Below are 106,195 nucleotides of genomic sequence, written 5' to 3'. Positions count from 1 at the left end.
GGCTCACAACGACAGCCAGCGTGGTCTGTTGCATATACAAATATATACAAAATGTGATAGGATTTATGCAGATTCCACAAATGTAATTAATTAGCGGTGACTTGTCAGTATCGGTTTGCTGTGTTTCTGAAGCTCTACTATATACATGCGGAGACAAAAGTAAGTATATAAATATTTCTTCCATTTACATCCCAGTAAATACGTATGGGGGAAATAACCATCCCCATTTTAACATATATCACAATCACAGGTTACTATAAACTAGGGATAGTCGGTGGGGAGAACATACGACACACATGCAGTGTGTCAATCGATACCGTCACACTCAACCATAATGCTGCACTGGGTACTATTTGTTTCAATGTGACATGTTTCATCTTGTTATGATCATGCAACTGCAGATGTTTAATCCAGCACATCAGTCCTTGAATTTAAAGTGTGAAATCGAAGAAATGATTTAAGATTTTAATAGGAAAGTTTGATTTTGGTGCGGCCATCCAATTCAATGCGACTATGTTATGATGAACTCTAACTGATTGTTTGTGTGTAGTTAATCTTTCGTCTCAACCATTTGACCTGCTTAAGGACGGTAAATAGCCAAACCAGTAAATAATTGAGGCTAGTTCAGACAGGTGATGATACCATGAACATCGATCCTCAAATTCAGGAAATAATGTCATGCAGTGACCCGAGTCATCGAGCCGACCGATCCTCTTAGTTGGTCTCACATAGAAACACAACGAGGCACACTGAAGTATATTGAAAACTAACTGTCGCCTTACTCAAAAACAGTCCAGACGTCAACGAAAATGTTGGAAGTTAATTATGATTGTCCAACATGGCAACACATTTCCTCTATGGCAGTTGGTGGTCCAGAAACAATGTATGTGAATGGAGACGACAAGACCTGTATTGTTTCAAGGTGGTTAACATTGGAGAAAGACAGTGCAGAAATGAGACAGGCACAAAAATACTGTAGTTTCTTCAAGCTGATGACTCGGTACAGACACTGAAAATGACAATACTCACTGAATTGGCAGGTAGCTTGAGAAGGGAGCTAACACGGCTTTAAACCACTGGCGAAAGTTATGTCCATTGTTCTTCGAAGTGTTTTATTAGCATAACTAAACAACTGCCCTTGGGCAATTATTTCTATTTAACAACAATATAATTGTACTCATTTTGATAATCTTCGTCGTGCTTAATACATTATACGCGTATTAAATAAGTATGCCCTCGTGGTGTAAGCCGTTTAATCACCCCCAATACTATAGTTATTTAACTCGACCTTGTAAGGGTGATTAACCTATACTTGCCTCAAGGAAAGCTTGTTGGAGAGTTGAGATGACCTCTCCGTGATCAAGCGGATAGAGCGTCTGCCAAAAGAGCTGAAGGATTCCCGGCCGCGTCATGCAAAAAACAACAATTCCCTGCCGCGTCATGCCAAAAACCCAATGCCTTTATACCTGGAAATACAGCAGTGAAACAAGGATTGGCCAATTCGGACAATTTTCCGAGTGGGGGTATCAGTGTCTGAGGGTTGTAGCACTTAGTCTATTAGACATCGTCATCAATCGGACAAGTACAAGCAATAGAGACAGGCACAGACAAGTGCACGCACGTCGCTAATCACCATAAAGTCTGCGAAAAATGGCGGTTTCAGTGTGACACGACTTGCCTCATTTGAAGGTGGTTCGAGAAGACAGGTAATAATAATGTTATGTTGCCAGAGAAATATAAACGGACACTTCACCCACTTATTCCATTATCATTAGATCGTGACAGATAAAATATTGGATATTAGTTATGAAATTGCAAGATGGAATATAATTCTTCTTTGTAAGTCAGAAGAATGAATAATCATTTATTAAGTGAGTAAGACGCGTATATGGTGAAAAATATTAAAATGTCTCTCTGAATCTAATATGGTAAATCAGCTGATGTTCATGTTGGCTGACATCACTCATATTAAACTTCGTGTAAGAGAAAGTTACGTTGGAAGAACTGACACTTGTTTTGTTTTCATCTAAGATTACGTTTCTAATGTTCTAACATACGCCTGCTTCATTTCTTGATGTTATCTGGCAAATCCAAATCATGGAAGCATGCGATAGTAGGAACCACCGAACGATCCGAATATAACTGGCATCTATCCTTTCTAACAAAAGGAAAAACTCATCACCATAACTTATATCATCATCTTCAACGATATATTATTGGATTCAAGGATCTTCGGCGTGACGAGCGAACGCTTTACCCACGAGGCTACCCCACCGCCCCACACCTCCTAGTAGAATGTCAGTGGCTTGACCTACTTACTTTCTTGTAAGTGAGTGAGTGAGTTTAGTTTTACGTTGCTTTAAGCAATATTCCAACAATATCACGGCGAGGGACACCAGAAAATGGGCTTCACACACCATTGCACGCATGTAGGGAATTAAACCCGGGTCTTCGGCGTGACGAGCGAACGTTTTAAACACTAGGCTACCCCACCGTCCCACACATACAAAGTGGATGCTATGTGATGAAAATGATCTCACAGCGGTAGCCATCGCAGCCGGAAAAGGATTGATTTCTGAAAGAATTGTTTTGAAACATCGGAAAAAATGTTTGACGCCAGGTTGACACAAAGCAAACAGTTAAGTGGGCGTGCTAGGTTGTGTAAGTAATAGTTATTGCCATAGTTTCCGAGTTGTTGTATCGGCAGATATCAGGACAGTTTAGTCCGTGGGGCCCTCCAGTTTTTGTCAATGAAATCTGTAGTACTATGAACGTTTTCTCAAGTGATTTGATTGGCTCATCCAAAATGCACGAGCATCGCGCTCCTGCACGTGCAATATTCAGGTATAAACGCAGAACGTATACCGAGTTCGATAAGGCTAGAGACGAGTTGTTGTCTCAAATTGACTTTGAGGACCGAGAAGACTTTGAACTTACATCTAGTCAAGAGCCACGGCGCTTTAGTGAACCTGTGACTGGTGAATTTATCGAAGCTTTGCATCAAAATCGGATTACTCAAAATACACAACGGAATACTAAATGGTGCGTAATTTGTAAACATCTACGACTCGTGGGCGAAAAACAGAAACACACGAATACCTCAACAAGATACAGCTGCAAGTGAGCAGTATGTATTTGTACCTCCTCTCTTTGCTGAAGTTCCCTCAGACGCCCTCGACTACTTCTGGATGTGTGGCTGTATTTGTGAATTTAAACGACAAGATGGAACCGTGTATCCCGCACTGTCGGTCAAAAATATTTGTATCGGTATATGGCGCTACTTGCGTAACGTTTGTAAGAGACCAGATCTAAACTTCATGGATGTGCATAACCACGAATTCACTAACTTTCGTGCCACCCTTGATGGTGTGATGAAACAAATCAACCAAAAGGGTATTGGACTCTCTTCATGCAAAGCACAGCCTGTCACGCCTTTAGAAGAAGTTTCTGAGACTTATTGTGGTGTGTTACATGCAGTTTACTTCTACAACTGCAAAGTTTTTGAATAAGGGCAGTCGATGAACACGCCAATCTGGAAGTCAGTCAATTTGAGTTTGGCCGATATTCTGTTGGAGAATACGTGCGATTCATTGGACGTGTCACGAAAAATCAGGGCGGGCTGAAGCTGTGTGGACAGATTTAGTTCAAGTAAGTATTTTCCATACAAATATACTGAGATAGAAAGGAACGCAAATTCAGTCGTAAATATAACTACAACTTAAAATAAAATCATCTCTTCCTATGTTCATAATCAATTTTAGCCGGCGAAAGGTAGTTTGCGTGAAAAACTCATTGGTAAATCTATAATTAGCAAAATAAGTATTTTCGTTTCGACAGTGAAAAAATAGATCACTGCCAAAGCATCAATTGAAGTATATTTATACGATTTTAGTCGCGAGGAGTGAATATTAAGTGTTTGTTCGTTTCAGGGATATCAAGCAATACGCCCAACCTGACAACCAACGATGTTTTGTGGGACTTCTTAAGACCTACTTGGCAGCAATACCGGCCGAGGGTCCTTTCTACAGACGACCTCTTGTAGCCAAGGACGGAAAGCTGCGATACTCACAACAGAAAGTTGGGGTACACATATTGCTGAAAATGTTCAAGACAATGTGCAACGAGGCAGGTCAATATGGAAGATTTACCGACCATTCAGGAAAGGTACAATTAATTCGATTTCATGACTTTTTAGTACATGAAACGCTAAGTAGTGAAATATACTGAACAAAACCAATTAAGGACCATCCCAAAATCCAATACTTAAGTGTTATGTAGATAATAATATGAACTTTTAAATACATTGATATTGAAAATTGGAATGGTCATTAACCTGTTTTTCGCTTAGTATACAAACAATGCCTGTTTAAAAAACGTTTTGCTACTTTAACTCCGAAAACTGATTAACCAGTAAAAGTGTTCTCGTAAATTGTAACATTGGTGTGCCAATAAAACATTTGTATTTTCTCTTAAAGCAAAATATTAATTTCTTTTTTCAGGTCACTTTAGCGACAACCCTTTTCAACGCCAAGGTTAACGAGGAGCTCATCACGGCGAGAACAGGCCACAGAAGCAATGCTGTGAGGGTTTACAAGCGCGCCCCTGAGGAAATCAACAAGGAAATATCAGACAAACTCCACCCACCTCCACCTGTCAGAACGAAAACAAGCTGATGTCAGAATCTACGATGTCGATGACGGCGACGGTGGCGACGACGGCAACCAGAAGTCACATTCCAAAAATGTTGTTATTCAAATATTAAAAACCAGATGGAACATCCTTGGAAATCTTATTCTAAGTAGCGTTGAATAACTGATAAATCGTCTTGACTTTTCTGTTCGTTAGAAAGTTATGGTCGTTGACTGAGTCAAGATGTTTTCAATTCAGTTTGAACTGATATCTTTGGCAATGTGAAAATAAAACTCATTTTCAGTTTCCACATCTTGATGACGTCACGATATAGCTTAATGAAGATTTTCAAAAGTGTCCTTGTATCTGATATCAGGACACTTTCCGACAAAGAGTCCTGATATCGATAATTAACAGGACACTTTTATGAATGGGTGTCCCTGGCAACGAGGTGTTAGTGGGATGTAATGCTGACTTACACATACCCACACTAGAATTCTCTTTCAGCGTGCGATCGATCAATTCTGTCTCCTCTCTGAAACTGCGATCAAGGCGTTAAAGCATGTCCATAGATATCCACATAGGGTGACTTGTTCCTTGGGGTAATATTTCCCGAAAGGGAAGTTCATTTAAACTTTTCACATTAAAGCCAGACGTATAGACCTTGTATTCAGTACCCTCTTATGATCAAAGTGTTAACACAAAACAACAGGTATGCTCAAGAGACGTTCGAGTCTAAATTATGAAGCTGCATGATGTAATGCAGTTGGTTGGAAACATGGGACTGTTACTGAATTGTCAGACTGTCTGAATGATGATGGTGTCTGTGTCGGTTGTGAACGCTGTTCAAGCAATTTGGTTGCTGCAAAGTATTTCATTGTTAGCCGGTGCTCAGAATCTCGCAGGTAAGGTTAAGATATATTCACTTTGTCACATTTTAATGTTGATTAAAAACGTCATGACTGATTTTTCAGAGGATGAGAAAATATGACATCACGAGGCATGGACTTAACTGTGTAAAACTATAGATACAAGTGATGACCACACAAATGAAGTGAAGTGGATCGTCAATCATATCCAGGATGAGAGTAAAGTCGTGCAAATAACCTGAAATACTTTATTAAATCCATATCAAAATCCCATTATTGATAAAATCATCCCCCGAGAGCTCCTCGACCATCGCCTAGCATTAGTGAGCCGTCCGTACGCCTTTACCCAGTGTTTGGCTGTTTACATCCAGTGGAATCTAAACTAGTGCTAGAAAATAAAGTACATGTATACAGTGTGTTTGACCAAATTTGAAAAGAAACGAAAAGCATACATGCATGAAAATCTGTTTAATTTCAGTAGGGTATTCAATTCTGCAGCAAATGTACATAATTTCATTTCACACAAAGTCGAAAGTACCTTTGGAATGACACTGAAAGACTTACACTTAGCCAAATCAACAATCAACAAGCCGGTTTTTTTCTGTAAAATGTCATCAAATGTGAATAGTGAGTGCGTCACTATTGGCTTCAATACACACCACAACACGTCGACGCGTTGATGACGTAAGACGACGAATGGCGTTAGCGGTGATCCGTTGTCATTCCTGTAGGAGACATTGTTCCAGTTGTTTAGCGGTGACAGGTGGTAGTCTTCTGATTTGTTGATCCGGGTAGTCCCATAAGTTTCCTATAGGAATCATGACAGGAGAACATGCTGGCCACGGCAAAACAACGATGTTAGCGTTATGCAGAAAGTCGTGTGTCAGTCTTGCTGTATGAGGTCTTGCGTTATCGTATTGGTAGACAATGCCACGTGGTTGTTGCTGGCTAAATGGCAACACATGTGATCGCAAAACTTCATCCCTGTATCTTCGAGCATACAGGTTGCCATGAATAATCACACGTCTCGTTTTGAGATCGCCGCACAACGCTCCCCATACCATCAAGCCACCGGCTCCAAACGGTCGGACTTGCTGAACGCAATTCGGCGCTAAACGTTCATCTTCTCGTCTGTAAATACGTGCCCGGACGTCATTACTGTACAGGCAAAACCTGCTCTCGTCGGTTAACATCACACGTCGCCAGTCACGCATCTGCAAACGTCAAACTCACCTGATAGACCCATGTCAATTGACGACGTCGGTTTTGAAGAGTCAGATGCACTCCGCGGTAGGGTCGACGCGCTCGAATACCATGTTCTCTTCGTCGCCGGTACACTTTTATCTGTGTCGACTGATACGGTGTCCTAGTGCCGTCGCTGCCGTTGACGTCGCCGTTACAAAACGATTTCTCGGATGAATTGTCCGGATGTGACGATCATCACCGGTCGACCACTCCTAGGTCTGTCTGATGTATTGCCTGTTTGTCTTAGTCGTTGCATCAGTCTGATGACAGCTGCTCGGGTGCAGCGGAAGGGTCTGGCAATCACGGTGTGGTTAGCTCCTTGTTGGGCCATTCTGACAGCTCTCTCTCTCTTTCGAACTGCCTTTGACGTGGCACATGTTTGTGTTCTTATTACTACTGTGTTGCTCACGTGTTGCGTAGGCTGTTTTATACCGTCAGTATGCTCGCGCATTTCGTGTTACATCAGAAAAAGTCGTTTTGGATTTTTGTCGACGTATAGGAGATTCGTTAACTTGTTTCGCCGTTTGCTCCCCTGTATGGTTTTATCAGTTCAATCATATTGTTATGAATTTTTATGTAATTTTTTTGCGGTGAATAGTTTCTTTTGAGCACTAGTTTATTTCGACAGACACTCAAAACTGAATAATTTCTGGTGTTGGCGATTACACTCTTTGGCAAATTCTAAATAAACTGTGACCCGGGAAAATCCGGGTTAGAATTGATCTTCAGTAACCCATGCTTGTCGTAAGAGGCGACTAACGGGATCGGATGGTCAGGCTCACTGACTTGGTTGACACATGTCATCGCTCCCCAGTTGCATAGATTAGATCGATGCGCATCATGTTGATCACAGGGTTGTCTGGTCCAGACTCGATTATTTACAGGACGCCGCCATATAGCTGGAATATTGCTGAGTGCGGCGTAAAACTAAACTCACTCACTCTAAATAAAGCGTACAAGAACACTGTGAATATACCACAGGTACACGAACATCCTTCTATAAGTCTGATTGTGTGAAAAAGACGTCGTCTAAATAAAGCGTACAGCTGAGTTCGCTAACAAAAGAAAAGGAAACAATTAATGTCGGGAACAGCAACGTGTATTTGGTTATCTTATTTATTGCATTGTCGTTGGGAATATTTCCTCCGTTGTGTTATAGAGGTTAGTCTGTCTCACAGTCCCTGATCCACGTTATTTTCCATACTGACTAACCCTCCCAGCAACGATAAAGCCATAAATGAAGCATAAATGAATCTCCCATTTCCCCTGGGCTCCTTTTCCTCTAGGGTTTATTTGGTACCGTCACCATTATAATATATTCAGAGACTAAGCGTTAGTCGATATAGAGGTGTGTTTAGATGCTATACCATATGCTGTACTCTCCGGGGGAGAAAGGTTATAGGGTATGGATTAGATGCACCCAATACTTGTCGCTAGAGGCGATGGATCGCATTTAGAGTGAGTGAGTGAGTTTAGTTTTACACCGCTTTTTAGAAATGTTCCAGCAATATCACGGCTGGGACACCAGAAATGAGCTTCACACATTGTACCCATGTGGGGAATAGAACCCGGGCCTTCGGCGTGACGAGAAAACACTTGAACCACTGGGCTACCCCACCATCCCTCCCACTTAGAACAGGTCTTCAGCAACCAATGGTTCTTGTTGCGAGAGGCGACTAATGGGATCGGGTAGTCAGGCTTGCTTTATTTAATGATGAATGTCATTGTATCCCAATTGGGCAGATCGATGTTCATGTTGTCAGTCACTGGATTGTCTAGCCCAGTCTCGAGTATTTGCTCACCTCCGTGATATAGCTGAAATCTATCAAAGGAATGTCTAGTTGAGATTGTTCAGACAGAGTGATATGGCTTAAATATTGCGGCATTAAACAACCCAAATTCCAACACGCATTTGGCCGAATCCTGTTAGCCGTTTGTGCCATGAAATTCCAATTTTGTCTAAGCCTAAACATTCCAGGAGTTTGAACAAAACAGTAATGGGATTATGTAGATAATTCTCATGTCTTTATGGTCAGTTTTACCACCTTACGAGTTGTACACATCTAATTGCAAATGTTTTATTAGTCGCACTGGTAGCTTATGCGCATCCCTCTGTCCTGGTAACTATATCACTCCCATTGGTTTAGTATTTAGTCTGCTTCTGGTGTTATTTCACAAAACATGATTCTGGTTATTACCAGAGGTATTTACACGATTTGTTCGCCTGAAGGTACTATAGACAGATTTAAGGGGTAATTCCACCGTGGTCATTCCTCTCTAACTTACCGAGCCGTGGGTACTCGCTCTTTAGCGCTACCTTGCATCTTGTCGACTGTTTCCCCAGACACTGGCTTTTAAAAAAACCCTGTATTTTGATAATAGCAATTACACCTTTGCCAACCCAATCAGGTTGTATATTTTCTCATGTTATGTAAGTCAGTGATTCTTTGTCTGAGCATCCTTTGTCTGGTATATCAATCAGTGATTGTTTGTCTGAGCATCGTTTGTCTGGTATATCAATCAGTGATGCTTTGTCTGAGCATCCTTTGTCTGGTATATCAATCAGTGATTCTTTGTTTGAGCATGCTTTGTCTGGTATATCAATCAGTGATTCTTCGTTTGAGCATCCTTTGTCTGGTATATCAATCAGTGATTCTTCGTCTAAGCATCCTTTGTCTGGTATATCAATCAGTGACTCTTTGTCTGAGCATCCTTTGTCTGGTATATCAATCAGTGATTCTTTGTCTGTGGATACTCTGTCTGATATACCAAACAGTGATTCTTTGTCTGAGCATCCTTTGTCTGGTATATCAATCAGTGATTCTTTGTCTAAGCATCCTTTGTCTGGTATATCAATCAGTGATTCTTTGTCTGAGCATCCTTTGTCTGGTATATCAATCAGTGATTCTTTGTCTGTGGATACTCTGTCTGATATACCAAACAGTGGTCCCTTGTCTGAGCATCCTTTGTCTGGTATATCAGTCAGTGATTCTTGTCTGTGGATACTCTGTCTGATATATCAATCAGTGATTCTTTGTCTGAGCATCCTTTGTCTGGTATATCAATCAGTGATTCTTTGTCTGTGGATACTCTGTCTGATATACCAAACAGTGGTCCCTTGTCTGAGCATCCTTTGTCTGGTATATCAGTCAGTGATTCTTGTCTGTGCATCCTTTTGTCTGGTGTATAAATCAGTGGTTCTTGTCTGTGGATCCTTTTGTCTGGTATATCAATCAGTGATTCTTGTCTGTGCATCCTTTGTCTGGTATATAAATCAGTGATTCTTGTCTGTGGATCCTTTGTCTGGTATATAAATTAGTGATTCTTGTCTGTGCATCCTTCGTCTGGTATATAAATTAGTGATTCTTGTCTGTGGATCCTTTGTCTGGTATATAAATCAGTGATTCTTGTGGTTTAAACATATTTATTTCATGAAAAAGCAAAGACAGAATTTTCATGAACTGGATTGGTCAACAAGCTCGAAAGAACTTATATGAAGACCGCTCCAATATACATAGATATATGAAACAGTATCATAACAAGAAAAGATGATATCTAAAATGAAAGTAGATGGTATGACATGTAGTCAGAAACTTAAAATCATGATGGTTGTATACATTCATGGCATCTGCAGTCGGGATCCATAGTAGTATAGCTTTGAGAATTATAGGTTTTAGTGTATGGCTTGCTCAGTTAAAGCGCCTAGTTTCAATTGTAAATAGATGGACTGATTTTAAGATATGTGATTGAATTTGCTGGTCCATGGAAGACGTTCCGTATAAGATTGTTTCTAATGAAAAGCCATTGGTATAATAAAATTTATTTATTCTTACAGCATCAAATCTGGGACATACAAAGAAATAATGACGTGCATCTTCATTAGGGTGGCCACACAAACAATCTGCTCTCTCTGATATATGTCTGTAGCGTTTGTCAGCGTTGAGATCGCTACATCCTAACCTTAAGCGACAGTGGAGGATTTGACAAACTCTTGATCCTATATTTGGATTGAAATGAATGTCTTTAGCTCTATGACTTAAAGCAGATTTAAAATCATTGATGTCTGTAAGAGATTTAATATTTTGCGGTAAAGCATTCCATAAACTTACAGAGTCCGGTAGAAATGAATTGTCATATAGAGCAGTACGGCAGGCAATAGTTTGCAAATGCGATGCGTTACGTAAGGGATAGTTACTGACTTGAGAGACGAAGGGAGGGACGAGTTCGTTTAGATAGTGGGGTAATCTGTTATGATACATTTTGAAAAATGTGATTAGTTTAGCTATTCTTCTTCTTTCGCGAAGAAGTGATTCTTGTCTGTGGATCCTTTGTCTGGTATATAAATCAGTGATTCTTTTCTGTGCATCCTTCGTCTGGTATATAAATTAGTGATTCTTGTCTGTGGAACCTTTGTCTGGTATATAAATCAGTGATTCTTTGTCTGTGGATCCTTTGTCTGGTATATCAAACAGTGATTCCTTTCTGTGGATCCTCTGTCTGGTATATCAAACAGTGATTCCTTTCTGTGGATCCTCTGTCTGGTATATCAAACAGTGATTCCTTTCTGTGGATCCTCTGTATTGTATATGAAACAGTGGTCCTTTGTTTGTGGATACTTTGTCTGGTATATCAGTAAGTTGTCCTTTGCCTGTGGATCCTCTGTCTGGTATATCAATCAGCGATCCTTTGTCTGTGGATCCTTTGTCTGGTATATCAAACAGTGATTCCTTTCTGTGGATCCTCTGTATCGTATATCAAACAGTGGTCCTTTGTTTGTGGATACTCTGTCTGGTATATCAAGCAGTTGTCCCTTGCCTGTGGATCCTCTGTCTGGTATTTCAATCACTGATCCTTTGTCTGTAGATCCTCCGTCTGATATATCAATCAGCGATTCTTTGTCTGTGGATCCTCTGTCTGGTATATAAAACAGTGATTCTTTTCTGTGGATCCTCTGTCCGGTATATCAAACAGTGATCCTTTGTCTGTCCACATGAGATCCTTTGTCTGCCATATCAAACGGTGATCCTTTGTCTGTGGATCTGGTATATCAATCAATGATCCTTTGTCTGTGGATCCTCTGTCTGGTATATCAATCAGTGATTCTTTGTCTGTGCATCCTTTGTCTGGTATATCAATCAGTGATTCTTTGTCTGTTGATCCTTTGTCTGGTATATCAATCAGTGATTCTTTGTCTGTTGATCCTTTGTTTGTTATATCAAACAGTGATCCTATGTCTGTGGATCTGGTATATCAATCAATGATCTTTTGTGTGTGGATCCTCTGTCTGGTATATCAGTCAATGATCGTTTGTCTCTGGATCCTCTGTCTGGTATACCAAACAGGGGTCCTTTGTCTGTGGATCCTTTCTCTGGTATATAAATCAGTGATATTTTGTCTGTGTATCCTTTGTCTCGTATATCAGTCTATGATCCTTTGTCTCGTATATCAGTCTATGATCCTTTGTCTTGGGCCTTGATCTTGGGCCATGCAGTTTTATAAGTGTAGCCGATTACGAATCTGTGAAGATCATCTTTAATTTAAGAGGCACTTTCACCATGGTCGTTCTCATGAAATCCTTAAAAATGAAATTATATTGATTTTGTTCATTGTTTCAGAGATGGTCTGTCCAGTGGATGTACCAGATGGGTACTCTGTAGTCGGGAGGACAACGTACCCACACTGGGTTTACTTCACCTGCCAAGGATGCAATGGCCAAGAAACCTGGGGGAGTTCTCAATGTAAACATGATGGCACACGGGACGAATTAATATTACCTAATTGTACAGGTAGGTATGTTTGTTTGTTTGTTGTTTAACGCCACAATCATCAATAATTCAGTTATATAACGTCGGTCTGTAAATTATCGAGTCTGGATCAGCCTTTCCAGTGACCTACAGCATGCGCATCGATCTAATCAATTGGGATACGATGACATGTGTCAACTAAGTCCAAGTCGCCATTTGGGATGCTGATGACCAATTGTATGGGATCGTAACGGGTCAGATGACGTCAACCGTGGGATTACTAATGGCGCTACTGGGCGGTGGGTTAGCCTAGTGGTTAATGCGTTCGTTCGTCACGCCGAAGACCCGGGTTCGATTCCCCACATGGGTGTAATGTGTGAAACCCATTTCTGGTGTCCCCTGCCGTGGTATTGCTGGAATATTGCTCAAACTAAACTCACTCACTCATGGCGCTACCGCTACACAGTTTCTTCCAATCAGTGTGCACTCACATTTCACACTGAAATCTATGAGTTATAAAGCTTCGCAGCGGAGACAATTAGTGCAAGATAGATTAGCCATATAGGTGTTTCCTGGTTTACATTGGTTCTCAGTTGTATGTACATTTGGAATCTTTTTCTCTTTTCCAGTTTCGTGTCATAATAGTGAGATGCCCTATAGATGTAAGCCTTGGGTTCTACAAGATTGTGAGTTCAGACCCGATATTTATTGGGAGAAATGTGGGCGGTCATGTGATACCCCGGCACTCTGTCACGGTAAGTGTCACAGTATTTACTCTCTGTCAAGACGGTAGGCATTTTCTTCGAAGGTGTCGCGATTTGTAGTTCGAACCCCTGTTTCTAGGTTTGTCAGTACCTAACCCGTGCTGGTGAGTTTCACCAAAGTGGTAAAAGTCTAAGACCAGGGCCCCGTTTCACAAAGCTATCGTAGAGCTAAGATGAACGTAACTCCCATACTTTAGCATAGACGTACAAAGGTACGATCGCTTTGAGGAGGAGGACCCTGCTTCACATAGGGCTGTCCTCCCAGATTAAAGCTGAGAAGGCGTGATGTAAATGGAAAACCAGTGTTAAACCCATATCACTGACTCATTAGAACCATAAATACTGAAAGACGTTTCAAGGAGAAAAAAGGTCAGGGGATGTTAACCTGGGTTTATTCTGAACGATTGTCTACGGGATGTCATAAACGGTCCTCTGTTGACCCGTGAAGGATTGATCTTCAGTAACCCATGCTTGTCGTAAGAGGCGACTAACGGGATCGGGTGGTCAGGCTCGCTGACCTGGTTGACACATGTCATCGGTTACCAACTACGTTGATCGATGCTCATACTGTTGATCACAGGGTTGTCTGGTCCATACTCGATTATTTACAGACCGCCGCCATATAATTGGAATATTGCTGAGTGCGGCGTAAAAATAAATTCACTCACTCACTCACTCACTCATTACAATTATGTTGAAGGGGGGTCAGGCGAGTCAGACTGTCAGTGCGGCCAGTATGCCCAGAATGGACGATGTGAAACCGACGCTAACATCCGGGACACTGTTTGCCCTTACACCTGCTCCCGTAGAGCTCGTAAGTATAGCTTTATGCCCTTATGCTAATACAACCATAAAATGAAAGACAACACTGTATAGGATCCACAACTCAATATTCTGGAGGTGTCTCGGGTTTGTATGGGCCCCGTAAGACTCGCTAGGCGCTACTTCCGGTAACAGATTTCGGGTGACATGCATATATTCAAGGACCAGTTCCGGTTCCAAATTGCGCGACCGCAAAATATGACTTCACTAGATTGGACCAAGTGTACTACCACGCTCGGCTGCACAGCTGTTGACAGGTATACACGTGCTATTCATGCAACATAGTCCGCCAGTTTTTGAAGCCTGTTGCATGTCACACTTTCCTGAATCAGACAGCGTGTGTCGGGTATGACTAGCCAGGACATGTCCCTTGTAACATTCCTATCGTCATTGCCGTAAAATGTTGTTTTTCACCGGAAGTATATATATATAGTCTTTATTCATGTGAATGTAGGCCATCGGCCCATGGTACAACGTTATACATTAACAGCCTTCAAGCTGTAGCGACGACGATTGTTAGCATAGAAGATAAACAAGGCAAGACTTCTTAAAACCAGAGGAGTAGCATTACTCATCAGTCGATTAAGTTTACACAAGGTTGGATGGGTGAAAACATCGACAGGGATAAAACGTTTACGTAGATCATCATAGGCAGTACAAATCAGTAAGAAGTGGTACTCATTTTCTACATAGTTACAGGAACACATTTTACACAATCTTGACTTTTTTGGTTTCTTTATATATCTACCAGTTTCCATATTCAGTTGGTCTGAACTACACCTGAACCTCGCTAAGGCAATACGAAATTTCTTGATAGTTATGCAATGGAGATATGGCTCAACACCAAAAATTAATTTAAATTGAGAATATAGGTAAGTTTTTGAGCCATTAGACAACGAGGAATGCCATTCCTGTAAATATGTGCTTTGGGCTCTAGATATGAATTCAGAAATAAAAAAGGTTTATATTAGGAATAAATTGATTTTCAAAACCAAAACCAAAACCCATTGTATACAATAGGTTTTTTTAATTTTGATGTCAAGTTAATTTTACCATTTGAAGCATCTAATAGTAATAAATTGTAACATTTCTTAGGGAAACGTATAGAAGGCATATTTAACAGTTTGTACCAATTCATTATACAGCGTTTGTACGCAAAATATACAGTGAATTACAGTGACAGTCTAGACCCAATACTTCGGCACCATAAAGCAACATAGGCATTACTTTAGTGTCAAAAATTCTGAAGAAGACATCACATTTCATGTGCTCGAATTTTGATAAACTTTTCAAAATACCGAACAAAGCCTTTTTTGGATTGTAAAATAGAGCTCTCAAAATGTTTATGCCATGACAATGTTTGTGAAAATACTATTCCCAAATATCTAAATGAAGAAACGCACTCAATTAATGTACCTCCAAGATACCATAATTCGTGCTTAGTAAGGATACTACCATTTCTAAACACAACAATTTTAGATTTATCTAAGTTGACATATAGCTTATATTCCTTGCAATGCTGTTCAAGGACAATCATACGTTTTTGTAGCCCGTAGATGGTGTCAGAGAATAGAATTACATCATCAGCAAATAGAAGGAGAAACAACTGAGTTAATTCTGGGTGTAACTGAATGCCCGGATAACACAACGATTCAATACTATCAGCTACATCGTTTATAAAAATGGAGAACAAGAAGGGACTCAAGATACATCCTTGACGAACTCCAATATTACAGTCGAACAACTGTGAAAAAGAATTATAGACTCTTACGCAAGATTTAACACAACTATAGATGGATTTGATGCAACCTAACATCTTGGGTGTTAATCCTTTCTGTTGCAAAACTAACCATAATTTCGATCTATTTACCAAATCAAATGCTTTCGAAAAGTCGATGAAGAGAGCATACAACTTACCCTTTTTCGATAGAATTCACCGGTAGTAATAAAGTCTCGCAAAGTACCGCGACCTACTTATGGGCCCTATTGGGATATTGTGAGTTTTACAGTTTACTTTTGATTCAAAGGCACAATGTCACATATTTTCGACAATATTTTGGCCTATATTATATATATTGGGGCATATGCACTCACTTTAGCTTCCTATTTATGCAATAAAAGACTTATCCATTGCGACTTGACTGAAATCGATACTTGTAACTTCGAGGCGAACACATTCAATTTTTTCAATTTAATATTGTAATTTAATATTTTTGGAATAAATTATTGGTAGCTTCCCTGAGAAATGGTATTTAGTATTATTGAGAGACATGCATTATTTATTTTTAGAGAAGTGTGCCTTTAAAGTTTGAGGACATATTATTGCTACGCTTCTGTAAATCACCCAGCAACAATACATCCACCTTCCAGACTGTCAAATGCTTAGCTCCCTAATTATGGCTATAACAAGTAGACTCACAACGGAAAGAAACTCTGCAGATATGACCAAAAGAAACTGTTACTGGCTCGTTCTCTTCTCAGAAAATGGACCTCAGATCAAGTCTTACCATAACCTTGAAGACAAACACAAGATAATATAGCTCCCTGTTTGAATGGGCTGTTTAGTCTGTGTCAATTTTTAGGGTGACTTGCGATAACTAAAATAAAAAATCAGACATTGTACTTTATTTCAAATTACAATCTGCACATGGTATTGACTCCAGTCTCCCATAATTTGACCCCAAGTTCAAGGTCGCTTTCGACTCGAAACTTCCGGTAGCTATTGTTTACAGCGGATACTCCAAACCTGAGATCCAGCCCGGTATTCAAGTGACAGATTGGTAAGCATGCAACAGGAGAACAACATCCGACTGAAATAAGTTATGGTGACATGTCGCTGTATATAGCAAAGAAGCTCTCACAAACTTGGACTTTTCACTGGATTATTGTACAATTTGATTCTACAAAGTTGATCATATTGTACATGATTATTTCCTTCACATATTGGTGCAATTTTTGAGACTTTGGGGACTGAAATGTGGATTTTGTGCATAATGTTCTCAGTCATAAAGGTTGATTCTGTTGTCAACTTGAGTTCACTACCAATCAAGGGTAAAGGCCTTCAAAACCCAAGCTGACTCGGCCATTGTAACAATGACCAATCAGTCAACAATAGCCTACACCAGGGAGACTCTGCTTGCCATTGGTTAAAAGTGTTCAAGTGCACATCTTGGAACAACTGCCAAGGGACCTAGCTCTGAACTACTTCACCATCTGAATAATCTAGACAGGCTCTCGAATGGCTTAGACAGATTTAGTTCTGTGGTTTTAAATCATTTTAACACTCTGTCATCTGAACCTACTGCTTTTTTATTGAATGAGTATTTCATGTTTCAGAAATGAAAGTGATTACTTAAGGTTTTTAATCCGTAACACGAAGCAGAGGTTATTCCATATATGTATACATCTATCCAAATTAATAGTGTTGTCGTTTCTTTTATCTTAGCTAAACGATTCCTTTTGGCGATGAAATTACATATGATTGTTTATTAAATCAAGTCAATGTGTTGGGCGCAAATAGGCCTCTTATTGGCCCACGTCGCCCTAAAACTATAAAACCAACCAACCAACCATCTGAATAATCTTAGAATTTCATTAAGAAAGCGAACCAGAAGAGGATGTAGAGCTGGAAGAAAAGATACCAAAACGGTTTAAAGTGATTCAAAGAGTATTTGAGAGTGAGGATGGAACAAGGAGGTCAGGTGTTAACTTTAACAACTTGGTTCAAGTTTATCCTAGAAGATTTCCAAATACACTCAATGTCTCCTTGATAAACGTTCAATCATGCAAAAACAAGACTTTTGAACTTTCTGATTTGATTCAGGAAAATGCTATTGACATTCTTTTACTCACTGAGACATGGTGACGACAAAAGGGGCATGAGGTGAAACTCGCTGAGCTGACATCCCCTGGATACAGCTGTATACATGCTCCCAGATCCCAGCACGCCGGTGGGGGTGTAGCAGTGATACATAGGTCTAACATTCAGATAGAATGTTTAGACTATTTGGAAGAATTCAAAAGCTTTGAGTCAATCAACACTAAACTTAGTTCTGGAAATACTTGTGCTCATGTCGTGTGTTTGTATTGTCCACCGTCGTCAAAGAAAAAACCAAATTTCAACCTCTGTATTCCATGATGAGTTGTCTGGACTGGTTGATAGGTATAATCAGTTGAACACTATTTTGCTAGGTGATTTTAATATTCACTACGATAATAGTCAGTGCTCAGATACAAAGAAGATGAAAAATCTTCTCAAACTACATAGTTTGTGTCAGTATGTTGATGCTCCAACACATAAAAGAGGCCATATCCTTGACTGGGTAATATCCTCTGAAAGCAGTTCCTCGGTGTCTTCAGTCAATGTGCAGGATATACAACTGTCCGATCACTTTCTGGTTTCTATGACCTGGAGTATGGACTGACCTCAGCGTCAGACTATCAAACGATCCTGTCGTAATCTCAAGTCTATTGAAATGACGAGTTTCGAAGAGATCTTGTGAATTCTGACTTACTCCAAGATCCCCCGGATGATGTAAACCATCTCTCTTAGATAAACATGCCCCATCAGCTCCGAAGGAGATCATTGTCAGATCAGGGACTCCTTGGTACAATGAGCAGGTTCTCTTAGCCAAGCGGAAATGCAGAGCTGCAGAGAGTATTGGCGGAAGAGTCGCCTTGAATTTCACCGTCAGTTGTATAAGTCTGAGCGGAACTTTTGTGCTAGGGCTCTTAGAGGAGCCAAATCTAGTTACTGTACTAAGAAACTCTCTGACAATGGGAAGAATCCTTCCTTCTATCACAAATTTATGGGATATCTACTTGGCATGAAAAACGATTCCCCATTACCATCGCCTACTAGTGACAAGGATCTTGCAGACAATTTTTCAGCCTACTCCTCAAGTAAAATTGAAAATATCAGGAAATGCTTTGACCAAACATTTCCTGACACACAGGATCATCAAACATGCCCACCCGATGATAGGATCTGCCTGGACAGCTTGGATTCTTTCACTGAGGGTGAGATAGCTGCACTCATCAAACGGTTAAAAACCCATTGTGTCTTCTTGATCCAATGCCAACTCATCTCCTTGATGACTATTTGGAGACTCTTTTGCCAGTTATCACGAAACTGATCAACTTGAGCTTAGTTAATGGTGTCTTTCCAGAGGTGTTCAAGCAAGCTGTGGTAAAGCCATTACTTAAGAAAGACAATTTGGATATCAATACTCTCAAGAATTATGGACCTGTCTCCAAGCTTTCCTTCCTCTCCAAGATCCTTGAACGTGCAGTTGATGTCAGACTCAGATCCTACCTCTCTTCAAATGATTTTCTTAATAGATTCCAATCAGCCTATCGTCCTAGGCACAGTACTGAGACCGCCTTACTTCAAATTCTGAATGACCTGAGATGCCATGCGGACTTGGGTAATGTGTCACTTCTCCTCTTGCTTGATCTCTCAGCAGCGTTCGACACGGTCAACCATCAGAAGCTCCTCAGCAGTCTTCAGGACGATTATAACATACAAGGGGATGCATTGGCCTGGTTCCATTCCGATCTGAGCACGAGAAGTCAGTCATTCTTGTCTCTGAAAGCATGTCTGAGTCAACGATCCTAGAGTGTGGTGTACCCCAGGGCTCAGTCCTTGGGCCACTTCTCTTTGTGTTATACACAAACCACTTGGAGAAGGTCATTGATAACTTTGATGTGAATCACCACGCATTTGCAGACGACCTCCAATTGATGGATTCCTTCAAACCAGAGGATGTACAAATAGCCTGATCAAGAGTGAGTCAGTGCACGAGGGCAATTAGTTCATGGATGGTGACAAATGAGCTGAAGCTCAATGATGACAAGATTGAGGCTATGTTGATAGGCACATCGCAACGTCTGAAAAGGATAAACTCTACGGACATCACAGTAGCCAACTCAGATATCTCACTTTCATCCAGTGTAAAGAACCTAGGTGTTTATCTTGATCCTTGTCTCACCATGGAGCAACATGTGAACCATCTCTGTAGAGTAGGCTACTTCCATCTCCACTCTATTGGTACCATCCGCCATCTTGTAACCACAGATGCTGCTAAAGTTCTCACTCAGTCACTTGTTCTCTCCAGGATTGACTATTGCAATAGCCTACTGTTTGGAATCTCTAATGATCTTCTCTTCAGACTTCAAAAACTTCAAAATGCCGCCGCCAGAGTTGTAACTAAAACATCCAAATGGTCTCTCATAACCCCAATCCTCCAGAGTCTGCATTGGCTGCCGGTTGAAGCCAGAATTCAGTTCATGATCCTTACCCTTGTTTCCCGCTGCAGACACGGCCTAGCTCCTCCATACCTCTCTGAAATGTTGTCAACATATATGTCTGCCCGTTCTCTCTGCTCCCAGAATCAAGATCTTCTCTCAGTTCCCCAAGTTCATCTCAAACACTTTGGCCATAGTTCATTCAAATTTGCAGCACCAACCCTGTGGAACAGTCTTCCTACTCCCATAAAAAATGCTTCATCCTTAGAAGCATTCAAATCGGGACTCAAAACCTTCCTGTTCAACAAATTCTACAACCTATAACTGCGAAATATTGTCATGTTTATTTTGACGAATTGTCATATCTTCTTCATCAACTCTAGTGACTCTTTTTGTATGTAGCGCTTTGAGCATGCTCTGGATGGACTATGACGCACAAGAAATAGCCATTTATTATTATTATTAAGAAGGAAAATATTATGGGAGTGAGGCCAGTTGAAGGGTCCCATCTGAGCCTTCTGCCGGCCATGAAGATGAAACGAGGACGGATAATGAGTTGAGTTCTGTTTTCAGAAATAACCTGCAGTGACCCGAATCTTCTTTTCCCTCACGCGTTGGCCTCACTTCAGACAAAACGCCTCACTGGTTGGACGTGATGACCTTCACATGTGAGCCAGGCTACATCAACATGGGCGACGTTTCTTGGGTGGCTTGCAGCAGGAATGGGACTTTTCTGTTGCATAATAATGTACAAACACCGCACTGTGTTCGTAAGTATTTTGGAACCGTAAAACTGTAAATTAATGGGTGGCATGGACTGACTTGCCCTCAATATAACGATGGTACACGCCCTCACTGACATATCGACTGAGATATCGGTATACTCCCTTACTCCCTTACTCACGCCCTCACTGACACAGCGGTACACTCCATCACTGACACAGCGGTACACACCCTCACTGACACAGCGGTATACTCCCTTACTGACACAGTGGTACATGCCCTCACTGACACAGCGGTACACGCCCTCACTGACACAGTGGTACACGCCCTCACTGACACAGCGGTATACTCCCTCACTGACACAGTGGTACACTCCCTCACTGACACAGTGGTACACGCCCTCACTGACACAGTGGTACATGCCCTCACTGACACAGCTGCACATGCCCTCACTGATACAGCAGTACACGCCCTCACTGACACAGCAGTACCCGCCCTCACTGACACAGTGGTACATGCCCTCACTGACACAGCTGCACATGCCCTCACTGATACAGCAGTACACGCCCTCACTGACACAGCAGTACACGCCCTCACTGATACAGCAGTACACGCCCTCACTGACACAGCAGTACACGCCCTCACTGACACAGTGGTACACGCCCTCACTGACACAGCTGCACATGCCCTCACTGATACAGCAGTACACGCCCTCACTGACACAGTGGTACACGCCCTCACTGATACAGCAGTACACGCCCTCACTGACACAGCAGTACACGCCCTCACTGACACAGTGGTACACGCCCTCACTGACACAGTGGTACACTCCCTCACTGACACAGCGGTACACGCCCTCACTGACACAGCTGCACATGCCCTCACTGACACAGTGGTACATGCCCTCACTGACACAGCTTCACATGCCCTCACTGACACAGCGGTACACGCCCTCACTGACACAGCAGTACACTCCCTCACTGACACAGTGGTACACGCCCTCACTGACACAGTGGTACACTCCCTCACTGACACAGTGGTACATGCCCTCACTGACACAGCTGCACATGCCCTCACTGATACAGCAGTACACGCCCTCACTGACACAGCAGTACACGCCCTCACTGACACAGCAGTACACGCCCTCACTGACACAGCGGTACACGCCCTCACTGATACAACAGTCAGCCCTCACAGACACAGCGGTACACGCCCTCACTGACACAATGGTATACTCCCTCACTGACACAATGGTATACTCCCTCACTGACACAGCGGTACACGCCCTCACTGACACAGCGGTATACTCCCTTACTGACACAGTGGTATACTCCCTCACTGACACAGCGGTACACGCCCTCACTGACACAGCGGTACACGCCCTCACTGACACAGTGGCATACTCCTTCACTGACACAGCGGTACACGCCCTCACTGACACAGCAGTACACGCCCTCACTGACACAGCGGTACACGCCCTCACTGACACAGTGGTATACTCCCTCACTGACACAGCGGTACACGCCCTCACTGACACAGCGGTATACTCCCTTACTGACACAGCGGTACACGACCTCACTGACACAGTGGTACATGCCCTCACTGACACAGTTGTACATGCCCTCACTGATACAGCAGTACACGCCCTAACTGACACAGCAGTACACGCCCTCACTGACGCAGCAGTACACGCCCTCACTGACACAGCGGTACACGCCCTCACTGACACAGCTGCACATGCCCTCACTGACACAGCTTCACACGCCCTCACTGACACAGTGGTACACTCCCTCACTGACACAGCGGTACACGCCCTCACTGACGCAGCGGTACACGCCCTCACTGACGCAGCGGTACACGCCCTCACTGACACAGCGGTACACGCCCTCACTGACGCAGCGGTACACGCCCTCACTGACACAGCGGTACACGCCCTCACTGACACAGCTGCACATGCCCTCACTGACACAGCGGTACACGCCCTCACTGACGCAGCAGTACACGCCCTCACTGACGCAGCGGTACACGCCCTCACTGACACAGCGGTACACGCCCTCACTGACACAGTGGTACACGCCCTCACTGACACAGCGGTACACGCCCTCACTGACACAGTGGTACACGCCCTCACTGACGCAGCGGTACACGCCCTCACTGACACAGTGGTACACTCCCTCACTGACACAGTGGTACACGCCCTCACTGACACAGCTGCACATGCCCTCACTGACGCAGTGGTACACGCCCTCACTGATACAGCGGTACACGCCCTAACTGACGCAGCGGTACATGCCCTCACTGACACAGCTGCACATGACCTCACTGACACAGCTGCACATGACCTCACTGACACAGCTGCACATGACCTCACTGACACAGCGGAACACACCCTCACTGACACAGTCGAACATGTCCTGACTGAAACATCATGGATGCAGTCAGAGACCTCGAATTACCACAACTCTTTTGTCATAACCGTTGGTTTCATTTGACGACTGAAGGGTGCTTATTTGGTTTCATGCTTTCGTTGAAGGATGCTTACATTTCAGTTTGCCATTCACTGTATCCACGGTCCTGTCATCTAAACATCCTTCTTCTGCGACGCTGTAGGACGTGTGGAGGATTCCGTGTAAGAAAACAGGTCCCTTAGCAAAGTATTCATGTCATTCATGGGAAGCGGTGGGGAGGACAATCCAAATCCCAACCATTTGCTGGAAACGTTTATACGTGCGAAAATACACACAGTGATGCTAATGATTCTCATCTTTTACCGTTAACGGAGCGGTTGGGTAGACTCGTGGTTAATGCGTTCGCTCGTAACGTCGAAGACTCGGGCCCGTTTCCTCAGTCATCATCTTTAATCACTTAATCCAGAATCAACCAAACCTGATTTTGTTTTCTTAATTACATATTACGCCGCATAGTATATGGTAACTTTACTTCTGCAAGAGGCAGTAACTTGTGGCTCATAAAAATGTCGTGTCCAAACACCATTGTAATACTCCCGAAGCAGCTCGTAAGGTAGAGTGACCTCCCTTTGCTGTTTACAGTCGGAATTCCACCACAGTGCTCCCTTTAAGCAGGGATACTCTACAACAGGGATAGGTCACTCGCTTGCTTTCTTTACCATTTGTACTAATTAACGTGTGCCTCGTCATGCTCCAACGCACACAGTGATTTATTTGGTTCGGTCCCAGCGCAACTTCGGCTGCGTTTAACAGTACTTCAGCCAGTGTATTGTATAGGTCGGAATTTTACAATGAATGAATGAATGAATTAAGAGCAAGAATTTTATGTGAATGAATGAAAGAAATTAAGAAAAAGAACAAAAGAAAAAGAACATATGTGAATGAATGAAAGAATAAATGATACACCACGGCCATCCCTCCCCAAACATGTTAAAGAACGCAAAACTATCGGTAGAACATGTTAACATCAGCTGTCCTTTTTATAAAAAATCTACTTTGAGACATTTTTTTACATTAGTAACTAATTCAGATATCTTATTGCATGTGTGGAATGACATGGGCATTGACAGAATGTTAACTGACACTGTCACAGACCCCTCAAGAACAGAAAGTTAAGAACTATCACAAAGCCTTGCAAACACCTTTCCAGTTTTGTCAAATACTAAGATCAACAAGAAAGAAAGAAGTTTTAGAACTATAACACTCAAGCATCACAAGCACCAATGGCGTATCAGAACAGATCGGCGATATGTCATATTTTTCACACACCTCAAATACACACTAACAAAAATAAAATAAAACTATCACTATTACTTGCAAAACACTTTCACCTGATGGTATATTCCCCTCATAAAAATTGAAGGTGTATGTGAAAGATGTTTTTGAACACTAACTAGAAACACTCAAACAACGCCCTGTAGTATTTCAATGGCAGATCGGCGATATGTCATATTTTTTACACACCTCAAATACACACTAACAATTTTTTTTAAATTATAAAACTATCACTATTACTTGCAAACACCATTCACCTGATGGTATATTCCCCTCATAAAAATTGAAGGTGTATGTGAAAGATGTTTTTGAACACTAACTAGAAACACTCAAACAACGCACTGTAGTATTTCAATGGCAAATCGGCGATATGTCATATTTTTCACACACCTCAAATACACCCTAACAAATTTTTTTTAGTTATAAAAATATCACTATTACTTGCAAACACCTTTTAACAAAAGGAATATTTCCCTTCTAAAAATTAAACGAATATGTGAAAGAAGTTTTTAGCGATATAAGTTAGTCTTTCTTCGCTGTGTACTGAGAATTGAAGCCAGTGAGCTACAACATGCCCACTTGAAACTTTACTACAAAGCTACTGTACTTATACTGACACTAATAACAAGTATTTGACTTAAAATGAAGTGACAGAATAGGTAACTTATCTTCTACATGTAGGTTTTCAGTTGTCACAACACTCAGCGTATGTAATCAGCTGTTGAAAATAAACCGGGCTCAATCTTAAAAACTACGCTGTCGCCATATTGGCTGCACTGGTCACGTGACGAGCCGAGGCATAGCTTAGGAGCTTTCCGAGGAGTGACCACTCCCCCTTATAGAGTCTCCCTGCTTTAAGGGGCTGCTTTACTACAGGAGTCGTTCATTCCGAACAAACCTTATGTAGAGGGTAATGTCCGAGTAACTCTCCATTCCTTAAAAATAATGGAGCCGAGGCCCCGGAGGGGCCGAGGCACATTATTTTTAAGGAATGGAGAGTTACGAGGATATTACCCTACTTAAATTACATTCGAAGTATTGGGAATATTTCTGTTATCAAAATTATATGTCAAAATGACAAAATGAAGGTGTTATTTTGAAACCGGTACACATCGCTCCATTCCTGAAACGTAATGGAGCGAACAGACAATCGAATGACGTCACAAATGTAATTTAATGTTGAAGATACAGGGGCGGATCCAGAGTGGTGGTGGGTCTGTTGGGGGTGAGGGGGTCCTGAAGGTTCCTGAAGGCTATGTCTGTATGAGAGCGAAAACGAGAGTGTCAGGGGGCTTACTAATACTGTCTGTCTTGGATCATTCAACTTGCCTTAATGTTTTATCTTATGTTCAAACTGAGCTAAAGATTTGATGTCTGCTATACAATCTCTCATATGAACAAATGGTGCGTTTCAGCCAAGAAGAAGTATGGAACTTTCATATTCTCCCCCAAGCCGATCCGACTGATGATCCTCCATTCACTTCCGGCTGAATCCGACATGAGGTGTGCTGCTGCATGCCGGGAAAAAACGTCATGTTCCTACTTCTTCTTTGAGAACAATAGCTGCAGCATGTGCAAGTACTATAAGTGGAGATCAGGAGGATTAAACATGGCAGGAAGGCCACTCTGGCAGAAAGTGTTTCCTACAGAGTATTCACTTGACTTTGTAACACCCTAAGGTATATGTTGACTGGGTACCTGTCTATCTAAACGAGTAGGCAGGGTGACCGATATCTCGTAGGCTGAAATTTGATTACAAAAAGCATAACATTCATTGCTCCTCCGTATCGAATGACAAAATCTGCTTATTTGGTGTTAGGTCGTAAAACGATAGCAGGGACAGACTGTTATACTATTTATCGCCCAGAATAAACACAAACCCTTCGCAGATTATACCTCATCCGGCATTCCTGAAACAGGGACAATTACAATTTGAACTTAAAGTTTAACAATCTGCTTTATTACCTACAAGTAACATGGTTGTGTTTTACTCATGTCAGTGGTAAGGGGTAACAAAATAGTTTCACACATACGCTGAGAATCAAACCATCAGTGAGACGTCCGCGATACAGCTGGAATATTGCTGAGTGCGGCGTAAAACTAACCTCACCCACTCAGTGAGACGTGGGAATATGGGGCTACTGACCTACAAGAAGCCATTTGAAACCGTCCACAGCATAAGGCAAGGTAATACATGCAATACTTCCTGGTTTTATAAACACCATGCGCTGCAAAGATGTAGTTACATCCTAAACGGTAACACCATTCTTGTCCCATAAGGTTGACATGTTTATGCCCCAAACATGTTTAGGACGTGTTTATTTGTGGGAAAGCCCAATATACTACCCTCCGTGAAATTCACTCTCAAGTCTAAAGGATCTCTTGTAGTCTTTTAGTATGGGTGAGGGTGACTACAACGTGTACAGCGTTGTCAGCTTATTATTATAGGATATTTATACTCATGCCAATAATGGTTGTCACCCCCTCCCACACCCCACCCCACACACCCTCTCCAATAAAACCAATTTGAAGGGGTGACAACCATTATTGGCATGAGTATATATAGCGCACATATCCAAGCAACTAGTGCATGCTCAAGGAGCTGGTATTTTTTCCTCGATCATTGGATGTCAATTTCAACGGCACATCCTATTTTTTTTTTATCAATCTCAACTCCCTGGGGAGTATACAACTCTTGCAGCCACTAGGTGCACCGAGTTATTGTGGCTTTCTCATCCTAACGAGGTAGGATGTATGAAAGACTGTATGAAAGAAATACTCTTAGCAACAACACATGTATTAATTAATTTTTAAACCTTGGTATGAGCCGGACCTGCAATTACTTGGTTACCTACCTGTAGCCCCTTATTGCCAAGTTATTGGCGTGTTGTACATTTTATGTCAATATTGTATCAGTTCGTTCCACGTGGGTATAATCCCGTTATATAGCGTGTTAACTGATAGTTTATATACTCGGCGTCATTAATGAAGCGTCAAAGCTATTGGTAACACTATTTCTTAAAGGTTGTAAAAGCTTTGTTTTTGTTTGAAATATATACAACTGAATGTTTTACAAACTTTCTTAACAGTATGGAAAAACACATCAGGCCGTTGAAATGTCATTATTACGTTCTTTAACGTCAATTACATTCTGTTACAAATTACACATTTTAATTCAAATTGTCAATATGGAAATCCACCTGATGTGCACGTGCAAGTCGCTCTATCCATGGAAAGTGGAGGACAATACACATACATTGATGGTTTTTCACGGTGGGTCACTGTTCAGTTACCTGTTTGAAATTGCAGCTTAAAATGAGACGTATTTTGACACTTGCTGAAAGGGGTCAGGCTATGGGCCTTTTGGAATCTGGTCAAACTCAACGACAGGCTGCTGTCCGCTTTAACCTTTCTTTACATGTGCGGGGCGGTGGAGTAGTCTAGTGGTTAAAGCGTTGGCTCGTCACGCCGAAGACCCGGGTTCGAATCCCCACATGGGTACAATGAGTGAAGCCCATTTCTGGTGTCCCCCGCCGTGATATTGCTGGAATATTGCTAAAAGCGGCGTAAAACCAAACTCAGTCAGTCTTTACATGTGCTTTATATCCTTTAACCCTTTATTAATGTCGCCTGGTATACTTTGCTATGTTTTTACAAAATATATGAAAACCTAGTTGTTATACTGTCCCTCGATGAAGGGATGTTAAACTGTTTAAATATATTTGTTGTCAATGTATATATTTTTCTCTCACCACGATATGGCTGAAATATTTGAAATCTTACCAATGTGACGTTAGATTTTAACTCACTTGTCGTACATGTGATATGACAAAGCCTGTTAACCCGTGAAGGTCCGGGTTAGAATAAACCTTCAGTAACAGTCATAAGAGGCGACTAACGGGATCGGGTGGTCAGGCTCGCTGGCTTGGTTGACACATGAGTGCTCCCAATTGCCAGATCGATGCTCATGATGTTCATCACATGGTCACTCACTCACAGACCCGCCAAGGCTGCTGCGTTACTAACTTTAATATATATTATACATCCTATCTATATGTCACTTAACGCACCACGAGATGTACATTATGTAAAATGTTTTATCCTGACCAAGTTTAAACGTGTATAAAAATATTTAAACTTATTTGATTTGTAAACGTGTTTAGGTAATGAATATGTTGTATTTCGGTGGTGTTTGGTCTGTGATAGCACATTTTATGCTTTTAGACCCTAAACACATTCTTAAACATTTTATATTTTAACATGTCTTGTATTTGTGTAACATACGAAACACATTTTACAGTGTTTTACTGTCTATTTCGCACCGTCCATATTCGAACGCAGGCCAGCGAAATCTCTTACCTCTAGGCTATCCCTGGGCCCCATATTTAATCCAACGAAATAGATTAATTAAAGGTCACATGCAACGCAAAACACAACGTTGCAGTTTCTAATACCTTTCGGTATGGACTTACAGTAGCAAATTGTAAAAAATGCAAATTCAACTTATAAAGTTGAAAATAACGCGATGAAAAAAACCCCGCGAAATCGGAGTTCAAACGATTTACTAATGTCACCCCAGCGCTTGGGTGAAAAGTGGTTTGAACCGGGAAGGCGACTCGTAAAAACACAGGAAGTGATGCGTGCAAGGATTATCGCTGTGGTCGAAGTTGGAGAACAAAATATGTTTCTTGTGATTACAAGCATCTTTGGTCTGCAGTAATAAAAATACACTGGTCCCGTACTTTTTCTTATATGTTTTCACATCTTATTTATGGGGGGTTGGCAGAATTGCAAACCAAGTTTTTCAAGAAAGTGTAGTATTAGAAATACTAATTTCTTTGTTAAAAATTGCTCAGCTTGAAAACTGAAATGTTTTAATACATGTCTATGGGAAAAAAATATATTGATTGTGATCAGCGGTCTCTGTCACAAACAAAACTCAATGTCTGTTTTATTGACACCTATGTGTCTGCCTGCCTGTCTGCTAATGACAATATGCAATACACAACTTCAATCATTGACCACATGCAATTTGAACTTGAAACGTATCAGGCTATGCACCATAAACAAAATACATTGATTTATGGCTCGTGCACCTGAGTTCTGTCTCTGTCACATTATGTAATTACACAGACAGGCAGGTGTGATACTTGTACATATGACATGTTATTATGTCTGTGGGTTGCAAACAAACTGCATCCATTTTTCTCGGATGACTGGATCGGACGGAAACCGGTGCAAACTCAGATTGTCAGTTTCAAGTCCTTCTTTGTACTTGAACGAACGACAGTTTCCAGCCACGCAGTAGTTCACCATCTCAGTATTTGTTGATTGGATCGAACACAAATGCAGACAAAATGAGCAAGTATTTACAAACACAACATCTCAATATACACACACACATAATGAGCCCTCAGTGAATCGGCAAATGAACCAGCCAATGAAAGACTTCGCTACACTTGAGTGCACACCCACCCGCTCTGACTGGGTTCGGTCTCCCGGGTGCTTCGTTTCGAGGGAAGTAAACCCAAGTACCAAATATTGCACTTTTGATTTGCAATTGTACGCTTATAATTTTGTTTATTTGTTTTTTCATAATCAGCAATGTATATTATGTGTCATGAATAATTGTGTTTTAATTATGCTTGTTTTTTGGTTGCATGTGACCTTTAATGTTGGTGTCGTTATAATCGACTTGGCGCTTTATCCGAATCCGCTGTAACCAGGGTCGCCTGCAGTGCAGTGTGCTGTGGCAATGACGTTTATTTTTCTTTGGATCTTTGCCAGAGTCAAACTATCATTTCGGTCACAGCTTCAAAAGACACAGTTGGAAACCAAACATATTTTCCATAACACCTTGTTTCAATAAATCAGTTGATATACACATGTAGTTGGTAAACACCGTCCTTAGCAATATTCCAGCTGTCTGTAAATGATTAAAGCTGGACCAGACAATCAAGTGAGTGACATAATTGCGATCGATTGCGATACAATGACATTGATCAGTCAGTCGCCTCTTTCGACAAGCATTGGTTGCTGAAGACTAATTCTAAAAGGTTGTTTGGGTTTTTTGTTTAACGCCGCACCCAGCAATATTACAGCTACATGTAAATAATCGAGTCTGGACCAGACAATCCAGTGATCAACAACATGAACATCGATCAACGCAACTGGGATACGATGACATGTGTCCCGTTAGTCGTCTCTTACGACAAGCATGGGTTACTGAAGATCAATTCTGTTCCGGATCTTACTAAAAAGGATGTTCATGGTTTATGTCATGCTCAAGGGAAACTATTCGCAGTAATATCGCCAATTTGAGTTATATAAAAACATTTTATTGTCGATCATACGACGCTATGTAAGAACGTTGTATATAAACATGAATTCCAAACAAAACAAACAAACACTAACATATCACATCCGATGTTGATAAAATATACTGGAAGCCGCGGAGCCGAGATATTGGAGCCACGATTGGGTTAACAATGGAGCAAACGGCGGCTTGGGATCGGTTTTGGATCCTGGAGCCGTGGAATGTTGATTGACGCCTGTCATGATGTCAATTCTGGATATCATGGTTGTGAATTTCATCTTGGTGTAGCTGAACCGGCTGTCCCTCATACGCCCCTCCAACAACCCAAGGTGGATCAGATCAAGACTCCCGTCACCATCCACGTCAGTAACAGCATCTGCAGCGGAGGAAGTGGTGTCACGCATGTTATCGTGTCAATAACTGTTTATAAGTTGTATCAATAACTACTTAATAGTTGTATCGAAAACAATCTCAAGGCTGCATCAATATTTATTCTAACTGTTGTATCAATAACGACTTAGCTGCTGTATCAATACTGTTTTTATTGGTGTATCAATACCTACTTCATAGTTGTATCAATAACTACTTCATAGTTGTATCAGTAACTACTTCATAGTTGTATCATATCCTACCCTCGAAGTTGTATCAATAACTCCTTCAAAGTTTTATCAATAACTACTTTATAGTTGTATCAATAACTACTTCAAAGTTGTATCAATAACTACTTCATAGTTGTATCAATAACTACTTCATAGTTGTATCAATAACTACTTTATAGTTGTATCAATAACTACTTCATAGTTGTATCAATACCTACTTCATAGTTGTATCAATACCTACTTCATAGTTGTATCAAAACCTACTTCAAAGTTGTATGAATAATTACTTCATAGTTGTATCAATAACTACTTTATAGTTGTATCAATAAGTACTTCATAGTTGTATCAATACCTACTTCATAGTTGTATCCATACCTACTTCATAGTTGTATCAAAACCTACTTCAAAGTTGTATCAACAACTACTTCATATTTGTATCAATAACTATTTCATAGTTGTATCAAAACCTACTTCAAAGTTGTATCAATAACTACTTCAAAGTTGTATCAATAACTACTTCATTCTTGTGTCAATAACTACTTCAAAGTTGCATCAATAACTACTTCATAGTTGTATCAATACCTATTTCATAGTTGTATCAAAACCTACTTCAAAGTTGTATCAATAGCTACTTCAAAGTTGTATCAATACCTACTTCAAAGTTGTATCAATAACTACTTCATAGTTGTATCAATACATACTTCATAGTTGTATCAATACCTACTTCAAAGTTGTATCAATAACTACTTCATAGTTGTATCAATACCTACTTCATAGTTGTATCAATAACTACTTCATAGTTGTATCAATAACTACTTCATAGTTGTATCAATACCTACTTCATAGTTGTATCAATAACTACTTCATAGTTGTATCAATACCTACTTCATAGTTGTATCAATACCTACTTCAAAGTTGTATCAATACCTACTTCATAGTTGTATCAATACCTACTTCAAAGTTGTATCAATACCTACTCAAAGTTGTATCAATACCTACTTCATAGTTGTATCAATACATACTCAAAGTTGTATCAATACCTACTATCAATAGTTGTATCAATACCTACTTCAAAGTTGCATTACCTACTTCATAGTTGCATCAATACTACTTCATAGTTGTATCAATACCTACTTCATAGTTGTATCAATACCTACTCATAGTTGTATGAATAACTACTTCATAGTTGTATCAATACCTACTTCATAGTTGTATCAATACCTACTTCATAGTTGTATCAATAACTACTTCATAGTTGTATCAATACCTACTTCATAGTTGTATCAATACCTACTTCATAGTTGTATCAATACCTACTTCATAGTTGTATCAATAACCTACTCATAGTTGTATCAATAGTCATAGTTGTATCAATAACTACTTCATAGTTGTATCAATACCTACTTCATAGTTGTATCAATAACTACTTCATAGTTGTATCATCATAACCTACTTCATAGTTGTATCAATACCTACTTCATAGTTGTATCAATAACTACTTCATAGTTGTATCAATACCTACTTCATAGTTGTATCAATAACTACTTCATAGTTGTATCATACTTCAAAGTTGCATCAATAACTACTTCATAGTTGTATCAATACCTACTTCAAAGTTGTATCAATAACTACTTCAAAGTTGTATCAATAACTACTTCATAGTTGTATCAATACCTACTTCATAGTTGTATCAATAACTGCTTCAAGTTGTATCAATACCTACTTCATAGTTGTATCAATAACTACTTCATAGTTGTATCAATAACTTCTTCATAGTTGTATCAATACCTACTTCATAGTTGTATCAATACCTACTTCATAGTTGTATCAATAACTACTTCATAGTTGTATCAATACCTACTTCATAGTTGTATCAATACCTACTTCATAGTTGTATCAATACCTACTTCATAGTTGTATCAATACCTACTTCATAGTTGTATCAATACCTACTTCATAGTTGTATCAATAACCTACTTCAAAGTTGTATCAATAACTACTTCAAAGTTGTATCAATACCTACTTCATAGTTGTATCAATACCTACTTCATAGTTGTATCAATACCTACTTCATAGTTGTATCAATACCTACTTCATAGTTGTATCAATACCTACTTCATAGTTGTATCAATAACTACTTCATAGTTGTATCAATAACTACTTCATAGTTGTATCAATAACTACTTCATAGTTGTATCAATAACTACTTCATAGTTGTATCAATAACTACTTCATAGTTGTATCAATAACTACTTCATAGTTGTATCAATAACTACTTCAAAGTTGTATCAATAACTACTTCAAAGTTGTATCAATAACTACTTCAAAGTTGTACCAATAACTACTAAATAGTTGTGTCGATAACTACTTAAGCTGTATCAATAGTTATTTTAAATGTTTTATCAATAAATACTGAAATGATGTATACATAACTACATAACTGTCGTATCAAGAGTTACTGAACCGTTGTATTAGAAGTATTAAAGGAGGGTAAAAAGGGTTGAATCGTGTCAAACGTTACCTGTAGACCTTGAGTCGGGAAGCATAACAATACACATAGGAATTTTCCCAGTCGACTTGTCGGCAGGCATACACCCCTCCTCATCGGGTCTGGGTTTGTAGTCTGGAATAATAATAGTGATGATAATAATGCTGACGATAATATCGACAGAGATTTGTTTCCAGCAAATTTCTTCCTGTGACATTTCAATCTTTTGCTTTTACTCGTTGATTTGGTGTATATAAAACGTCCACATGTTAGTGAGTGAGTGAGTTTAGTTTTACGCCGCTTTTAGCAATATTCCAGCAATATCACGGCGGGGGACACCAGAAATGGGCTTCACACATTGTACCCTTGTGGGAAATCGAACCAGAATCTTTAGCGTGACGAGCAAACGTTTCAGTGGCGGTGGGGTAGCATAGTGGTTAGAGCTTTCGCTCGTTCGGGTTCGATTCCCCACATGAGTACAGTGAGAAGTCCATTTCTGGTGAGGTGAGGTGAAATTGGGTTTTACGTCGTACTTGAGAATATTTCGCTCATATGACGACGTGCATGCGTGTGTATGTGCGGCTGCGTGTACTAGTCCAGACTTAAGCTGGTTTTATAGTACTAGCTCTCTGAGATACCATGCCGCAGTGAAGCATGAATACCCACCTCAGACACATTATACTGACTCGAGCCGACCAGTCCTTGTTGTACCCATTAACTTACTGACTCTAGCTTGCAGTGTGCTCTAGGGAAGCAGACCCGTGAAGATTAGAATTGGTCTTCAGCAACCCATGTTTAGATTCGACTAACGGGATCGGCTGGTCAGGCTCGCTGACTTGTGTGACTCATGACATCGTATCCCCTTGGCGGAAATCGATACTGTTGATCACTGGATTGTCTGGTCCAGACTGATTATTTACAGACCATCACCATCGACGAGTGCGTCGTTAAACAAGAATCAAACAAAGCAACAATTGTGGCACCTTTGACCACTGCCGTGCCCCAGTGTTAGTGTCAGAATGAATAATATATCAGTCTCACCGTAGTAGTATTTTTCCCCTTGTGTTAGATGTAGAGGGAGTGTTTTCTCCGCGTGGTTCCGGTCAACGAGGAAGACGAGCTCGCTGAAGTGCGTGAGGTCATTATCACAGGTCACGTGCTTGTCCTTAAATTCTTGGATGAGGTCTTCACCTGTGAACGTGAAATTTACATTTTGCTCGTTCAGTCATTAGGTCAGTTGCATGGGCCGTGGTCTATTACTTACACAGTCTCTTACAGATAGAGTGACTGAGTATAGTTTTACGCCACACTCAGCAATATTCCAGCTATATGGCGGCGGTCTGTAAATAATCCAGTCTGGACCAGACAATCCAGTGATCAACAACATGAGCATCGATCTACGCAATTGGGAACTGATGACATGTGTCAACCAAGTCAGCGAGCCTGAAAACCCGATCCCGTTAGTCGCCTCTTACGACAAGCATTGGTTACTGAAGATCAGTTCCGGATCTTGACGGGTCTCTTACAATTAGATCTGACGCCGAAACTATGCCTGTCTGAACGAATAACAGATGAACTTCGACCGACCAATCTAAATGAAGATTATTTGGGTTGTCAACCAATCAGATGTCAGCCTTCTTTATCAAATCAGCTTGGTTTCCTGAGCACCTCCATTGGGAAATTTCCGTTTTAACAAGAATAAAAAAAAATAATTCAAAACAAATTCACTGAACACAAATATTCCTTCCCTGCAACGCTCGTAGATGTAAATTTAGATGCCAGGGCACTAAAAGGTTTAGGTGAGAAAGCTCATCTTATATTACAAATACTCATTTGGATATACATACATACAATATTTATATAAAATTATATGTACGTACATTCGTCACTCCCGTCGCTGTCTCTTTTGGTTATCTGAAATGCATTCGATAGTACGTTATGATATCTATTAATGTCAGATACAATTCTATAAAAGCAGTGCAAAGATAAATATCTTATATTAAATCTCATTATTTATCACACCAATTCATATTATGTCACTTTTTTCGGTAGATTGGCAAATGTAATAGATTGGTGAGTAAGTGATGCTATTTCTCAAAAGAATCCCTCCGAGAATGGTAAGCTTGTAAAATTGTATTCCATTCTGTCCACTCACAACTCGCTGTGCCCCAACGCCATGGGCTTGCCCCCTCGTTCCGTTCCCCAGGGTCGCGTTCTTGCCCATCATCTTGACCATGAAGTAGTCCAGGTGCTTTGTCCTTGACCGGAGGACCAGATCCGAGGACATTTGATACATGCTGGAGTGGTCCTTCCACAGTGTCTTGCCGTTTATACCGTTCAGTATCAGTGTCTGGAAATGGAAAGAACGTAAAATAATGAACGTTCCAGGCTATATTACGCGGTGTGAGAGACCGACAAGGGTGTGGGTGCCTCGGATATATGTAGGTAACATCTTACATCGTTTAAAAACTTATAACACTTTTCAAAATGAGAACGACAGTGATAGCAATATTCTAGCAATATCATGGCTCGGGGCACCAGAAATGGGCTTCACCCATTGTACCCTTTTTGGGAATCGAACCCGGGTCTAGCCGCCTCCAAAAGCTAAAGCTTTAACCACTTGATTACCCAAGCGCCCCTTATTCCGAGACAGTTGGTTTGTGAATCATGAATGAACTGGACAATAAACAACGATCTATAAGTCTTATGGCAGCGTTTACAATTCCCGCCTGCCCGACCGTCCGGAACTGTCTATTTTCATCTCGGACTGTCAAATTTCAAAAGTACCCCTAGGAGTAAATATTTCATAATATCAGACAGGTTCTCTTGTCGTCAGTTTGAGGTGTTTAAGTAATTATGATAATTATGTTAAACTACTTACGATTGGACTGTTCAAGTTACGATAACCAATCACAATCATGCATTTCAGTTTACCTAAACTCGGTGCATTGCCTGTTAGTGCTATGTAATTCATTGCGATGCCTACAAACAGTGAATTGAGCTTGCGCGAGTTGGAAATGGCAGTCACAGTTTTTAATTATTGAAAACCGGACAGGCAAGTTTGTATTCAGACAGGTAATTTTTTAAAAGCTGTCTGGATTGGAATTTTGGGAGTTTTAAACACTGCTTATGGACCATATTTCCTGCCTGAACGAATGGTACAAATCGTAAGCCTTTGGTTATTCTGTCTCACAGTCCGTGAACCACATTATTTTTCCTCATGCCTAGCCCTTACTGCAATGATAAAGCCCTAAATGAAGCAAGTTTAGATTTCCCCAGGTTCAATCTCCCAACTCACTGGGGCTCCTTTTCAATTTAAATGGGTTTATTTGTTACCATTATATATATTCAGGGACTAAGCGTTAGTCTAGCCTTTGGCGAGTGGCTTGCAACTTTTATTCACTCTGGGCAAAAAATCGGTTTCAAGTATCTTATTTATCTGACAATTAAGAGGAAAGAAATAATTACCCTACAGTGAAACTCCAATGAAGGCAGCCTCTTATTCAGAGGAAGTTTTGTAATCTATTTGTGAACAATTGATGACGTCACATCATATGACCTTCTCAAACTTCATGTTGTTTCAACTCATCGATCAGAAATGAGAATTAGGCAAATGCACGTGCAAATTTAGGTAATTTATTTCACAAGATTATTCAACCTTTAAGGGTAATATTTTCGTTAATATCAATTTTATATCATGACGCACGTGGTTGGGACCACACAAACCGATGACTGAAAACCTGAACACCTACCCACGTCATTGAAAGCGAACCACTTTAATGAAAATCTTAATAAAGTAGAAGTTTTATTAGTTTTTTAGCTTGGGTCCCATCCAGGAGTCGAACCTCAGAGTGAGGCACCAAATCACCAGAGCACAAAGTCAGTGATCTATCGCACATGGCCACTGAGACTTAATATCATTCCATGAATCAACACCATAAAAACAGAAAAATACGAAGCACTATTTGGAAACTTTCTCATATTAACATTTCACTTTCAACTTTTCACTGCGCTGCAAGTCAAAACATTGATTACACAACAGTCTCGTTTCCTGCTGACTGGGTTCCGTCCTATTGCGCAACTTAGTACAATAACCAGTCCATAATTTGAGACCAATTCATTCAACTGGATACATAAATATTAATCAGTATTATTTGATACATCTAAGCACTTGATACACTACGCTCCTTCTAATCCGTGCTAGCACGTCGTGCAGTGTGCTCTGTTGTACAGCGTGCTCTGACGTACAGCGTGCTCTGACAAACTGAAATCTGGAAATCGTGGAAATCTCAAAACGAGGCTCGGCCGCTAGAAACGTTTGGCGGTCTGGTACGGACTTGATATTATGTCAATGCACATTGTGCATTAAAACACTACACTGAATAAGCGCAAAGAACACATATCAGGTGTAACCAGTGAGCCAGATGACTTGTGAATCATTTTACGACCTCATCAAACAGGGGCAGTCTGTGACGTCTTAGTTAAGGTCATGCTGCCTACACCTCGCCATAAAATATAGAAATACGATATTATTAAAGTTTAAAATTAAATTAACTTTAAAATACCATGTTTCGTATGAAACAAGGAATTGAAATTCAGTGTAACCATAGTTGTTTGTGGTGTCTCTTTTCACTTTCGCACGAGAAAATGCGGATCGGCTGAAAAGTAGGTCATTGTCTGAATAGGTTAATGAGACTCATGTTTCGGTTTGAGGGGGGGTGGGCAGGGTAAGTGTATATGAACAAATAACCCACACGAGGGTATATTGGTGTTTGGACATGCGTTCAAATATGATTCCATTTGACCTGAGTCAAATCTTGTCTTTGAAAAAGATGAAACAGTTGAAAGAAACATTTATGTATTTGAAAAACACATGCATGTTGGCATTGTTGCAGGTTAATGGTAAACAGGTTTGCTCGTCACACAAAAGTCCTTGGTTCGATTCCTTCACTATTTGAAACCAATATATGGTGACTCAAAGCCGCCATATGACAAGAATATTGTAAAAAGAACTCTCGGAAATACAACTAGTCTTCCTCTGAACTGGATCATTCATGGAACTGGGTCATAGTTCTTACATCTGAGCCAGAGTATTTCGGCCACGCTCCACTGCTCCAGTGAACCATAAAGTCTAAGATGTTGTCGTCGTTGAAGTAGCCAGGTGCTGGTGTGCTGTAAAAGTTTTAGAAAAGGTTTTAAAAGTTTCATCATATCTCATAATAACCAATGAATTGAGAAGCGAGGATCGCGTATCTCGATTTGTCCATAGAATTATTTAGAAATTGGTGAAATTGCATGAGGGGTGATCTTTCGGATGATGTAATGTGTTCAATTAGTTACTACTTTTGAGTGAAGGCGAACGCCCCCTTCAGCGTATCATCCAATCAGATAGGGCGCATGGAGCTCACCTGTACGATTCCATATTTGGAAAACGTCTCCGCCATTTTGCAGTCAATGTTTTGCCGTCGAGCATCACCATCTCCCCATCAAACGCCGACACCAGGATGTCCTTTTCTCCATCGTTGTCGACATCAACGATGACGGGTGGGACCATGACGCCTTTAAACTTTCCCCTGAACCAAAATACAGAAATACCAGCCAACTGTTTACAGAATGACGGTTCCTGCTTTAATGATCACAAAACAAGGTCCTGAGAACGAAATCCTTGTCAACAAGTGTGAATCAATATCAGTATCGAGGTCGCTGAATTCTGGGAAACGAACCCAAACCCTCGGCGTGCGGAGCTAATATTTACCGAGCTGAGCTATTCACCAACCAAGTAGTTATTATTGGACAGCTGCAGATATTATTTTGACAGAGCGTGACTTAAATCGCATGTATCCTCTATTTCGGCAAAATATTTGGGAACATGCCAGTTACATACTAGTTTATGACTTAAGTATGTAGCTCATGACTAAAGTGTTAAGTACGGTGGGAGTAAACCGATTATCTAGCGCACGCTGATCAGTTGACTGTACCGTTTTCTCGAAAACACCTGGCTTACCTGTGTAAGTACACGACGACGGGTACTATCATCGCCTAGTTTACCTGCGTAAGTACATGACGACGGGTACTGTCATCACCTAGCTTACCTGCGTAAGTACATGACGACGGGTACTGTCATCACCTAGTTTACCTGCGTAAATACATGACGACGGGTACCTGTCTTGACGACGGGTAACCATCAGCTTACCCGTAAATACATGACGCGTAGGTACATGACGACGGGTACTGTCATCACCTAGCTTACCTGTGTAGGTACATGACGACGGGTACTATCATCACCTAGTTTACCTGCGTAAATACATGACGACGGGTACTGTCATCACCTAGCTTACCTGTGTAGGTATATGACGACGGGTACTGTCATCACCTAGTTTACCTGCGTAAGTACATGACGACGGGTACTGTCATCACCTAGCTTACATGACGACGGGTACCGGTACATGACGACGGGTACCTGTCATATCATCGCCTATCCTTTACATGACGACGGGTACTGTCATCACCTAGCTTACCTGTGTAGGTACATGACGACGGGTACTGTCATCACCTAGCTTACCTGTGTAGGTTCATGACGACGGGTCATCACTGTCATCGTAAATACATGACGACGAATTTACTGTCATCACCTAGCTTACCTGCGTAGGTACACGACGACGGGTACTGTCATCACCCTAGCTTACCTGTGTAGGTACATGACGACGGGTACTGTCATCACCCAGCTTACCCTGACGACGGGCGTCAAGCTTACCTGTGTAAGGTACATGACGACGGGTACTGTCATCACCTAGCTTACCTGTGTAGGTACATGACGACGACCTGCGGAAATTACATACTGTCATCACCTAAGCTTACCTGCGTAGGTACACGACGACGGGTACTGTCATCACCTAGCTTACCTGTGTAGGTACATGACGACGGGTAGTGTCATCACCTAGCTTACCTGCGTAAGTACATGACGACGGGTACTGTCATCACCTAGCTTACCTGTGTAGGTACATGACGACGGGTACTGTCATCACCTAGCTTACCTGAGTAAATACATGGTGACGTCATCCGGATGTTTATGCAGAATCTTCTTCCATCCAAACTCCCCCTTAGATTGTGGCAGGACCTTTTGATCAGTCAGAGTGTAAAGGTCAGGCAATGCGATGGCCAAGAGGTCACCTGAAATATATGTCATATATGTCATGAATCAGGAAGCCCTACTTAATAAGTTGCTATGGACACTGTTATGGAATAATGTCAGGGAATAATGAATTATCCATATATATCAAATAAAATCGAAACAGATCTCATTTATGATATTACTACATTTATAATCAACTCAAATACAACGATAACATTCTTTATCTGACTTCTTGTTAATTCGACATATCTACACGAGTCAAATGAGTTAGCTTACTGTAAAAGCCCAGCTTCCACTCTTGCCCAATTAAGGCTGGAATCATGGAGTTATATCTTTTCGTTGGACTGGATGCAAAGCCCAAATCGTGCAACGAAATCGACAAAGTGTAGCCTAGTTCGGCATGGTGAATACTGGATTTGTAGAGTAAATCATTTTGACACGGGTAAGTAATGTCTAGGCTCCAATTTCAGATAAACAAATGATTGTCCTGTCAAATTTGAGCAGCTGAGCTGGATATCGGCGCTACACAAATGTTAGCATAATAATAATAGTAATAATAAACGGGATCTAACTTCGTACAATGCAACATGAACGTGAAGGTCCGGATTAGAATTGATCTTCAGTAACCCATACTTGTCGTAAGAGGCGACTAACGGGATCGGGTGGTCAGGCTCGCTGACTTGGTTGACACATGTCATCGGTTCCGAATTGCATAGATCGATGCTCATGCTGTTGATCCCTGGATGATCACTGGATTGTCTGGTCCAGACTGGGTTATTTACAAACCGCCGACATATACCTGGAATAGTGCTGAGTGCGGCGTAAAACTTAAGTTACTCACTCACAATGCAACCTCTGTAATATGGACTGTAAATCTTCCGGATTTAACGACTCATTGTTACGAGCAGAGTCAGTGTGTTTGATTGTTTGTTTATTGGGGTACGATGACTTGTGTCAACCGAGACAACGAGCCTGACCACCCGATCCCTTTAGTCACCCATTACGACAAGCATGGTTTGATGAAGATAGGTTCTAGCATGGATCTTCACGGGTTGTTTACACCTTATCAACAACTCGTCTCAGATTCCTAACGTTCTTTCTTAGCTTGTGAATGCATCCTTTAAAATGGAGTCGCTATTTTTAACCAACTAAACAAAACATAACCTGGATATCGGGAGAAGGAAAGCAGTGAACTGTAGCCAATGAGCGCTTAATTACTTGAGACCCTGTAGTTAAAACCATGGTTCTGATTGGTTCAATATCACAAACTTCAAATAAGAAGATGGGGTTATTTGGCTTGGGTTAATAACACATATGCCTGAGAACGTTACACAGTATATGGCTGCATGCAATCACCGGTGCAGAGAGAAACGTATGTTATTCAAGTCCGCGAAGTACTGACCATGGATATGGCTTCATAAATGTTAAAAGCGATATAAGCCTTATTTCGCTTTATATATACTTTTAAATATTTTTTCTTTGTCATATAAATGTTGATATTGTTAACATATGTTTTGAAAAACCCCAAAGTCATCAGCTTTTTGTTTGAGTTTCAACTAACCTGGCACAGTTTCACCACCGCTTCCAAACAGCAGGTACTGGGATCCGTCTCTAGCGGTATATTTGACTGGTGTCATGTACGTTTCCTTACTGTCAGGCAGTTCGAAGTAATTACCAAGGGGAATTCCGGTCGCCCCTGACAAAATAATCAGGCGCCCAGCGGTGCGGTTGTGTACCTGCACATAGTTCATAATAAAGTCAAACAATAAAAAAATACACGGAATATATTCCCAGAATACGTTAGGGTCCTGACACATATGAGAAATGTGTTTACATAAAGACACCCGATACGTTTCCACCATTTCCTAATATTTTCCACAAGACTTCTGTATCAGTACCGGGGGCGGTGGGCTAGCCTAGTGGTTCACTCGTCACGCCGAAGACCCGGGTTTGATTCCCCACATGGGTACAATATGTGAACCCATTTCTGGTGTCCTCCGCCGTGATATTGCTGGAATTGCTAAAAGCGGCGTAAAACCAAACTCACTTACTCACTGTATGAGTGTATCAGTACCGAAACATTGAACATAAGAAATGATGAGGGTAGCTCAGTGGCACAGATATTTTTTCTGAGTTATGTCCCTTTTCTGTGTTATGATCCGATTCCTATGGATTCGAATCTACGATTGGCTCTTTAATGATCCTTTGTTTGTCAGAATTAAGCCCATGTTCGTGGGTTTACACAAACCTAGCAAACGTCTACAATACATTAGGCCCTTTATTGCACGCTTAACAGTCACGTCTCAGGTAAATTGCCATTACATACATTGTACTGCGTCAAGGCAGTGGTGTAGAACAGTGGGTGAAGTGTTCTATCGTAAACCAGAACGCCCATGTTAGGTTCCCCACACATGTATGAAGCCCATGTGTTGTGTCACCAGCAGTATATTGCTGTGGTGCAGTGGTGTAGAACAGTGGGTGAAGTGTCCTATCGTAAACCAGAACGCCCATGTTAGGTTCCCCACACATGTATGAAGCCCATGTGTTGTGTCACCAGCAGTATATTGCTGTGGTGCAGTGGTGTAGAACAGTGGGTGAAGTGTTCTATCGTAAACCAGAACGCCCATGTTAGATCCCCACACATGTATGAAGCCCATGTGTTGTGTCACCAGCAGTATATTGCTGTGGTGCAGTGGTGTAGAACAGTGGGTGAAGTGTTCTATCGTAAACCAGAACGCCCATGTTAGATCCCCACACATGTATGAAGCCCATGTGTTGTGTCACCAGCAGTATATTGCTGTGGTGCAGTGGTGTAGAACAGTGGGTGAAGTGTTCTATCGTAAACCAGAACGCCCATGTTAGATCCCCACACATGTATGAAGCCCATGTGTTGTGTCACCAGCAGTATATTGCTGGTGTGTTGCTAAAACCGGCGGAAAACACATTGTTTACTCACTCCCTCATTTGAAACACAGCTTCACCAATATTTCTAAAAGCGTTCGTAAAATACCTTTAAATAGTCTGATATATATTAATTTTATTAGCCCAAATATACATAACGTACTTGTAACTGTCACTATTTCAACTACTGTATATTCATCCAAAATACTCTGTATGTTTTATAGGGTGTGTTTTTCGAAAATGGCTTCTTTGAGTGAGCTAAGATATAATGCATCTGTTAACTGTTAAGTTGCTCATTTTGGAGGCGAGTCCCGACTGACTGGAAACAGTCATATATTTGTTTTACCAGTATGGTGAAACGATGACTAATCAAAAGTTTAAACTGAGGCAAACCCGAAATTCGGAACCAGGCTGTGAGGATAGTGGCTTCAAAGAAACGCAACTCTGTGCAGCGACACAAACCTACACAGCAATGCAATTACTGGAGAACACAGGGAAGAAACCCCGACTCTGCTGAATATGCATGAGTGGTATAGTCCCATGATATTACAGGGGTGAAAGGTATGGTGATTTTACAACTGTATAAAAAGGACTGAGCCGGTGGTGATTCTGGTGTCTGAGTGACTATCACGAAGTCACGGGCGCGTATAGAGGGTGTCACGTGATCTTATGTCGTGATTTGTTTTGTATATTTCTACTAACCCCACAATTCTCTGTGGACTCAATTAATGCGTGAGTGAGTTGGGTTTTACGCCACTTTTAGCAAATATTCCAGCAATATCATGGCGGGGACACCAGAAATGGGCTTCACACAATGTACCCATGTGGGGAATCGCACCCGGGTCTTCGGCGTGACGAGCGAACGCTTTAACCACTGGGCTACCCCACCGCCCCGGATTCAGTGAGAGCATGTCTGCATTTACAGCGGTTAAATGATACAGTGAATTCCACCCACCCTGTATTCTTGACAGATTCGAAAAGAAACCAGGAATAAACCTCTTTCCACTCACTCACCTCGGGTTCAATGTTGGGATCTCCGCCATGGCTAACAACAATGTCCTCCACTCCATCTGCGTCGACATCCGGTAACAGTACAGGCTGGTAGACGTTCCACGTCTGTGTGAAATAGGCGGGGTGGTCAGCGCCGTCCGAGAACCACAGCGTCTTGCCTAGAACGTTGCAGAGGGAGAGAGCCAGTTTAGTGACACACAATACCAATACCGGTTCGGGGCGGTGGGTTAGCCTAGTGGTCAAAGCGTTAGCTCGTCACCCAAAGACCCGGGTTCTATTCCCCACATGGGTACATTGTGTGAAGCCCATTTCTGGTGTCCCCCTTGGGGACTATGTGTGAAGCCCATTCCTGGTGTCCACCGCCGCGATATTGCTGGAATATTGCTAAAAGCATGTGTTAGCATGTGTTAATATGTGTATTTTGTGTGACCATACCACATGGCAGTGACAGCTGCTCATTCTGTCAGCCACTGGTTTCTTACTGTCTGGATCGGTCCAGCTTGTCTTCAGTGTAAAAGTATGGTACTAAGGGAAACGTAAAAATATGCGAATAAAATGACGAGGGATGGACTGTGAATCTTGACCATTTGAATATTCATTCAGGGCTCGGGTCAGTGAGCAGGTCACCTCAAGGTCGTAAAGTCATAGTTCAAAATGGTAACCATGATCAAATTAAATATATGAATATATGTGTGCATTATATAAGTTTACATAGGAAGAAAAGACACATATTATTCTTGAATTACTTTTGTATAAAATATGAATGAGTTTAGTTTTACGCCACACTCAGCAATATTCCATCTTATGGCAGCGGTTTGTAAATAATCGAGTCTGGAACAGACGATCCAGAGATCAACAGCATGAGCATCGATCTACGCACATGACACGATGACACGTGTCAACCAAGTCAGCGAGCCTGACCACCTGGTCCTGTTAGTCGCCTCTAGCATCAGGCATGGCTTACTGAAGATCAATTCTAACCCAGATCTTCAGGGGTTCATATAAAGATATGATATGCATTTGCTCTATTTAAATAAGTTTCATCCGTGATGAGTTGGGGTTACCACAGGCCCCAAACAACCTATGCCAGTCGACAGGGTGGATCGGGTGGCCAGGATCGGTGTCATGGTTGGAACCTATTGAAAAGCAAAGACTCGTTTGTGGAGCATGTTGTTTACAGGGGTGGTGGGTTAGCCTAGTGGTGAAAGCGTTCGCTCGTCACGCCGAAGACCCGGGTTCGTTTTCCCACATAGGTACAATGTGTAAAGCCCATTTCTGGTGTCCCCCGTCGTGATATTTCTGGAATATTGCAAAAAGCCGCGTAAAACTAAAGTAACTCACTGGTTGTTTGCAGATCGCAGTCTTATAGCTGGAATGATGGGGAGAATGGCGTCAGACAAAACATCTTAAAACTAGTTTCGAAGTCGCTATGTGGCTGTGTACAAGCACCTACCCTTTCTGAGATCCACTGCCTGCACCGTCGACTGTCGGCCGGTAACGATGCAGTCTTTAGCTCCATCAAGGTTGACGTCGATGTCACACATCATAAGCATGACCTCTGACCTGGTAGGGATGCGCCAGAGCTCCTTACCGTCGGTACCTCTCAGGGCAAGAAGAAACCCCACACAAGGGTAGCTTAAGCCTACAAAACAACAGTACAAACTTAGGACTTCACTAGACTTGTACAAGACTCTAAGGTAATAATTAATAGTTTAAATGAAAAATTCAAAAGAAATATGTACATAAGCATGACATATTTTGTTAGTATATTTCAATTTCCAAACAGGTCACCCATACAACCTTGCTGTTCACAGTATTTCTTGAGACTGTTGTTCTCAGTGAGAGAGTTGACCTTCGACAAGTCTGCGCCATGAGCTAGCCCGACCAACACGTCCGGTAGACCGTCACCATCGATGTCCGGGGTTCGAATACACGACTCTGCACCTTGAAAAAGTGAAATTAAAAGTGAAAGTATGACATACATTTCCAGAGCTCCAGATAAGCTATAATACTATAAAATAACATAGCTATATCCAACAGGCTAAATTCAACAGTAAAACAACACCCTGCCCAATACAACGCATGAAAAAGCTTAAGGCTCTCCTTCTCCGTCATTGTTCTTTGGATATGCATCTTGCTATTGGGAGTTGATGTGACCTCTTATACACAGTAAGTTCACCCGTGAAGATCTGGTATAGAAGTGGTCTACTGCAACTCATGCTTTTCTTAAGAGACTAACTAGATTTGGTGATCAGGCTTATAGCCGATGGATGAGAACGAACGGGATTCGGGATTCGAATGCCGAATCTCACTATTTTGTTCGCATTCGGGATTCGAATCCCCAATCTGAAGTTTCTGTTTAGAAACGGATTCGGATTGGGCATTGGGGATTCGAAACCCGAATCTGATTTTTTTTTCATATTTGGGATTCGAATCACGAATCTGAATATTTTCCATATTCGGTATTTTTGCAGATTCGGCATTCGACACTCGGCATTTGGTATTTGAACCCTTATATTTCATCCCCCTTCTGAAGTACTAGGTGCTCGTTGTATACCTGGGTAACTTAAAAACATAAACAACCAAACTACAGTTTTCGACAATTGAACCTCAAGTCTGAGTTTTTTTCTTATACACAGTAAGTTCACCCGTGAAGATCTGGTATAGAGGTGGTCTACTGCAACTCATGCTTTTCTTAAGAGACTAACTAGATTTGGTGATCAGGCTTATAGCCGATGGATGAGAACGTACATTTCTGGAAACATCCCTCAAATACATGCTAGCATTCCCATACCAATAACTTGCCATACTTGACAGTGACTCAGCTGAGGAGGCCCCATAATTATGTGCTTATCAACAACAAAATCTATCGATTTTCCAAGCTATTGAGCAGTAAGAATTTCATATTTGCACACGTATTGCACGTGATGCTCGACTTTGATCGAAGTATGTGCTTGTGCAGTGCGCCCAAAGGGCTTGGATAACCGTACAAACAAACATAGTTGTGACTTGAGTGAGTGAGTATGGTTATACGCCGTTTTTAGCAATATTCCAACAATAACACGTCGGCGGACACCAGAAATTGGTTTCAATCGAACCCAGATCATCAGCGTGACGAGCGGACGCTTTAACCATTAGGCTACCCCACCGCCCCCTAATTGTGACATGAATATGAATGGCTACGAGGGGGTTAAAAACCATAGGCCTTACGTTACGTAACGATGTGCCGAGTTATGTCCTCTTGGCGCGCCTGAAGCCTGTGATCGTGGGTTCGAATCCTGATTAGACCTGATCGTTTCTAGTTTGTCCGTTCTTGTGGCTTTTACGACACCTGTCGGATTTTTATGGCCAAGACACGCATCACTTGCGCTGACGGTTCAATGTGACGGTTCAATGTGACTTAAACCAAACTTACTACATCACTATAGAATGTAGCGGTGGGGTAGCGTAGTGGTTAAAGCGTTTGATCGTGCCTTCGAAGCCCCGGGTTCGTTTCTCGACATGGACACAATGTGTGATGCCAATTCTGGTGTTACTCTCTGCGGTACTGCTGGAATATTGCTAAAACAGCATAATACAAAACCAAATTAATCACTAAATCTTATAATACGCTTAACCTACCTGTACCGTTTAACACAACACGCCATCCCGGTGTTGATTTCCCTGTCGGAAAACCTTTGAATATTTGTTTGGTGTGACCTTTACCGTGAAATAAGGTCAAGGCCACAAACGTCACCATGACAATGGCTCCAATGCTGACGATGACGAGTGCCACCACGCCATACCGGTTGACGCGTCGGCGCTTTACCGGGTTGGAGAGAAACGGGTCCAGTAATAAGGGGCCTTTCGCTTCAGCATCTAGACTGGGGCCCCGGGCGTGAATCCCATCCCCTTCCTCATCACTCGTATCCTGCTGCTGGAGGGGGAAATACTCGACGTCCTTCTTGGCCATTGTGAGCTCTACGGATCACTGAAAATAATTAAACCTGTGTGAATTGAATGGACAGTTGTATCACTGTATTTACTGCTCTTGCAATGCCTTACATAAAGACTCTGGGTTATTGGATCCGAGTTTGATTCCCAGCACATTTCCAGTGTCTCTCGCAATGATATTGCAGCCATTCCTGCAACATGAAGTTAGAAACGGATCCGGGAATCTGAATAATTTTTTCACATTTGGGATTCGAATCCCCAATCTGAATTTTCTGTTTAGGAACGGATGCGGAATTGGCATTGGGGATTCGAAACCCGAATCTGATTTTGTTTGTTCACATTTGGCATTCAAATACCGAATCTGAAAATTTTTCATATTTGGGATTCGGATCACGAATCTGAATATTTTCCATATTCGGTATTTTTGCAGATTCGGCATTCGACACTCGGCATTTGGTATTTGAACCCTTATATTTCATCCCCTTCTGATGTACTAGGTGCTCGTTGTATACCTGGGTAACTTAAAAACATAAACAACCAAACTACAGTTTTCGATAAGTGAACCTCCAGGTTTTTTTTAAAAAATTCGGGTTTGGGATTTGAATCCCGAATGTGAACAAAAAGTTCAATTTGGGATTCGAATCTGAACAAAAAGTTCAGATTCAGGATTCGAATCCACAATCCACAATCCGTTTCTAACTTCATGTTGCAGGAGTAGTATTAAATGCATACACCTTTCAATAGGATATGAGTGCGTTTTGTTTCACGCCATAGTCGGCAGTATGACGACTCATGTAGATCCCAACTACAAATAATCCTTGCCTAGGCTCGGCAAATAACAGAGTTCTCACATGTCTTAAATGAATTCAATGCTTTTGTCTCCGCCATATTTTGTTGAGCAAAGCACGTGAACGCTTGAAAACAAATTAAAAGTACATCAACAATGGACATGTAGAGTTATATAAATTTAATGGAACTTATTTTAAATGTTTAGCGAACATACAAGAATTCCAATTAGTTGTTGGTAATGGAATTTTGAATTTACTTACAGCTTGAATTCGTGGAAGCTGCTTTTGGGTACAACTTGGACTTACTCCCCTCTAACTGCCCCTCCTTTCCCCATTGGTTATGATATCAGTCACTGCACTATCTAGCCCAGGAACGCATTTTCATTCTTGGTATGAAACGGCACACTTACCGAGAAGAGTCGACAGTAACTAAGAAGTTTTTGGTCGCTCCAGGAACATAAACATATCTCTCAATCAGAACACCATTATTGTGAAGAATCATGTACATAATTGACACAGACATTGTTTGATTCTGTTGGGTCATGGGCCATGATAAACATCTTTCGTTTCCTGTATCCCCTGGTGGCAAATTCCAAAATATCAGACATGCTTGCTTGTGACAAACTCATACAGTACATTTGCATGTTTGAATTTGACACCCTCAAGTAGTACATATAAAATATAAAATCGTGGATGACGGTGACCTATGATCTGATTTTCGTGTCCTCGAAACATATTTCTATTCACCAATGTAAAATATGAGGCATGCAGTAAGTGTGTGTGTGTGTGTGTGTGTGTGCGTGCGTGCGTGCGTGCGTGCGTGCGTGCGTGCGTGCGCTACATATTCTTGTGTTTCGTGCATTGTCAAATATTTTGTCCCGGTTTACATAGACATTTGCTCCCGATAATCGTTTGGACCTTTCTAACCACTGAAAAAGGCGCTTTGTCATTTTGCCGACAGATAATCTTGAAGTGGCGTCATAGCTGGGTTGCTATGCCCTGTAACACACGCTCATGTTACCGTATGTTCCTCGTTCAGGTAACTATACTACATACCCCTAGCGAATGTTACGGGGCGACCTTGGAAAGTGAATAGATTCTATGCCGCTTTTAACAATGTTGAGCAATACCACGGGGAATGCTAGACCACAAGTTGTACCAATGCATGTAAGGAATCGAAAACGGCTACCGGCGCGACAGGCGACAGCTGTAACCAGTGTGCTACCTAACCAACCTTCGTTTATTTCCAGTTTATACGTCGTGTAGGTCTTAATGCCTTTCTGAATGTCCACAATCATTGGTTCTACAACTATAATCATACCAAAGGATGCTAAATGATGGCACTTGTAGTTACCTTGCTTTGCGCTCTGACGTAATGGGATCGGTCAGCGCGAAATCTAACTGGGGTATCAGGGGTTGTAATTTGACCAAATATTAATTTCACTTGACCAGTTAACAATTTGGTAGCATATGCATTTTTATTTCAGCATCAAAATACATATATCAAAACATGTCAGTAATTTGGGACTACTTACCACGGTAAATTTTATTGTGGATATTTACTTGACAGACCGGAGAATTCCACTCGACCCGGGCATCGGGCAATGGTATTTTTCAACCCCTGGTACCGTATCCATGGTAACTGCGGCATGATATCTCAATGGACTACGACTACAGAACCGACATTAGTACGGAAACCTACGAGCAAGAACACGCACGCACGCATGAATGTGCATGTACGTCGGTATATGTCACCTATAGGCAGGTGAGTTTGTTCAAAATTTACTCTGTTCACCCAGCAGAAAATGAGTACCCGGTGGGATAAGTCATTTGACTATTACCTTCTAGCGCCTCACGGGCAGCTTGGGTTATCCGGGGTAATAATGAACTGTCTGCGCGGTTATATCCCAAAACTTCCACATCCCAAAACTTCCACATCCCAATACTACCACATATTGTTAAAACAACAAATCTTGGACACTATAGGACACAAGTTCTATATAAATGTTCTACATAGACTGTTATGTAACTAGAAAAGATATGTAGTTTTGTTAATAGCCCTGCCTTAATAAAATATATAATTTATTACTAAGTGATTGTTTGTATTCATTACTGATTTATCGGTTAAACCATTACAGACTGAGCTAATCAGTATGCTAAAGTGTGTGCAGTCAACCAGAAATGTTGTTGTTATAAGCTGTAGAAGTTTTGGGGTGTGGAAGTTTTGGGAGGATACCGTCTGCGCAATGAGCCTGCTGTCGGTGTGGATTTAGCGCAATGTACATGGACTAAGTATTATTGTATAAGTAACATAATACTAAACACGACGTTTAGTCCAAGTAACCCTCTCCTCTAAACGTTGACGCCAAAATGCTTAATCACTCAACACTAAATACACTGACGTACACTCCGAGCTTTTGGGGTTATTAAAAAATCAAAACAAAAAACAATACCCCAAACCAGGAGTGTACTTTCTTTTGTACATCAGTTTAGTTTTTAGCATCTAAAGCCTGAGTCACACCAAGGTAGTTCTTAGTACGTCCTGTCCCGTCCAAACAATAATTCGAACGGGATAGAACGTGTAACTTTTGTAAACATTACGATGCTAGTTCGATCATAAACAGTTCTCAGTAGGTCCATCTCGTCTTTACCCCGTCCCCAGACAATTGGTGTTACGTTTAGACTGGGTACAATTGCCAGCTCACCCCGTGTGGACAACCTTTTCAAGCAGTTCAATCCCGTCCTTAGTCAGTTTATATCCGTTCTGAATAAGACCTATCTAACTGGCACTACCCGCATTCTAGCTCGTTCTTAACTAGACCAACTCGTTTTCAGGCAGTTCTTCCCGTTCGCACTCCGTCCCCAGTGCGTGCAGTCGTCCGATTTCTATAAGTACCCAGCACACTTTTGTCCGTTCTCATTCCCGTTCTCAGTTTCAAGATGGAAACATCGACAGCATCAAGCGTTCAAGAAGTTCACCAAACTTGGGTGAGGTGATTCTCAAGAAATTTTAGATCAACAAGGCGGAGCTCCCACCGCTATTCGACTCTCAGGTTGAAGCCGGTTACTCACCCAACAAATCAAATTCTTGTTCTTTTCCTCCTCTCTTGCTATATTAACACATTGGACTCTTGCTCTGCTTCCAATAAAAATTACAGGCATTCTACATGTTGACAGCCGCAAACCTGTTCATGTTTCACAGGTAGAAATATCTACCCCAAATGGCGAACGTGTTAAAAACGCATGTATTTATACCCTACCTCGTCATATCGTACTGTGCACGGTGTTCTCGCAGTGAGAACTGCATGAGAACTACATAAACGTACTTATACTTAATAGAACGTAATGAGAACCCATTGTGAACTTTTAGGACCTTGTAGAGACGTACAAAGAACTTCTTCAGAACATTTCAGACAGACAGACAGACAGACAGACAGACAGACAGACAGAGTTTATTTCCAGTAAAAGGCCGTAGGCCCAAAATACATTCAAAAGGAAATTCCAGTGTAGTCAGGGGCACAATGCTCATTCAAGTGTGTTTATAATAATCCTTTTAACATAAAATAGATACAAGGCAACAGATTTTACAGTGTCTACATTAGTATTCTTGAAAAGATTTGCTAAAGAATATACGGTATAAGGCTTTTTAACACATTTTGTAATAAACCTCTCTCTTAGTTGTGAATAGGATTCACAAATGAACAGTACATGAAATTCATCTTCAATATAGGTAAGACGTTTAGATTTACATGATGTACAAAATCTTTGATTATAATCAGTGTTGTTATAACGCCCAGTTTCTTCAGCTATTTTAAAATTACTACACCTAAATTGTGCTAAAACATTTCATTTCGTTATGAACATATTTGCACGGAATAACAAACAACTAAAGACGTAATGCGAACGGTATGGACGTGATGGAAACTGTACAAACGTATTGCAACTGATGCCCGACTGCACTACCTCCGAACACGTCCCCAGTATGATTGAAGTACGGCTATTCCGTTCGTTCTACGTCAATCTCGTCTTAAGTACGTTGTCACTCCGTCCCATTTTAGAACGGGTAGAAGGTTGGACATGTTCAACGTTCAGGAGCACCCGTCCGTCCCTAGTCCGACCGAGCCCGTCCATAACGTTCTTAAACAGACCTTAAACAGGTGCTACTACTTCCAGTCCGTTCGCACACAGTTCGAGCCCGATCCGAACATTTTTTGAAGAACGTACTGAGAACGAGTTTGGTGTGATGGGGTATACGATGAAATCTGGAATGATACCCGGAAGGACCATAGCAGTCTCCAGGTGAACGCCTTTTCTATTATGAACGACCGGAAAATGAGAGTTTACGGTAACTAGATCCACCTCGAACGTATTCTATACCTTATCAATGACAAATCCAGGCCTAGGTCAGGTTATGTAAACACGAAATGTCGATAGCAAAACTAAACTTTGGATTCCCAAAACATATTCTTCTAAACCAATATTTTCTTCTTACCAACAATCTCAAATCGAAGTGATCCATTTTCCCAACCTGTTCATATTAACATATGTTCTGTTTAATCGTTAAATTGATAAAATTACAAGGAATGACAAATTATTAGACAGAATTATGTCAATACGATTATACCTAATTTAAAGTTTAAACAAAATACTTACAGTTTTATACAGTGAAACTTGAAAGCCAATTTTCTCCAAATGAACGATATATCTCAACGAGAAGACTCAGTACAACAAACAGACGTCTTCACGTTGTATTGCAGTGGGGTGGGTCGGAAAGCCGTTATAACCAACACAATTTTGCACTTACATGACAAGCTCCGGGTATATAATCTTAACATCAAACACAACGGGTACTGACAGAAGGATATTTGATCATGCGTGAGCCTTTACGTAAATATATGCATGCGAGGGTAGCACTGGGAGTAAATTACTGAAATTTAAGTCTATTATCTAATCAGTGTGTTCAACGGGATTATTTGCAGTTAAAATTAAAAAAACCCACTTCGGTTGATATTGATGACACTAATTAGATTGTGATGGTTGTAACCACTGGGATACAGTTTATTTTGCGAGATAATGGTTGAACAAGTCAATAAAAGCAGCTGTCTCTGCGTATAGGCACATATCTTCAAATCCCTATCTCTTGAAAGGACAGCGGCTGCAAAACTAATCCCTTCTCCTGACTCTTTAAGGTCAAAATAATCTCTTGTCATTTTTCCAAGTGATATTACTGATGATGATGTTGTTATCATCATCATCATCATCATCATCATCATCATCGCTGCCCATGTTGTAGTCAGTCCAAATGGGGAAGAATAAGTTTGTGATCAATATAATCTGTTGTCACGTTTCTAATTGATCATAATGATGGTGATGTGGGTATCATCATCATCACCAACATCATCATCATCAACAACATCAGCATCATCATCATCATCATCATTGCTGCCCGTGTTGTAGTCAATCGAAATGGGGACAAATAGGTCTGTGATCAGTCCTAGTAACTTGACTGTGTAACTTGCGTGTCACGGTGACCCGCTGGCATAGACATGTGCTCATGCTTTCATCCACTTGTTTGCCTAGCTCAGGCTCAATAATGTAAGGCTAAATTGATACATATGATGCATTCCCGTTTGGTGTCAAACAAATGTTCAGGTCGAATGATTGCCACTCAGCATACTTGACATCAATTAATATTTGCAGTATTATGTGTGACTTAAATATAACGACCGATGTTTAAGCCACATAGTGACCTCGCCCTTACAAACATTTTAGTTGTTTCTTTTTTTACATTCCATGCTATCTCTCCTGGCATTTGTATATAAGCAGCGGGAGTTTGGGTTATATATATTTCTGTAAATAGTCATAGTACTATCTCCCGAAACACATTCGTATAGTGCTATTGTAAGTACTAATCGTTTAAACTCGACCACGAGTGCTACTGCAATGGAGATAACTAAACCCACAGCTACTGACGATAGCGACAACAACCACTACCCCTTCTACTACTGCTACATATGACTGCGTTTAAGGTGTACTGGACAGAGTGTCTGCTATGACAGCGGAAGGTTGGGGGTTCGATTCCTGGCCGCACCACACCAAAACTCATTGAAAGGTCATACATGTTATAACCCTGCCTGACGTTCGAAATTAAAAGGAAACCAAATTCCAACTTTGAAAGCGTCGACATATTGGTTGTTTCTTTCCGGCCTGACTGACTGAGTTTGGTTTTACGCCGCTTTTAGCAATATTCCAGCAACATCACGGCGGGGGACACCAGAAATGGGCTTCACACATTGTGCCCATGTGGGGATTCGAAACATGAAAACGACCCGGGTCTTCGGCGTGACGAGCCAACGCTTTAACCATTAGGCTACCCCACCGCCCGTTTCTTTGCGGAATACAAATTTGCCTTGGTATTTGCTAACTGGGCGAAGCGACACCTATCGGGGGATCCAAGAATGACAAGTTGACAATCATTACAAAGAATATGCAATAAAGAGGTACAGCCAAACTGACGTGTAAAGAGTGAAACTATCGCTGAACATTACTATTGTGCACAGTACAAATGTTCACATTATGAGACTTGGACAACAAAATGTGAAACCTGAGAAACATTATCACCAGATATGATGATTTACTTTTTAATTGTATTTTCTATTCTGCTAGGTACGTATAGTAGGTTATGTACGCAGATGTAAAAATTACTGTGTGTATGTTCAGGAAACAAGCAATCAGCTGAATGCACATATTTCACAAATCCACTTGCGATTCGGTTAAAATATACCCAGTAATAAAACTTTAAAGCCAGTGTTCAACACAACAAGCGGTGATGCAAATTCAGCTTACCCAGGTGTGGACTCAAATACATTACCTATTCCCAACCAGGGCCGCGCTGCTCCATACAGACGCCCCTACCAAGCAGTTCAGACTCATAGATCAGGATGAAGTTGAGTGTTTTTCAAGTGTCACGTGTTGTCAAGATAAACAATTCTAGTCATTTCGCGGGATATGTACAACTCCAGGTGACCGTGACCCACAAGACACTAAAAAAGCTTTTAGAGCATAAAACCTGTATATATAATAAATAAAACACCTAAGTATCGTCATTGACACAAACCCAAATCCGCATTCGTATCAGCACACATGCATTCCCATAAACACCAGACTCGATTTATATACAGGCTGAAGCTGTGAAATTGCTGAGGGCGACGTTATGCAATAAAAAAAGAGAGAGAGAGAGAGAGAGAGAGAGAGAGAGAGAGAGAGAGAGAGAGAGAGAAGAGAGAGAGAGAGAGAGAGAGAGAGAGAGAGAGAGAGAGAGAGAGAGAGAGAGAGAGAGAGAGAGAGAGAGAGAGAGAGAGAGAGAGAGTGAGACTAGACTCTCGTACAGATATTTGTGATACATTTCAACACACACATTTTAAGTCCTTTGACCTAAATAAAGCTGGTAAACAACTGGCCCCATTACCCGTGAAGTCAGCGGTGACAAAACGAAGATCGACTGTATTTACAATGAAAATACCTGACAAAAGTCGTACTAGATGTGTGACGAAACAGATATTACCTGAATGTGTGCTTCATAACGCTAGTTGCAGTTGGCAGCCCACCGCCATTCCCCGTTATAACACTGAAGTTGCGATGATTCCCTCTACCCGTTACTTCCGGGTTGGGAGAGTCAACAGCCAGTCAAGTGCATCGTTCTGCACTATTTGTTTGCTTTGACTGGACGTGTTTGTCAACTTGACATCCGGGTGACTATATTTAGAATGTGTCTTTACGCGTTTGTATAAGGTGTGTAAATCATTGTCACGTGACAACTGTTTGATGCACTGTACTGTACGGGAAACGACAATATCCTGGTTAGAATTACTCCTCGGCGACCCATGCTTTTCTTAGGCGCTGACTAATGGGATCGGCTCCATGAATTTGTGACGCGTGTCATCATAACCCAGATCGGTACTCACTGGATTGTCTGACCCAGACACGAATGTTTATGAGACCACCTCCATTGAGTACGGCGTTATATACTCTAAAAAATAGTAGTGGAACTCCATTTTTAATTCACGATTGAAAAAAATTGGGAGATATATCGGAGTCAACCAATGTTGATATGGTTCAGTAATCGCTCTTGAGAGATGATGATTGGTGTATGTCGTGAAATTTTTATGTGTACGATTTTTATTTTGAAAAACCCGGCTAGAAACAATAACAAATGTGTGATGCGAGAAGATTGTCAAAATTAATTGCCTACAGTGATTTAACGACTTTCTTCAAAACCGTTAAAATCATGAATGACACCCATGCACGTGTATGGGGCTACTGCGTTGTGCACGTGCATCCCATGCGTTGTGTTTAGGGGTGGTGATAAAGAGAAATGGTGGTGCGTTCATAAGATGTCTGTCTTTGAAAAGTTTGTTAACGCTTATGCTTCCTATCCAAATTGAAAGATCAGGTTCCCCTACTTTTTTGGAAGAGTATGCAATAAACACATATTCACAAGATTATGAGGATATACTCCACTACTTCTGCATGTGTCCTAAATATAATAACATTTGATACGATTCATATTTCTATGTGAAAGGTTTCTCCCTGCGGGATGTGCTAAATGGTAATAACTCAGTATCTCATCAGATGAATATGGATATTCTACAATCAGTCCATCAAGTCATTATTACATCAAAACGATTTGATTTATAAACATTTTATGGTTTCTGTTATTTTCCTGTTTGTATCACCTGGCCAAGAAACAAAACAAAACTAAATAGTTGATATCCAAGATTGTTATTATTCAGAGATAACTTGTTATAACTATTATAAAAACGCACAACATTACGCATGAATGTGAACTTTCACATGTATTATGGAGCGGCATTAATATAAGACATTTAGGGTGTTTGCCAATCATTTTCTTTCCTATTGAATGGAATAAAATATGTCTAAACCATTAAACTACGAGTCGGGGAAACTCTCTCGTCCGGCTACCAATGTGCACTACCAACCCACACAATAACAGGTTATTAGACGGCCACAGAGTGATTTGTGAATGTATTTTCAACCTATTCTTGCTAATACAAATAATTGCATTTATTCAAAACTAACGATACAAGTTGTTACTGTGAACTTTGATATCTCTGCGGAATTATACAATTTAGTTTCACCGAAGCACTGATGATCAGTTGGAAGTAGAAGTATGAGTGACGTTCAGTAAGAATACTAGCTGACCAGTTGCTCCTAGTTATTTTTGTAATAACCATCATATTGATAAATTTATTTCCTTATGAAATCTTATGGTACTATCATGGGCTATTAAACTTTGGTACAGTAAAACTGTCAAGTTTAATGGAAATTGTATTATATACTCATGCCAATAATGGTTGTCACCCCTCACCCACCCCTTAAACAATAAAGGTATTAACTTATAGTCTGTTTCGGAAAAAGGCTGACAAAGTACAACTTTATAACTTTATCCCTATTTTTTTTATTTCAGCAATCCGACATGTTTTGTATATTATGTCTCCAATAAAACAAATTGACGGGTCGTGACAACCATTATGGGCATGAGTATATCTCGTTTAGTTATACACTTTTGTATTATATTCATATATGTCTTTAACTGCAGTTACCTATTTTGTATTGTAGTCTCCCGGAACTCTTTGTATTTATCAATATATATATATATATTGAAAGAGTCTCCGTTACAGTATATAAAGTAGTAGTATCTCTATATCACTGTTGTATGATCTCCGTTATGAGAATACAAATAAGCGTCTCCGTTAAGTGTAAGGAGAGTAGTATCTCCGTTACTGTGTTATCTCCGTTACTGTGTAAGTAGTAAGCGTCTCCGTTACTGTGAGGAGGAGTATCTCCGATATTGGGTGGGAGAGGGTATCTCCTGTACTGTGTGGAGAGTAGTATCTCCGTTATTGTGTAAGGAGAGAGTAGTATCTCCGTTACTGTTTAAGGAGAGTAGTATCTCCGTTAGTGTAGGAGGAGGGTAAGCTCCTGTACTGTGTAAGTAGACAAAGCGTCTCCGTTACTGTGTAAGGAGATGGGTATCTCCGTTACTGTGTAAGGAGAGTAGTATCTCCGTTACTGTGTAAGGAGACAAGGGTCTCCGTTACTGTGTAAGGAGAGGAGTATCTCCGTTACTGTGTAAGGAGACAAGGGTCTCCGTTACTGTGTAAGGAGAGTAGTATCTCCGTTACTGTGTAAGGAGCATATCGCCGTTATTGTGTAATAATGAGACAAAGGGTCTCCGTTACTGTGTAAGGAGAGTAGTATCTCCCTTACTGTGTAAGGAGACAAGGGTCTCCGTTACTGTGTAAGGAGAGTAGTATCTCCGTTACTGTGTAAGGAGAGGAGTATCTCCGTTACTGTGTAAGGAGACAAGGGTCTCCGTTACTGTGTAAGGAGAGGAGTATCTCCCTTACTGTGTAAGGAGAGGAGTATCTCCGTTACTGCGTAATGAGACAAAGAGCCTCCGTTACTGTGTAAGGAGAGGGTATCTCCGTTATTGTGTGTAAGACAAGGGCCTCCGTTACTGTGTAAGGAGAGGAGTATCTCCGTTACTGTGTAAGGAGAGGAGTATCTCCGTTACTGTGTAAGGAGACAAGGGTCTCCGTTACTGTGTAAGGAGAGGAGTATCTCCGTTACTGTGTAAGGAGACAAGGGTCTCCGTTACTGTGCAAGGAGAGGAGTATCTCCGTTACTGTGTAAGGAGAGTAGTATCTCCGTTACTGTGTAAGGAGAGGAGTATCTCCGTTACTGTGTAAGGAGACAAGGGTGACCGTTACCGTGTAAGGAGAGGACTATGTACGAGACAACGTGAGATGTAGTATTGAAACGCGAGTGTTGGGGAATCAGCTCGCTTGGCAAGAAGTTGACAATACCACCCCACACACAACACAACACCTGAGTAAATAAAGTTAACGAAGAGTTTATGACACAGCCACTGAATCATATTTTACATACTCAGTGAATAATAGAATGGATTATAATTAATTATTACAACATGTTCACAATGCAGTTAGCTTCCAAAGTACATAAACATCACATGTAGATTCGTTACACATTGATCACAACGTCAGGGTCATTGACACACTCTACTAGACACATCACCACAGTCGGCGATCATACATTCTGTAATAGTCACAAAACAGCATAGTGTCAATCAAGTATTAAAATAAACAATCCGTAACACTAATACGGAATATATGAGAAATATATTAGAGGATGCCACGTTCAACATCAACCTGAGTGAGTGAATATGGTTTTACGGCGCTTTTAGCAATATTCCAGCAACATCACGACGGGGACACCAGAAATGGACTTCACACATTACAGCTAAAAGCGAAATTGGAAGATATTCATTAAAAGTAAACATTTATGTAAAGATAATTAGATATTGGTCTAGATTACTAAATCAGCATCATAATTCAATACTTAAGCATTTATACAGCTATCAATTTAAATTAGCAGAAAAGGGTATAGAATGCTGGGCTCTTAAGGTAAAACATGTGTTATATCAATTGGGAGATAAACGTACTGTGTTTGGAAATTAGATGAATGACGTTTATCTCCATTCTACCATAACCGATTTAACATCGAACTTCCTCGTCCGCGGAAGACACTACGTAATCCGGCATGGAACGAGAGGTGATTTAAACTCGTCTGTGAAGGGAGTGGTAGGTTCCGTTCGTATTTTTTAACATTGCAACATAAAAATATTCTGACCAAAGAAAACAAACTACTGTTTATTCAATGCAACAATGTAAGACCTAAAGCTTGGTTTTATAATCATAACTCCACACGACCTAAACCAGCCTATTGTTTTGTGTGCCGTGTTACTGTACCCCTAGCCACACTATAACGGAATCGTCTGACCTACTTATTTTCTTGGAAGTAGACAGTTACGCAACAGTTTGAAATGGCGGACGAGCCAGTGTTTACATTTTGCGAAAGGTTGAAATTCGAAGCGATAGTGGAAAATACTTGACTGACTGTCGAACCTGAACCCTGCAGAATCGAAGAATAGATCCTTTTTCTGATCGACCTATGACCTGTAACTCATCAAAGACTGTTGACTTTTATGGCCGGCGTTTGTCGATCATGATTTCACGTACGATGCCTCTACCCCAGCATGCGACGAAAGAGTGACAGTGCTTCTTTGTGTACACGAGACATGTGGATTCCTTGGGACATTGTTCTCATTTGGGACTGGATTGTGGCCAAGATTTCAAAGTGTACGAAGGTGGCAGAGAGCGGAATTCTCATGGTTCAATTTTTGACATTTTGAACGATGCAACGGGACATGATGGAGTATGAGTGGCAAAGTTTGTGTTTCGCCTGATAGTCTAGAAGCGACACACCCAAAATGATGAAAATGTGGTGCAGTTCTGGCGACCAAAACGGGATGTGATTTTCACTACCGTGCGTGATTACCGTGCAGGGGGCCCTTTTAAGGTGCAACATGTCATGTCAGTTATGGCAATATTTTAACCGACAACTGGATGGTTTAATTTAATAATTCTGGTTTGGATTGACCGATTTTCATCAAAATAGTAGTTTTGGAATGCTCAGATGATGATTTAAAACTGTGGACATTCATATTACATATATGCTCATCCCAAAACATTTTTGTAAGGTCAAAGGTCAATATTAATAGTAAGGGCATTTGATGAGAACATATGAGTTGAACTTTACAAATTAAAGGTAATTGTTTCCAAAATTATGTTCAGCTGTATCATTTGAAGATCATATATACCTTTTGTTGGCACTGTATGAATGGAAAAAAAACATTATAAGGAAACAAAAGTTGGTCCTTTGTATCTAGATCAGCAAAATGTTTTATAATGTCTGTTCAACAGTAACAGCTCCATGCTTTACATAGTCAACGATACCAAATATGTCGAAGATACTGTTGGACTGTCATTAAAATCACACAACATAACAGAAAGCATTCTCTTCCCACAGAGGTTACTCCTGTCATATCTTCGTACGTAACCTCTGTTCTAATACGGCCCTTTCATGGTGTGAGCGTTCAAGACTCGTGATTGGAGGCAATCAGATTTAGCAGTGCAATCAGCAACGTTGTTTCAAAGTGATCATTCGCAAGGCCTCGGTAATTTCCGTATACTTCGAGAAAACTAAACCTCTTCCCCTGCGCGATGCACAAACGTTTCTTCTAGACAGAACTCAGTCATGTTATGGCGGATCAGTGGCGTCTCCATCGCCCTCGTTGACAACGGACAAGCTAGCCATTAAACGTCTTGTGTGTAACATCAACACAAGTCCCCGGCAGATGGGGGATATTTGTGGCCTCACATTTGCTTGTGTTAGTCAAGTTGAATCTAAGTCGATGTAACACGTGTTCTGATTGGATAGAAAGAAGGGAGATAATTCGTGTTGCGATCTTTTGCCGCTAGGGGATTTTACGAGAACCGGGAAATATGGCCGTATTAGAACAGAGGTTCGTAGGATGATATGACAAGTAACCTCTGTGGAAGAGAATGAACAGAAAGCTCTTAAATGTATGATTCTATACTAGGCACATAAAGAAACTGCATACAAAAATTTAAAATCTAAATTTATCAAACCTGTGTAGACACATAAGGATTTAAAGTCAGAGATTAGTGACATGTAACCAACATGCATGCACGTGCCACGTTCCGTGACGTCAGTGGGTTCGTCCTTGAGACGTGCAATACGTTGTTGCACGTTCATTCCGGGAAAGAGAAACAGAGCAAATGAATGCCACACAATACTGTCACTTTGGAAAGCTCACCCCTGCCCTTGCGATCGTTCAAAAAATTAAACGGCTATTGAAACGCATAGCATGCCAAGGCTCACGTCTGCACAACGTCATGAGGCCATTGGGATGGTCCGTGGGGGAATGTCTCAACGACAAGTGGCTGCACATTTCCACTGCCACCGGAACACCATTTCTGCACTGGTGAGACGCTACCAGAATACAAATGACGTCATCGATCGGCCACGTTCTGGACGTCCACGTGTAACAACGCCAAGACAGGACATATGGATAAGGGTGACCCATCTTCGCCACAGGTTTCAGACTGCAGTGATGACTGCCCGAACCATCCCAGGACTTCGCCGTATCCACCCCAACACAATTCGACAACGTTTACGTCATCACGGATCAGACCACGACGTCCCGCCATACGGCCTATCCTGACACAACGTCATCGACAAGCTCGCCGAATGTGGTGCCGAAATCATGTCCGCAGACCCTTGATTTGGTGGAGAAATGTTGTTTTCAACAGATGAGTCCAGGTTTAACATTTCCCATAGTGATGGGCGTCAACGTGCCTATAGACGCGTGGGAGAACGTTATGCACAGGCCTGTGTCTTGAGAGGAATCGCTTTGGTGGTGGTTCCGTGATGATTTGGGGTGGAATAACAGCACGCCAAAGAACTCCTTTGGTGATTGTTCAGGGTAACTTAACTGGTGTGGGCTACAGGGATCAGATTCTTCGACCTGTGGCAATTCCTTTCTGCAACGTTGGCCCTGGGTTAACATTCCAACATGACAATGCCCGCCCTCATACGGCAAGGGTTGCTATGGATTTCTTGCAACACCACAACGTTGACTTACTGCCTTGGCCTGCAAATTCACCGGATCTCTCCCCGATAGAGCATGTTTTGGACGAGATGGATCGACGTCTACGCCGTCTTCCTCATCCGCCAGATAACGTCCTTGACCTTGCAACAGAACTTGAGAGAATCTGGCGTGACATCCCACAAGCCTTCCTTGCACGTTTGATAGGCTCTATGCGTCGTCGATGCACTGCTGTTCTCAATGCCGATGGTGGACATACCCGTTATTGAGCTTGTGACATGGTCGTTTGACCCCTGTCCCGCTTGTGGACTCGTGACGTCATTGTGATTGACTTTTCAATTGAAATTCTCCCGACTTGTTATGGTCTCATGATCCCTCCATTACAGTTTATATGTACCTTTGACATTGTTATCGTACTTATCAACTGGGATAATATTTTGACAATGCACAGTTTCTTTATGTGGCTAGTGTATTATTCCAGATGTCTTTCTTTGATCATGAAAGAATGATGAGTCAGTCATGTCATCATAACGCAAGCAACATTTCCTTCATATCAATTCGTGTCTATTGTTCTTAATAGTCATAGTGTATTCCTAGTTGACATGTTAGTCAATGTCCACAATGTCAAGATCACGGGAACATGTTTCAAGTCCACATCCACATGCTGAAGTACACAACAGGTTCAACCTCAGTGACACCTTCCTGTACATTGACTTTTACATGTACAGTTATGAAGTTGAAGAAGGTCTACGGAAACGATTTAGTCTTTGCATATTTATCAACTTTATCAATTTTACAAATTTAAGGTAATTTTACCAAAATTATGTTTTAATAATTCAGCTATATCATTTGAAGATCATACATACCTTTGGTTGCCACTGCATGCATGAAAAACAATTCAGCTGATGTCAGAAGAGATATGTTTTGATAAGTGTCAATATTGTCTATATTTGTGTCACTTCACGCTCTAACTGCACTGACATGCCGTGAAACCCTTAAAGCTGATGGATAATCATATGACATCCTAATGGAAGGTTTACAAGTGACATTATGGTGTGCCATTTCTGCTGTTCAGTGAAATATTGCGACTTTGGTTTTCTTGATTTATTTTACACCGGCAATCATTAATGCATTGTTAAAGTTATGACACACTGATCAGAAAGGGGTTATGGTATCTTACCACCAAACATACACACACCCCATATACCTCTGAAATCCACAGTATTTCCAATACATTCATTTTGATTGTAATAGGTGATGTAATTTCCGACTCTTTTCTAAGTTTACTTGGGTTCGAAATATGAATATTTCCTTAGGTGGGGAAACATTTGTAAATTTGTACATTTTCAAATGTTTTCATGACTTAAAACCTTGTGCATCAAGGGTATGTGTTTGAACACTTTTTATATGCTCATGTTACCAGTATTAAAACAAAATGGTCACAGAAAAACTGGGTTCACATTGTATTATTCACATATGCTGAAGCCTTTGAAATCAAGGCCATACCGAGGGCCTGGCTAAGCAAAACATTGTTATGCAAGCAGACAGGTTTCCATTGATTCTGCCGGACTGATCCATTATAAGAAATAGATATCAGCTTGAGGATTAGTTGTGCACTGAACCAGAAATGTTGTTGTTTCAAACTGTCTAAGATATGGCTGTCTACGTTTTGGGAGGTTACCGTTTCCATAAGGTCACCATCTTAAACACTTCATTTCAACCCATTGTCAGTTCTTTAGACAAATGTGAGTGGGAGAAAAGGGCTATAGATGTTACAGACTTAAATGCTGTCATTCACATTGAGGTTTGATAGTTGTTTAAGCTATGCAATATGTTATTACTCTCTCCTTGTTTATTGGGTTAACTGACAACAACATTACAGTTTGCAACATGTTTCGAATCCATGCATTATACAGAGCAGTTCTTGGTTCATGATTAATGCATTCAGGAACATGCTTAAAGCTGCATTACTAACAGGTACTTTCACACAGTGTTGCTTTACTTTTCAAAGTTATTTTAGGTAAGCTTGTTTTCAAATGTATTGATTTAGTATTTGAAGCATTGCTGCAGGTTATCTGGAGGTCTGGACGTATCAACACATTAACGCCTTGAACAGATGCCTCCCATCTTTCTTCTATTTCCACTACTCCATGGATAATTGGAGAAAATAATCAAGTTAATTAAAAGATCGCACAAGCAATCGTACATACAATGTACTATGATTAACCTTTCCATATTCCATAAAATCAAGCAGATATTCAATATCATAAATACACCACGTCTCTGGGCTACTAAGAAGCAGCCCAGAAACGTCGTGTTGTAAATAATAAAGAAGTTGTAAATACATAAAATACGTTATGTTACCTTCCAACTTTTAAATGCCCATCAAGCATCTACATGTTGATCAGTTACAGTGCAAACATTATGAAAATGTACCCATGATTAAATATAGTGATTAGGATGTAGTTGTGTCCCATTTCACCAATACGGAGATACACACGCGCGCACGCACGCACGCACACACACACAAACACAAAACCATGTCACCAGGAAAAACAAGGAGGTTATGGTACCAACAAAACGTAGGTCACTTAATTTGCTACTCACTGTGTTAGCGAGAAAATAATCAATTAATCCTGCTGAGGTATATTTCATCTTGAACAGACCCAGCCCATACAAATGCAACAAAAATTACAAATAAACAAACACACGCACAAAACCCAATGCCATAAATAGGTTACACGGCGTGCAAGTTTCATATTGGATCTAACAACAGCTGTTTAGTGTGGGAGAAATTCAGAAATATAGATATGGTCTTGAAAAACCAATAAGCATATCCGGAGCATGTTTGGATCCATAATTACAGGATCCTGGCACGTTATACAAAGTGTAAGCCTCTGAAAATAGGAAATTTTGATAGCAATATATAACTCCGTATATACTGCATTAGCCCCAGTGAGCTCGGAGATTCAGAACCAGTGGGGATCTAGATTGGCTTCACTTTGGACTATTGCATTACAGGAGGGGTTGAGCCGAAAGTTTGGAGCATTTTTAAAAAAACTTATCTCCTAGTAATATTAGCATTCGTATTTTGGAAAATAAAAATATAGATCTTGGCAAGCAGAAGCTGTCCTTCATTTGAAACACGCTCTGCTGATCACAGCTGGTGGCTTCATAATATCTGTTGGAACAATGCAGTTGACTACAGCTGACTAGGTGATGTTCATCTAGGTGAGGTCTGTCAATATGTTAGAGCTGACGTTGTACTGTCGACGTTCATCGGCTGATGAAGATAATGATTCACGTGAGCCAATTCCATGATGCGATAACTATTGTCAATTCATTCACTCTCTGCTTGAATGACAACGTAGTCATGCGACATACTGAAATCGGGAAAGGAACGACAGTTGGTCTTTTAGTATTCATCTAGACGAAGTGACTCACTACTGTCAATATGTATGGACGATTCAAGGTCCGCGTAAAATGTAATTCTAAAGCGTCTGTCAACGTATATACCGACTTCTGTGCGTGTGTGGAATAGCTGGTAGTAATTAGATGCAACTTGACAATTGGCTCCCTGAGGTACGACTTACGCAGAGACCAGAAAATATATTGGCGACATACATTCTGTTGTCAATAATAGCATTTGGAATGATCTACGATAGATATCATGAGACTGAGTATGCATTTAATCATTAACCATTCTCACAGGTTCACATATATGTTGGGTCAAAATTGATCTTCAGCAACCCATGTTGTGAGAGCGAACTAATGTGATCAGGTGGTCGTTCTCACTTACTTGTTTGATGCATGCCATCGTATCCCACTTGTGAAGATCGATGCTCATAGTGTCATGATCATGCTATATGTAACTCTTTGTATATATTATTACATATTACTTAAACCGAGGTATGCATATTTTTATGAACGTTACAGTAGAAGCAAGATGTTTAAATGAATATTGTCTAGGAACTTCTTTGAGTTGTCCATTAAAGTAGGCACTTAATGTTTTGTATTTAAAGCAGTACGTTTCAGTCGCAATAGATCTTCATCAAATATTCCTCTGTTCCTCCGTGATAAAGTTGCAAACAAGTTAAGACTAAATCGTTTCCGTGGACCTTCTTCAACATATCTGTGCATGTAAACGTTAATGTCCAGGAAGGTGTAGCTGCAAGATGTTGAACCTGTTGTGTACTTCAGCATGTGGATGTGGACTTGAAACATGTTCCCGTGATCTTGACATTGTGGACATTGACTAACATGTCAACTGGGAATACACTATGACTATTAAGGACAATAAATACGAATTGATATGAAGGCAATGTTGCTTGCGTTATGATGACATGACTGTGTGTACATTTGATGGTAACATACCATAACGCCTTTCTGATCAGTGTGTCATATTTTTTACAACGTATTAATGATTGCTAGTGTAAAATAAATCAAGAAAAGCAAAGTTGTAATATTTCACATTGTAAACAGAAAATATGATACACCATAATGTCACTTGTAAACCTTCCATTAGGATGTCGTATTTTTATCCATCAGCTTTAAGGGTTTCACGGCATGTCAGTGCAATACTGACACTTATCAAAACATATATCTCCTTCTGACATCAGCTGAATTGTTGTTTCTGACAGAATGTCAATAAACGCAAATTTGTATGATAGTTCAACAGTATCTTCGACATAGTTAGTATTGTTGATACTTTGTAAAGCATGGAGCTGAAATTATCTTATATTTTGCTGATCTAAATTCAAAGTACCAACCTTTGTTTCCTGTAATGGTTTTTCATGAATACAATGCCAACCAACGGTATATATGATCTTCAAATGATATAGCTGAATCAGAAAAAACATAATTTTGGAAACAATTACCCTTAATTTGTAAAGTTCAACTCATATTTTCCCATCAAATGCCCTTTCTATTAAACTTGACCTTTGACCTTACCAAAATATTTTTGCAATGAGCATATATGTAATGTTTTTGACCACAATTTTAAATCATGGTCTGAGCATTCCCAAACTATTTTCTTTAATGAAAATTCGGCCAAACCAAACCAGAGTTATTAAATTAAACCATCCAGTTATCGGTTAAAATATTGCCATAACTGACATGACATGTTACACCTTAAAAGGGCCTCTGCACGGTAATCACGCACGGCAGTTGAAGCTAAATCATTCCTGATTGTGAAAAATCACATCCCGTTTGGTCGCCAGAACTGCACCACATTTTCATCATTTTGGGGGTCTGGCTTCTAGACCATGATCGTTATCTTGCGAATTTCCCATTCTAAACGGAAACAATACCATTTACCAGGTAGGTACATTTTTACGAGCGTGTTGCCGCACAAATAGGGATAGATAGGGATGTATTTTTTTATATTGTTTGTTTATGTTTGGGGCTGTGTATTGTAATTGAGTTTGAATATTTTTATAATAGAAGGTAATAATTATGATAGTGAGGTTCCCTAATAATTGTGGAGGAGAAATCGTATAATTGTATTTTTCGAGTTTTAATAAATGTTTCATCAGCATTTCCATCACGTCTGTTGTGTTTATATTAGTCATGTTGGTCGCCAAGCTGAAGTAGTGCGGCAGTGTTGTATACGTGCGCAGTCAAGCGCCGTGAAATCAGACGCATTTTCAATCCAAATTGATACCGTCTGATTTTATGGATTGACCAATCAAATTTGAGCATTTCACGTAGCCATGGTAGAATGTGGCTTTGGATATGTCTGGTTAGCACAAAGTGTTGAGTCATGTCCCAACTTTATTAATAATTTTAAACAGATATGTATTGACTGACAGTCAAACATGGATAGAGAATTTACAAAAATATTCACAAATATATATAAAAGTTAAACTTTTATCGGAATCTCAAATTATCTATGTCATCCGAGCTGTATTTTTCACTTATAAAGGTAAAAGTGTATAGAATTGCATTTTGTCGGTTTCGATGAAGCAATCATGGAGTAATGATTGAAGAAGGAAGAAAACATAATATTTCAGCATTAGAAAGGTGGTTTCCTGTATGTATTATACCAAGACAGGAACACGAGTATCACTTTATGTTTGAATGTTCTTTTTATGATAGTTTCAGATCTGAAATATTACCTAAATATATTTGTGAAAATCACTCACCACAGAAAATGCCTTTTCCGTTTAAATATAATAATTCATTTAGGAGATAAACCTACTGTGTGGGAAAATCAGAGGTATATAACGAAATTATAATAGCTCTAAATTGTTCATTTAAAACCTCACGCTACGCGTTCGGTTTTAAATGAATTTTCCCACACAGTGGGTTTATCTCCATTCTACCATGGCAAGGGGTGGTGGGGTAGCCTAATGGTTAAAGCGTTGGCTCGTCACGCCGAAGACCCGGGTTCGAATCCCCACTTGGGCACAATGTGTGAAGCCCATTTCTGGTGTCCCCCGCCGTGATGTTGCTGGAATATTGCTAAAAAAGCGGCGTAAAGCCAAACTCAGTCAGTCAGTCTACCATGGCAATTTTATGAACAATTCCAGGTCGAGCTCTTTCTTTGGTTACGAGTCAATGTGTGAAGCGGCCTCACATTCCAATCTCAAGTGGCATCGCCCGAAACGGGGTGATTGGCGGCAAACCGTCAATGACTAACAAACTCCAGATTCAGTAATAACAAATCACGTTTTGTTTTTTCAATGCATCAATCACCAATCATTAACTGATAAGTTGGAAAACATTTATCAAATAAGTTTAAAAAAGCTTGGTTCACATTTGAAAATTCCACCGTAGACCCTTTCCCCACCAGAATAATGGCAGCAACCTCATGGCCTTGACCTTTTCTCGGAAGTCATTGTTTACATTTACGGGCAAATTTGGAAAGTTGCTACAGGAGAGCCTCTGACAGTTTGCGCAAGGTTAACCTGATTGTATGACTGAGATAGTCTTTGATATCTAATTACTGGTACTGGTACAAAATTTAAGAGTAGAGGCGCTTTTGCTGTGTTGTACCGAATTTAGATACTGTTGAATTTTGCGCCCAGTCAACTTCACGATTTCACGCACCTCTACGTCTGCGTGCGACAGCTGTGGTGACTCTTACACTCATGTGTGTACTCAAATTCGATTCTACGGATATTATTTTCTACATTTTGGAAAGTGTTTTGTGACCTAGTGGTTTCAAAGTGTAGTGAATTCAAATTGAATCGGATTCGCTGGCATGTTCGCGAGTCTGTTGACAAAGAGCCAGATTTGTGGTGATATTTCCGAAAGGATTGATCAGGACATGAGGGTGTACCTCTGGCAAACACACGGTAAGGTAATTAATTATACTTTAATAGACTACTTTAGATCAAGCAGTGTAATGGATAAGAGGGATCATGACTAAGCTAAATAACTTTTTCAACGATATTATACTTTCAGAAAAAAAATATGTTGGGCTAAACAGAACGGTTTGCAGATTCTGTAATTGTGTTTTACTACCGCTAAATTTGAAACAGTACAAATTTCAAAATATCATTTTGTTTGAATTGATAACCCAACTGTTTATTTATGTGGACGGAAAGCATTAAAATTTCTTCGGCGTTCGATGTTAATGCATCCTCCGGTACCGGATCAAGATCAGTGGCGATATCGTTGACGAAAGCTGATAATTAATTTAACACGGAAATTGTGTAGCAGTCTATTGCTGGATCTATTCTGACATAACATAGAATCAACGTAAACATATTTGTTTTTTGCTGAATTTTTATTCGGAAAGCAGACGATGTTTTGATCTTGTTCGACTGAATATTTGTTTCCATGCTTTCGAAGTACTTTTGTATGTATAAACAACTATTGCTGTGATTTACGCAAGTAGTGAGTCGAGCCCGTCATCGCTAAATCCATCTTTAAAGACATGTGTAATTTCCGACAGCAAAATCGCCGTAATTTATCGATGCATCGGAAGGTTGTTTGGTGTCCGCCATGTTGGTGGGCAGACAAAAATAGTGCATTACCGTAAACCATGTATGATTGCGCAAGGGAAACAGAGACCTGTATAACGTGATTATATACCTCTGAATGACTTTAATTAACCAATCACAATCCAGTGTTTACTGAAGTCATGGTAGAATCATTATTAACAACCTTGCCAAATGCATATTTCTTGGTTTGAAGAAACGTGATAACTTTTAAGATATTTAATATCAAGATATTACAATAGATGCAACATATGTTACATTTGGGATTACACTTTGTTAGTAAAGTACAAATTCTAAAGTACTGTCGGAAATAAAAAAACAACTGTTTTTTCGTATTTATATCTACAGTTTATGTAGTTAATATATGAAAGTGTGAAATATCTGTTAAACTAAGTTCGGTAAATAAAATAATCCTTTACGTGAATTAAACTGGGGAAGAAAATAGCATTTCATAACAATGTACAAATACATGTAATATCCAATCCTGTCGGTTCATTTCCATTATGACTACTCCCAGTTTGACTACCCGTCCAATACACAACCTGTTCCAGTCGAGCGGTATTTAATTACTAGCTCTCTCCTCCCCTCCATCGGGTAGACTGTTCAACCAACACTTATAAACAATTATAGCTGTACCAGATTCATACAATATTTATTCAGCTAATTACATAATTCATTGTTGTGGAAGAGTTCAAGTATACACATACCGAGTTACACGATATATCATATACACTACGTTGTAAGTGAATTAAGAAGTTATTGTGCTGTATAATATTTTATTTCGTTACACAGTTGTTCTTAAATTTTGATAGTTCCGTAAAAAGGTAGTGAATGACGTCTTCATTATAATGACCACATGAACACTTAGATGTTTCCGATATATGTCGATTATATCTGTCTGCGTTTAGCTCACTACAGCCGAGCTTGAGGCGACAATGGATGGTTTGACAAAATCTAGTCCCAAAATTTAAATCAAAGTAATTGCGAGTTTCTGTTTGGTTTATCATGGTTTTAAATTGATTCAGGGAAATAGAGTTAACAGCTCCATCGGGCAATAAATTCCACAACATAATTGCGCTCGGTAAAAATGATTGAGAATATCTTTGTATTCTACAGTTGATAGTTTGAATGGAAGTTGGAGGGATTATGTCCTCCAATTTTCAAAACAAACAACCTGTACTGTAAGTTTACAAAGTTTTATTCTCCAAATATCAAAACAAACAATGAATGATCACAAGATACCCGATTCACTTGGCTTCTAATCATTATAGATAGGCTCTGGGAGTCACACTTATAGGTTTATTTCAAAGAGGTTTATTTACCGGGAGTTGTCATACCGGGAGTAGTCATACTGGGAGTAGTCATACTGGGAGTAGTCAAACTGGGAGTAGTCATACTAGGAGTAGTCAAACTGGGAGTAGTCATACTTGGAGTAGTCATACTGGGAGTAGTCAAACTGGGAGTAGTCATACTGGGAGTAGTCATACTGGGAGTAGTCATACTTGGAGTAGTCATACCGGGAGTAGTCATACCGGGAGTAGTCATACCGGGAGTAGTCATACTGGGAGTAGTCAAACTGGGAGTAGTCATACCGGGAGTAGTCATACTGGGAGTAGTCATACTGGGAGTAGTCATATTTGGAGTAATCATACTGGGAGTAGTTAAACTGGGAGTAGTCATACCGGGAGAAGTCATACTGGGAGTAGTCATACTGGGAGTAGTCATACTGGGAGAAGTCATACTGGGAGTAATCATACTGGGAGTAGTTAAACTGGGAGAAGTCATACTGGGAGTAGTCATACTGGGAGTAGTCATACTGGGAGTAATCATACTTGGAGTTATCATACTGGGAGTAGTTAAACTGGGAGTAGTCATACTGGGAGTAGTCATACTGGAAGTAGTCATACTGGGAGTAGTCATACTTGGAGTAGTCATACTGGGAGTAATCATACTGGGAGTAGTTAAACTGGGAGTAGTCATACCGGGAGTAGTCATACTGGGAGTAGTCATACTGGGAGTAGTCATACTGGGAGTAATCATACTGGGAGTAGTTAAACTGGGAGTAGTCATACTGGGAGTAGTCATACTGGGAGTAGTCATACTGGGAGTAGTCATACTGGAAGAAGTCATACTCGAAGTAGTCATACTTGGAGTAATCATACTGGGAGTAGTTAAACTGGGAGTAGTCATACTGGGAGTAGTCATACCGGGAGTAGTCATACCGGGAGTAGTCATACCGGGAGTAGTCATACTGGGAGTAGTCATACTGGGAGTAGTCTAACTGGGAGTAGTCATACTGGGAGTAGTCAAACTGGGAGTAGTCATACCGGGAGTAGTCATACTGGGAGTAGTCATACTGGGAGTAGTCAAACTGGGAGTAGTCATACCGGGAGTAATCATACTGGGAGTAGTCATACTGGGAGTAGTCATACTGGGAGTTATCATACTGGGAGTAGTCATACTGGGAGTAGTCATACCGGGAGTAATCATACTGGGTGTAGTCATACTGGGAGTAGTCATAATGGGAGAAGTTATACTGGGAGTAGTCATACCGGGGGTAGTCATACTGGGAGTAGTCAAACCGGGAGTAGTCATACTGGGAGTAGTCAAACTGGGAGTAGTCATACTGGGAGTAGTCATACCGGGGGTAGTCATACTGGGAGTAGTCAAACCGGGAGTAGTCATACTGGGAGTAGTCAAACTGGGAGTAGTCATACTGGGAGTAGTCAAACTGGGAGTAGTCATACTGGGAGTAGACATACTGGGAAATACCATCCTGTCGATCTTCTGGTTGTCATGCCACCTATATATTTTGAGACATTTCATACGATGGCTGATATAAGCTTTTCTATGGGTATCATACTCTTTTACACATCACAACATAACCTTTATGAAAGAAAGACACGTAAGATGTTAATCAATAGATGAAACATATTGAACACACATAAAAAAGCATAAAATATCTTTGAGATGACCCCTTGTGCCTGTAGGCAGCACATGCATTTCATGCCAGGTGACTCGACGATCCGTCGTCATACCTGGCTGAGCGACCTAATTGCCATCTATAGTCTGATCTATTGTTTTCAGCAGCCATTCGTATTTTTTCTAAGTTTTGCCCGATTTTACGAGTAAACATGCTTTTCTGGATATCCTATTACGCATCCCACTGAACGCGCAGTTAGGCCGATGTGGGTTATTTCGACATATGCTATTTGCAATTGTGTAAATTTTAGTGATACAGAGTAACAGCCTAAAAACAGTTTTTTTCTATTTCCGACAGTACTTTAGTTACTGTATTTTTTGGGTTGAGTCCCATCCGGGATTCGAACCCATACCCATTACAATTGATGTATGATTCCCCACACCGTACTGGTGCTCAATATGTCTCATGCTGTGTTTGTATTATGGGCCGGTGGCCTAATTACTGAAATAACTGAACTGAACTCACGTTGGGAATCGAACCCGGGTCTTCGGCGTGACGAGCGAACGCTTTACCCCTAGGCTACCCCACCGCCCCCACAATAACCTGAAGGTAGTGCCAAAGAGATGTCCTATAATATTATATTTAACGTAGAATAGCAATGGTTAATGTTTATCGAGCTAGAAGAAAGTAAAGTTACATACCTGAGTGAATTTACTCGACAGCCACCCAATGATTTGTGACTGTAATCCATATTACATAAATTCTAGCTATCGCAGGTAATCGCGTTTACAGATAAAACTTACGATAACGTTGTTATTGTGAACGTGAGATTATGTCATTTAGTTTGACCGAGGCATCAATGGCCAGTCGCGAGTATGCCACAAAGGTATATGTGGCACGCGCGTGATTTGACCATGTGATATTAACATACAATACAGATAAACGTACTGCACCTTGGTTCTACACCACTCCCGGATTATGTCCGATGCTCGTTAACAGTGTGACCCTTGGCAGTTTTAAGAGAGTGGTGAGTTTGAAATATTTCTAGTTTTCAATACCACATCATGTGATAAAATATTGATAAGACTTTGTCCAGTTTTAGTATCCAATTTTGTATTTAGTCGTTGTTTATATCAGTGTGGGTATTAGGATAGTAGTAGTGTTGACAGGGTAATTTTAGCAATATTAGATATAGGCCAGAAAAATGTATATTCAAGTTGTATGTGTGTGTGTGTGTGTGTGTGTGTGTGTGTGTGTGTGTGTGTGTGTGTGTGTGTGCGTGCGTGCGTGCGTACGAATGAATAATTACTCACATTATACAAGCGGTCCATCTGTGCAGAATAGATCAAATTTCAGAAATACAGACCTTGTTTACTACATCCTAAAGTTATAGACCGCGTCCGTGGTGTAGTGGTTAGAGCGTCCGCCCGGAGAGCGGAAGGTTGCGGGTTCGATCCCCGACCGCGTCATACCAAAAGACGTTAAAATATGGTACTTGTTGGTCCCTGCCTCGGCATTAATGGGTACAGCAAGGACTGGTCGACTCGGAGTCAGTATAATGTGTCTGAGTGGGGTATTCATGCTTCACTGTGGCATGGTATCTCAGTGGGCTAGCACTATAAAACCAGCTTAAGTCTTGGCTACTACAAGCAGCCGCACATACACATACACACGCATGCACGTCGTCATATGAGCGAAATATTCTCAAGCACGACGTAAAACCCAATTTCACCTCACCTCCTAAAGTTATAGGAATGGTAATATACATGGCGAGTGTTTTAATTACCTTTTCATATATGAAGGCAGCATGCGAATTACCTTTAAGCAACGTTGTGTTTTGTGGCTAATGTAACATTACAAATAACTTACAAGATGGCAATAATGGTAATTTCCTGCAAATGGTTCTAATGGCGAAGAAGTAGTACATGTAGTTTCAGAATGACCACGTGCGTACTATTTCACATTCGCTTCATTCAATAGCTAACGCCCTTGTCCGTTGGGCATGGTCTAGAGCAAGTAACTCAGCTGTATGTCGTCACCACTCGTCCCTTTCCGCAACCTCCAAAAAGGCTTGTCCCGGAATAACACGAGTGGGTCACGAATGTATGTTTGTGTTTCGTTTGTTGGTTGTTTAACGCCGCACTCAGCAATATTACCGCTATATGACGGCGGCTTTTAAGTAATCGGATCTGGACCAGACGATCGAGTGATTGATATTATGAGCCAAGCCAGCGAGCCTAACCAACCGATCCTGCAGGGGTTGCAGCTAGCCAGGATCTTCACGGCTAATGTGTTTGTGCCTCGGTGGAGTCAAGGCAAATATCTGAGGATGTCTAAAAGTTCCGTAATTCATTAATTTAACGTCGATTACTTCCATACATGTTAGATGATAAAATTTATTTCAATTAATATAGGCAAATGTTACAGTAACTTTGCTCGTTATATTATATTTTTCACCCACCGTGTTTTCGACTCCAGGTGATTGTTACTTTTGTAATATCGTTTGCTTTCATTTTCAGTCGCATTTCGCAACATGGTGTATGGAACGAAAGAATAACATTATGAAGACGTTTTGTGGTTTATGACATGCATTCCAAAAGGCAAAGCGCATTCTCAATAACATTCCTCTAATGCTGTGGTTCTAAACAAAATATTACTAAACTTACCACATATCCACATCTAACTGTCGGCATGTTCCCATTTTGCCTACATTCCATTTTGCCTACACTCTTATCAAAGCACATTTACACTCCAGTGGCTATACTTCATGCAATGTTAAACATGGGACAACCTACTACGAGGGTCGATCAAAAAATACGTACCCTAACTATATTCTCGATGTCCAATGTTTGAAAAGCTTCCATTTTACTTTGACGGAATCGTTAGCAAAGCCATATCCAAAATTTCACATGTGTGGGTAATGTGGTTAACCAGATATTTGTCATCACAACACATTGGGGTGTAATATTTCTAACAAAATTGCAGAAAATGAAAACGATTTGTCTTTTGGACTCCTCTTGGATAATGGTATGCCCTCAGATAATGTCATACAAAATATGTTCAGTATAGCATTGGATGACTTCCCGTCATGATCAACAGTCAAAGATTTGGATTGCCTGATATATATTTAGTCGGGGGTTATTTTTTAAGGACACATCCATTTTAATCTTTCAAAACCATTGTGTCCAGATATTCAAGCTGGCACTGTTTACAATATATTGTTAGCTGACACTTGTGTGACCATTCAGTATTTAGTTTGAACCTTTGGCATCATGTATGCATAGCGAAAACATTAGAATAAACTATGCCCTTATATCATCTAAAGGGGTAGTGTCCCCAAAACAAGTTCTTTCAGTCAACATGAAGGAGATGGGGGGATCACTTTAACGATCGATTGTAATTTCAAATTGCTTTTTTTATGAACTTTAATATCTAAGTGTGATTCTAGCGGACTTCTATATATCTCAAACACACAAAATATTTCTTGCATATTTTGTTTCCAGAAGTTTTGGATGCATTTATTGTAGACTATGCGTTTTTTTGAGGGTACCAAGACAAAAGGTCAAACAAAATGGCGATCATGAGACTGGAACATATCAAAACCAAATTGCTTGAGCTTGACAGATAATATGTAGAAAAATAAAACATAAAAATGACTGCATTTATATCGTTTTCTTGGTGATTCTACATACTTTTTTATCTCCCCTCGTATATACAATGGACTAATCCAAGTCAGTTCTAATGTCTGTATTTATTAGTATTTATTACTAATTATCATATTATGATAATGCTGTCTCAAGTAATTGGATTCAGAAAACTTAATGAAGCTTAATCAAGTGTCCTGTTGTGTCTGAACTGAATGGCTGTCCTTCTCCCGGTCACAAACTGCTGCTTCAGATGCTGTAGACGCTGGTAAACATCCACGGGTTGTTGCAGCAAGGCATACCTCGCTAACAGCACTGATTACTGCAGCCTGAAAGTCAGTTTGGATAGTGTTTGGAGAGAGATCAATGTCAATTTTTGTCTTCACAACACCTTCCATCAGATTGAATAGTCGTACCAATGTCTGTTTTGTTTTGTTACATCTTGCCATCTACTATGCAGTGAATAGCGTAGACTTACAGCCACAAGCTGGGGCACACATAAAATGTACCATCCATATACAATGTTTCAGATTCACCCGGGATATCAAGCATCTCAGTGCTCGGAAACACAAGCAGTTTGTCATCATCACCATCATCCACACAGAGAAAGTCTCTTCCATCTTGTGTGTCATAGGCGGATCCAGAGAGGGTCCATGATTCCTGCTGAAAGGTCTACAGCTGAACGGCTATGTATCCGGTATATGGTAGAGGAGGAAGGGACTTGATGCGGTGTCGGTAGAGGGCTGATTTTACACTCGGATTTGATGTCATGGTAGCAGCAGCATTGTCATCTAGATGCCCGAGCTCTTCATTGTATACCTGCTGAACTGGGGTGATGTCTTGTTGAACACGTTGGCAGAGACGACTAAGGAGACGACCATGCTCTGTGTTTTCAACAGGGGGATGAGTGTGATCACTGGTGGAAGTGACATGATCGCCTACGGCACTACAGCGGCCCTTACATCCTTGAACAACACATTTCTAATGTGTGGTAACATGTCGTCTAACGTTGAGTCGGTATCTGCAACCTGCGTGAATGACCTGTTGTCCGCCATGCTGAGAAATAAGGAACTCTGATCTCTGTAGAAATGCCATTTGCAATGGAGTGAGTGAGTGAGTTTAGTTTAACGCCGCACTCAGCAATATCCCAGCTATATGGCGGTGGTCTGTAAATAATCGAGTCTGGACCAGACAATCCAGTGATCAACAGCATGAGCATCGATCTGCGCAATTGGGAACCGATGACATGTGTCAACCAAGTCAGCGAAACTGACCACCCGATCCCGTTAGTCGCCTCTTACGACAAGCATAGTTGCCTTTTATGGCAAGCACATGGGTTGCTGAAGACCTATTCTACCCCGGATCTTCACGGGTCCATTTGCAATGGAATGAAGACCTGGTATTTTATTTGTACAAATGTTGGAACAACATACCTTGAGCAACATCTACTCATTAAACCTTGGACAAGCCTGTTCTCTCATGATCAAAGTTTGATTATAACACCAGTGTATGGGAGATAATCTCACAGCTAATTAGACTTGGGACATATTCATGCAAAAGGGGTGTTCTACATCCCTTGACTTTCACTGTAAGCAAATTGGGATGTAGGTCAAAATGGGACCAAACCGTCACTCATATGATACTTATTTAATTATCCACAGCTGTACTAATACTATCGATTTACACCCTGACCACTTGGTACATATAGTTTCAGGTTCTTTACTTACTAATTGTTTGATTGGCATTCTTGAAGTTGGTGAGCCAAAAATAAAGCATACTACTTTATGGATAACAACTTAGTAATAAACAAGAAGTTGTTATCCATAAAGTCGTATGCTTTATTGTCTTTAATACCTGCCTTTAGAACTGACGACACTAAATTCTGTCAGTGAAACAAGAAGGAAAAGGTTAACTCCAAAACGAAATAATAACAGTAATATAAGTGTTGCAAACCAACACTCCTTTCAAACTTAAAGCATCTTCAATAAGTCACTACTTCACTGTTTAGTAACAATATATGCAATATAGTATATGCATTCCCTACATAGAAACATACCGTCACTACTTGTACATAGGGTTTTCGCCTTCTCATTTAGGAAGTTAGGCTTTCGGGCTTTGTCACTGTGCGTAATATAGTTAAGTCAGGGCAAGACATTTCTTCCGTTAAACGACAAATCTGCTGTCGCAGATACATCACTGACCCAACAGAAACTTGAACATAACTGCAGTATGTGTTCATGTCTGATCCTTGCACAACAAAGGAGCGCTTGGGCTTCTGGAGTCCCTCCAGGTACTATTGTCAAGCTAAGGTTGAGCAAGGTCGTGATTCTGAATAACTTCTGTATCAATACTTAAACGTTCAAGAGAACTGTCGAAGACGGCAGCAAAAGTACGGTCGTTCATCTCGGTGGAAGTGAGGCGGCCATCTTTGTTGATGTCGAGAGCTTGAGGTCATCCAGAACTTGACGCGTGTCAACATCAGTCATGAACTCGTTGGTGGGTCTGAGTGAATACAGAGTCACAGAGTCAGACTTATCATATTATAATATTTATTAAATAATTTGTTTATAAGTACAATTTTAAAATGACAAAACTGCAACACATATGAGGAAAAACCTAATGAAACCAGGTATTGAGGCCCACAAAAACATTGCTTGTTGTCTCAACGTTGCTGGATATCGCCACTCTGCGACTTACTGATTATAATCAACTCTGCCTTTTCTACATTGGACCCGTGGACTGTGTTGACGTACACCAAATGCTTTGACCACTGCTCATATTATCATCTACTGGCTCATATACTCGTTATTCTTTATTCTCGAGGATTCACGTATTCTCGAGATTCGCGACCCTTGAAGATCCGGGTCAGAATTGATCTTCAGTAACCTATGCTTGTCGTAAGAGGCGACTAACGGGATCGGGTGGTCATCGGTTCCCAGTTGCGTAGATCGATGCTCATGCTGTTGATCACTGGATTGTCTGGTCCAGACACGATTATTTACAGACCACCGCCATATAGCTGGAATATTGCTAAGTTCGGCGTAAAAGTAAACTCACTCACTCAGTCCATATCAGACACTTAGTCCATATCAACTACTTCAAGGCCGATTGAGATTGCAAGACTGAAATACTATTTTTTAGTTCCCACCGGCCCGATTGTTGAATTTGGAAGGAACCGCATTCTGTATTCTTGTTGTTGCTGAACCTGATTCCCGAGGCTGATGTAGAGACAACGAATAGGGCCAGACACAACAACGTTCTGAACATCATCCGTGGGTAGATAGGTGTGAGTAGATTTACACGAACTTAGTTATTTAACGGAAGGATTTTTATTTAGGAGCGCCAAAAAAAACAAAAACAGTGCAGAATACACAAACCAGTATATTTATGTGAATTTCACAATCCAAAACAAACGAAAATATGTTTTACCAAGTTTGGGCATATTAATTTTCTCAAGCACATTTCAATTTTCTCAAGTACAATTTTCCCGAAAATGCACAAAAAGAGATCTTCAAGCATACAATATATAAATCGCATATTCTAAATGTACCATGTAAAAAACCGACCAGGTCAAAACAATCATTACAAGACATTCTTTGTAACTCACATTGATTAGTATCTGTATGTTTACATGATACAGCTTTAATTATTCGGTATACCATACCACATTTCGACTGTCGCCAAAGAAACAGCTCACCTTTATTCTGAACTCTTCCCCCGAGCAACTTTAAAGCTATTCCGGGTGGGTTTGTCTCTTGGAAGTGAGGTGAGGTGAAATTGGGTATTTACGTCGTGCTTGAGAATATTACGCTCATATGACGACGTGCATGCGTGTGTATGTGTATGTGCGGCTGCTTGTACTAGCCCAGACAGAAGCTGGTTTTATAGTGCTAGCCGAATGAGATACCATGCCACAGTGAAGTATGACAGACACATTATACTGACTCCGAGCCGACCAGTCCTTGTTGTACCCATTAATGCCGAGCGCCAGGCAGGGACCAACAAGTACCATATTTTAACGTCTTTTGGTATGCCGCGATCGGGTTGTCTCTTGGACAAACCACTGCGTTGCATGTTGACCCGTTAGTCAGCAAACTCAACACGTCAATCAAATAGGAGATCCTGACAGGTCGCGCATCCGTACGTCATTACAAAATGTTATTGCAATTCAAGATCCTTATTGTATTGCACGTATTATAACTTCATGTTTTCAATACCACTGGTATACTGCAACGGAACCTGTTATGACAACAAATTATGTTGATTTGAGGAAACGCTATAGTGATTTTAAAGGCAGGAGTGCATCTTCTTCTCACAAATTAGGTAAACACGACCCACTATTAACCTGCATAGTTGGTTCGCTGTCAGCATTTTCCCCGTCCTAGGTACTTTCTCAAACTGCAAGTCATTTAGGGCACCAGAACACTGGACCTTTCTTTCTATCAACCTAAATATTTATGTACTAACGTACTGTCAGTAAAAACGGGTTGGCATGTTTTTTTCCCAATAGGAGCATGCATGTATGTCGTGATGCGCAGTGACGGTATACACTAGTATAGTTTGTGATCTCGATAGACGCATATTGGCATATTGCATAATGCACAACCAGTGCGCTAGTGTACAAGAGATCTCAAGAATCACCACGTGTGGCAAACGTCACTAAACGCTGTTCGACCAGTTAGGGGCTGTCATGCTAGTCACTACATCAAATATGAAACATTAATTCAGAATAACACGTGTGCATTCCACACTTTGCAACCACTCACTGTTGTCATTCTTAAGAAGCATATATTTATTGGATAACTACAATGCAATACGCAATGTAGTTCTAAGACAGTATGGCATATGTCTCATTTCAATCACATTAAATGAACAACACTGCTTTTAAACAAAATCCTTGACTCTGTAAATCGATATATGTAGCTGACATGATGTTTGCTTATGAGAATTCATACAATAGTAACTAAAACTATCATAGTAACTTTAGTAATTAAAGTTCAGCGAATAGTGAGGGTGGCAACATTATATGTCCTACAAATGAAAATCCAAATAGTTATTCATCAATGCTACTGAAGCAAAGGACGGTGGGGTAGCTTAGTGGGTAAAGCGTTCGCTAGTCACGCCGAAGACCCGGGTTCGATTCCCCACATGGATAAAATGTGTGAAGCCCATTTCTGGTGTCCCCCGCCGTGATATTGCTGGAATATTGCTAAAAGCGGCGTAAAACTAAACTCACTCACTCACTTTAAGACACACTTTACAGGGCAACCACATAGTCACTGAAACTATACGACCACAAACACTTGCACACTTATTCACTATCTCGAAGATAAACAGACTGATACACTCATACAAATACCTATGCATCCACACAGACAAGAATGTATTTAAAATCGGATGACTGTGCAATAGAGACAACCTTGAGCTTATGCAGGCACATTGAGGTCACACAGAAGAACCATGCAGTTATACAGATAGCTGTATGATCGACCACAGTTCAAGTATCCAGGAATCCATGAAGTCATGCAATACAATATGCAGTCATACCTTCAACCATGCGGTCATATAGACAACCATTCGGTCATACCAACATGCGGTCATATAGACAACCATTCGGTCATACCGACATGCGGTCATATAGACAACCATTCGGTCATACCAACATGCGGTCAAACAGACAACCATTCGGTCATACTAACATGCGGTCATATAGACAACCATTTGGTCATACTAACATGCGGTCATATAGACAACCATTCGGTCATACCAACATGAGGTCATATAGACAACCATTCGGTCATATAGACAACCATTCTGTCATACTAACATGCGGTCATACTAACATGAGGTCATATAGGCAAACATTCGGTCATACCAACATGCGGTCATATAGACAACCATTTGGTCATACCAACATGCGGTCATACAGGCGTGATATCGCTAACAATGCAGTAATTTAAATATTCACTCTCTCATTCAGGTTGTAGATTTTTAATGACTTCGATGGTTTGTTGGGGGAGCGGGAGGACTATGTTCATGATAGCAGTCTCTCCGGGGTTATGAAGCCCATCACCGACGTTATGAATATGCAACCAAGTACAAAACGCACAGTGTTTGGAGTGAGTGAGTTTGGTTTTACGCCACTTTTAGCAATATTCCAGCAATATCACGGCGGGGGACACCAGAAATGGGCTTCACACATTGTACCCATGTCTGGAATCGAACCCGGGTCTTCGGCGTGATGACGAGCGAACGCTTTAACCACTAGACCACCCCACCGCCCCCTCAGTGTTTGTAAGGAACAGAAAGGTACCCATGACAAGAACACGTCTGTCCAGCTGTACAAAAGCTACAGCCACAGTGTAATCATCCGAGATCTCTTTAGCCAACCTTTCTTTGGCTTTTGTACATATGTTCACCCGTGAAGGTCCGGGTTAAAATTTTGATCTTCAGTAACCCATGCTTGTCGTAAGAGGCGACCAACGGGATCGGGTGGTCAGGCTCGCTGGCTTGGTTGACACATGTCATCGGTTCCCAATTGCGCAGATCGATGCTAATGATGTTCATCACTGGATTGTCTGGTCCAGACTCGATTATTAACAGACCGCCGCCATATAGCTGGAATATTGCTGAGTGCGGCGTAAAACTAAACTCACTGTACATGTGTTCCTTCTGAGTTTGGGGAGTAACAGTTTCAGGTATATAGTTGTCAACTTTATTTTGTAGAACGCAACCAGTATATACTTACACATTCATCAGTTATATGAATGCTTGGATGCACACAAAAATAAGCCACCTGGATCAATCAATTGGTAAGATCACTCACTCACACACGCAGGCATGTAAACACACACAGTGACATTATTTTGTCTGGTATCTTGAGTATTGTGTGTATTTGTACACCTAGTATATAATAGTGACAAATATAATTCCCATAAAAGTAATCATAGCAAGGCAACATCACTTCTGTCCACCAACGCGCGCTATTGTAAACATCAGTTTTCAAAATATGGATACCCCTCGTCGGTACCCTCACCTGCCAAAGCTCCTTGCGTCTTTGTCCAACTGGGGCGGAGCTATCACACAGACTGAACAGTCGGAAACGAATCTGGCCACATCTCGAGTCGTTATCCAAAGCATTCACACAGGTTCGTACTTTTTCGCATTGTACTGAAGTATGTTACTTAATATTGCTTCAGTGAGTGAGTGAGTTTAGTTTTACGCCGCTTTTACCAATATTCCAGCAATATCACGGCGGGGAACACCAGAAATGGGCTTCACACATTGTGCCCATGTGGAGAATCGAACCCGGGTCTTCTGCGTGACGAGCGAACGCTTTCACCACTAGGCTAACCAACCGTTCTTTGCTTCAGTAGTATTGATGAATAACTATTTGGATTTTCATTTGTAGGACATATAATGTTGCCACCCTCACTATTCGCTGAACATTAAAGTTACTATGATAGTTTTAGTTACTGTTGTATGAATTCTCATAAGCAAACATCATGTCAGCTACATAAATCGATTTACAGAGTGTAAGATTTTGTTTAAAAGCAGTGTTGTTCATTTTTTTGTGATTGAAATGAGACATTTTTCATACTATTGATACATTTGTTTTCTACTATTTATACCGTGAGTTTACACTGTAACTATATTACTCTAGTATAGACAGTATTGAAGCCCATTCCTGTTGTCCCCAACTGGAAAATTGCTGGAATATTGCTACAAGCGCCATAAAACTAAACTCACTTACTCACCTAGACAGTAACTTTTAATACAATTACAATTTGGACAGTTAGTTTATACTTTAAAAATAATCCCGTTTCTTTCCTCTCAAGTTTTTTTTAACTTTTTACATTCTCCTCTGTAGTGTGTCAATATCAATAATGATGTGATAAGTTTGACTAATGAGATTTCACTCGAACACACCGTGGCTAGTTTCCTAGAAATTTGTTCTGGCAACTGCGAAATTATACAGGATGATTATGTGTGTACCTTTTTTGACTGATGTTTCTGATATCGACCTCTTCTTTGCTGCACGCAAAAAACGCAGTAACATGCCCAGGTCGGTACTTTAAAGACTATTGACAGCATATCGTTTATATGTACTGAGTCGGGTTTGGTTTGCAGAATGCTTGCCCACAGACTTGCCGTCTTCGCCATCCTCTTCTGTGGGACCTGTGGTTTCTCCAGGTATATCAAGACATTCACCAGGGCCGTAAAATTGTAAAGTATTCTTGAAAAACACTTATCTAAAATCTATTCGGGAAAAGCGACTTAGGTCACCGTCTGGTTTGGAATGTTAGCATAGTGCTTTGACTGCAGACCAATAAACTCCCACGGGTTGGATCAATGCCCATCATATCAGTCACGGGATTTTCTGGTCAAGGCTGGAATACTGCAACGTCAACAAGAAACAAAACAAACTATACCAACTTACTATGAAATCAAATGCCATATGTTGTCTACACTGGTGACCCGTGAAGGTCCGGGTTAGAATATTGATCTTCAGTAACCCATGCTTTCGTAAGAGGCGACTAACGGGATCGGGTGGTAAGGCTCGCTGACTTGGTTGACACATGTCATCGGTTCTCAATTGCGTAGATCGATGGTCATGCTGTTGATCACTGGATTGTCTGGTCCAGACTGGATTATTTACAGACCACCGCCATATAGGTGGAATATTGCTGAGTGCGGCGTAAAACTAAACTCACTCACTCACTCACTCACTCTACACTGGTATTCCTTCTTTCACTCATTCACTCTCTCCTGTTTCTTGAAGTTACTGGTTTAACCTGATGTACAACTGCAACCCTCCTGACAAGTTAGTGGGGAAGTTCTGTGCTGCTGTGGTGGACAACGACTACGACGAAGACGGCAGAGTTGACTTCAGAGACGTCCACAAACAAATCTTAGATTTCAGCTACGACGGTAAGTTCTGTTTAGCGACGCAATCATTTGATAATCGGGTAGAGGGACAGAGATTTCATAAAAAAAAACCATTTTTGGAATCACAGAAAGAACAGCCAATTGTAAGGGTACCTCAAATCCCTCTGGGAAAAGAGAAGTGGAGTTATGGATAACGTTTACACGCGTTCTTTGTAGTCCTGTTTATATATGACGTGATCAAGTACCAAGGATTCATGTGCAAAACACATATTATGTATATAGTCATAATACTGTCACAATTCAAATATGTTTTTTTTCAAGGTATAAAAAAAGTTGTACAATTATAATAGGTAATGAAGATACGACACTTGTGTCTTTGAAAAGAGTATACATTTTAAATGTTCCAGTTTTCTAAACATGAAAATCTTTAAAACACACTAACGATTATGATGATTAACCAACAGATGACCTTTGCACCTTGAAAGAATGGGAAGTCATGATCAGGTGGGTGTGTCGTTATGGCTACTCGGAGCAGTATGGCCGATTCATGTACAGTCTCTACGACGGCGACAAAAACGGCGTTGTGAATGCGGACGACTTTAATGGATTCAGTAAGATACATTTGTCTTATATGTGACTATCCACTGGGTATTTTACCTCTCTCTCTCTCTCTCTCTCTCTCTCTCTCTCTCTCTCTCTCTCTCTCTCTCTCTCTCTCTCTCTCTCTCTCTCTCTCTCTCTCTCTCTCTCTCTCTCTCTCTGTAGAGGGGAGGGCTATTTGGTGTTCAGTATAACTATCACGTTGACATCTTTATCCACAATAATTTTAGTTGATCGCACTGTTCAGTCTTACAGCGTCGGAATACTGATCTGAACTGACAGGTGTCATATTCAAAACGTCATATTGGTGTGCTAGTGAAACTCATGGCGGAAATGACTAGTGGAAAAAAATAATTTGATTTGATTCAAGGTGCAAAACCTGAAACAATACATATAAATACATGGATCTGAAGGCCTACAAAAACACTCCGTGTGTTACAGCCATCGTTTGTAGCACGAGTCGAGTTACCCGTTCTTATCAGTTCCGTTTCCGCCTTAAACAGCATGTATGCACCGTTTAATGAGGATCGCATGAAAGGAATTATTTGGGAGTTGCCTGATCATGTGCTATCGTTAAGCCACTGCTCATGGTATCAATCTCGTGTTTATCGGAAATTCTTATTGACATCTATTATCATTTTCTTATTGAAAGTGACATAAATCATCCATTATTTTGCTGGAATAAAAACGAAAACAAATTCACTTATTTTCTAACAATCTTTTTTTCAGATTTTAGCACTATAGACTTCCTATCGATTCAGTACATTGTAAGTAAATTAGAAAATACACAGTTAATTCCGGATCTAACAAAGTTTGACAATACGAATAGATTTCAAACGGAAAATGTTATTATTTTATGAAGCGGTTACCAGTGTTATTGTTCATATACAAATTAAGTTATGGTTATATCAAACTCATAGTGGGAGTCATGTGTACGTTTAAGCCGGGGTGACACACATTTTAATGACTCACACACATTTTCTAGTTACACACTGATTAAAGGCCTATAGCCTGTGTTGATGTCGGATCTAATCACACATTGAGCACCGACACCATATACTACTTAAGTACATTGGATATTCATTTCACTCACTCACTCACTATTCTTCTCTTTACAGCGTTTCAAGGACATGTACTGTGGCAACCCGAAAAACAGGGTGAGCCCCCTTGACAAAATCCATTGTGCCGAGGTGGACGAACTGAAGCCAGACGATATCAGGTGTACATAAGGATGACCCTTATTCATCCGTAAGGGGCCGATCTAAAACTGATAAATTGTTGAAGGATACGCAGAAAAAATACTTAATATGCTTTAGACGGTTCAAAAAAGACACTGTCTGCCACCGTAAATGCATTTTACCACATGCAACTTTTTACGTTTAAATCTCTGATTAATAACATACCTGGTTTTGCAGATGTAGCTGAAAACATGATCTTGTCTCCGAACTTAATCCCAGCAGAATGATAGCTGGTCGGTAGCTGATGTAGAAACGTAAATAAAGCATTTGGTAATAGCATGTGTTTTGAGCTCACTGGGGATATTGTCAGCGAACACTGCAGTCGAGGGATACATGTTTCTATTTAGAGTGTAGTGATTAAAGTTTGTTCTGTTTTTGTTTAACGCCATCTTTCAACTGGCATACGATGACATGTGTCAGCCATGTTAGCCTGACCACCCGATCCTGTTAGTCGCCTCGTACGACAAGCATGGACTAGTGAAGACCAGTTCTAACCCGGATCTTCATGGGTGTGTAGTGATAAAGGGGCAGTGGGTGGGTTGGCTTTGGGTTGTGCAGATTGTTCGTCACACGAAGGACTGGGTTTGAGTTTCCCTCTTGAGGACATTTGTGTAAGGGTCAATTCCGGTGACCTCCAGTAGCTCACCCAACTCAAAACAAGAAAAAGCACGGCAAACACCACGCTGTGTTGATTTACAATCATCCAGTTTGGTATATTTATGTGCAGTTACACTAACAAGCTTACATTTTTACATACTTCAAACCCATATAAATACAACATCATAATATATGAATGACCAGATAGCCTTAATATTCACAATACATGTATTACAATGGCAACTATACTGCAAAATAGTTGTTCCTGGAGCCATTATAATTTTCCGGACATATATAAGACGAAAGAGATTGTCCATCTCTGAGAAGACATTCAGCAATAATGTTCCCCCTTATTTAAAATTCAATTCAATTCAATTACACAAATTTTGGAAGTCCACGTATTTATCAACAACCATCATTAGAGACGCAGTTATTTCTCCTTATAACACTCTTAGAATACAGCGGTGACCTAAGTAATATATACCGTAACTTATTCAAGTTATACAAATATTACTTCAGTCATTAGGGACAATAATTCCACAGACAATGATGAACGCTTCACCCATATGTTAAGAATGCCAGTCTAAGAAATTATGAAATTATGACAATCATGCCAATATGACAGACATTTGACATGGCTATAGGAATAGTAGCCAACATTCGAGTTAAAAAACAGTGTGCAGTGACGGAGAAATACATTTTGTACACCCAGTCTAGTCCAAGTTTAAGTGGATGTGGGCCTTTTCAAATACTCTACTCGGTTACTAAGAACCCAACCCTTTTATAAATCTTCTCACGTGAAAATAACCATGTGATATGTCCCTTTCCTTTACCTCGGCAAGATGGTGGACAACTCAACCAATCAACCAATCAGCCATTTTCAGCCACGAGACGGCGACAAGAGTAGTCTCCCTTACACCTTGTGACAAGAGCCTACCCGTTTGGCAATAGTGCACCTCGCACATCTATGCTCTGCGAATGTTCGTTGCGCCAGTCTGACGGCACAAAAGAAAACTACAGTTCTGCGCGTGTTAGTTTTCTGCACACCCCACACGTAAGTGAATAAATTGGGTTTATTCGATAAAATGGTGCAACTCGTGCTTTTCTTCTAAGTTATTATCACCTGGTTAATATATGTGTTGCATTCGAGATATGTGTTCCTTGAATGAATGAATGAATGATGAATGAATGAATGAATGCACATACACATTTTGTGGCGTTTCTTTTCAGCCTCCGTTTATCTATAATTGTGCATACCTCACTGATAGGTTCAACTTTGCAGACTTGGGGGGATTGGAAAGTTATTGCAAAAACATCATAAACTGATGTGCAAAAGAAAGTACACAGGTTGTGTTTCTTCCAATAAGATAAAAATAACAAAACCTTTTGATGAAATGGAAAATGTATGTTGAAGCAAACTGCAATACACGTGTCTTATCAGCAAAATGACATTGTAACAAGAAACAGCGATGAGGTGATGACCACTGCAGACGGTTCCTACGATGCTGGAAGGTCAAGGCCATTCCACGCAGCGGTCGGTAGGCCCATACATGCCAGCAGGACGAAGTCGTCTTGTCACTGTGAATCGGCTTACGCGATGACCCAATGATGTGGCTGCTGATGACGTCACCGTCAACATCCAGTTGCGTAGGTGAATAACCCGCAGATAGCGATCTTCTTGGGGTGTTGTGACTCTGGAACGTCCACTTCTGGGTCGATCACATGTCTGGCCTGTCGTACTGAAACGGTTAAACAGCTGAATTATGGTTTGTCTTGTGCAACCCAATGTCCTTGCAAAATCGCTGTTGAAAGCACCCATTTGTGTCATTCCCTTGGCCCGTTCTCGTTGCGCCGACGTCAATCTTGGCATTTCCTCGTGAGATTTCTGTCAAGTGATTGTTCAGTCATCACGACAAACAGGTTTTATAATCTCTGTCAGAAAAGTGCTGGTGCATGGGACAATAATCACAATTTTGCACAAAATTGGTGCAAAACACGTACAAATGTTTTTAGTTGCATTTTGGCAAATGAAACATGATGGTTGCGTTCTATACAATCAATGTTTTTCAATAACTTTATTAGTTAGAACGCATATTTGGGATTGGTTTGGAACTTCCTTCTTCAGGGCTTAAGGCTTGAATGGATTCTTCTGGCAGGGGTGTTGTTTGAGGGGCACAGTGTCACCATCATTTTCATCATAACACATTTAAATCTGTGCAGCGTACACATCTGGAAACAAGTGTGTACAATAACTCAGACATCTGAAACTTTTGAAATAAGATGTGAGTTATATATATCTTATGGCGTGTGGCTAGCAAGATAACCGCATTCTAACAGTACCCAACATGCACAGAAAAAGGCCAATTGATCAATAGCACATTCTACTTGTACCACATGAAAACAAATACCAATAGCAAACCCTTAGACATGATATACAGATGATGTTCTTCAGTAGTTTCCGCCATATAGCTGGAATATTGCTGAGTGCGGCGTAAAACTAAACTCACCCACTAAATCTTCAGTAGTTTTATTACATTATACTAAATAAGGTTTGAATTGGAGCTATATTGATTGTCGAATAAAATACTTACCTTCATTAAGAAACCGTCTCTCTTCACAGCAAGCTGGTGCGGATTTGTCCCTTGGAGCACACCATTGCTTTTGCTTGTTAATCCATGAGTCACCAAAGATCCTGTCAATCAAAGTGGGGTCTAGTCAGGACGCACATTTCTACCTACATCACATATTTAATCCTGGGACTATTTGCGTGTGAGTCAGACAGTATCTTGTTCGGCTTGATTGTGATGTCATGCAAGCAAAGAGGACGGGTTGAATACAAGCCCCACATGTTGCACGATGCAATGATAATGAGATGTATATGATAAATAAATGTTTCCTCAAGGGACAAAATCTCAAACTATCTCTGGTCACAGCGCAGTGTATGAATGCAATGTTTATACATAGTGAGAAGTCTGTATATGATATAGGCAATGATGCACAGGTGATTTGTATACATGTAAATAAAGGACAAAGTGTGAAATTACCCATATACTAGATTCACTATTAGATTCCCTCCTAATGATTCGTGATGTATATACTGACAGGCATTTAATGCATGCACAGGAACAGCGCAAGATTGTATATATGATAATAAGGCAGAGAGACTATGTAATGGTCATTTTGGCTGACTGATGTGCACTTTCAGAAGTCCAGGAGGAACCATGGTTGTTGACTACACCATTGTTTTGGTAGGGTTGTTTACATTGTTCTGACTGAAATATCCAATGTAGGTTAGAATCGGATCACCTGCCGTTTACATGACCTTTGATCTCAGGTGTACACTGGAGGGAGGCTAAAAAAGTGAAAACACCAGTTGTACATAAAACACGTACTAGTTTGTCTGGATACCAGAACACAAAGAGCTAACCTCTTGTCTTTATAGCTGTTTCAAACTTCAGAGTAGCCCTGGCTCGTTTTGGACGTAGTTCACAATAATTAAAATAGAAACATAAAGATACATTTGGCAAACCAAAGAAAACTGCAAGTGTGTGAATTATGTAATTGTAACAGTTTAACGTTGATTTGTAATTCTTATGATGTACAATGTATTTGTCAAAGATTTTATGCTTCCTCATCTCGTTATAGATTTAATGCAAATGTCCTCCTCTGACACGTGTACAATTAGACATTCCGCTGTGTATTATAGATAACATGCGATGGTCTCCAGACTGAATTAACATAGAATGCATTACCCTCTCTCTCTTCCTTGAATAAATAAACTACAAATTGTTCAAATTGCAAGTCACGCTGGACGTGTCTTCCTGTCATCGTGAATATGTTTTTGCACATGAGCAAATGTACTGTGAGTAAATACTGTAAGTAAACATGGAACGTGAGGGCTTGGCTGTGGTTTTATCGTGATGCACAGTCACGGTTTACACTGGTGCAGTTCATTCAGGTAACAATGCAGACATACAGCCAGCCATACGTTCATTCAGGTAACAGTGCATACATACAGCCAGCCATACGTTCATTCAGGTAACAGTACATACATTCAGCCAGCCATACGTTCATTCAGGTAACAATGCAGACATACAGCCAGCCATGCGTTCATTCAGGTAACAGTACAGACATACAGCCAGCCATACGTTCATTCAGGTAACAATGCAGACATACAGCCAGCCATACGTTCATTCAGGTAACAATGCAGTCATACAGCCAGCCGTGCGTTCATTCAGGTAACAGTGCAGACATACAGCCAGCCATACGTTCATTACGGTAACAGTACAGACATACAGCCAGCCATACGTTCATTCAGGTAACAGTGCAGACATACAGCCAGCCATACGTTCATTACGGTAACAGTACAGACATACAGCCAGCCATACGTTCATTCAGGTAACAGTACAGACATACAGCCAGCCATACGTTCATTCAGGTAACAATGCAGACATACAGCCAGCCATGCGTTCATTCAGGTAACAGTACAGACATACAGCCAGCCATACGTTCATTCAGGTAACAATGCAGACATACAGCCAGCCATGCGTTCATTCAGGTAACAGTACAGACATACAGCCAGCCATACGTTCATTACGGTAACAGTACAGACATACAGCCAGCCATACGTTCATTCAGGTAACAGTACAGACATACAGCCAGCCATACGTTCATTACGGTAACAGTACAGACATACAGCCAGCCATACGTTCATTCAGGTAACAGTACAGACATACAGCCAGCCATACGTTCATTCAGGTAACAATGGAGACATCCAGCCAACCACACGTTCATTCAGGTAACAATGCAGACATACAGCCAGCCATACGTTCATTCAGGTAACAATGCAGACATCCAGCCAGCCACACGTTCATTCAGGTAACAATGCAGACATACAGCCAGCCATACGTTCATTCAGGTAACAATGCAGACATACACACAGACATACGTTCATTCAGGTAACAATGAAGACATATAGCCAGCCATACGTTCATTCAGGAAGCAATGCAGACATACAGCAAGCCACGCGTTCATTCAGGTAACAATGCGGACATACACACAGCCATACGTTCTTTCAGGTAACAGTGCAGACATATAGCCAGCCATACGTTCATTACGGTAACAATGCAGACATCCAGCCAGCCACACGTTCATTCTGGTAACAATGCGGACATACAGCCAGCCATACGTTCATTCAGGTAACAGTACAGACATACAGCCAGCCATACGTTCATTCAGGTAACAATGCAGACATACAGCCAGCCATGCGTTCATTCAGGTAACAGTACAGACATACAGCCAGCCATACGTTCATTACGGTAACAGTACAGACATACAGCCAGCCAAACGTTCATTCAGGTAACAGTACAGACATACAGCCAGCCATGCGTTCATTCAGGTAACAGTACAGACATACAGCCAGCCATACGTTCATTCAGGTAACAATGCAGACATACAGCCAGCCATACGTTCATTCAGGTAACAATGCAGTCATACAGCCAGCCGTGCTTTCATTCAGGTAACAGTGCAGACATACAGCCAGCCATACGTTCATTACAGGATAACAGTACAGACATACAGCCAGCCATACGTTCATTCAGGTAACAGTGCAGACATACAGCCAGCCATACGTTCATTACGGTAACAGTACAGACATACAGCCAGCCATACGTTCATTCAGGTAACAGTACAGACATACAGCCAGCCATACGTTCATTCAGGTAACAATGCAGACATACAGCCAGCCATGCGTTCATTCAGGTAACAGTACAGACATACAGCCAGCCATACGTTCATTCAGGTAACAATGCAGACATACAGCCAGCCATGCGTTCATTCAGGTAACAGTACAGACATACAGCCAGCCATACGTTCATTACGGTAACAGTACAGACATACAGCCAGCCAAACGTTCATTCAGGTAACAGTACAGACATACAGCCAGCCATACGTTCATTACGGTAACAGTACAGACATACAGCCAGCCATACGTTCATTCAGGTAACAGTACAGACATACAGCCAGCCATACGTTCATTCAGGTAACAATGGAGACATCCAGCCAACCACACGTTCATTCAGGTAACAATGCAGACATACAGCCAGCCATACGTTCATTCAGGTAACAATGCAGACATCCAGCCAGCCACACGTTCATTCAGGTAACAATGCAGACATACAGCCAGCCATACGTTCATTCAGGTAACAATGCAGACATACACACAGACATACGTTCATTCAGGTAACAATGAAGACATATAGCCAGCCATACGTTCATTCAGGAAGCAATGCAGACATACAGCAAGCCACGCGTTCATTCAGGTAACAATGCGGACATACACACAGCCATACGTTCTTTCAGGTAACAGTGCAGACATATAGCCAGCCATACGTTCATTCAGGTAACAATGCAGACATCCAGCCAGCCACACGTTCATTCTGGTAACAATGCGGACATACAGCCAGCCATACGTTCATTCAGGTAACAATGCAGACATACAGCCAGCCATGCGTTCATTCAGGTAACAGTACAGACATACAGCCAGCCATACGTTCATTACGGTAACAGTACAGACATACAGCCAGCCAAACGTTCATTCAGGTAACAGTACAGACATACAGCCAGCCATACGTTCATTACGGTAACAGTACAGACATACAGCCAGCCATACGTTCATTCAGGTAACAGTACAGACATACAGCCAGCCATACGTTCATTCAGGTAACAATGCAGACATACAGCCAGCCATGCGTTCATTCAGGTAACAGTACAGACATACAGCCAGCCATACGTTCATTCAGGTAACAATGCAGACATACAGCCAGCCATGCGTTCATTCAGGTAACAATACAGACATACAGCCAGCCATACGTTCATTCAGGTAACAATGCAGACATACAGCCAGCCATATGTCCATTCAGGTAACAATGCAGACATACAGCCAGCCATACGTTCATTCAGGTAACAATGCAGACATACAGCCAGCCATACGTTCATTCAGGTAACAATGCAGACATACACACAGACATACGTTCATTCAGGTAACAATGAAGACATATAGCCAGCCATACGTTCATTCAGGAAGCAATGCAGACATACAGCAAGCCACGCGTTCATTCAGGTAGCAGTGCAGACATACAGCCAGCCATACGTTCATTACGGTAACAGTACAGACATACAGCCAGCCATACGTTCATTCAGGTAACAATGCAGACATACAGCCAGCCATGCGTTCATTCAGGTAACAGTACAGACATACAGCCAGCCATACGTTCATTACGGTAACAGTACAGACATACAGCCAGCCATACGTCCATTCAGGTAACAGTACAGACATACAGCCAGCCATACGTTCATTCAGGTAACAATGCAGACATACAGCCAGCCATGCGTTCATTCAGGTAACAGTACAGACATACAGCCAGCCATACGTTCATTCAGGTAACAATGCAGACATACAGCCAGCCATGCGTTCATTCAGGTAACAATACAGACATACAGCCAGCCATACGTTCATTCAGGTAACAATGCAGACATACAGCCAGCCATATGTCCATTCAGGTAACAATGCAGACATACAGCCAGCCATACGTTCATTCAGGTAACAATGCAGACATACAGCCAGCCATACGTTCATTCAGGTAACAATGCAGACATACACACAGACATACGTTCATTCAGGTAACAATGAAGACATATAGCCAGCCATACGTTCATTCAGGAAGCAATGCAGACATACAGCAAGCCACGCGTTCATTCAGGTAACAATGCGGACATACACACAGCCATACGTCCTTTCAGGTAACAGTGCAGACATACAGCCAGCCATACGTTCATTCTGGTAACAATGCAGACATCCAGCCAGCCACACGTTCATTCAGGTAACAATGCGGACATACACACAGCCATACGTTCATTCAGGTAACAATGCAGACATATAGCCAGCCATACGTTCATTCAGGTAACAATGCAGACATACAGCCAGCCATACGTTCATTCAGGTAACAATGCAGACATCCAGCCAGCCACACGTTAATTCAGGTAACAATGCGGACATACACACAGCCATACGTTCATTCAGGTAACAATGCGGACATACAGCCAGCCATACCTCCATTCTGGTAACAATGCAGACATACAGACGTTAATTCAGTTGACCACGCGGGCATACAGCTAGTCAGAAGTTCATTCAGGTAACAATGCAGACATACAGCCAGCCATACGTTCATTCAGGTAACAATGCAGACATACAGCCAGCCATACGTTCATTCAGGTAACAATGCAGACATACACACAGACATACGTTCATTCAGGTAACAATGAAGACATATAGCCAGCCATACGTTCATTCAGGAAGCAATGCAGACATACAGCAAGCCACGCGTTCATTCAGGTAACAATGCGGACATACACACAGCCATACGTCCTTTCAGGTAACAGTGCAGACATACAGCCAGCCATACGTTCATTCTGGTAACAATGCAGACATCCAGACAGCCACACGTTCATTCTGGTAACAATGCGGACATATAGCCAGCCATACGTTCATTCAGGTAACAATGCGGACATACACAGCCATACGTTCATTCAGGTAACAATGCAGACATACAGCCAGCCATACGTTCATTCAGGTAACAATGCGGACATACACACAGCCATACGTTCACTCAGGTAACAATGCGGACATACAGCCAGCCATACCTCCATTCTGGTAACAATGCAGACATACAGACGTTAATTCAGTTGACCACGCGGGCATACAGCTAGTCAGAAGTTCATTCAGGTAACAATGCAGACATACAGCCAGCCATACGTTCATTCAGGTAACAATGCAGACATACAGCCAGCCATACGTTCATTCAGGTAACAATGCAGACATACACACAGACATACGTTCATTCAGGTAACAATGAAGACATATAGCCAGCCATACGTTCATTCAGGAAGCAATGCAGACATACAGCAAAGCCACGCGTTCATTCAGGTAACAATGCGGACATACACAGCCATACGTCCTTTCAGGTAACAGTGCAGACATACAGCCAGCCATACGTTCATTCTGGTAACAATGCAGACATACAGCCAGCCACACGTTCATTCTGGTAACAATGCGGACATACACACAGCCATACGTTCATTCAGGTAACAATGCAGACATATAGCCAGCCATACGTTCATTCAGGTAACAATGCAGACATACAGCCAGCCATACGTTCATTCAGGTAACAATGCAGACATCCAGCCAGCCACACGTTAATTCAGGTAACAATGCGGACATACACACAGCCATACGTTCATTCAGGTAACAATGCAGACATGTAGCCAGCCATACGTTCATTCAGGTAACTATGCAGACATATAGCCAGCCATACGTTCATTCAGGTAACACACACAGACATACGTTCATTCAGGTAACAAGTACGGGGCATACACACAGCCCATACGTTCATTCAGTAACAGCCATGCAGCCATTCGTTCATTCAGGTAACAATACAGACATACAGCCAGCCATACGTTCATTCAGGTAACAATACAGACATACAGCCAGCCATGCCAGCCGTCCATTCAGGTAACAATGCAGACATACAGCCAGCCATACGTTCACTCAGGTAACAATGCGGACATACAGCCAGCCATACCTCCATTCTGGTAACAATGCAGACATACAGACGTTAATTCAGTTGACCACGCGGGCATACAGCTAGTCAGAAGTTCATATTTGCAGGCATACAGACATCCATACATACTTACTCTGAGGTTCGGATTTGCGCTTCTTGATGCTGTCAGGTCTGAAAACGGTGACGACTATACTGGGTTTGTGTTTGAAGTTTACTGAGAAAGCGTAATCCCAAGTATAGCCGGCTACATTTAACCACTACCATGGCATTGTATGTTCCTTGACAAATATTGGCCCCGCAAGCATTACCCATCCATTTTCTCATCAACACATTTACTGCTGTATTCAAGATTTTAAAAATCAGTTTGCAAAATGTGGATATCCCTCGTCAGCACCCTTGCCTGTTAAAGCTTTTTGTGTCTTCCTCGATTGGGGGCGGAGCTATTACACAAACTGAACAGTCGGAGACAGATCTGGTCTCAGCTCGAGTCGTTATCCTGTTCATTCACGCAGGTTCGTACTTTTTCGTATTTTACTAACATATTTCACTATATCTTTGTTCATTACTGTGGATGAATGGCTCTTTTCATTTTCATTTGTGGGAAATAGAAAAATTGCTATTCTCACTCTCCGATGAATATGTATTACTGATGTAACTATAAGTGTGCCTGTGTTGTTATTGTACATGTGTTGCTACTCAAAGACAGTCAATATCGCGTCGACTACATGAATCGGTTAATTTTAATTGACATTTGTGAAGACTGTGCGCAGGAGCTATTTTGCGAAAATTCAGTTTGTTGACTGACATATTATCAGTATAGTTTGGCTTTATACCGTAATTACCAATACAGTATTCACTATAAGGACTTGTTTCTAGGCTGTAAATAAGGTTAGTTTATACAAGGTGGAGCGTAATAGTGAGGCATCTGCCTATCACGTTGAAGGCCCGGGTTCGATCTCCGGTGGAGGCATCCTATGTTCGGGTCCCGAAGTAGGCATTATTTTGTAGTATCCTTTGACAAGATACTTAAATCCACCATGTCCCAGTTCACCCAGCTGTAAAATGGGTACCCGTGAGGATGTTCTGGCAATGTGATTGATTAGTTCATTGCGCCCAACAGGCAGCATGCTATGATCCCCAGGGAATTGAAAGAGTATCGGATGGTATGATAGTGTCCTATGACCGGGGATAGTAATGTACGTAGCGCCGTCAGCAGGTTATGTGCCTGATATGAGCGCCATTTAAGCGGACTACTAATGAATGTTAATAGTTAGTTTATACTTTTGACATTTGTGTTGATAGTTTCTAGTTGGTAGTTAGTAAAGCTAGTTTATACAATAAATATTGATACAGTTAATTTTACTGTCACTGTAGAGTTCGTTTATGCTGTGGACCCGTGAAGGTCCGTTAGAATGAGCCTTCAGTAACCCATGCTTGTGGTAAGAGGCGACTAACGGGATCGGGTGGTCAGGCTCGCTGGACTTGGTTGACACGTCATCGGTTCCCAATTGCGCAGATCGATGCCTCATGCTGTTGATCACTGGATTGTCTGGTCCAGACTCGATTATTTACAGACCGCCGCCATATAGCACTTACTCGTTTATGCTGTGAATATGTGTACTTTTACTGTAAATATTATATAGTTAGATTATATTGAAACTGGTATATTCTGACCATTAATAAATTTAGTTTATACGGTTATTATAATTTGTTAGTAATACTTTATGATTCAACTTTTAATAAAGGTTTTATTTGTACAGTACGTTTACCATTGAACTGATAATAGGGTCAGTGTATACTGTACTTTGAGTACGGTTTATAATGTTACTGTGCCTACATTTAGTTTAGACTATAACAATCAATCAAACTTGTTTATACTGTTACTATGAACACAGTAATTTATATTCATGTTATTTATTGTCAGGTTCATACTGCACTAGTTGTTCAGTTCGTTTATACTGTACCTACTAAGACAGTTTTTACTGTAACTGTTTATACATACATTTAAAGTGTATATTGTTACCATCAACATGTAAGTTTCCACTATACTGTTTGTACTGCTAGTTTATACGTATTACAGATGCTGTAACTATTAATACAGTCAAATTGTTCAAATTGCAAGTCACGCTGGACGTCTTCCTGTCATCGTGAATATGTTTTGCACATGAGCAAATGTACTGTGGTAAATGCTGTAAAGTAAACATGGAACGTGAGGGGCTTGGCTGTGGTTTTATCGTGATGCACAGTCACGGTTTACACTGGTGCAGTTCATTCAGGTAACAATGCAGACATACAGCAGAAGCCATGCGTTCATTCAGGTAACAATGCAGACATACACACAGCCATACGTCCTATTCAGGTAACGAAGTGCAGACATACAGCCAGCCATACGTTCATTCCGGGTAACAATGCAGACATTCCAGCCGCAGCCATACGTTCATTCAGGTAACAATGCGGACATACAGCCAGCCATACGTTCATTCAGGTAACAATGCAGACATACACACAGCCATACGTTCATTCAGGTAACAATGCAGACATACAGCCAGCCATACGTTCATTCAGGTAACAATGCGGACATACACACAGCCATACGTTCATTCAGGTAACAATGCAGACATACAGCCAGCCATACGTTCATTCAGGTAACAATGCAGACATACAGACGTTAATTCAGTTGCCAGCCATAGTCAAGTTCATTCAGGTAACAATGCAGACATACAGCCAGCCATACGTTCATTCGGGTAACAATGCAGACATACAGCCAGCCATACGTTCATTCAGGTAACAATGCAGACATTCAGCCAGCCATACGTTCATTCAGGTAACAATGCAGACATACATCCAGCCATACGTTCATTACGGTAACAGGTACAGACATGCAGCCAGCCATACGTTCATTCAGGTAACAATGCAGACATACAGCCAGCCATACGTTCATTTCAGGTAACAATGCGACACATACAGCCAGCCATACGTTCATTCAGGTAACAGTACAGACATACAGTTCACATTCTGGTATTGCACACGGCCATACGTTCATTCAGGTAACGAAGTGCAGACATACAGCCAGCCATACGTTCATTCAGGTAACAATGCAGAGACATACAGCCAGCCATACGTTCATTCAGGTAACAATGCAGACATACAGCCAGCCATTCGTTCATTCAGCTAACAATGAAGACATATAGCCAGCCATACGTTCATTCAGGTAACAATGCGGACATGTACAGCCAGCCATACGTTCATTCAGGTAACAATGCAGACATATAGCCAGCCATATACGTTCATTTAGGTAACAGTACAGACATACACACAGACATACGTTCATTCAGGTAACAATGAAGACATATAGCCAGCCATACGTTCATTCAGGTAACAATACAGACATACAGCCAGCCATACGTTCATTCAGGTAACAATGCAGACATACAGCCAGCCATACGTTCATTCAGGTAACATACAGACATACAGCCAGCCATACGTTCATTCAGGTAACAATGCAGACATCCAGCCAGCCATACGTTCACTCAGGTAACAATGCGGACATACAGCCAGCCATACCTCCATTCTGGTAACAATGCAGACATACAGACGTTAATTCAGTTGACCACGCGGGCATACAGCTAGTCAGAAGTTCATATTTGCAGGCATACAGACATCCATACATACTTACTCTGAGGTTCGGATTTGCGCTTCTTGATGCTGTCAGGTCTGAAAACGGTGACGACTATACTGGGTTTGTGTTTGAAGTTTACTGAGAAAGCGTAATCCCAAGTATAGCCGGCTACATTTAACCACTACCATGGCATTGTATGTTCCTTGACAAATATTGGCCCCGCAAGCATTACCCATCCATTTTCTCATCAACACATTCACTGCTGTATTCAAGATTTTAAAAATCAGTTTGCAAAATGTGGATATCCCTCGTCAGCACCCTTGCCTGTTAAAGCTTTTTGTGTCTTCCTCGATTGGGGGCGGAGTTATTACACAAACCGAACAGTCGGAGACAGATCTGGTCTCAGCTCGAGTCGTTATCCTGTTCATTCACACAGGTTCGTACTTTTTCGTATTTTACTAACATATTTCACTATATCTTTGTTCATTACTGTGGATGAATGGCTCTTTTCATTTTCATTTGTGGGAAATAGAAAAATTGCTATTCTCACTCTCCGATGAATATGTATTACTGATGTAACTATAAGTGTGCCTGTGTTGTTATTGTACATGTGTTGCTACTCAAAGACAGTCATCGCGTCGACTACATGAATCGGTTAAGTTTAATTGACATTTGTGAAGACTGTGTGCAGGAGCTATTTGCGAAATTCAGTTTGTTGACTGACATATTATCAGTATAGTTTGCTTATACCGTAATTATCAATACAGTATTCACTATAAGGACTTGTTTCTAGGCTGTAAATAAGGTTAGTTTATACAAGGTGGAGCGTAATAGTGAGGCGTCTGCCTATCACGCTGAAGGCCCGGGTTCGATCTCCGGTGGAGGCACCTAGGTTCGGGTCCCGAGGTGGGCACATTTGTGTAGTATCTTTGGACAAGATACTTAAATCCACCATGTCCCAGTTCACCCAGCTGTAAAATGGGTACCCGTGATGATGTTCTGGCAAACTGAGTGATTAGTTCATTGCGCCCAACAGGCAGCATGGTTGTATGATCCCCAGGGAATTGAAAGAGTATCGGATGGTATGATAGTGTCCTATGACCGGGGATAGTAATGTACGTAGCGCCGTCAGCAGGCAATGTGCCTGGATATGAGCGCCATATAAGCGGACTACTAATGAATGTTAATAGTTAGTTTATACTTTTGACATTTGTGTTGGTAGTTTCTAGTTGGTAGTTAATAAAGCTAGTTTATACAATAAATATTGATACAGTTAATTTTACTGTCACTGTAGAGTTCGTTTATGCTGTGGACCCGTGAAGGTCCGGGTTAGAATGAGCCTTCATTAACCCATGCTTGTGGTAAGAGGCGACTAACGGGATCGGGTGGTGAGGCTCGCTGACTTGGTTGACACGTCATCGGTTCCAAATTGCGCAGATCGATGCTCATGTTGTTGATCACTGGATTGTCTGGTTCAGACTCGATTATTTACAGACCGCCGCCATATAGCACTTACTCGTTTATGCTGTGAATATGTGTACTTTTTACTGTAAATATTATATAGTTAGATTATATTGAAACTGGTATACTCTGACTATTAATAAATTTAGTTTATACGGTTATTATAATTAGTTAGTAATATTTTATGATTCAACTTTTAATAAAGGTTTTATTTGTACAGTACGTTTACCATTGAACTGATAATAGGGTCAGTGTATACTGTACTTTGAGTACGGTTTATAATGTTACTGTGCCTACATTTAGTTTAGACTATAACAATCAATCAAACTTGTTTATACTGTTACTATGAACACAGTAATTTTTCATGTTATTTATTGTCAGATTCATACTGCACTAGTTGTTCAGTTCGTTTATACTGTACCTACTAAGACAGTTTTTACTGTAACTGTTTATACATACATTTAAAGTGTATATTGTTACCATCAACATTTAAGTTTCCACTATACTGTTTGTACTGATAGTTTATACGTTACAGATGCTGTAACTAATAATACAGTCAGTATATACTTTTACCTTTACTACATCGCTTATAACTATATATTACGACAGTTCAGTATATACTGTTACCTTTAGTACATCGCTTATAACTATATATTACGACAGTTCAGTTTATACTGTTACCTTTAGTACATCGCTTATAACTATATATTACGAGTCAGTTTATGCTGTTGCAATTTTGGTACATCGCTTATTAGATATTACGACAGTTTATAGTGTTACCTTGCAACTAATTACATCGCTTATTACTATATATTACGACAGTCAGTTTATAGTGTTACCTTTAGTACATATTTTACGCTTATATACTGTTATATATCGCTTATAACATTCGACAGTCAGTATATGCTGTTACCTTTATTACCGTATTACAACAGTCAGTTTATACTGTTACCTCTAGTACATCGCTTATAACTATATATTACGACAGTCAGTTTATACTGTTACCTTTAGTACATCGCTTATAACTATATATTACGACAGTCAGTTTATACTGTTACCTTTAGTACATCGCTTATAACTATATATTACGACAGTCAGTTTATACTGTTACCTTTAGTACATCGCTTATAACT

General features: G+C 40.8%; 7 protein-coding genes across 8 annotated transcripts in view; 3 read left to right on the top strand and 4 right to left on the bottom strand.

Annotated features, from left to right (window-relative positions):
* Window positions 1-5,436: 5,436 nt before the first annotated feature.
* On the top strand, window positions 5,437-26,431 carry LOC124290046. The gene is made up of 6 exons (XM_046726734.1): window positions 5,437-5,534; window positions 12,359-12,529; window positions 13,117-13,242; window positions 13,952-14,065; window positions 20,893-21,089; window positions 26,201-26,431. The coding sequence occupies exons 1-5, from the start codon at window positions 5,441-5,443 to the stop codon at window positions 20,973-20,975; spliced, it is 588 nt and encodes a 195-aa protein (XP_046582690.1). The 5' UTR covers window positions 5,437-5,440; the 3' UTR covers window positions 20,976-21,089; window positions 26,201-26,431.
* Window positions 21,003-21,943, bottom strand: LOC124290021 (cadmium metallothionein-like). The gene is made up of 2 exons (XM_046726704.1): window positions 21,220-21,943; window positions 21,003-21,052 (listed from the first exon to the last, which is right to left on the bottom strand). Exons 1-2 carry the CDS (start codon window positions 21,941-21,943, stop codon window positions 21,003-21,005), a joined length of 774 nt encoding a protein of 257 aa, XP_046582660.1.
* On the bottom strand, window positions 21,962-22,661 carry LOC124290020 (cadmium metallothionein-like). The gene is made up of 2 exons (XM_046726703.1): window positions 22,382-22,661; window positions 21,962-22,260 (listed from the first exon to the last, which is right to left on the bottom strand). The coding sequence occupies exons 1-2, from the start codon at window positions 22,659-22,661 to the stop codon at window positions 21,962-21,964; spliced, it is 579 nt and encodes a 192-aa protein (XP_046582659.1).
* Window positions 22,800-23,261, bottom strand: LOC124290019. The gene has a single exon (XM_046726702.1). It carries the CDS (start codon window positions 23,259-23,261, stop codon window positions 22,800-22,802), a length of 462 nt encoding a protein of 153 aa, XP_046582658.1.
* A 4,670-nt stretch (window positions 26,432-31,101) lies between the features above and the next one.
* Window positions 31,102-57,676, bottom strand: LOC124290043 (protein FAM234A-like). Of its 2 annotated transcripts, none has more exons than XM_046726731.1 (14): window positions 57,518-57,676; window positions 48,854-49,202; window positions 47,033-47,176; window positions 46,686-46,874; window positions 45,236-45,390; window positions 42,882-43,056; window positions 41,223-41,358; window positions 39,597-39,761; window positions 39,267-39,360; window positions 36,344-36,538; window positions 36,069-36,102; window positions 35,230-35,379; window positions 34,222-34,323; window positions 31,102-31,477 (listed from the first exon to the last, which is right to left on the bottom strand). In XM_046726731.1, exons 2-14 carry the CDS (start codon window positions 49,182-49,184, stop codon window positions 31,203-31,205), a joined length of 2,145 nt encoding a protein of 714 aa, XP_046582687.1. In that variant the 5' UTR covers window positions 49,185-49,202; window positions 57,518-57,676; the 3' UTR covers window positions 31,102-31,202. The 2 variants fall into 2 exon arrangements, with proteins under 2 accessions (XP_046582687.1, XP_046582688.1); XM_046726732.1 differs by lacking the exon at window positions 57,518-57,676 and adding an exon at window positions 54,607-54,724.
* Window positions 57,677-86,109: 28,433 nt separating this feature from the next.
* LOC124290058 lies at window positions 86,110-90,044 on the top strand. The gene is made up of 6 exons (XM_046726746.1): window positions 86,110-86,189; window positions 87,172-87,234; window positions 87,824-87,972; window positions 88,395-88,541; window positions 89,260-89,297; window positions 89,649-90,044. The coding sequence occupies exons 2-6, from the start codon at window positions 87,173-87,175 to the stop codon at window positions 89,757-89,759; spliced, it is 507 nt and encodes a 168-aa protein (XP_046582702.1). The 5' UTR covers window positions 86,110-86,189; window position 87,172; the 3' UTR covers window positions 89,760-90,044.
* A 13,933-nt stretch (window positions 90,045-103,977) lies between these two features.
* Window positions 103,978-106,195, top strand: part of LOC124290057 — an 8,743-nt gene continuing 6,525 nt past the window's right edge. The window contains exon 1 of the mRNA XM_046726745.1: window positions 103,978-104,037. The gene's annotated coding sequence lies outside the window, so the exon portion shown is untranslated. The remainder of the gene's footprint in view (window positions 104,038-106,195) is intronic.

This window comes from Haliotis rubra, unplaced genomic scaffold (genome assembly GCF_003918875.1).
Source record: "Haliotis rubra isolate DU_JTF1 unplaced genomic scaffold, ASM391887v1 Scf455, whole genome shotgun sequence".
NCBI classification, from domain to species: Eukaryota; Metazoa; Mollusca; class Gastropoda; order Lepetellida; family Haliotidae; genus Haliotis; species Haliotis rubra.
The sequence above is the reverse complement of the archived record's forward strand: the minus strand, read 5'-3'. Positions and strand labels throughout refer to the sequence as shown.

Coding starts and splice junctions, on each gene's coding strand:
- LOC124290058 (XM_046726746.1), top strand. CDS start 87,173: ATGCTTGCCCACAGACTTGCCGTCTTCGCCATCCTCTTCTGTGGGACC. Junction 87,973..88,394: donor CTTAGATTTCAGCTACGACG/GTAAGTTCTGTT, acceptor ATTAACCAACAG/ATGACCTTTGCACCTTGAAA. Junction 88,542..89,259: donor GGACGACTTTAATGGATTCA/GTAAGATACATT, acceptor TCTTTTTTTCAG/ATTTTAGCACTATAGACTTC.
- LOC124290021 (XM_046726704.1), bottom strand. CDS start 21,943: ATGTACCACTGTGTCAGTGAGGGCATGTGCAGCTGTGTCAGTGAGGGC. Junction 21,053..21,219: donor CTGTGTCAGTGAGGGCGTGA/GTAAGGGAGTAA, acceptor ATTATGCAACAG/AAAAGTCCCATTCCTGCTGC.
- LOC124290043 (XM_046726731.1), bottom strand. CDS start 49,184: ATGGCCAAGAAGGACGTCGAGTATTTCCCCCTCCAGCAGCAGGATACG. Junction 43,057..45,235: donor ATCCCAACATTGAACCCGAG/GTGAGTGAGTGG, acceptor AACTATGTGCAG/GTACACAACCGCACCGCTGG. Junction 31,478..34,221: donor TCCCGACTCAAGGTCTACAG/GTAACGTTTGAC, acceptor CCTCCGCTGCAG/ATGCTGTTACTGACGTGGAT.
- LOC124290019 (XM_046726702.1), bottom strand. CDS start 23,261: ATGTGCAGCTGTGTCAGTGAGGGCGTGTACCACTGTGTCAGTGAGGGA.
- LOC124290046 (XM_046726734.1), top strand. CDS start 5,441: ATGATGATGGTGTCTGTGTCGGTTGTGAACGCTGTTCAAGCAATTTGG. Junction 5,535..12,358: donor CGGTGCTCAGAATCTCGCAG/GTAAGGTTAAGA, acceptor TCATTGTTTCAG/AGATGGTCTGTCCAGTGGAT. Junction 13,243..13,951: donor TACCCCGGCACTCTGTCACG/GTAAGTGTCACA, acceptor ATTATGTTGAAG/GGGGGTCAGGCGAGTCAGAC.
- LOC124290020 (XM_046726703.1), bottom strand. CDS start 22,661: ATGTACAACTGTGTCAGTGAGGGCATGTACCACTGTGTCAGTGAGGTC. Junction 22,261..22,381: donor GGGCGTGTACCGCTGTGTCA/GTGAGGGAGTAT, acceptor CCATTGTGTCAG/TGAGGGCGTGTACCGCTGTG.